The sequence below is a fragment of the Salmo trutta genome, chromosome 29 (assembly GCF_901001165.1).
Source record: "Salmo trutta chromosome 29, fSalTru1.1, whole genome shotgun sequence".
Taxonomy (NCBI): Eukaryota; Metazoa; Chordata; class Actinopteri; order Salmoniformes; family Salmonidae; genus Salmo; species Salmo trutta.
This window is the reverse complement of record NC_042985.1, coordinates 22,594,583-22,738,761: the sequence shown is the minus strand read 5'-3', so window position 1 is coordinate 22,738,761 and position 144,179 is coordinate 22,594,583. Positions and strand designations below refer to the sequence as shown.

The following is a 144,179-nucleotide window of genomic DNA, read 5'->3' as shown; positions in this document are numbered from 1 at the left end:
CGAGCTGCCCAGTGACATGAGCCTACCAGACGAGCTACATGCCTTTTATGCTCGCTTCGAGGCAAGCAACCCTGAAGCATGCACGAGATCACCAGCTGTCATGGATGACTATGGGATAATGCTCTCAGTAGCCGATGTGAACAAAACCTTTAAACAGGTCAACATTCACAAAAACCTCTGGGCCAGACGGATTACCAGGACGTGTATTTAAAGCATGCACGGACCAACTGTCAAGTTTCTTCACTGACATTTTCAACCTCTCCCTGACCAAGTCTGTAATACCTACATGTTTCAAGCAGACCACCATAGTCCCTGTGCCAAAGGAAGGGAAGGTAACCTGCCTAAATGATTACCGCCCCGTGGCACTCACATCAGTAACCATGAAGTGCTTTAAAAGGCTGGTCATGGCTCACATCAACAGTATCCTCCCGGACACCCTAGACCCACTCCAATTCGCATACCACCCCAACTGATCCATAGATGACGCAATCTCAATCGCACTCCACACTGCCCTTCTCACCTGGACAAAAGGAACACCTATGTGAGAATGCTGTTCATTGACTACAGTTCAGTGTTCAACACCATAGTGCCCACAAAACTCATCACTAAGCTAAGGACTCTGGGACTAAACACCTACCTCTGCAACTGGATTCTGGACTTCTTGACGGGCCGCCCCCAGGTGGTAAGAGTAGGCAATAACACGTCTGCCACGCTGATCCTTAACACTGGGGCCCCACAGGCTATGTACTTAGTCCCCTCCTGTATTCCCTGTTCACCCATGACTGCGTTACCACACACGACTCCAACACCATCATTAAGTTTGCTGATAAAACAACAGTGGTAGGCCTGTTGTCCCTGACAACGACGAGATGGCCTATAGGGAGCAGGTCAGGAAAGGTGGACCGAACAGGCCCTCATTAACATCTACGCGGCTGTAGTGGAGCGGGTTGAGAGTTTCATGTTCCTTGGTGTCCACATAACCAACGAACTATCATGGTCCAACATACCAAGACAGTTGTGAAGAGGGCACGACAAAATCTTTTCCACCTCAGGAGAGTTAAAAGTGTTGGCAGGGGTCCCCAGATCCTCAAAAGGTTCTACAGCTGCACCATCGAGAGCATCCTGACCGGTTGCATCACCGCCTGGTATGGCAAATGCTCGGCATCTGACCGTAAGGCGCTACAGAGGGTATTGCGAACGGCCCAGCATATCACTGGGACCAAGCTTTCTGCCATAATATAATAGGTGGTGTCAGAGGAAAGACCATAAAATTGTCAGAGACTCCAGTCACCCAATTTATAGACAGTTGTCTCTGCTACCGCAAGGCAAGCAGTACCGGAGCGCCAAGTCTAGGACCAAAAGGCTCCTCAACAGCTTCTACCCCCAAGCCATAAGACTGCTGAACAATTCATAAATTGCCACCGGACAATTTGCATTGACCCCCCCTCCCTTATGTACACTGCTGCTACTCGCTGTTTATTATCTCTGCATAGTCACTTCACCCCCACCTAAATGTACAGATTACCTCAACTAACCTTTACCCCCGCACACTGACTCAGTACCAGTGCCCCCTGTATAAACTAAATGCATGCTCTTCAACCGATCGCTGCCTGCACCTGCCCGCCTGTCCAGCATCACTACTCAGCATCACTATACGGTTCTGACTTAGAATATGTGGACAACTACAAATACCTAGGTGTCTGGTTAGACTGTAAACTCTCCTTCCAGACTCACATCAAACATCTCCAATCCAAAGTTAAATCTAGAATTGGCTTCCTATTTCGCAACAAAGCATCCTTCACTCATGCTGCTAAACATACCCTCGTAAAACTGACCATCCTACCGATCCTCGACTTCGGCGATGTCATTTACAAAATAGCCTCCAATACCCTACTCAATAAATTGGATGCAGTCTATCACAGTGCCATCCGTTTTGTCACCAAAGCCCCATATACTACCCACCACTGCGACCTGTACGCTCTCGTTGGCTGGCCTTCGCTTCATAATCGTCGCCAAAACCACTGGCTCCAGGTCATCTACAAGACCCTGCTAGGTAAAGTCCCCCCTTAACTCCGCTCACTGGTCACCATAGCAGCACCCACCTGTAGCACGCGCTCCAGCAGGTATATCTCTCTGGTCACCCCCAAAGCCAATTCCTCCTTTGGCCATCTCTCCTTCCAGTTCTCTGCTGCCAATGACTGGAACGAACTACAAAAATCTGTGAAACTGGAAACACTTATCTCCCTCACTAGCTTTAAGCACCAGCTGTCAGAGCAGCTCACAGATCACTGCACCTGTACATAGCCCATCTACAATTTAGCCCAAACATCTACCTCTTCCCCTACTCTATTTAATTATTTTATTTATTTTGCTCCTTTGCACCCCATTATTTCTATTTCTACTTTGCACTTTCTTCTACTACAAATCTACCATTCGAGTGTTTTACTTGCTATATTGTATTTACTTTGCCACCATGGCCTTTTTTGCCTTTACCTCCCTTATCTCACCTCATTTGCTCACATTGTATATAGACGTATTTTTCTACTGTATTATTGACTGTTTGTTTTACTCCATGTGTAACTCTGTGTTGTTGTATGTTGTCGAACTGCTTTGCTTTATCTTGGCCAGGTCGCAATTGTAAATGAGAACTTGCTCTCAACTTGCCTACCTGGTTAAATAAAGGTGAAATAAATAAATACATTTAAAAAAAATATAGCCTCGTTATTGTTATTCTTATTGTGTTACTTTGTATTATTACTTTTTATTTTAGTCTACTTGGTAAATATTTTCTTCTTGATCTGCACTGTTGGTTAAAGGCTTGTAAGTAAGCATTTCACGGTAAAGTCTACACTTGTTGTATTCGGCGCATGTGACAAATAAAGTTTGATTTGATTTTGATTTGATCAATACCTTTTTAGATAGCAAAGTTTTATAAATAAAGTGTCAGAAATGAAAAATGTTGGCATTCACAAAGAGAATATATGCATGCCCCACCTCCACCCGCCATGCCACTCGTGATGCCCTAACTCTGCCATCCTCCTCTCTGAATGCCAGCGCACCAGGGGTCTCGTTAGCCCTCTATTACAGATGTGACGAGCGTCCCATAATGGGCCAATTATCCCAAAACTCAAAATTTCACTCCAAAGGAAAACGACTGTGTAGTGATTAATGGGAAACACTTTAGGGGGAAGAGTAACACAACGCTGTTGGATGGGGAAGAAATATGTATCAGTCAGCCACCACTACAGATGCTTCCTCCCTTCTGACAACTGCAATTCATTTGAGATGCTATTAACATGCATAATTATGCTAATCAAGCGGTAATTAAGTGCCAATTCATCAGAGACTGTTTTTTGTCTGTAATTTTGTGGAACACAGTTATTTTTTTTTTCTTCCTCTATTTCCTTTCACAATATTGTCTAAGTGTTGTGTTCACGTTACATCCACTGTATCAGCCCTCTGCTCCATGTCTCCTTTCTTATCGGACTGTACACATCATCCCATCCAAGATTCACAATCAACCTTAACACTTTTCAAGAGAAGGCCTCCAATAGAAAGTAGCCTATGATGATCAATATAAAAGGAACAGTTCCTACATAACTTACGCAAACTAAACATAGATTTGTATTACCAAGCTGCCTACAGTGACTTTGAGTACATACTGTTAGTTACAAAGAAATTAAACTGACCATGTTTGATACAGCTGTGTTCTTAGTTTATCCTCTAACCCTAGCTCCCCCCCTAGTTAATGACTCGTTCAATTTTGAAAATCTGATATAGGCCTACTTCATCCATAATAGCATCCACCACATGGATATCACTGGGAGTAAAATAATCCCTCTCTCCAGCCCATTGACTGTCACTCTGGTAGTCTAATCGTGCTGGGTCTGTCTTAAAGTAGCTGTAGTACATAAGACCATAGGCTTGTATGAATCTGATCTCTCTCTGTCACTCTCTCCCTCTCCACAGCTCACTGACTCTACAAGTAGAACCCTTTTGGTTCAATGTAGAACCCTTTTGGTTTCCATGTAGAACCTTTTCCACAGACGGCATGGAACCCAAAAGGGTTCTACCTGGAATCAAAAGGGTTGTACCTAGAACCAAAAAGGGTTCTCCTATGGGGACAGCCAAAGAACCCTTTTGGGAAAATGGTTTTTAAGAGTGCAGGCTATGCCTACTATCGTTATATGCAGGACTACTCTAGTGACCCAATTTGGTATACAAACTTCATAAAAAAGAACAGTATAAAAAAATACTCCAAATATAGTTTGGCATATTGTCTACAATACAACTTGTTTCTATTTGTGTGTCCTAGTAATTTGTGTCGGTCAGTGCACTATGACATAGGAAAACACATATGAAACATAATTTGCTGTGGCATCCCTCTGTCCAGTTTCACCCTGAGAGTCGGACAGGTGTTCTCATTGGACATGAAGGTCTCTGATGATTGATGTCACTCTTGATCACCACTAACTCTGGCCTGGGGTTTACGAAACTGCTAGTTTCCCACCAACATGGGATCTCTTTGGAGTCAGCACTTTTAGGAGAATTTTGGCAGCTGCAACAACCTCCAACGGTACATCGAGATGGACAGAGTCTCACAACAAGGGGCATCATTTCTCTTTCCTTGTCTTTTGCTCTCTCTCTCTCTCTCTCTCTCTCTCTCTCTCTCGTCATTTCTAAAAATAAAAATAAAACACTGTTGTAGAGTTTCTAAAATGACCTTTTGGACTGACAGAAGTGTACTCGAGGGCAGACGTTTATAGTTTTTATAATTTAAAGGGCACTAATTGCGACATGGAAGTAGTGCAAAAGCATTGTGCAAAGTCCCAAAATTACCATAAAGCTCATTATAAACTGGCAGCTTAATTTAATTGGAATCGTTTCATCAACAATATGCGTTATGAAGAGGCGACTATTTATGTATTGTTCAATTTACTTCACTCAGTTAAAGAATCGTCTCTTCATATCGCAAATTGTTGAATAAAAGTTTGAAATTAATTCATACTGCGAGATTATTATAATTTTTACGGTATTGTTTGGTCTTTCTATAATGCTTTTGCATTACGAAAATGGAAATGTAGCCCTAAGTCTTTGTTTCCAAAATTCATGGACATTGATTTAATTCTGCATCCTTAAATACTATACATGTGTGAAGCTGGCCAGCTCTGTTGTTGTGGCACATGTTGTTGTTGTCTGTGCTCCCCTCTAACAGTTAGCAGGCCTTGACAGATCTATTTAACCCAGGCTGTGCCCTTCTCTACAGAGCACTCTGGCCCGGTTCACAGGAGCAAGGCTGAGAAAACAGCCAAGTGATAGGTCACCATAACACACTGTGCAAATGTTTGACCTCTAAATCTCTCCTCCATCTCTCCCTCTCTCTATTACTCAACGTTTTCATGTCTATTTTTCTTCTCCTACTCTCTCCTCCTATACTCCACCTCGTGTGTGTTCCTCTTTCTACACATGTCTGTCTCGCTATCCTGTACACAAACTCTCTTCTTCTTCTTCTTCTTCTTCTATGTCTCTCTAACACTGCTCTCCTCCTCTCCTTCCTCTCTATTCCTCCCCAGTTTGAAGACACAGAGGGCCCCAGGTTCCTCAGACTCCCCATGGTCTCCCCTGACCTTAGCCTATGTATGAATGATGACTGCATGGCCGGACACATAAAGACTCTTTATGGTGGTGGACCTGCAGCTGGTGCTTACAGGGTGTCATGTTTATGATGTGGAGGAGAGAGAGGAGAGGCGCTGAAAGGCAAGTCCAATGCGCTGAAAGGCACGGCTGCATGCTCCCGAGTTGGGGAATGTACTGCAAAATCAAGTCATGTTGCTTCATGTAATACATACTGGACTCAAAAGCCACATGGAGGGATAGTAATTTAGTATACATTTATCATAGATGATCACAGAGTTTAGGGAGAAAATGTTCTATCATACTTTTTAATTTACACCAATATTGGCTATAATCTCCCATTGTTGCATGAAGAAAAAGGCCTCTGAAATACCCTCCTGTTTGAAAAAATGAAAGCAACAGTAGAGGAAGTATTCCATTTCTGTATTCAACTCCTTCGTCTGAGTGGATCAATCAAATCTCAATTATGTTTTCTGTACAGTAGGCTGTGGTTATGTTGTTCCATTAGATTCCACGAGTGGGAGAGATACAGTACATATATCCTATTCCTAAAGATCTGCGTGCAGCGTTTGCTAAATGTCCTCGGAGAGCAATGACATGATGCTCAATCTCTTGTGTGTTGAAGGACTCCTTAAATGTCTCTATAATTCTCTTATCTCTCCGTGACTGATCTCTCCCCTGTCTCAACATGTTCCCTCCACATTTTTCAGGCAGCGAAAAGGCCAGTCCTTTTTCAGCTCCTAAGCACACATGACAGGGATTTGTCTCGGGCGCCTGTAAAAAGGCCCTCGGGTGCCTCGGGCGGCCAATCATAACAGATCTCAGCTAGTCCTCTGAATCATACCCCGTCAAGCTTGTTTTGGGCCGTTAGTTGGCCTGTCTGTTGGTCTGTCCAGCTCAGACCACTGGGAGAGGGAAGGACAGATGGGCAGGCAGAGGTTGGAGAATCACTGAAAAGGCACATTCTGAAAGATTTCCCATGCTTCCAATTGCTCATTCGAAACATCCTAAAATATAACTAAATTTTGAAGAATAAGACAACATAAAGGAATTCACTTGGTATATTTTAACTGGGAATTGATATTAAACATAAAAGATGCACTATGCAGAAATCGCTCAGCCATTTCCTGGTTTCTAAAATTCTAATTCATCTATAAGTCTTTGCTAGGTAAAGCTCCGCCTTATCTCAGCTCACTGGTCACCATAACAACACCCACCCGTAGCATGCGCTCCAGCAGGTATATCTCACTGGTCATCCCCAAAGCCAACACTTTTGGCTCCCTTTCCTTCCAGTTCTCTGCTGCCAATGACTGGAACGAATTGCAAAAATTGCTGAAGTTGGAGACTTTTATCTCCCTCACTAACTTTAAGCATCAACTATCTGAGCAGCTTACCGATCGCTGCAGCTGTACACAGCCCATCTGTAAATAGCCCATCCAATCTACCTACCTCATCCCCATATTGTTTTTGTTTACTTTTTCGCTCTTTTGGACACCAGTATTTCTACTTGCACATCATCATCTGCACATCTATCACTCCAGTGTTAATTTGCTAAATTGTAATTACTTCGCTACTATGGCCTATGTATTGCCTTACCTCACGCCATTTGCACACACTGTATATAGACTTTTTCTATTGTGTTATTGACTATACATTTGGTTATTCCATGTGTAACTCTGTGTTGTTGTTTGTGTCGCACTGCTTTGCTTCATCTTGGCCAGGTCGCAGTTGTAAATGAGAACTTGTTCTCAACTGGCCTACCTGGTTAAATAAAGGTGAAATAAAAAAATAAATAAAAATAATAGTTTGCCTAATTTCAGTTTATGTGACAAAATAAGTATGTATAGTGTAGAGAATCATTGTACCATCTAAACCGCTGTGAAGTATCTTTCCCATAACCAAAATATTGCATTTTCAGCTGTGTGAAGCTGGTGAACAAAACTGAAAGTAAAAGATGCAAAAACTAAACTTAAGCACGGGAAGCATAGAAATAGCGACATAGATCTGTTCTATAACTTCTTAGATTTGCTTTCAGTGATAATGACAGATCTTTAACACACATTTCCATGTGCATTTGGTCAGGTCGCCCAAAAAGTTACATATTGCAGCTTTAATGCTAGAGAAACAGAAAATATAAAACCGAGAGACACACAGATAGAACTGCTCCATTTGATACAGTGAAGGTTGCGACAGACAGACAAGCAGGTTGGATGGAAACACAGAGGTCTTGACACAGCAAAGCCGTATAAGACAAGATAGGCTGTGAGGTTTGACAAGGCAAAGGGAGGCTTACGCGGACGTCTGGCTGCTCCTTTTGACGGTATGTCAGGCTTGGCTCGCAGGCCGCTTGGCCGCGTCCACATTACGCACTCATCGTTGTGGCAGGCCTGTCAGAAAACACTGGTGTGCGGGAGACAGATCCGACCTTGGCTCGCCCAGCGACCAGTGTGTGATGAACGCGCCACCCTGCCAAGGAATATGTTCCCCAAACTGGCAAGCTGGTGGCAAGCCTGTTGACGAGAACGACCAGTGACATCATACAACAACATGATCACGCTCCGCTCCAGACATCTGAGGGAGCTCAAGGATCAAACAGACAGACACACCGACAGGGTGATGAAGGGAGGTGCTTTGGGATTTGGTTGTTACTGGGACTTCTAACACTAACTCTTGATAGAGAATGCAAGTTTGCTCTTTACAGAAAGAACACAGGTTTGATTAAAAAAAAAATCTGTAACAATTGTAAAACACCAACACACACAAAAGCAAGCAGGCAGGCACACTTACAAGCGCAATAGGACTATGTCAAGACGATCATTTTTTCAATGCATTACCGATCCAATGTTTTTATATGTGATATATTTCAAGTGAATGGACAGGCACAGTGGGAGAATAATGTGTAATCATTAGCAAAGGGTTTACAAATTATTTATGTAATATAAGCAATGATAATTTACTCAGACTTTTTTCCCGACTGCCATTAACAAGTAACTTGGAATCCAATAAATGTCACAATCACTTTCACTTAATTAAAACAATAGATATCATATAGCAAGGCGTGCTGTCATTCATACCCTAGTTTCCTGCACACTGCCATTTACAGCCAATGCTTTATGAGAGAGGGTGACACAAATAATAGTCATTAAACTGTCAGCCAATGGGAGCTGGATCACATTACCGAAATTAGCTAAGACGCACCATTATAAACAAGGCCTTCCCTCTACACGCACACACACACACACACACACACACACACACACATACACGCAAACATTACAGGAGGGAAACAGGGCAAAAAGGAGGAGAGGAAAGGTCTTTCTACTTACTGCTAACACTTACAGGGCTGTTCAAAGGCATACCCACCAAGCTTTAAGGTTGTTTCCACACAGAATGCTCTTTTGTCCCCACCATATTCGGGCGGTTGAGTTGAAAAACTGTGTCTGATCCCATTAGGGCATCTGTCTTCTGGCCAATGGCCATCCTGACTGTGACGTCCCGTTAAATAAGTGTCCATCGGACCACGCAAGATGAGCCTTCGTGCTTGACCGTTGCCGTGACATCCAATCATGTCCTCTGTGTTGGCGTCACACTCCCGTTCACCTCCTGCACGTCAGAGAGACATTTGGGGGGTGTTGTCATCACGTATCTCCTGACAAATGTGTTACATTGAGATGAGGGGTTATAACAGAGGTAGTATTACCATGACCCCGCTGACGCCCTGACTAACACCAGCAGGACTGGGAACTACCATTATAAAGTATGTGGGGAAAGGAACATTGAAAGACAAGAGTTCTCATTATCATTCTGTAAATCGACTATAAAGTCTTTACTTCCAGAAAGGTCCAACCTTTGTTAGATGACAATGGGTACTTTCAGTCAAAATTATTTGATGAATTCTCTTAGTTGTGAATGGCATTTGAGAGATTATAATGGCCTGACAGCACATTCCATAATTGTAGAAAAAGACGCAATCAACGACATAACTCAGTGTTATAAGTGGTGTTAGTAGGCTTTGTCACGGCAACCTCCTTTATTCTACAGACAACACTGACACCTGCTGGTGTGGAACATCAGTCCAATCTTCAAGGTCCAACATGATATTTACATTAACGCCCTGGCCAAACTTTTCTGAAACTACCACATGCATGAGGCCAATCACATACAGACAACCTCCTACAGTTTAATCCACAGACCAATATCTTTATATATACACCCCATCTCCCCTGCAGCCTCAGCCTCATCCCTGTCCCCTCAACCCATCCTCCACACCCACTTCGTCCCTCCTTTCTTCCTCTAATAAGCATTTAACATGGGCCATTGATTAGTGTGGCACACTATCGGTGGGACTAATTTATTTATGATCTTGTCATTTCCAATCATTGATCTGGATGTCCTTCGTTAGGGAACTAATGATATGCAGAGGTAAAAGATTCACTAATTATTGTTTGGTCTAGTTGAGGCTGTTCTGCTAAAGGAGAGGGCTCCAGAGGGGAGGTGGCTGCAGGAGGAGAAGGCTCCAGATGGGAGGTGACTGTTGGTGACGGCTCCAAAGGGAATGTGACTGTAGGAGGGGTGAGTTCCAGACGGGAGATGGTTTCAGAAGGAGAGGGCTCAAGGGGGGAGATGACTGCAGGGGGAGAGGTCTCCATAAGGGAGGTGGCTTCAGGAGGAGAGGGCTCCAGAGGTGTGGTGACTGCAGGAGGAGATGGCTCCAAAGGGGAGGTTTCTGTAGAATGCAGGAAGAGAATGCTCTAGAGGGGAGGTGGCTGTAGACTGCAGGAGCAGAGGGCTCTAGCTGGGAGGTGGCTTCAGGTGGAGATGGCTCCAGAGGGGAGGTTTCTGTAGAATGCAGGAAGGGAATGCTCCAGAGGGGAGGTGGCTGTAGACTGCAGGAGCAGAGGGCTCTAGATGGGAGGTGGCTTCAGGAGGAGATGGCTCCAGAGGGGACATGACCACTGTCCTCACCGGCAAACTGCAGGACATTAGGACAACCACTGAAACAGAATCCTTTGCACTAACATGTGGTTATGGTCATCCGCTCAAGATGAACCAATCACTATCTGATCAAGATTTGTCACTTCTACACTTGGCATTAAAATGTGTCTCTTATCCGTCTACTGTGTCCACATTGTGACCAGATTTTTAGAGGGTGGGCTAATGATTATTTTAATGGTTTGACTGTCCAGTTCCTTCTACACTTGTGAGATATACAGACACAATGCATGCCTGACAACCTCCATGTGGTCTACACCGGTCTACAAATGTGGGCACAATCAGGATGAGGAAACAATCAGGACAAATAATGCATGTTAGCACCAGGTATGAACGGGGCTAGAGACGTTGAAAAGGTTGCAGCCATAGAGAATGATAGATGCCTCTAGTGGTCAAAAGGCATGCATAGCGCCATTGAGGGCTTCCACCATTTTAATGTAGTCACAGATTATCTATTATACTGACCAGATTCTAAAGTGGCCGCACTAATGTCCCCCCCACATCCTGAAATTGCATTTTTGTCCCAACTTAGTTTTATCATTGGAATGTGATACAAAATGAGGCAACGGTGTGCTTCAGGACCATGCGGACGCCTCCGAGCGTCGGGTAGGCTGTTTGGAGTGTTTATCTGACTGGATAATTTAAAAAAATTATAAACGTCCCCCCCGCTTTTAAAACCAAAGTTGCACCCCTGCGCACATGTCAGAGGTGGAACTGCTTTAGAGCTATAAAATCCACAAGTGGCTCCCAGCATTATACCAAAAGCAGACATTGTCATTGGCTGCACGGAGTCACATTAACAGAATTCCTTTGTTCACAAATTTGAACTCTGGAAAGTGAGATGTGACCTACACCTCAGTTAGGATGATAAAAATCATTAAACTAAATAACGATTTCTAAGTTCAGGCATTAACGCCGAATGGTTAAGTTAAGGGTTAATGTTTGGGATAGGCTTAAAACAAAAATCTCAAAAACAACTTTCTATTGCTGGATTTGAACATGCATCTTTTGAAATCAGAGGCAGATGCTTACACCCATCCACCATCAGCATCAACAACACTGCAAAACTGAAACATACTTGAAGGTAACAGCGCTCACTGTTGCCCCTAATGGCCGGTTTCCACGTCATCTCCCGACATCCTCAGACATGGATGGACGACGAATACTGACTTGAATCTAGGCCAAAGGATTTTTTTCTTAAAGTTGCCAGGATGTACACTCGTACAACCTAAGCATTGTGAAGATTCTATTCTATCAGGAATGCTGTCACAGATGCTATTATGGCACAGATACAAAGATGAGTCCTCTATAACCCTAGTCTGGTTCTGTGCCTTCAACAATATTCTGGTTCATGTAAACTGGAAATGTGAGGCATTTTATTTTGAGATGCTTTAATACATCCTTGATGGTCAATAAAACTGATGTAAACTGCTGCAAGAGAGGAGAAAGAAAATGTACCATAGACACAGTAATTAATCCACAACATGCATTCTAGGTCTTTCTCTCCATATCCACTTACACAGAAGTGGTAATGAATTAGGTTGACGATTGGTGCCGCACTAGTAAACTAGACAGCAAATAGAACACATGGCACTATGCATCTACACAGAACTGCATAGGTCTTTGAGTTATGTAGGTACTAACCAGGAAACGAGGTCAAACACTTGATATAGACAATGTATATTATATGTCTTGTACATGTCCTTGTCTTTTTAAACCAGTAGAGGGCAGTGCTAGACCAGTCATATGGATCACAGGACTTACTTTTTTTCCTCCTCTTTTCTTGTTTCAGACAGTCATGAACTATTCTTTGACAGGGATATAATTGCTCACATTGAACAGACGTAGAATAACTTTTGCTGCCATGTCTACAAAATCAGTCGTGGACAAGTAGAGGAGTGAAGTGATTGTCTGAAGTTCAGTAAATCATGTGACATTCCAACTGCTAATTATGAAGTGCAAGAAAAGTCCTAGTGTAGATTGCGCTGTTGAATGTTTTTCTATTTATTTTTTGTACTTCTTTCCCAATAAAGATAACATACTGTCATCCTGTTTGTACTTTTCAAGATGTTGGTACTCTAGTGTGAAATGGTCATTCATGTTTTGTTCTTCCAATCCGACTGTTGGATACGTCGGCCGTTTTGTATTTATTTATGACATATGAAGGAAGTCACTCAATTTCATCATTAACGTAATAACATTTTTGATCAAAGTTGCTGCATTGATACACTGTATATATATTTTTACAGCCACTGATTTCCCTCTATCATAGCTGAATAAATGGTGTGGGGTTTTGACCTAAAAATATCATTCAGAGAGCCATCCTCTGATCTTCACGAGGGTGAGTACACAGAGGGCTTTCTGCTGGTTTGGTTTTTGCTTCTCACAAGTTCCAAAGTAGAATCTGTTCACAGCTTTGTCTCTTTACACTGGAATAACACATATGTAGACTATACAGGTGTTAAAGCATGACTTCAGTGTGTCCTCAGGTCCATCATTAAAGACCATAATGTTGCAACAATATGGAGAAAGGAGCATGGTACGTAACAGTAGTCCAACATACTGAATTATACTCCACCTACTGTAGCATTGTAACTTGAGCCACAGCATCACAAACACCATGAGGGAAAATTACATACTGTATGATAACTTATTTATCTTCAGTTCTCTGAAAAACAATGCTGAAACTCACCAGGTTGTCCTCAGAGTCTGAGCTGGAAACAGATCTGTCCTCAGTGGATGCCTGATGGAACATTAATCAGCAATCTGAAAACTTTAGCACTCATGGCTTACCAGTCACATGATAGTATAGATGTAGCAATGCTGTAAATTCAGGTGTGCATTGATGGAATAATTATTTGAAGCCGCTGTAGCATTGTCATTGTCTATAATCCATGATGTGTGTTAGTGGAGTCAGCAAGAGCACTTTGCTTCAAAGAGTCAACATTGCTTAGTTTGGCCAGTACCCCTAAAAATAATGCATTTAGGACTACAATGAAAATGAACTAAACTATCAAACACGCATACAAAAAGCAAGCACCTGCAAATTTATTTTATTTTCAAAACATAATTATAGGCTGAGTTGGGTATTGTGTGCAAACCTGAATTATCATAAGAGCACCTTGTATTTTTACCAGTTATTAAAATATAACACAAAATAAATCAAAACAAGCTTATATAATTGGTATTAATTTTGGTACATTGTACCATAACTCAAGGCCGTTGATAGCTAAGCTACAGTAAATCCAGCAAGGTAAGGAGGAAGGCTACAATGGTCAGTAACACATAGGGGTCATGTTCTGAAGCAATGGCAGAAGATAGGAAAGTTGAATCCATCTAATTTTTCCAGGAATGCAGAGAGCGGCTTTCAAAGGGAACCATTATACAACCGTAACATTATGAATCCTCATTTAGCCGGTCAGGTCAGTCATGATTTCAACATATCCAGGTCAATTACTTGATAAGCATATCCAGTAAATAAGTAAATCCAGCTAATTATCAAACAGGATGTCCAGCTAATACCCACATCATTATATGCACACACACTGTAGCTTGTCCAGCAAATAACCATTTGGTGATAAAATCAATGCGTTAGAATTTCCCCCGAATAACAAAATCAGCATCTTGATTCAGGGAGAGCGGGGGCGTGTTTACATAGGCATGTGGGGCAGGGTTAAAAGCCATAAGATTTGCAGTCATTGGCTGAGGGGAGAGTCAGTGTCAGCTTTTGGGTCCCACCTGCTCCCGCCTCTCTGGCTCTCTGTCCAGGATGGGGCTAAGGCCTCGGACACCTACGTACGGCTGGTGGGAAACCCCATTCATGGCTGAAAGGCTCACACTGTCTATTGGGCAGATGTAGTCCGCCAAGTCATCCGGCCTCCTCTTCCTCAGGTGACTGAAGTGGGTGAAACCAAGCTTCTTGGGCTGAAATAATACAGGAAGACAAGAGCTTAAGCTAGGGTTCTCTGTACGTTTAAAAATAATCCACAGTAGTTAAATTTCAAACTCAATACAAGAAAATTAGGCAGATGTCATTACATGTACACAGTATTCACAGCACATTATAGGGTAATCACAGGCCCACTTCCATGGATACACAGCAGTCGTACCCGGACTTTTGCGGCGGTAGTGAGGGGTGCATGGCCGGTGGCGTTGGCATACTCCCATTTCTCCCGAGTGGCCTGCGTCCCCACCAGGGCGGTGAAGGCGGTGGCCAGGTGGCGGCGGAGCAGGGTCTTCTGAGGGGGGATGTTCAGCAGCATGGCCAGGGTCTCAGAGCTGAACCGCAGCTCCAGAATCTAAAGTACAGGGGTAGAGGACAGGGCTGGAGCTCACTCAAGTAGGAACACAACCATTTAAGTGCTGCATCCCGATTCTCCTGTCTTCTTCCAAAGTGTGTTCCTGCAGATGACGGGGGGTGTGCAGCTGCACACTTCAGAAAGGTTTGGGACGCATGCATGGTTCTGAGGTGCAGTCCACTCACAATTAGACCTCCATGGACCCCACTGCCCCGTAGGTTGGGTGCATACTCAGCCAGGTCCACCGCCCGAAGCCACTCCATCACACGGTGGTTGGACCATTGGATCACCTCTGAGGGAGAGGGGTTCCTCTGACCAGGGAGAGAGCGAAATGAGAGTTCCTCCACTGAGCAGTAAAATATTATTGTTAAACAAATCTTACCTAATTTCTCATCCATCATTCTAACTTTCTCTCATCCATCTTTCCCCCTCAGTCACTCATTTCCCTCCTCCCCCCACCTCAGGGTCCCCACCCTCTCACCTCCTCCCCAGGCCTTCGTCGGAGGCAGTGGGGGTTGAACTTGTTGACGTGGAGGACGTGGATAGCACACTTTATACTGAGGTGATGAAGCTGACTGGTCACCTTCAGGAAAAGCAGGTCATTCTGGGAAACAGTTTAGATACTGTAGTTCAGTAGGAAAGCTAGGGCGTATTCACTGTATGGGAACCCTTTTATATTAAATGGTGATATCAAATGAGAGCATTTACACTCAACATTTTTTGTACGATTCACTTAAAAAGACATCTCAATTGTTTGGCCTTACCACGGTGAGATACTGGAGCATCCTGCCATCTACTCGCCCCTCGTGGAACTGGTCCTTGTACTGAGGAAGGCCTATGTCATCCAACCATCCTGCATGTGACCAATCAGAGTTAACCATTTTAACTTCCTTTTAAACAAGGAATTGTGCACCTCAAATACCACACTTCTGGCAATGTCTGAATATAGTAGATTTGAATAGTACAGTTTAAGTTGTAGACGTACGTGTAACCCAGATGTGGTCCAGTTCAGAGGACTTTTCCATGGCTTTAGTACTGAACCCCCTTAGAGCCAGCTGTAATTTCTTCCTGTGTAGCGGGTGTTTGAGACCCATTTCCTGTGGACACAGATTTACATTACAATAAAGTTCCCAAAAACATGCAAGGTTTCACTGTGGTTTCCCAAAACCAATCAATGACTCTGTTTATATGTTCAGAACAACATGATCCTGATTCCTGCAGTGTTACATGTTCTCCAGATAGTATTATGACAACGCAGTGTCCATATGGAATCCTGCTGAGATTGAAAAGTTCTGAGTGACTGACAACCTACTTGTGACCCTGAGGCTGTCCTAATATAGACACCATACAAGCAACCATTTTGTACGTTTTTAAGTTCAGAGTAGCAACTCGCTCTCCCTCAATGACCTTCTCAAAGTCCTGTGGCCTTGCGGACAGGAGCGTCTGTCCGTTGTCGACCCACTGCCGGGTCAGGTTGACGTACTGGCCCAGACCATAGTCCTCCAGCCAACCACACACCTGCTCTCTGGTCCACTGGCTGAATGGAGTGTTCATATCCCTGATAAAGAGAAAGGGAATACTGATACATGCAAAACAAGGTTCTGTCTACATATATTGTATATGGCCTATTCAACATCTATACAACGTGAACAGTATGCCCTATATTGAAACAGGTGCAGTAGCAAACATATGTGACTCATTTCAGGAAACTAGGTGTATCTCGCACATCACTACTTCACAGGAGAGGCATTTCAATGTAATTTATATATTTTCTTATCAAAAAGCATTTTTTAGCAGAAATGCCTTCTGGAACATGTGAACTTTCATGTGCCTTAAAAAAAAACTTGTATGCCGTCTGTAAGTAAAAAATGTTTTTGGTTAAATTACGAGCCTAGTTGGTTTAACTATGGAAAAAGACAGTAAAGGGAAAGGGGGATAACTAGTCAGTTGTACAACTGAATGCACTCAACTGAAATGTGTCTTCCACATATAACCAACTCTTTGAATCAGAGAGGTGCCGAGGGCTGCCTTAAATCGACATCCATGTCTTCGGCGCGTCGGAATTTTGACCTTGTCAGCTCGGGATTCAATCCAGCAACCTTTTGGTTACTGGCCCAACGCTCCTACCCGCCAAGCTACCTACCGTTAGCCATGATTGGCTGAGAGAATGGTTGGGCTGGACATGCTGAGAGATGATTTCAGATTGTTCTGCCATGTAGCACTCCTGTCTATAACATAAGCTGCTAAATATGTGTAGGTAATCCTTTCTAAAGTGGATTTTTTGAAAGATATCACAAAAAAAACTGCACAAGTGTTGCTAAGGCTCTCCACTTTCTGGAGGACCGAGTTTTGAAATCAGTAGAATGCCTGGTGGAAGCAGAGTATGATAGCGAAGGAGATGGCATTTGATTGCAAATACAGAGGGAGTCAAAAAAAATAACACGGAAGGCTGTTGAATAAAACACCTGTCTGGATTACATTTTCAAACTAAGGGCAACCATGGCATTTCTGAGAAAGAGGGAGAAGCATTCATCCATGTATACGGGTAAGAGAGTCTAGCAAGCTACATTTTCAGATATTATAACATTACATTTCTAATTTTGTTAGAACGTCATTTTCATTGCACGTTAAAGGGTACCGTTAGCTAGCTAACATTAGCTGGCTGGCTAGCTAACATGGTGTGTATGATCTGTGTAGTAATGTTTTCATATTTCAGAGCCATTTACATTGCTAGTTATAGACTAGCTAACATTGAACTTAGCTAATTTGTTAGCTTTAGCTACCTCCCCTTCATGCAGGATAGTAATGTTATGAGTTGGGATTATGGTTCATTGTTTAGCTAGCTACGTCTAAACAAAAGACGCCACTATGCAAGTAACCATTTCACTGTACCGTTTACACCTAACAAGCTAGAAACTAAGCAAAATCATTGTTTAGAAAGTTGCTTTTAATTCCCTGATTTTCTAGATTTCTATATAATAAATGCATGGGATTATTGGTGTTTAAAAGGCACCAGTTATGCAATTTTTATTTAATGTAAAAAACTATTTCCAATTTTTATACATAAGACCAAATCGAGGCAGTTGGTCACATATTGGGCACACTATTTGTATAGATGGTCATAGTATCAACAAGCCATCTGTTGATAAGCAACTGTTTGCTAAGGTTACGGTTAGGTTTAGAATAAGTGTTAGGGTAGGGGATAATGTTAGTAGAAATGTTACTACATTGTTAATTCATGCCAATAATCTATTGGGGAATTAGGTGGTGTCAAGGAGTTATCCCCCAAAATCCAGTCTTACCGAACAGTGCTGCCAGACTCAGGGGTCCGGGTCAGTCTTGGCCCCGCTGTGGCACGCAGCCCCCCTCTCCTAAAGTGGTTTGGTTCCAGGTCCTCCCCCTGCAGACCCCCTGACTGGGTCCGCCTGATCCTGGAGGAGAGGACCGTATTTGATTTCATAAACATACTGTCCATAATATTCAAGACTTGGGTGTCATTCACATCCCTAAGCTTGCCATTTTAGGTGAGGTATATGCTCAATTTACTGTGTATATATTTTTATTAAAAAAAGATATACACCACTCACTTTCCCCAAAGCTTTCTGATACTGTTATTGTTCTTCAAGTGTTCTGGTGAGCCAATAGTCCGTTGACCTGACTCCGCCCCTGAAGACTGGGGTGAAAGGTCAGAGGATGAGGTGTCGTCCATTTTCTTTGTCTTTCCTGTAAGGGGGGGAAGATCTTTATTTTCTAGTTGTGTATCTATCATTGAAACATTTAAAATTGGAAGTTTACATCTGGGCGAAGGTTCTGGTTAAGCTTTCATTTGAAAATGTGCAATGCAAGAATAAAAACAATCAACTGGTTCAAAAAATGTATTTCTTTCCAGGACAACAATACAAGTAGCTGATGTTATCTTGGTGAAAAAAAGTTTCATACAGGCGGTGAACCTTCAAGAAGACTTGAATCTTAATGACTGAATTATGTTTATTGCCAATAGCCTGTGAAGAGAACTAGCACAAACATGTAAATTAACTCATAGCTAGTGCCATGGACAACCTACGTGTTCATATCCCTGAAATAAGAAACATGTATGTATTGGAAATTCAAAAATTGTATGCTGTCATCTTACACAGAGCACTGACAAACACATTTACCCCAACTGACATTTTCCCAGTCCCCAGGTCCAGAATAAATTAAAGGAAAAGTACAGCAAACTTTGTTTAACATTTTTTTTTTTTTTATAAAGCAACATCTCACGGCACAACTTCTCTCCCCCATGTGACCTACTTGTGCATGTACAGACATGTGTAACTGATAGATGCACACGCACGCATTGAAAAGCATTAACATGAAGGAATATCCCTGAAAACCTTTGCTCCAGCTGGGGCCTCGCCGCTATTAGCTTTGATCACAGTGCCACTAGCCACTGATCAGAGACCTGTGTATTTGCCCTGTCTCAAAAGGGAGGACCAGGTCTTGGTCTGATCAGCTATCTGGGGCTTTGTGCTCTGTGGTGTAGAAGGGGCCAGAACTAAGCATATGGTTTCTCAGAACAGGTCTGTCCATCATGCAACATAAGATACAGTGAAACCTACAGTATATTCTGAGGTGAAGGTGTCTGAAGCACTAATATACAGTGTGTGTGTGTGGTGGGGGGGGTTAACCTGTTGTGGTATAGTATTTTCACGGCCGGATAAAAAACGTACCCGATTTAATCTGGTTACTACTCCTGCCCAGAAACTAGAATATGCATACAATTAGTAGATTTGGATAGAAAACACTAACGTTTCTAAAACTTTTTGAATGGTGTCTGTGAGTATAACATAACTCATATGGCAGGCCAAAATCTGAGAAGACTCCATGCAGGAAGTGCCCTGTCTGACAATTTGTTGTCCTTCTGTTGCATCTCTATCGACATTACAGCATCTGTGCTGTAACGTGACACTTCCTAAGGCTTCCATTTGCTCTCTAAAGCCACCAGAAAGTGGAATGGGGTGTCTGCTGTCTCTGGGCAAAGTACAGCAGCAGAGTTTGTAAGTGGTCAGCCTGGGGATGCGCGTTCGAGACTTCTCAATTTTTTTCTTTCAGTCTTTGAATGAATACAACGTTGCCCGGTTGGAATATTATCGCTATTTTACGAGAAAAGTAGCATAAAAATGGATTTTAAACAGCATTTGACATGCTTCTAAGTACAGTAATGGAATATTTTGTCACGAAATGCGCTCGCGCGTTACCCTTCGGATAGTGACCTGAACGCATGAACAAAATGGCAGTATTTGGATATAACTATGGATTATTTGGAACCAAAACAACATTTGTTGTTGAAGTAGAAGTCCTGGGAGTGCATTCTGACGAAGAACAGCAAAGGTAATCCAATTTTTCTAATAGTAATTCTGAGTTTAGGTTGTCCCAAACTTGGTGGGTGTCAAATTAGCTAGCCGTGATGGCCGAGCTATGTACTAAGAATATTGCAAAATGTGCTTTCGCCGAAAGCTATTTTAAAATCGGACATAGCGATTGCATAAAGGAGTTCTGTATCTATAATTCTTAAAATAATTGTTATGTATTTTGTCAACGTTTATCGTGAGTAATTTAGTAAATTCACCGGAAGTTTTCGGTGGGTATGTTAGTTCTGAACATCACATGCTAATGTAAAAAGCTGTTTTTTGATATAAATATGAACTTGATTGAACAAAACATGCATGTATTGTATAACATAATGTCCTAGGAGTGTCATCTGATGAAGATCAAAGGTTAGTGCTGCATTTAGCTGTGTTTTGGGTATTTGTGATGCATGCTAGTTGCTTGGAAATGGCTGTGTGGTTTTTTGTGTCTATGTACTCTCCTGACATAATTTAATGTTTTGCTTTCCCTGTGAAGGCTTTTGGAAATTGGACAATGTGGTTCGATTCAGGAGAAGTGTATCTATAAAATGGTGTAAAATATTCCTATGTTTGAGAACTTTGAATTATGACATTTTGTGGTTTTAAATTTGCCGCTCTGATTTGTCACTGGCTGTTGAATAGTGTGGGACGATTTCGTCCCCACCTCCCCTAGAGAGGTTAATGCTTCTTTAGGCTTACTTGAGTCTCCGTCTTCACTCGCCTCTGGAGACATCTGGCTCTGTGTCTCACTGCACTCTCCCTCTCCATTATGCTCTGGGAGGGAGCCCTTCACCGGCAGGGTCTGGCACCGGTTATCTACAGGCCCATTCTGGAGAACAAACAGACAAATGAAACAATTAGAACAATAGAACATGTTTTATTTTACTTTTAATTAATTAATTTATTTTCTATAAAATTCTGATTGACAAGACACAAAACAATCATGTGGTCAGAAGTGTGACCCAAACGCAAGAGAACAGTAATGGTTAGATATGAAAGTGAAGAGTTTTGTTCACAGTAAAAATACCTCAGACACTTCAGCCTCTACAGGAATCACCACTACATGCTAGAGGTAGGAAAGGTGAAGAACAGTCATTAGATGACAAGAAGTTAGTGCTGTGATACAGATTGGGGAGAAAAGTGTAATGCCCTTTCTAGTCAGATTCTCTCACTCTGGGCAGTAAATGGTGTCAAGTGAAAATGTCCCTACTACCGTCAATGAAGATCCATTCTGTAGGTTGTCCATACTGCTTGATAAAAGTCGGGGATGTGTCCTGATAAAAATACATTATCTGATCATTCAATTCACACATAAGTATATTGATTAGTGCAACCCCATAGATCTCTTAAAGAAGTCCCATAAAAGGTGTTCCACTCCCAGTCTCACCAGAGTTCTCTCTCCTTCTGGGCTGGCAGGTGGGACACGAGCTGGGGGGACGAACTGCTGAAGGACATCTGGACCAGAGGAGAGACAGATGAGGAATATGACGGTAGCGCCGTAAACTAGTTCAACAGTCAGAAGACTGGTGGAAATGAGGCTTCTGATCCATATTGGGCAGGATCAAACATGTTTTAATCCAAAAGGCACGTTCTACCTTCATATTATGCTGATACTGAAGACTGGAGCAATTGTCAGTGTATGCTTGGGGCTGAGAGAACAATTTTTTTCCCCCCTATCTGAACATTCCCCTTCCTCTGACCCACCTCAGTCTTTTTGTTCTCAGGGAGTGCACTGGGAGGAACTGTCCTCATCACCACTCCATGCTCCCGTTCCTCACTGCTGTTCGATGGAGTACTCTCATTGGATATTGAGAGGATAGTGGGTGGAGCTATCAAAGAAAGAGTGTCATTGCTTCATACCATCATGAGTAATGGAAGTGTTCTGCTTTCTCTAGTTCATTATACATTTGAATGTAAGGAATGTTTTACCCTTGGTGGCTTTTCATTAAAACAATCAATCAATAACTAGAGTAGTACAATGTATGGTTGGGGAGATTGTTACCTTGTCTTGGGGTCACAACGTCTCTGAACTGTCTGTACTGGACTAAGAGCAGTGTGAGCTCCTCAATACGCCGGTCCTGTAACAGGGAGATTAATCCATACAGTACCTTGCAAAAGTATTTCTTCACATTTTGTGATACATTTTAATCCCACATTGTAAATCTACACAAAACACTAAATGTAATAAGTAAAACTTTGTTGTATAAGTGGTCAGCTCCCCGAGTCGAAACATGTTAGCCTGTTAGGGATAGGGGGCAGTATTTACACGGCCGGATAAAAAAACGTACCCGATTTAATCTGGTCATTACTACTGCCCAGAAAGTAGAATATGCATATAATTATTGGCTTTGGATAGAAAACACCCTAAAGTTTCTAAAACTGTTTGAATGGTGTCTGAGTATAACAGAACTCATATGGCAGGCAAAAACCTGAGAAGATTCCTTACAGGAAGTGGCCTGTCTGACAATTTCTTGGGCTTCTTGACTCTTTATTGAAAATGGAGGATCTTTGCTGTAACGTGACACTTCCTACGGCTCCCATAGGCTCTCAGAACCCGGGAAAAAGCTGAATGATGTCTTTGCAGGCCCTGGCTGAAAAACATTAGCGCATTTGGATGGTGGTCGATCAGAGTACAATGAGACTGAGGCGTGTGCACGACCCCATGTTTTTATTTTCTCTGTCTTTGAACTAAAACAACGACTCCCGGTCGGAATATTGTCGCTTTTTTACGAGAACAATTTTTATGCAATTTATTTTAAACAGCGGTTGACATGCTTCGAAGTACGGTAATGGAATATTTAGATTTTTTTTGTCACGAAACGCGTCGGGCGCGTCACCCTTATTTACCTTTCGGATAGTGTCTTGAACGCACGAACAAAACAGAGGATATTTGAACATAACTATGGATTATTTTGAACCAAACCAACATTTGTTATTGAAGTAGAAGTCCTGGGAGTGCATTCTGACGAAGAACAGCAAAGGTAATAACATTTTTCTTATAGTAAATCTGACTTTGGTGAGGGCTAAACTTGGTGGGTGTCTAAATAGCTAGCCCATCTACTCAGAATATTGCAAAATGTGCTTTCACCGAAAAGCTATTTTAAAATCGGACATAGCGAGTGCATAAGGGGCTCTGTATCTATAATTCTTAAAATAATTGTTATGTTTTTTTGTGAACGTTTATCGTGAGTAACTTAGTAAATTCACCGGAAGTTTGCGGTGGGTATGCTAGTTCTGAACGTCACATGCTAATGTAAAAAGCTGGTTTTTGATATAAATATGAACTTGATTGAACAAAACATGCATGTATTGTATAACATAATGTCCTAGGATTGTCATCTGATGAAGATCAAAGGTTAGTGCTGCATTTAGCGGTCTTCTGGGTTTTTGTGACATTATATGCTAGCTTGAAAAATGGGTGTCTGATTATTTCTGGCTGGGTACTCTGCTGACAATCTAATGTTTTGCTTTCGTTGTTAAACCTTTTGAAATCGGACAGTGTGGTTAGATTAACGAGAGTCTTGTCTTTAAAATGGTGTAAAATAGTCATATGTTTGAGAAATTGAAGTAATAGCATTTCTAAGGCATTTGAATAACGCGCCACAGGATTCCACTGGCTGTTACGTAGGTGGGACGATTTCGTCCCGCATACCCTAGAGAGGTTAATTACAGTTAAACAATTAATCAGTTTAATCGCGTGATAATAATTACAGGGAGTTATTTTGATAAACATGTCTCCAGTTAATGGTGCCCAAAGACACGACAACAGGCTGGTCATGGCTCACATCAACAGCATCCTCCCGGACACCCTAGACCCACTCCAATTTGCATCATCTGTTGGGGCGGTATGCAATCTCATTCGCACTTCACACTGCCCTTTCTCCCGTGGACAAAAGGAACACCTTTGTGAGAATGCTGTTCATTGACTACAGCTCAGCATTCAACACCATAGTGTCCACGTAGGCCATCACTAAGCTAAGGACTCTGGGACTTAACATCTCCCTCTGCAACTCGATCCTGGACTCCCTGACGGGTTGCCCCCAGGTGGTAAGAGTAGGCAGGCAACAACACGTCTGCCACGCTGATCCTTAACACTTGGGCCCCACAGGGGTGTGTACTTAGTCCCCTCCTGTATTCCCTGTTCACCCACGACTGTGTGGCCAAACACAACTCTAACACCATCATTAAGTTTGCTGATGACACAACAGTGGTAGGCCTGATCACCGACAACGATGAGATGGCCTATAGGGAGCTGGTCAGAGAACTGGCAATGTGGTGCCAGGACATAAACCGCTCCCTCAATGTGAGCAAGACTAAGGAGCTGATCATGGACTACAGGAAACGGCGGGCTGAACAGGCCCCCATTAACATCAACGGGGCTGTAGTGGAGCGGGTCGAGAGTTAAGTTCCTTGGTGTCCACATTACCAACGAACTATCATGGTCCAAACATACCAAGACAGTCGTGAAGAGGGCACATCACACTTATTCCCCCTCAGGAGACTGAAAAGATTTGGCATGGGTCCACAGATCCTCAAAAAGATTCTACAGCTACACCATCGAGAGCATCCTGACCGGTTGCATCACCGCCTGGTATAGCAACTGCTCGGCAAGGCGCTATAGAGGGTAATGCGAACGGCCAGTACATCACTGGGGCCAAGCTTCCTGCCATCCAGGACCTATATAAATAGGCGGTCTCAGAGGAAAACCATAAAATTGTCAGAGACTCCAGTTACCCAAGTTAAAGACTGTTCTCTGCTACCGCACGGCAAGCGGTATCGGAGCGCCAAGTCTAGGACCAAAAGGCTCCTAAACAGCTTCTACCCCCCAAGCCATTAGAACGCTTTACAATTCATAAATATCGCCACCGGACAATTTACATTGAACCCCCCTCCCCCTTGTACACTGATGCTACTCGCTGTTTGTTTGTTACCTATGCATAGTCACTTCGCCCCCACCTACCTGTACAGATTACCTCAACTAGCCTGCTATATAGCCTCATTGTTATTCTGTTACTTTTTATTTTAGTCTACTTGGTAAATATTTTCTTCTGCTTGATCTGCACTGTTGGTTAAGGGCTTGTAAGTAAGCATTCCACGGTAAAGTCTTGTTTTCGGCACATGTGGCAAATAAGGTTTGGTTTGATCCATTTTAATCCCACTTTAACACAAAATGTGAAATAATCCAAGTGGTCTGAATACTTTAGCAAGGTACTGTAAATGGCTTTCTCCATACGCTTTTAACATAAGAGTTGAGAAGTGTGGAGTGTGACATGGGCACAGCTGGAAATCAGAATAGTGGTAACTGAGTGCGTGTGTGTGTTTTGAAGTTGTGCCAGTGCCCCTGGCCTGGTCTAGTTTCTCTTAACAGACCAAACTCCAGAATTAGGTCTGGCATATTCAGCACTCATTAATTGTGGCTTTGCCTAAAATGGATGGCTGCGGGGAGAGCGAGCGAGCATAAGGCCCATTTGTTCAAAGATTCCACCCGTGCGTGCAACTGTAAGAGTACAAAAGCCCTACTGTGCTATTAATGCCTGTGGGTGGTGCTACTGGTGTGTGGATACATACACCATCGGCTTTCCAGCAGCCCCTGCGATCCAAACAGTACTGATGGTTGTGCTGTGTATGCCAACACTGCTTAATGTATACAATGGTACTCAACTATATACAAAGCAATGGGATCACACTGTTCAATGTTTTATTTTGTGATGTATGCCAAATTACATCTCACTACTGGACCAAGAGAGAAAAACATACATTTACAGTAACCTTTGACAGCCGCCTACTCACCTTTTCATCATTGGCAACCAGCAGTGTCTCCATCCCCGTCTTTAACCTTTGGAGCTCCTGGTCTGTAGAAAGGAGTCATACTGTAGTTGCCATCATGTACCTTATGTATGCAGTACTATAATATGACAATGTATTTGCAATCTTTCATTTTCTACCACATTTAAGCATATATTAGGGATATGTAAAATAGATGGCGCAGAACTTCTCTCAGATGGAAAAGGTCTCATCTAGCCAGGGAAAGTCAACAGTATGAGCTAGGGGTCCATACAATAAAGCAGAAATGAAGTATAGAAAGTTGACAGGCAGCCATGGGCAATGGAAAAGACATCTTCTGAAAATGAAACTTAAATCACTCAACTACAGTATACCCCTAGTAGCAAGAGCACAATGCCATAAAGGTTATGGTACTGGACACCAGTTGGCTGACATTAACAGATCAAGAGTCCCTTCCCAGTGGAAATTCTGATCAATATACTCAGTTGAAGAAATGTGAGCTCATTAAAATGTTGGCAGACAGAGGAAGCCAAGGTCCATTCCTGGGTTTGATTTTCTTGGAGCCCCACAACAGGGTATGCATGACAGTTTGAAAGGAGTGCATTTAGGGAAGGGATAAGATGGTGAGGTTGAAAGCAATGTGTTAAAGTTGTTAAATAGTGTTAAGGCTTACGCTTGTTGTTGAGCCTTCTCCTGTACATATCCTCTAACAGTGGAAATTATGCAATGTGGAGAGAGAGAACCATTGTTAGACACCACTCACATGCAGGCACACCTTTTGCTACCACTGTTGCAGCATGTTATTGATCCATGACTGACAAAAACCTGTTGACTAGTCACCAAGAATGGACACACAGCTCCTTCATTACAGAACAACCCTGTATTAAAGTTATGCAGTTTGGAAGAAGCGTTTGTTTGGGTGCTTACCTCTCTCTGAGGTCTCAGTGGATAGTGGTCTGGCCAGGAGCTGTGTGTGCAGGCTGTCTATCTCAGCATTCTTACTGAGCAGGAGCTGCTGGAGGTCTGATAGCTCTGCCTGTGTGATGTGGGGGGGGGAAGAGATCAGGAGCATGCATAAGCTAAAACACACTTATGCTCTCAGAAAGACAACATACTGACACAGTTTAAGTCAACACATTCATAACATAATCCTCATACAACTGTTGGAGACTAAGTCAAATCAATGTTTATTGGTGGCGTAAACTGTTTAGCAGATGTTATAGCAGGTACAGCAAAATGCTTATAAATACACACTCAAGCTTGGAATCTAAAGCTGATATTTACATGATTTGGCTGGTTCATCTTTCCAGAGCAGGCTATATGTTTATATAGGGACTGAAGTTCATAGTAACGCAACCACAACCAACATGACCATATATAGCCTGATAATATAGTCAAAAATGTGTTAGACTAGCAGTGATTAAAGTTAAAATACATATGACCAAAAAGAAGATTCATGTCTTCATGTCTGTCCCGAGTGAAAGTAAAAAAAAATAGCTCAATGAAGAAGTTCAGGCAAAGGTGAAATTGAGGGGTGGAGAGTGCAGGGGAGTGAAAGAGTGAGCCAGAGAGGTATGGCAATGGGGTGTGTTAACCAAGGTATTGTTTAACCGCCAAGAGAAACCACCAAGGGACTGTGCCACCATTTAAATCTATTTCTACAAAGAAAATGGTCAGCAGATTTGTTAAGAAAATAAGCTTTTGTGAATGACTTTCGTGTCTGTATGACTCATCTAACTGGGCAGAAAAGTACATTGGACAGAGTTTAGGAAAACTGCAGTTAGCAGAGGAATCTGGGCACTACTAGTACAGTCTAGACATAACAGGAGAGGAGGTAGGCTAACATATGTTTGTTATACCTTTGTTGCTTTGAGTCTCCTCTCATACTGGGACTTCTGGTCTTCAAGATGGTCTACTTTCTCCTTGAGAAGTCTGAGCTCTTGAAGTATGACCTGGGGACATTGATAAGAGGATATCCAACTTGTAAATGTCATTGTCACAAATGTACATCAACAGATAATGGATTGTTTTAATAGTCTGGAGACTGTCGATTAGTCCATGAGTTCTATCTGTTAACTATTCTCACAACACCACAATGAAATGCCTCTTAAAAATGATGCAGTACTGTGCATTGATCAACCCCCTTATCTACACACTAAATGGGATTGCATTGGGTCTCATGAACTTTGCATGTGCAAGTTTGGTGGTGAGGGGTTCATTAGTGCAAGCACAGATCTAAGTGTCAGAGCCATGCCATACACAGTGATGGACGACTACATGCTTAGGATCAAAGGTCATGCAGACATTCTCTGCCTACACTCCCTCTTCCACAGCAGCACTGCTCCTCAGTACTGGAGCTATTATCCATGCCTGAGAATGTGATCACGTCAGGAGGCTCCTCCAGCCCACTGTCGTGTACCTCCTCTGGGCTACCATCACAGGTGAGCCCATGGTCTGGGTTTTGGGCATCCGTGGACCCAGTGTCGCAGGCCTTCTGTAGGCTGTTATCAGCCTGGCCTGTTTTCTCCCGGATCCTGCAATTGATTTCCTGCTGAAACCTACACATCTGCTCCTGCAGCTCACTAATCAAGTTCACGACACTCTGACACACAAAGGGAAGAGGGAAATAAGGAAAATTATTATTATTTTATTAAACACAGGATGAGAGGAAGAATGAAAAAAGGGAAGGATTGTGTCTGGTGTTCCTCAACGATATACTAACACTTTTTTTTTACACCCATTTAGTTTATAAATTAACAAATGAAATATTTAAAGCCATGCACTGTTTTGGGTTTATATGTCTGAGTGAACCACAATGAGAAACACAGCTCTGTGAGGTCTAAGCACACTCTGGGCCTGTGAAATAGTCTTGTCGGGGTAAATATGCTTTTGGCCTACTGTAGTGAGAACAAAAGGTGCCTAATATCTCTCTCTCACACACACACACGTGTATGCTACTGCCACATGAAAGAAACAGTCTAGTCCATTAGAGCAAGGCATGTTCTCATACTTAGAGTGTAAACAACCATAGAGCTATGCCTGGACCGTGGACGTATCACATGGTGTCCAGTATAGAGGATATGACAGATATGGAGAGCTGTCCACGGCTATGTATAACCATGAGCTTAGTGACTCCGCTCCAGAGCAGGGAGGCCTCCAAAGTGAGTGTCAATGTGTGTGCGTATTCACACGCATACTGTATGCTTGAATGGTCACATATGGCACATCAGTGGAATGTTCAAAGCAGAGGTCTCATTCTCTCCAGTCAGCTGTCATAGGGAAGGCAGTGTGTGTACATGACCAGAGCAGAAAGACTATTGCACCACATGTCCTTACATTACTAAACCTACTGAATATCCTCTACATTACAAACCACAGGTATGGATAATTTCCTGTCTAAAGTGTTATGCTACCCGGTCTTGAAAGGGGTAGGGTTGCCTCATTTGACACCTTCCTCTGCAGCTCATACAATAGGCCAGTCATGATTTCAACAACATCAGGACTTTAGACTGAAACGTAAAACCTGTTGCCGAGTTAAAGCCTACTCACCCTCAGGTTTACCCAGTCATCCATCATGGCTTCACATAGTATGGATGTGCTCTGAGGCACAAAGGCTCATTGACAAGCCATGTGTTGCAATAGTTCTGAGGAAAATGTTGGAACTTACCATCATGTGGTGATGGGTGTAGGTAACCCAACATACCATATGGGCTTAAGCAAACAAATTTCAGGTTGAACTAAAAACACAGAGCTAGGACTCCATGGAGAGAAGTTTCATGCCTAGGTAGTCCAGGAAGAGGGTAGAGTTCATTTTACTCTGTCTTTAAAAGTATGTTTGTCATAAAGTCAGCTGCTGAACACATGGTTGGGTCTCCCAAAACATGAACCGGACTTCTACATGCACACCTATCATTTCCTGATAAAGCTCACTTCACTAAACAGATGTTAAACCCCCTTAGAAAGAGTCCTTACGGAATTCAACTTCCCTATACTTGTTTAAGCGCAACATTAGACTAAAAACAAATAACCTGTCAGTTGTTCTAATCACAGACATGCTAGTCTGTCTCAGGTACTGCATCTGTCTCTCTGACCACCTCAGTCTTACCTAAGCTTAGTATTACACTCATCACCCCTCCGTGTGTGTGTGTGTCCTTACCTCTGCTTTGTGCTGCCTCTCTACTCCATGAATCTGTTTCTCTTCCATGTCCACTAGCTTCAGTTTCAGGTAAGACACCTCTCCCATCAGATCCAACTTCTGACTCTCCAGTGACGTCCTGCTAAGGCGCTCCTGCCACCAGGGGAGACACGTGTTAATACACCAATCATGCAAATGGTTAGAGACCACACACACTGACCGTTAGAGACAGAGGTACAAAGACACCAAGCCCAAACAGAACTTCAACTCTGGACACTAAAGAAGCTATCGTCTAGCTCTGCTCAATTCTCTCAAAGTCAGACAAACCCTCTGCTGTCAGACGCAGTCCACACAGCTAAATATACACAGCTTCTGGGCACTATTTTTACTGCCCCTCTCAAAGGCAAACACATAAGCACAAAGCATGCAGAGGAGAGCGTAAAAGCGCCCACAGAACCCTGCACAGTTCCCATACAACAACAAATATAAGTACTGTAGAGGGTCAGCACATGCCTTCCTATTTAAATGAGGATTGCTATCAATCAAACATGCTGATTAGGACCTTGCTTGAAACACTAATTATCCCTCTTCATCAGAAAAACTGTCCCCTTTGAAAGTCCCCATTTCTCTCAACAGCTAATTATGTTGATTTCAGGCAGGTGCAAATTCTCAGAGGCTGCCCAATTCTGATATTTTTTTCACTCTTTTGTATTTTGACCAGAGCAGCTCTGAAAAAGCTCTGATGTGAAAAGATCTGATCTAATTGACCAAAAGACCAATTAGTGAAAATATATCAGAATTGGCCTGCCTGTGTAAACACAGCCTTAGAAAGGTCCAAGGAAAATATCGGAAGCACTGAGGCAGTCCAACCATGGGCATTTAAAAATGTAGCTTTTTTTAAGCGAAAAGGGTTTGTTTTCTGAGAGGTTTCTGGGAGAGTGCACATGGAAAATATTAGAGCTGTGTCACTAGTAAGAGATTTGCGGCTCAGGTCCAAAGCCTCATAATGACCAAATCTCATGGAAACAAACCCAGCCCTTCAAAACAACCATGCTGTACAGAGTTAACCAGGGGTGTATTCATTACAAAAACTGTTTACTGTGTAAGAACCAAATGGAAACAAACAGAGCAAAACAAAAGTTTCAATTCGACAAATTCAGGTAGGTCCCTCACGTTTCATTCCTTTTGCTTCTATTTAATGAACTTTTTGCAACAGAATTGAAGTTTGCAATGGCTACCAAATGAAATGCATTGAAGGCATCTGAAGACAGTCTAACAAAGTCTGCATAGTATACAGAATTTATTTGGGGGAACTTTGGAGCAGTTGAAAGCCTCTCCTTGGAAGGATGATATACTGTAGCAAAAACAACTTACTAGTATGCTAAGTTTGTCCTACCTCAGTTATCAGTTTGTATAGACTGACAATAGTGCTTTTCATGCATGAAGGCTAAAGAGGTTGCTGTCATGAAGTTATCTTAGCTCAGTTGTAAAGAGGATCCTTGATTCTGACTGAGTTTCCATGTCTGCTCTGAGTTTGAACTCCACTGCACCTCACAGGAGTGGAAGACATGGACACCACCTCTACTGATGACAGAGCACTCCCTTCGACTCCCTCTATCCCTGCTCTCTCTCTCTCTCACTGCTTCTTAATCTCTGTCCATTCATTCTCTCGTTGTCCCTTTACACCTTCTCTTCCATTTCTCTCTCATTCTCTGTCCCTCCACTCCCTCTTTCCAACCCTCCCAGCCTGAGGCAATGTGTCCGACCTCATCTGGGTGGTTACGGGTGTGACCAACTATGCTCTCTGTCCTGTGCACACCTGCCCAGACAGACCAGCCCTTGAGCAGAGCACCATGACCAAACCTTCCAGAGCAGACGGCTGCTGCACTCCAAGAATCAGTCCTGGATGGGAACAGACCACACTAAATATTTGGGTTGTCACAGAGATCTAGAGCCTGGCTCACTGGAATCCCGGGGAGGAATTTCCTCCGGGGATATTGGGCTCTCTAGGAGGCAGTCTACCATGAGACTCAGCATGTCTAGACAGTCTGCTAGGAGACAGAGTGTCTAAATCTAAATGTCCCCTACTCACACATGCATTATTTTAAAGTATTCTAGTCATACATAAAGCAAATGTCATGTCAGTCTAAGGGAGAAGGCATAATATTTGTGCTGCTGTGATTCAGACTTTCAGAACCCAGTTTGAATAGAAACAGGAACTGTTTGGAAGTGAACAGGAACTGTATGGAAGTGAACCTGATAACCATACAAAACGAGGAAGTTGATATCATACTAAAGCCTGTCTATACTTAGACTGTGAATAAGGTTGCAGTTCAAAGGTTTGTATGAATGGAAGAGGACCAGTGTGAGGTCCTTACCTGCTGCAGCATCTCTTCTGTAGAGTTGAGCTTGTGTTGATGTTCCTCCAGAGAACTTTCCAGATCACTGATCTTTACTCCCTGAGCTTCCACCTGGTCTGTCAGAACGCTCACCTGTGTGTGTGGAATGGAGGAGAAACTCAGTCACACTAGTAGACAGCAATACTTCAAAATTTCTGACACCTCCTTTCAATGTTGTCAACCCCCTTGACCTCTGTTCATGCTTCATTCCCACACTCACTTTCTCCCTCCCTCCCTTTGCTCCTTCCTTCCCTCCCTCCTTCCCTCCCTCCCTTCATCCCCCTTTCCTGGCTCTACCCTCCACCTGCGAAGTTATCTAACCCCAACATCCACATGCACTTTCTCAAAGTCATTAAAATCACCTCTCTCTGCCTGCCATCCATTTCACAACCTATCAGCTCCTTAATTGATATACCCTTCACACTGCCAGATAACAAATATTTCCAAAGCTGAATGAAGGACTCTTTGTCGTTCATGAGTTTTTCTCAGTTCAACTCATCCGGCTGGCTCTGCACTACTCATGATATAGATACAGCTGCTGAGAAAACAAACTACCGATAAAGCCAATCAGTTACAAAAGGCAGGGCTCAACCAGCCAATCAGATGGATTTTAGCGGAGGAACATGTTAGTGTGTACATGAGACCTATACACAACAACAAGACATCACATCTGACAACAAACAGAGGTGTGTTGTAGCCAGCAAGTCTGGACCTGACTACAGAAAAACCCTTACTCAACATCCCTGAGAACTAGTGTACACACACACACACACACACACACACACACACACATAAACTTAAGAAGTTCTGCCCCCCCCCCCCCCCCCCCCCCCCCCCCCGGTTTGGGACCGCTTCCTTTTAGGTGGTTGTAAAATGTAATCTCTCTTTTCTGGATTTTGATAATTAGCAGGTATCGGCCTAATTCTGCTCTGCATGCATTATATTGATCTACGTTGAACAGTGAGGATATTTTTGCAGAATTCTGCATGCAGAATTCATCTCTCACTAAATCTCTCTCTACAACTCTCTACATCTCTCTCTTGACATCTCTACATCTCTCTCTCTCTCTACATCTCTCTCTATCGCTCTCTCTACATCTCTCTCTCTCTACATCTCTCTCTCCCTCTCTCTCAATTCAATTCAAGGAGCTTTATTGGCATTGAAAGTATATGTTAACATTGCCAAAGCAAGTGAACCATCTATCTATCTATCTCTCGCTCTCTGTCTCTCTCTACATCTCTCTCTCAATTCAATTCAATGTGCTTTATTGGCATGACGTAACAATGTACATATTGCCAAAGCTTACTTTGGATATTTACAACATTAAGATAATAATAATCAATATTGTCAACAATTGAACAATAACGATTTAGAGGACATGTGCAGGTTGGTCTGTGCTCACTGAGCCTGTACTTTGTCAAGGTTTTGATCAGTAAGGGCCAGATAGCACTGCATTTTGCATTGTGCTTGTGTTTCCCAATAAGCAATGCAGTTTTGATTTGACTGTGTTGTAATTTGGTTTATTCTGATTGATTGGATGTTCTGGTCCTGAGGCTTCAGTGTGTTAGTAGAGCGGTTTTGTGAACTCAGCAACAGGACCAGCTGGATGAGGGGACTCTTTTCTTTCCTCAGGTCTCTCTCTCTCTCTCTCTCTCTCTCTCTCTCTCTCTCTCTGTCTCTCTGTCTCTCTGTCTCTGTCTCTGTCTCTGTCTCTCTCTCTCTCTCTCTGTCTCTCTCTCTCTCTCTCTCTGTCTCTCTGTCTCTCTCTCTCTCTATGTCTCTCTCTCTACATCTCTCTACGTCTCTCTCTCCATCTTTCTACATCTCTCTCTCTCCATCTTTCTACATCTCTCTCTCTCCATCTTTCTACATCTCTCTCTCCATCTTTCTACATCTCTCTCTCTCCATCTTTCTACATCTCTCTCTACGTCTATCTCTCTACATCTCTCTCCTCTACATCTCTCTCTCTACATCTATCTCGCTACATCTCTCTCTCTCTACTTCTAACTCTCTACATCTCTCTCTCTACATCTGTCTCTGTCTCTTTGTCTCGCTCTCGCTATTTTCTATCTCCCTCTCTCTCTCTCTCTCTCTCTCTCTCTCTCTCTCTCCCGCCCTCTGTTATGACTGATACATGATAGAGCTACTACTGTTTATATTTTATTGAGGGCACCAGGGGGCCAATGCAGTGTAATGTATCCTCTTGTATATCAGTAGGCTCATATTCAACTCGGGGGAATCAACTTCAGCTGAATTGAAATAATAATTGCTGTTGGTGAGGGGTATATAAACATTACTACAACTCCTTTATATGCCAATGTTCCACGAAACACACATGCCTACAGACACGGATAGCTAAAAATACACAATTCTCTCCCATACAAACACACAAATGCATTATGGCAAATACAAAACATACACATGCATACATTGTTTATGACATAAGGTAATCTTACCTGGAGGACAAGGGACTCTTTGTCTCCCTCTAAGCGTGTCAATCGTTCTTGGTTAGTCTCGCCATTCACAGGGGACTGCTGGTTTACCTACAGAGGAGCGGTCAGTTACTGGTCAATTTGTGGTCAGTACAAGTACAACTGTGAAGTGAGAGGAGTTACCCACAGTGTCAGCTCTACCTTGAACCAGGGCTCTCTGAAATGAAAGCTCAGACTCTGGAGAGAACAACAAGAACACACACACACAGCATTGGTATCACATTTCATATAACCTATTGTGGCCGTGGGGTGAGAAGGTCATGAGTGTGGAATTCTGTAAGAGGTTTATGCTTCTTAAGCTTTCATCAAATGATGATGTATATTTTACTATTCTAAGAATTTAATATTTTCTTCTCGACCAAGGTTGCAAGACCTCAGGCCTTCCTAAATAATGGCTTAGCCGTTCATGTATGAAACCAAATTAGAAGAAATTGCTGAGAAATCCAGACTTTTTTTAAACCACAACCATGGAAAGTTTGTGGCACAGCGACTTTGAGAGTGAGCCAGCCAGCTCAAGTGGTTTACAGTAATTGTGAAATACCATTAAACCCTTAATAGACTATGTAAGAACACTCTGCAGATCTAACTGTTGAAGATTCAGAATCCACAGCATGTGGCTGGAGTTTAACTTCCTTCAAGAGTCATAGGAAAAAGAAGACAAATGATGCATATAGCCATATCTTTTGAACAATAGAATATGCAAATGCATTATCTCTTCAGTTATTTCAAGTGCTGCAAATAACAAATATTTGCGCAACATAAACATCCTGTTAACAAGTCCAAATAAGCAAGTCAGTTTGGTAAAAGAGAGAGAAAAAGCCTTTGTATATTATCATCTATCAGGCCATTTTGTGTCCAAGTTAATCCATGACAACGAGGTCCAGATGGGACCAGCCAGCAAAGAGCTAAAAACGTCTCCCTAATGACAGCAAGATGGTGAAGGAGAATTCAGGAATGGGCTGATCATAACTACATCCAGTCTAGTTCTATCAGGTCTATTTCAGGTGCTTCCTGTCCTGTGCCTCCCAGAGGAAGGACAAAGTCTGAAGTGAAAACACATGTTGCCCATCCATTCATCTATTCTCCTCAGGTACTATGACCTCTTGACCTGACTGGTGTTTACCTTTCACGCATCCCAGTATCTCCTGACACATGTTGCCTGCCCCTAATTGGTGATTGGTCACTGGGACCTTGATTGCTGATTGGCTGCAGGGACAGTGAAACAGGTTAAGCCTGGTGCACAAGCTCACCATACCAGATCTGGTTCCCATTTAGTGACACGTTTAAATGTTTTCCTCCTATCCTAGATAACATCCATTTTGCCACAGACTCAGAAGGGGCCTACAAATTCTTAATTGCAATTCAGTAAAAGTTCCTCAACAGGTGGATTGACAGATTAGCCATATAGCTAATTGAACTATACGGAAATAAAGTTTTCCTGTTATCGTACCATGTATGAAGGCTATGTAGAAGCTCATCCAATCATAATCACCTGCAGAGTTTTGGGTATAGTTCCCTTAAGGAAAGGCACCTCAATCAGTCAATCTGATTTCTCTGTGAGAGCTTTCCATGTCTGGAACACACTGCCATCAGACACACACAACTGCACCAGCTATCCCACCTTCACAAAAAACAAAGACATGGCTAAAGGCCAATCAGACTTGTGAACATAATCCCCAGCTGTGTATTGCCGCTTTCCATGTTGTCTAGCGTGTGAGGTGTGTAAACACTGTTGCTTTTATATCTTTTGTTTTGTTGCTTTTTTTCCTATTGTTCTGCATGCTACGTGTTGCTTGTTCTATGTTGCTCTGCATGTGCTCACTGCTCATTGTTTGTCTGTATTGTAATTGTTTTAAGAACAAAATAAAAATAAAATTAACTTAAATAAGTAAAATATTATATTATTCCTGTTCAGTAAATAAATGCAGGGAGAGTTGGGTCCTGCCTCTATTGTATTGTATTGTGTTTTGGAGAACATAGAGGTCATGGTAGCAGTTACTGCCTTTTTGTTTTTTAGGGCAGTATGATGCACAACGTTCCAGCTTACGGTCAAAACAGGTGAGTCTGTACTATCAAAGTTTCTAACTGTGTTACAATGAGCAACTCCACAACACAAGTCTTTCTCCATGTGCATCTCCAGTATGCAAGGAATTTCACTGTCTGTGTACAATAACAATAACCAGATTCCTCTATACAGATGCAGTACAGATGTGTAAGCAGGGAAAATGCATGAAAGTGAAACCTCAATGTCTCTTACCTTTTTCAGCCAGGCAAAATGCTTATAAAAATCTATGTTATACTCCATTCTTTTGGCCCATTGTAGCTTTGATTAGTTCCTCCCTCAAACTCTACACTGTAACTTAGAGAGAGATTAATAGTGTAGAGCTCAGAAAGAAAGATACTTTATTACTGTTAATCTCCCTGAATCTTTCTATCTTCTTCCTCTTCCCCTCCTTCCCTCCCTCTTGCTGCAGAGAGACTGTAGTGGGGACCCTATGGTGTGCTGTGTCTGGGTCGGACCCTGGCTGTGCGGTTTGGAGCCCAGACAGAGGCAAGCTGAGAAGTGGCTAGTCTCCCTCTCTTTCTTCTCCTCCCCTCTCTCTCTCTCTCTCTCTCTCTCTCTCTCTCTCTCTCTCTCTCTCTCTCTCTCTCTCTTATGCACACACACACAAACACTCTCTCTCTCTCTTGCTTTCCGACTCTCTCTCTTTTCATCCCTCTCCGTCTCATACACAAACATTATCACTTTGTTATTTTTGTCTGTATTTCTCCCCCCCTTTCTTTCTCTCTCTCTCTGAAGTACCCCTCGTTGAAGCTACTTTTGTGATCTCTCTAAAGGGGCACCGTAGAGAGGGAGCATTTTGCTATACATGCTTGTCACAGATGTGGTACAAACCAGGAAAGGTAGGTAGACAGAGAGGAGGGGGAGGAGGAAGAGAAAGAGGAGATTAAATAGGCGGGAGGGGAGGGATGGAGGGTAGGTGAGGAGGATGAAAGGGGGAATAGGAAGGGGAGGGAGGGGGATAGAGGAGTGGAGTGGAGTTAGTGAAGTGGAGTTAGGTGGGGAGAGTATCAGATGTTCCTTTCCTTACCCTGAATGTGCATAGTAAGTATGTGATAAAGTTTATGTGCAAATAAAACCAACATCAAAATGCAAGCAGGAAGGAGTGGATAAAGAGAAGAAAGAGGAGGAAGGGATGGAGGAGGGGAACTAACTGCTCCCAGTCTGAGCAGCAGCAGCTACCTCTGGATCTCATTACCTTTGGCAGATGAGAGACCCCTGCTCTGGCTCCTACTCCTGGGTGGAGAGGGGATGGGAGGGGGCATCCACCCCTGAATAAAGACCACCACAAAACAGACCTTATGCCTTCATGTACCCTATAAATACTGTACATGACCTATAGTTGTTCACCCAGCAATTCTGTCTGGCCTCCTACAGTGCATTGCATTATTTGCAGGTAGAGTTCTCAGAAATCATAGGCTCTGTGTGGGAAAGGGGGATACCTAGTCAGTTGTACAACTGAATGCATTTAACTGAAATGTGTCTTCTGCATTTAACCTAACCCCTCTGAATCAGAGAGGCATGGGGGGCTGCTTTAATTGACATCCATGACACCAGCACCCGGGAACAGTTGCTGGGGGTTATCTACCTTGCTCAAGCCTCCTTTCAGTTACTGGCCCAACGCTCTTAAATGCTAGGCTACCTGCCGCCCTTCTGGCTGGTGGAAGTAAGCTTGATTCAATAGCTGCCGTTACTGCAGAACAGATTTGATCATTGTAGCCATGTATTGTACAATGGAACCCAGAAACAAGGTTTCCTGAAAAAAATACACCACACTAGCCAGTTTAGTGTGTGAAGTGAGTTTAGGCTGTGTTGAAGGTACTCACCCCTCCCTTTTCCAGCCACTCTAACAGGGTTTGTGCTGTGTCTATGGGGACCTGTCTCCTCATGGACTCCTGGTCCACCTGGCCCTCCAGGGCTACCCTGAGATCCTCTACCAGCTGCACCACCCTGATGTCGGGGGTAATGGCTGAGGTCAGGGCGGGAATGAGGGCAGAGTCCGAACCCTGGGAGGGGTAACTCTGGGCCCCAAACTTCAAGAAGGCCTCGCAGAACCCTCCTGCCAATAAAATGAAATAATTTAGGTTAGAGTTATGCTTAGGGTTAGGGCAAAGATCACAGTGGTGATACAGCCATCAGAGCCTTAATGCTAGCTTTCCCAGAGTCTAGCAATCCATTTTGACTTGTTTTGATTTTCTGAAATCGGATTACTATAAACTGTTCGGTGTTGAATATATTGTATGTGACTGCTCCACAAACAGGCTGTCAGGATTGCTGAGTGAAAGTACTATGTGCTGATGAATGTCTCATGTTAGTTTGAATTTCCAAAGCGAGTCACTGAATACATCAACATACTGTGTGAAATAATTGAAAACATCCAACTGCTACCTAGCCAGACCACTGGAGGGCACACTCCCACTACAAGGCTAGCTTCTACAGTGCCTGAATGCTGTCAGCTTTGAAAGTGTTCTCTATAGGGATATTGTAAGAACATTGTATGTTGTATTGACCGTCTCTATGAGTAAAGGCAGTGGGTCAAAGTGCTGTGCTCTGATGGTCTTTTAAATATTGCACTAGTCTGCACAGATGTATATATTCATGATCTCATGTCACCTTAGATGCTTGCCTGTTATGGGAATTGCTAGAATGATCATTATTAGCATTATGCTAGCCTGTATGACTATCTCTATGGGTGATGTCATTGTTTTCTCAGTCTTAGAGCAGTGTGCTGGGGGTCATTAGCACTATGCTATCTCTATTATTAGGAACCACAACAGAGTCATCAGATATACTGCTGTGGTTGTGACAAACAGTGGTGACTGAAATGTATCACCCCTGTAAGAAAACAGGGAGAGCTGAACAACATGGAGAGTGAGCTAAGTTATAGAGCAAGGTGGACAACTACAGACAAGGATGAAGAGAAAATAAATAAAACCTTACTGTTGTATTTGTCTTTCTTGCTAGCACCGATCTTGCTGACAGCTGCTTTATTGAGGAACGTTTTTACATTCTATGATTGTGACGTGGTTTTATGGACCTTAGTTGAATGCACTGACTGTAAGTTGCTCTGGATAAGAGTGTCTGGTAAATGACAAATGTAAATGTAATAAAAATGATAGAGTATGAATGGAATAGATCAGGTGTGGGAAGAAGAGAGGTAGCTTAAAAGACTAGCAGAAAGGTTGATATACAGTAGCCTACTGACAAGGACCATCTAATCAAAACCTGCAAGTTTCCCCCAGTAAATCTGCTCTAGTTGGAAACAAACTCAATCCCAGTATCTCAAACTTCAAGATCACAAGAGGAACTTTCCTTTCCTCATTTCATGTAAAATCTAAAGTAAACAATTTTTTAGATTATGCTTAGAAAGAACTGAACACAATGTAACATTCCTGCTCTAAGTTCATCTATTTAAATCTCAATGAAACCTTCAAGACAATATCAAATACCAGTCTAAAGAGAGCAGTAATTGCAAGCCGGGTTGCCTTTGAGGAGGTCTTAATAAAATGGAAACGTACCAGCGATAATGTCATCCATTTGCTCCAAGGCTGCCTCCAGCATGTGGCTGGCATCTGACGCCATGGCAACGGGCTACTTCATACACTGTTACTCACTGGATCACCTTGAACTAGTAGAAATTGAAATAGAGAAATAGAGAGAGGGGGAGGGGGATGCGGGGAGTGAGAGTAGAGCCGGTGAGAGGAGGGTTTGAGAGAGATGGAGACGGGCAGAAGGAGCAGAATGGAGGGGAGTAAGAGATGGGACAGTTTTTAATCATGAACTAAAATGTAAAACCAGTCAAAGAGATTCTAATCAGCACTCAGATGACTGGAGCTTTAGGGAGTACTCTTACCTCTTAGATCCATTTACAGCAAAACAACAACAGCTGCCCCAGCCCTTTTTCCCATGTAAATATCCTCCATGGATGTGGCTTTTGGCTTTAAATATTCCTCTCATTTTGCGGGCGGAGTTCTTGCCATTGTCAGCAGTCCTATCCACTTGGGATGGAATACCAACCTTGGCATTGTTTGTGTTTTTGTGGGCCTCCCCAAGCTGTGTCACTAGAGATTCTGGGTTAGAGTCCAGGCTCTGCCGCAGCCGGCCATGACCGGGAGACACATGGGGCGGCACACAATTGGCCCAGCGTTGTCCAGGCTAGGGGAGGGTTTTTCTGGCAGGGATGTCCTTGTCCCATTGCGCACTAGTGACTCCTGTGGCGGCCCGGGTGCACATTCGCGCTGCACACAGTCCTATCACTGCCTGGTATAGCAACTGCACCGTCCACAACCGCAGGGCTCTCAAGAGGCTGGTGCGGTCAGCTCAACACATCGCTGGGAGTACAATGCCTGCCCTTCAGGACATCTACAGCACCCAGTGTCACAGAAAGGCCTAGAAGATCAAGGACCTCAGCCACCCAAGCCACAGCCTGTTCACCCTGCTACCATCTAGAAGGTGGAGACAGGTACATCAAAGCTGGAACCAACAGACTGAAAAACAGCTTCTATTTCCAGGCCATCAGACTGTTGAATAGTCACCATTAGTTAGCTTCTGCCCAGTACCCTGCCCTGAACCTTAGTCACTGTTACTAGCCGGCTACCACCCAGTACTCTACCCTACACCTTAGAGACTTATATTCTGGACTGACATTGCTCGTTCTAATATTTATATATTTCTTAACTGTCTTGTGTTTCTTTTTTCATGGCTTGTATGATTTTTATGGCTTTTATGTTGCCCTCAGCCTGAGAATACAGAAGTTATAAAATACTACCTTACTGGAAACAAGGTTGAATCAGTATAAAGATGGTACCGACCAGCAGGACCCAGTCACAATCATTTCTGTATAGCATCCAGTTTACCATATGTCACTGTCAATCAGACAGTTAGACACAACACAGCATACCCTGCTTTTTAGAGCTGTCAGTCTTGGCTGCACTAGGGTAGCACAACCAAGGCATTATTTGGAGGACACATAAGACCCTTGTACTGACAGATGGACATACAGTAGGAGGACAGGATGACAGACAGTTGGATACTGATAACCAATGCAAACATGGACCAGTGGCTGTCATAACAAAGTCCAAGTGAAAACCGTATGGATGCTGTAGACAGCCATCATCTCTGTCACTACACCCTGTTTTGGACTATTTGCTGTATAATTACACGTGTGCACACACAAAGCTACTCACAGGAAAATGTATATACATCTTTAAATCTAATGCACATTGCCACATTGTATTACATCCTCTGTTCACAGATGTAATCGTGTAATCCTCTTATTTGGTCTATATACAAATCAAATTGTATGTGTCACATGCTCCGAATACAACAGGTTTAGACCTTACCGTGGAATGCTGACTTACAAGCCCTTAACCAACAATGAGGTTCAAGAAATAGAATTAAGAAAATATTTACAAAATAAACTAAAGTCAAAAAAAAAAAAAGTAACACAATAAAATAACAATAATGAGGCTATATACAGGGGGTATCGATACTGAGTCAATGTGCTGGGGTACAGGTTAGTCAAGGTAATTTGTACATGTAGGTAAGGGTAACATGACTATGCATAGATATTAAACAGAGAGTAGCAGCAGTGGTGGGTGGGGTGTCAATGCAAATAACTGGATGGCCATTTGATTTGTTGTTCAGCGTTCTTGCGGTTTGGGGGTAGAAACTGTTTTTGTCACGCATCTCAAGGAGCAGGAAACGGGTGAGTCAGGCACAGGAGACGGAAGGTCCGTAGAATATATATTTAATAATGTCCAGAGTGAATACAGCGACTAGGCAGGGTGCAAACCACAATCAAAAGGGAGAACAGCTCCAAACTAAAAAAAATACACAGGGCGCAGCCCGGCAACCCTATGGCCTATCAAAAATGTTGTGTAAATAAAACACATAGGAAGAATCATCCAGCCCTTAATTAACCTCAACGTAACACAAAACAATCCCGCGCAAATCTCAAACAAGAAACAGACAAACTAAATGCCCTCCCACTAATTACAAACACGGAACAGGTGCGTACTAAACAGACATAACCAACAGACACATGAAACATGGATCGGTGGCAGCCAGTAGGCCGGCGACGACGACCGCCGAGCGCCGCCCAACCAGGGAGTGGCACCACCTTCTGTGACAGTACCCCCCCCCCCCCGACGCGCAGCTCCCGCAGTGCGCCGACGCCGGCGACGACCCGGAGGACGAGGAGCAGGGCGATCCGGGTGGGGGCTGTGGAATCTCTGCAACAGGGCTGGATCCAGAATGTCCCCCACTGGGACCCAGCACCTCTCCTCTGGACCGTACCCCTCCCAGTCCACGAGGTACTGCAGGCCCCCTACCCAACGTCGGGAGTCCAAGATGGACCGGACTGTGTACGCCGGGGCCCACCCGATGTCCAGGGGAGGCGGAGGGACCTCCCGCACCTCAGCGTCCTGTAGCGGACCAGCTACCACCGGCCTGAGGAGAGAAACATGAAACGAGGGGTTAACCTGTCTGGGATAGGGGGCAGTATTTTCACGGCCGGATAAAAAACGTACCCGATTTAAACTGGTTACTACTCTTGCCCAGAAACGAGAATATGCATATTATTAGTAGATTTGGATAGAAAACACTCTAAAGTTTCTAAAACTGTTTGAATGGTGTCTGTGAGTATAACAGAACTCAAATGGCAGGCAAAAACCTGAGAAGATTCCAAGCAGGAAGTGGCCTGTGACAATTTGTAGTCCTTCTGTTGCATCTCTATCAAAATTACAGTATCTGTGCTGTTACGTGACACTTTAAGGCTTCCATTGGCTCTCTAAAGCCTTCAGAAACCGGATTGACGCGTCTCCTGTCTCTGGGCAGATAACAGCAGCTCAGTTTGTCAGTGGTCTGCCTGGTGACAGAGAGACTGGAGATGTGCGTTCACGAGACCTCGCCATTTTTTTCTTTCCCTCTTTGAATGAATACAACGTTGTCCAGTTGGAATATTATCGCTATTTTACAGCGTTTGACATGCTTCTAAGTACGGTAAAGGAACATTTTGAATTTTTTTGTCACGAAATGCACTCGCGCGTTACCCTTTGGATAGTGACCTGAACGCACGAACAAAACGGAGGTATTTGGATATAACTATGGATTATTTGGGACCAAAACAACATTTGTTGTTGAAGTAGAAGTCCTGGGAGTGCATTCTGACAAAGAACAGCAAAGGTAATCCAATTTTTCTAATACTAATTCTGAGTTTAGTGAGCACCGAAGTTGGCGGGTGTCTGAATAGCTAGCCTGTGATGCCTGAGCTATGTACTCAGAATATTGCAAAATGTGCTTTCGCCGAAAAGTTTTTTTTTAAAATCTGACATAGCGATTGCATAAAGGAGTTCTGTATCTATAATTCTTAAAATAATTGTTATGTATTTTGTCAACGTTTATGATGAGTAATTTAGTAAATTCACCTGAATTTTTTGGTGGGTATGCTAGTTCTGAACATCACATGCTAATGTAAAAGCTGTTTTTTTATATAAACATGAACTTGATTGAACAAAACATGCATGTATTGTATAACATAATGTCCTAGGAGTGTCATCTGATGAAGATCATCAAAGGTTAGTGCTGCATTTAGCTGTGTTGTGGGTTTTTGTGACATATATGCTTGCTTTGAAAATGGCTGTGTGATTATTTTTGGCTGGGTACTCTCCTGAAATAATCTAATGTTTTGCTTTCGCTGTAAAGCCTTTTTGAAATCGGACAATGTGGTTGGATTAAGAGAGTCTTATCTTTCAAATGGTGTAAAATAGTCATATGTTTGAGAAATTGAAGTTATAGCATTTTTAAGGTTTTTGTATTTCGCGCCACGCTCTACCATTGGATATTGGTGAGGCGTTCCGCTAGCGGAACGTCTAGATGCAAGAGGTTTTAATACAGTAATGTGAAGGAAGTTGTAACCTATAACACACCTCGTTTATTCTCCTCAGGACTTTGAACGGCCCCACAAATCGCAGACCCAGCTTCCGGCACGGCAGGCGGAGGGACAGGTTCCGGGTCGAGAGCCAGACTCTGTCCCCCGGTTTGTACACGGGGGCCTCACTGCGGCAGCGGTCAGCGCTCTCCTTGTGCCGTCCTACAGCTCGTTTAAGGCACTCCTGGACGGCACTCCAGGTCTCCTTCGAGCGCTGAACCCATTCCTCCACTGCAGGAGCTTCTATCTGGCTCTGATGCCAAGGCACCAGGACCGGCTGGTATCCTAATACCACCTGGAAGGGCGACAGGTTAGTAGAGGAATGACGCAGAGAGTTCTGCGCCATCTCAGCCCATGGCAAAAACTTTGCCCACTCCCCTGGCCGGTCCTGGCAATAGGACCGCAGAAACCTGCCCACATCCTGGTTAATACGTTCCACCTGCCCATTACTCTCGGGGTGAAAACCCGAAGTCAAACTGACCGAGACCCCCAGCCTCTCCATAAACGCCCTCCACACCCTGGATGTGAACTGGGGACATGATCCGGGTCCCACTCGTGTTGGGTTCGGTGGGTGCTGGTAGGGGTGCAGGGTGGTGAGTAGGCACTGGGGTGGGTGAGGGAGCAGCTCTCTCCCAGCTCTCCAAACGGGCCAGCACCTGATCCATGGCCGTGCCCAGTCGTTGAAGGAGGCTGGCATGTTGTGACACTTGATCTGCCATGGATGGTGCTTCGGCTCCTGCTGACTCCATCTTGTGGTGCGGGATTCTGTCACGTATCTCAAGGAGCAGGAAACGGGTGAGTCAGGCGCAGGAGACGAAAGGTCCGTAGAATATATATTTAATAATGTCCAGCGTGAATACAGCGACTAGGCAGGGTGCAAACCACAAACAAGAAACAGACAAACTAAATACCCTCCCACTAATTACAAACAAGGAACAGGTGCGTACTAAATAGACATAACCAACAGACACATGAAACATGGATCGGTGGCAGCTAGTAGGCCGGCGACGACGACCGCTGAGCGCCGCCCGACCAGGGAGTGGCACCACCTTCTGTGGACGTTGTGACAGTTTTCCTCTACACCAGTGGTTCCCAAACGTTTTATAGTCCCGTACCCCTTCAAACAACAACCTCCACCTGCGCACTCTAGCACCAGGATCATCGCACTCTCAAATGTTGTTTTTGCCATCATTGTAAGCCTGCCACACACACACACTATACGATACATTTATTAAACATAAGAATGAGTGTTTTTGTCACAACCCGGCTCGTGGGAAGTGACAAAGAGCTCTTATAGGACCAGGACACAAATAATAATATAATAATAATCAACAATTTTGGTCTTTATTTAGCCATTTTACAAATACAACTTTATTTGTTAATTGAAAATTGTGAATAACTCACCACAGATTAATGAGAAGGGTGTGCTTGAAAGGATTCACAAAACAACTGCAATGTTGGGTTGTATTGGAGTCTTAGTCTTAAATCATTTTCCACACACAGTCTGTGCCTATATTTAGTTTTCATGCTAGTGAGGGCCGAGAATCCACTCTCACATAGGTACATGGTTGCAAAGGGCATCAGTGTCTTAAGGCAGGATACTCTGAGGACAGCCCAATCCAGAAATCTGGCAGTGGCTTCTGATTAAATTCAATTTTCACAGAACCACTTGTTGCAATTTTGATGAGGCTCTCTTGTTCAGACATTGGTAAGTAGACTGGAGGCAGGGCATGAAAGGGATAACGAATCCAGTTGTTTGTGTCATCCATTTCAGGAAAGTACCTGCATAATTGCGCACCCAACTCACTCAGGTGCTTCGCTATTTAAAAAAATATATATATATATATTTCACCTTTATTTAACCAGGTAGGCTAGTTGAGAACAATTTCTCATTTACAACTATATATACAGCTATATCACATTTGACATTGTCTGTAAGCTTGAGTTAATTTGCTCACAAAAAAAGCTACAATGATGGAAAGACCTGTGTGTTGTCCTTTTAATGCAGACAGAGAAGAGCTCCAACTTCTTAATCATAGCCTCAATGTTGTCCCGCGCATTTAATGTAGTTGCAGAGAGCCCCTGTAATCCAAGATTCAGATCATTCAGGCAAGAAAAACATCACCCACATAGGCCAGTCGCATGAGAAACTCGTCATCATACAAGTGAAAATGATGATCAGTAAAGAAAACTTTAAACTTGTCTCTCAATTTTAAAAAAATGAGTCAAAACTTGATGGCCCCTTGGCCCCTTGATAACCAGCGCACTTCTGCATGTTGTAAAAGCGTTACATGGTCACTGCCCATATCATTGCATAGTGCAGAAAATACACGAGAGTTCAGAGGCCTTGCTTTAACAAAGTTAACCATTTTAACTGTAGTGTCCAAATCGTCTTTCAAGCTGTCAGGCATTTCCATGGCAGCAAGAGCCTCTCGGTGTGTGCTGCAGTATACCCAAGTGGCATAAGGAGCAACTGCTTGCAGGCGCGTTACCACTCTACTATGTCTCCCTGTCATGGCTTTTGCACCATCAGTACAGATACCAACATGAGCAGCAGCTATGTTTGGCTATATACGGACCGTTAGTGGAATTCCCGCGAGAGAGTAACGGTTAATGTGATTGGATGTTAATTATTTGACTAGGCCACCTATATTTGACATTGTGCTGTTCTTTCGCTGAACACAAGATGGTTTAATTTTATTTTTGGCTGTGAAACGAGGCTACTCAGGTGAGAAAAAAAAACTCACCCAAATGTACAGCCCTGTTGGAAAATATAAATGGACTGTTTGAAAATGTGAAAAAAAGGTGAACACCCCCCCCCCGTGGGATGGTAGAACTAACATAGGCTAATGTGATTAGCATGAGGTTGTAAGTAACAAGAACATTTCCCAGGACATAGACATATCTGATATGGGCAGGAAACTTAAATTCTTGTTAATCTAACTGCACTGTCCAATTTACATTAGCGATTACAGTGAAAGAATACAATGCTATTGCTTGAGGAGAGTGCACATTTATGAACTTAAAAATGTATTAATAAACCAATTAAGCACATTTGGGCAGTCTTGATGCAACATTATGAACAGAAATACAATGCAATGGATCAGTCTAAAACTTTGTACATAAACTGCTGCCATCTAGTGGCCAAAATCTAAATTGCGTCTAGATTCCTGAGTCATATATTGGCCTTTCTCTTTTCAATTCAAAGATGATGGAACAAAAAACAAACCAAAAAACATGTTTTTTTCTTTGTATTATCTTGTTTAAAAAATATATTTATTTTACCTTTATTTAACCAGGAAAAGCCCATTGGGACCCAGAGTCTCCTTTTCAAGGGTCTAGTGTGTTAAATTATCCTACAACAATTTCACATTTCCACAAACTTCAAGGTGTTTCCTTTCAAATGGTATCAAGAATATGCATATCCTTCCTTCAGGTCCTGAGCTACAGGCAGTTAGATTTGGGTATGTCATTTTAGGAGAAAATTGAAAGTAAGGGTTCGATCCTTAAGGAGTCTTTTGGACCTAGACAAGCATATCGCTTGCCTTGTGGTAGCAGAGAGAAGAGTCCATGACTTGGGTGACTAGAGTCTTTGACAATTTTTTGGGCCTTCCTCTGACCTGTTATAGAGGTCCTGGATGGCATGAAGCTTGGCCGCAGTGATATACAGGGCCTTACACACTATCCTCTGTAGTGCCTTACGGTCGGATGCCGAGCAGTTGCCATACCAGAGACAGTCATGCAACCGGTCAGGAGGCTCTCGATGGTGCAGATGTATAACTTTTTGAGGATCTGGGGACCGATGCCAAATCTTTTCAGTCTTCTGAGGGGGAAAAGGTGTTGTCCTGCCCCTTTCACGACTGTCTTGGTGTGTTTGGGTCATGATAGTTTGTTGGTGATGTGGACACCAAGGAACTTGAAACTCTCGACCCGCTCCACTATAGCCTCGTCAATGTGAATAGGGAGCTGTTTTGCCCTCCTTTTCCAGTAGTCCACGATCAGCTCCATTTTCTTAAGACATGAAGGTCAGTCAATACGGAATATTTTAAGAACTTTGAAAGTTTCTTCAAGTGCAGCTGCAAAAACCATCAAGCGCTATGATGAAACTGGCACTCATGAGGACCGACACAAGAAAGGAAGACCAAGAGTTACCTTTGCTGCAGAGGATAATTCCATTAGAGTTACCTGCCTCAGAAATTGCAGCTCAAATAAATGCTTTACAGAGTTCAAATAACAGACTCATCTCAACATTAACTGTTCAAAGGAGACTCCATGAATTAGGTCTTCATGGTCGAATTTCTACAAAGAAAGCACTACTACAGGACACCAATAAGAAGAGGAAACACGAGCAATGGACATTAGAACAGGATAAATCTGTCCTTTGATCTAATGAGTCCAAATTTGAGATTTTTGGTGAACAGATGATCTTCGCATGTGTGGTTCCCAACGTGAAGCATGGAGGAGGAGGTGTGATGGTGTGGTACTTTGCTGGTGACAATGTCTGTGATTTATTTAGAATTCAAGGCACACTTAACCAGCATGGCTACCACAGCATTCTGCAGCGATACACCATCCCATCTGGTTTGCACTTAGTGGGACATTTGTTTTTCAACAGGACAATGACCCAACAAACCTCCAGACTTTGTAAAGACTATTTGAAGGTGAGTAATGGAGTGCTGCATCAGATGACCTGGCCTCCACAATCACCCGACCTCAACCCAATTGAGATGGTTTGGGATGAGTTGGACTGCAGACTGAAGGAAAAGCTGCCAACAAGTGCTCAGCATATGTGGGAACTCCTTCAAGACCGTTGGGAAAGCATTCCAGGTGAAGCTGGTTGAGAAAAGGCAAAGGGTGGCTACTTTGAAGAATCTCAATATTAAATATATTTTGATTTGTTTAACACCTTTTTGGTTGCTACATGATTCCATATGTGTTATTTCATAGTTTTACATTTACATTTACATCATTTAGCAGACGCTCTTATCATTTTGATGTCTTCCCTATTATTCTACAATTTAGAAAATAGTAAAAATAAAGAAAAGCCCTTGAATGAATAGGTGTGTCCACACTTTTGACTGGTATTGTTGTTTGCCAATGTGTTGTAATCACACACATCCAAGGGTCGATACGTAGACTGCTTACTGAATCACAGATAAGGTTGTTACTTCATAGCACTCTGGCTCCATAGTGGCAGAGATGCAATCACTGGAGCAGTGATAACCTACCGACTGAACTGCACCACAACAAAACTTATCTATCAGATTAGTCAGATTTTATCAAGTCCTTGACCAGAACCAGAGTACTGCATCATCCTACCACCCCTATCTTATAGTTAATTCAAGGTCTTTGGTACACTATTAGAAAAACAATTGCTCTCTAGAACCTAAAAGGCTTATTTGGCTGTCCCCATAGGAGAACCCTTCGAATAACCCTTTATGTTCCAATTAGAACCCTTTCCACAGAGGGTTCTACATATAATCCAAAAGGGTTCTACTGGGGGCAGCCGAAGAACCCTTTTTTGAACTTTATTTTCTAAGAGTGTATAATGACATCCATTCTGAACATTTCAACTTGTAGGCCTGTTTTAGTCACAGCCATTGGGTTGTTGGCTAAATAAATGCTTTTATTTCTGTCCAGGGAATTACGAAAGCAAGTTAATGACATGGTTCATACACTGTGTTTGCTCCCACAAACCTCTGCACCGCTCAACACAATCCAAGAGTAAAGAAACAACCTTCTGGATGTCCAGTGACAAACACAGCTCACATAGCTGTTATAGTGGGGAAGAAGGCATAATAACATTGTTCTACAGTTGGAGTATTTGAGATATTATCTACACACCCTCCCCTACCACCTGCTCTATCCCTTCCCTTCCCTCTCCTCTCCCCTCTCCGCCCCCTAGGCTTGACAAACATACCTTCTGCTGTTACATCTCCAGTTGAGTTTCCTTTCGTTCAAGTAAGTACAGGTTTTAAATTGAATCCCATTCCATACACTGTAACCATGAATCTGTCTTTGGTATTGACTGAAATGCATCATTTCAATTTGATTTGACCTACATTGACATATGCCGTTGGGAGAATGTTCACTCACCGTGTTATTGCCCCATGGGTAGCATCTGTTGGGGGCAGGATGGCTTATTAACAGTATTATAATGTACATTTAGCCAGCGGGTTGCTACAATTGATGCAAAATTACACACTATCGCAACATACTGTATGTGTGGATCTGCTTATCTTCTGTAGTGTAATGTGTTCACATAACCCAATTTAAATTGTATTGTGTTGCAGATTCATTTGTAATAGAGCGTTTATGTTCCACTATTGCCCCTCTGTTCCATTTGCATTCATCTGTGTGTTCTTTTGATAGTGTACGTGTCCTATCAGCAGAGACGGTAGAGAAAGCGAAACATCTCACAGGCAATTTTTTTCTGATTGGGCAGGGTGGGGTGAGCGGGTGTGAAGGGGGACTAGGTAGACCAGAGCCAGCTGTGGCAGATTCCTGTTGAAATCAATTGTGAAGGTTCCTGTCTGTGTAAGTGGGCTGTCCCTCTCGTTTGTGACTATCTTTGAGAATGAATGCCGGAAAGCATTCTCACGTAAGAAAGGGAACACCCACTTACACAGACAGGAACCTTGACCTTTTTGTTTTTATGGTAAACAGCTTTTATGTAGCATCTTCATTGTCCACCATTTTTGCTATCTGTATAGGAGAGCATGGGGAGACAGTGATGTGTTGCTATGCCTTACAAGGCCACCAGAGAGCATCAAATGACTAGATACACTATGTCAGCGACCAAATGTTGTACGCATGGCAATCATGAATGGTGTTCTGTTTAATATACTGTTTAGCAAAAAACACATATAGTCTACACATCATAACATAGTCTACACATCATAACATAGTCTACACACCATAACATAGTCTACACATCATTACATAGACAACACATCATAACATAGTCTACACATCACAACATAGTCTACACATCACAACATAGTCTACACATCACAACATAGTCTACACATCACAACATAGGCTACACATCACAACATAGGCTACACATCGTAACATAGTCTACACATCATAACATAGGCTACACATCATAACATAGGCTACACATCATAACAGGCTACACACAAGTGCAAGATGGAGTGGGGTAACTGAATTGAATCCTCCTGTTTTCTCTCTTTCTCTCTCTCTCTCTCTTTCTCTCTCTCGCTCTCTCGCTCTCACTCTTGCTCTCTTTTAAATGGTTGCAGAGTCTTTTATCTTCCCAAGACTGTTACACGGCTAATATGTTTTATATCCAATGACAGTAAAGATCATTAATGTTGCCATTCATTTGAAAATGATCAAAACTGCCAGTTCAGTGTTCGACTGCAGTTTAGCCATGCAGCTCTCTGTAAAGGCAAAAAGGCTCATACAGTCCAGTGAAGATTAGATTGCTTCTCAGGGCAGTGAGCCTGGTTGAATCCTCAGAGAGCTGCACACAAAGACTGGTGTGGAGAGATCAGAGTGGTGCCTCCTGGGTAGTGATGATGTACAAACCTTGGCCTCTCCTGAAGACCATAACAAAGGCCTCCATCCTCCAGCCAAGACCATTAGCGGCCAGATAAATGCAGGGTGTGTGTGTGTGTGTTTGATAGGGTTTATGTACATGTGGGTGTGTTGGTAGGAAGTGTTTTGTAGAGGGACGATGTGTGTTTTCTTCTATGTGTGTCTGTCAGTGTGTTTATGCACTCTACCCAGTCTTCCTTTCAGACCCCTAGACACTTGTATGGCCACAGGGGTATCCTAATGGCTTATTGGATTCCTTTTAGTGATGGCCATTGGCTAAACAAATAAAGGCCATGTCTCTGTGTTACGACTTCCACCACTGTGGTCACAGGATCAACATTTTAACTTCAAACATGAAACCAAGCAGAACTAGTTAGGGTGGGGAATCATATACTGTACCTTGGGACTTTGGTCTAGAGGTGTTATCTCAGTGAATGTTGCAAGGTGTTGTAATAACAGAATCAATGCACAAATATATGTGTATGTGCATGCAGTCATTCCTGTCTATTAGCCTGTGTTTGTGTGTGTGTGTACGTGCATGCGTATGCCTGTGTGATTGACTGCTGGGTTTAGTGAACTTGACGTTCCGTCATCATGATGACACTGACCTTCTCTCCACCAATGTGTTCTGGCTAATGCAGTTTCCAGAGAGTGGAGAAATCAATTGCTCAGTCAGGACAGGAGGTGGACTGGTTCACCATGGTCAGTTTACTGACTGCTGCACTGAGCACAGCGTTCACCTCTTGATTTGATTTGATTTATTAGGCTCCCCATTAGCCGACACCAAGGGTGGACAGCTAGTCTTACTGGCTTCAGACATATAACAAACAAGATATTACAGACAAAATACATTTAGAAATATAAACATGTCGTATGTGTGTGCATCTATTATTTACACATACTTGTTTTTTGAAACCAGGTTTGCTGTTCACTATAGCTGCGCTATCTGAGATGGAAGGGAGTTCCATGCACTCATGGCTCTGTATGATACTGTACATTTTCTTGAATTTGTTCTGGACCCGGGGAATGTATAAAAAATAACCTGTTGGCATGTCTGGAAGGGTAAGTGTGTCAGTGCTGTATGTAAGTTGACTATACAAATAATTTGGAATTTCCAACACATGAATTTTTCTTTTAAAAACAAGAAGTGATGCAGTCAGTATTCCCTCAGCCAAGAGAGACTGGCATCCATAGTATTAATATTAGCCCTCTAATTACAATGAAGAGCAAGACGTGCCGCTCTGTTCTGGACTAGCTGCAGCTTAACCAGGCCTTTCTTTGCAGCACTTGACCATATGACTGGACAATAATCAAGATAAGATAAAACTATAGCCTGCAGGAATTGCTTTGTGGAGTGTGGTGTCAAAATAGTAGACCTCTACACAACTTTACAACCATTGAATCTATATGTTTTGACCATGATAGTTTACAATCTAAGGTAACACCAAGTAATTTAGTCTCCTCAACTTGTTCAACCGCCACATCATTCATTAATAGATTCAGCTGAGGTCTAGAACTTAGGGAATGATTTGTACCAAATACAATGCTCTTGGTTTTAGAGATGTCCAGGACCAGTTTATTACTGAACACCCATTCCAAAACTGACTGCAACTCTTTGCTAAGGGTTTTAGTGACTTCATTAGCTGTGGGCGCTGATGCTTACATCGTTGAATCATCAGCATACATGGACACACATGCTTTATTTAACACCAGTGGCAAGTCTTTGGTATGAATAGAAAAGGTGAGAGGGCCTAGAGAGCTGCCCTGCGGTACACCGCAATTTACATGTTTGACATTAGAGAAGCTTCCATTAACCTCTCTAGGGGGTGTGGGACGCTACTGTCCCACCTGGCCAACGTCCAGTGAAATTGCAGAGCACCAAATTCAAAAACAGAAATACTCATTATAAAAATTAATAAAACATACAAGTGTTATACATCAGTTTAAAGATGAACTTCTTCTTAATCCAACCACGGTGTCAGATTTCAAAAAGGCTTTATGGCAAAAGCATACCATGCGATTATCTGAGAACAGCGCCCAGCAGACAAATCATTACAAACCGTTACCAGCCAAGAGGAGGAGTTACACAAGTCAGAAATAGTGATAAAATGAATCACTTACCTTTGATGATCTTCATATAGTTGCACTCACAAGACTCCCATTTACTCAATAAATGTTCGTTTTGTTCGATAAAGTCCCTCTTTATATCCAAAAACCTCAGTTCTGTTTGCGCGTTTTGTTCAGTAATCCACAGGCTCAAAGGCAGTCACAACAGACAGACGACAAATCCGCAAAGTATCAGTAAAGTTCATAGAAACATGTCAGACAATGTTTATAATCAATCCTTAGGTTGTTTTTAGTCATAATAATCAATAACATTTCAACCGGACAAAAGCTTCGTCAATATAAAAGGAAAATAAGAAAGGCGTGCTCTCGGTCGTGCGCATGAAAAACCTCTGGGACACTGAATGATCCACTCATTCAAAGTGGTCTTACTCCCTAATTTTTCAGAATACAAGCCTGAAACCATTTCTAAAGACTGTTGACATCTAGTGGAAGCCATAGGAAGTGCAATTTGAGTCCTAAGTGAATGGATAATGTAATGGCATTCAATAGAAAAAAAATAGAAAAAGATCCCACTTCCTGGATGGATTTATCTCAGGTTTTTGCCTCCCATATCAGTTCTGTTATACTCACAGACATTATTTGAACAGTTTTGGAAACTTTAGTGTTCTCTATCCAAATATACCATTATATCCATATCCTAGCTTCTGAGCCTGAGTAGCAGGCAGTTTACTTTGGGCACACTTTTCATACGGAGGTGAAAATAGTGCCCCCTACTCTAGTGAAGTTAAAGAAAACCCTCTGAGTTCAACTAGATAGATAGTTCTGAATCCACAATATGGCAGAGGATGAAAAGCCATAACACATGTGCTTTCTCAACAACAGGTTATGTTCAATAATATCAAAGGCTGCACTGAAATCTAACAGTACAGCTCCCATAATCTTCTTATTATCAATTTCTTTAAACCAATCATCAGTAATTTGTGTCAGAGCAGTACAAGTTACGTGTCACATAATTTCTCAATTTGCAGTAAATCAGCCAATCAGATGTGCAGCCGACTTATTAGCCACTTCTTTTCCCCCATCTCTTTCAACCATACAGTTTTGTAATTCTTCATCAATCCATAGAGTTCTAACAGTCAGTTTCTTAACATTTGCATGTTTATCAATAATTGGAAGAAGCAATTTCATAAATTCATCAAGTGCAGCATCTGGATGCTCCTTATTAATCACATCAGACCAACAAACATTTTTAACATCATCCACATAATAGTCACCGCAGAATCTTTTGTATGATCACCTTTACATTATTTTAGGACCAGCTTTTGGAACTTTGGCTTTCCTGAATATAGCCACTGCATCCAAAGGGTACGGATACAGCTTTAGAACAAAGTTCTACAGTATTAGTAAAAATGCAATAATATATTTTTTTTAAATACATGTGGATGATCTTGTTCCGGTGGTGTTTGTAAACACCCTAGTAGGTTGATTATTAACCTGAACCAGATTGCAGGCACTGGTTACAGTGAGAAGGTTCTTTTTGTGTGGACAACTTGATGAAAACCAGTCAATTTTCAGGTCCCCAAGAAAGTAGACCTCTCTGTTTACATCACATACACTATCAAGCATTTCACAAAAATGATTTAGATACTGACTGTTAGCACTTGGTGGCCTATAGCAGCAGCTCAAAAGGAAAGGCTTTAGATGTGCCAAGTGATCCTGCAACCATAACACTTCAATAACACTTGACAAACGACCAGGGAAATGGCTCTGAAAATATATAGCAACACCTCCTCCATAAGCATTCCTGTCTCGTCTATAGATGTTATATCCTTGTATTGCTACTGCTGTATCATCAAATGAATTATCTAAGTGTGTCTCAGAATGGCTGTTTGCTGTTGATGAGGAGGATTTAAAGAGATGGGGGGTTAATACTGCCAACCTGTTCAATGTCCCTCACTGTGTCTTCCTGTAACAGGAGTGGAAGGTGTGGAAAAACATTAGCTCTACCAATGGATTACTTTAATATCTCTATCATTGTCCTATAGTAATCCTATCATAGTGATGAACTGACATTCCATTGGCTGCTCTCTCTCTCCCTCTCTCTCTCTCTTTCCATACCTCCCCCTCTCCCTCTACCTTCCATCAGGGTGCTCCACCAATAAACTAGTCGGTGGAGAACATCAAAGTAGGTCCACAGGGCTCCCCACTCCCCAGTGTAGGGATGGAAAGATGCTATGTCTGTTCCATGCACTCTCACTGACAGAGCAATGTCTGTGTAATTAACAATACAACTCTACGGTTCAGAGGAAGGGAGAAAGATAGAGCTGAGAAAGAGTATCAGTATCAAACAGTATCATATTATCACAAGAAGTCAGCTTCACAATCACTTATTTGTTCAATAGTTTTGTAGGAAAGCAGTTGTTCCCAACTCCAGTCCTCCAGTACCACTAACAGTACACACAAAAACGCCAACTTGTCAAGGGATTGATGATTAGTTGACAACTAGAATCAGGTGGGCTTGCCGGCGCCACAACAAAAATGTGTATTGTTGAGGGCAGTGGAGGCTGTTGATGGGAGGACGGCTCATAATAATGGCTGGAATGGAGCAGAATAGCTGGAATGGAGTGAATGGAATGGTATCAAACAGATGAAGATGCATTTGATACCATTCCATTTACTCCACTCTGGCCATTATTATGCTTCCGAGTGGTGCAGCGGTCTAAGGCACTGCAACTCAGTGCTAGAGGTGTCACTACAGACACCTTGGTTCAAATCCAGGCTGTATCACAACCGGCCGGTATTGTGAGTCGCATAGAGTGGCCCACAATTGGCCCAGTATCGTCTGGGTTTGGCTGGTGTAGGCCGTCAGTGTAAATATTAATTTGTTCTTAACTGACAGAAGATTGCCAGGGATGGACCAGGCATGCGGAAATATTCTTTACTAGGTGTATTGCCCAAGATGACATAAGATGTGCCGTGTATGAGAACCTGTGGCCAAATGCATAAGACAGGGTTGACTAGTATTGCTACTGTATCTGTATCGGTAGATGGTGTATGTACAAATGATTGTATTTTGGAATCACTCAATGCCATAAAATGACATAAAACATATTGAAGCATATTGCATCATGTCTGATACATTCCTGTAACATATACTGCAGTGAATTCTAAACAGTAGAGAGATGTCATTCTTGTTTTGTAAAGAAAACATTGTGTATTGCTACCCGTTGTTAGTGTTGTTTAGGTCATTGTTTTATGAGTGACAACGTGTGCTTGTTGGGTGACAACCTTTGATAGTGTTATGGAAGAACGAGTTGATTTGAGACATGTATGAAGTGTTTTGGTACTTTTAGGGCATTTTGAACGTGAAATGAACTGCTGTGCCAAGCTGAAAGTTAGTTAGGAGAACTGTGTGAAGAGTTTTGAAAAAGTGACCTAAGTATTGAGAAATGGGTCCTAGCGATTGTAAAAAACTGTAAAATGATGATGTAATCTTTTGTTTCACAGACTTGTTGGAGTTGTGTTTGAGTGTCCAGTGAACCTCATCAATGTTAGTCTCTAGAGGAAAGAAATGGCTTCTCTCAATATCCTTGTAACTAGATCACCGTGATGCCCTGACCACTTCATTTGGATAGGGGACTGGGTGTTTTTGTGTGTGTGTGTTTTTGTGTGTGTAGGTGTGTGTACATGCATGTCTTTGTGTACGTGCATGTCTGTGTGTAAACCTGGGTGAGAGACACTTTGATCCCCTTATTGGGTAGATTCATATTTGAATTCATAGATGGACACATCTCACCATCCCTCCTACTGTCTCTCCTCTATATCCACCCATTCATCCCCCTCTCTCTTCTCTCCCTCCCCTTTCAGAGTTAATATGTTCTGCATCTTTTCTAGATTAACAGTCATCAAAAACGTCATGTTTAATTACATACATGTACAGTATCTATGTCATGTTAATTTAATTCCATGTCAACTTTGTCAACAGTATGTTGATGTCAGGCTGATCTTTATTGTGGAGAGTGCACTCATGTACAACTAGGGGGATTCTCAGGTGAAGGACAGCTTGGCTGTAGCCCTAAACGATGTGCTGCTACTACTACTTCTCAGCTCATTATCCATGCATGTAGGCCACTGGAATATGCAGCTCTGGGGAGGCTGTACAGCTGGCGACCACAGGCATGACAGAGACAGAAAAGTGCAGTTTGACAGAAATCTTACCTGCGAGAATACATCAAATACCTACATTCTCAAAGTGATTTTCTAACGGAGTATTTTTCACCTGGTATTTTAACACTTAATTTAATAGTTTCAAAGCTCTCTATTCTGTCATCATTCAAGGTGATAAAAAGACAAGGCCCCGCTCCACAGTTATCGTACAGGGACTACGTCATGATGTGTGAAAACATGAGGCACACACAGTATGTGTGCTAATCAGTTACTCTGATGACACCAATATGTCCTCCCCTCCTGTAATATATGCAAAGAAAATGATGTGCTGTAGTATGAGGATGTTCCCACCATCCTTATTTAGGTTGACTTACTTCACCAATCTCCCTGTAATCTGTTGGAAACCCACCAGTAACACAGCACCTTCAGGTGGCCCAGATATGTGGTGATAGGAGGACTCTATTTGATGCATGTGAAACAAAGGTAATTAGGCCCTGAGTTTGCGAGGTGTTATTAAAATGCTAAACAGTTTAAGGGCTGGATAACATGACAATCTAAACCTCATCAGGATGTGGGAGGGAAGGACAGAGGGAGAAAATAGAACACGTCTGAACACGTCATTTCGCTATGGGTGAATGTTATTTCATACATTACAGAATGTAATATGCCTATGGATCATTATTGCCCAAATGAGCTCTATGCTGATGTATTCACTCTCCCCTACCTGTAGTGGTTTGATTGTTCCCATGGCAGTAATATTTATTATTTTTGGTGAATTCAAACAAATAGGCTTAATCTAAACAAGCTGCTACACATATCAACAGTAGTGAAAATTTGCTGCAGAAAAAATGTTTTTATTAATTGATCATAGTATTGCTTTTGCTATATTATAATGTTCATTAGGCCAACTGGCTCTTCAGAGATGCAGAGGCAGCTCGGTCTCCACTGTCAACATGGAGTCATAAAGTGCTGCAAGCTCCAGTGGCTTTGCATCCTCATTGGCATTATCAGTAGCAGGGGTAGCGGAGGCAGCCATATCCTTCAGCTCATTGTCATCTTCCTCATCCTCAGCGATGAGGTCTTTCAGGCTGGTCTCACTGATGGATTTCTCTATAGAGGTGTCTTTTAGGGTGGAGATCAAATCTTTAGCAGAGTCATCCTTCACATCCTCATCAGTAGTGATCATGTCCTTAGTGCTCTCAGGGGTCAGTGCCATGTCAGGAGTGGAGGTCTGGGTAATGGAGTCTGATGTGTGAACCTCTGTCATGGTCTCCGATGACTGGGTGGTCACCATGGAGATCTGGCTCTGAGAGGTGGCAGTAGTCTGTGTGTCTGTGTTCATATCTGTTGTCTGTGTTTCCGTCTGTGCCTGTGTCGAAGTGTTGGTAGAGGATGGCTTTCTCTCTGTTCTAGTTGCCATAGACGAGGTGGTCAGAGGGACTCCAGGTAGCTGCCACTCCAGGGGGAGGATGGCCAGGTTCCTAGCCAGGGATAACTGGGAGAGGGAGCTCTACACGGAGGAAAAGCTGAGTTAGGTTGAGGTCAGAGCGGAAACTTTCTGGATGTTTGAATCTCTGTCTGTCCGTATTGTAATTAAGGTTTCAGTAACTTACGTGGGCACGTGGTAGAGTCGGAGAGTCAGGTATTATGTAAATTTCCTCCACAGGGGTCTTCACTTGTCGTGGTGTCCTTCGATTTATCTGCATAAGACAATTGTAACACCCAACAATAATGCAGCATTATGGGAAAGATCTTTTGCTCACAGTAAAATATGATACAGCATGTTTGGTTGTCTCACAGAGTTAGGTCTTTGTCCCGAATTAGTTCCCTTGTCTGTTTCTGGTGTTGTACTTCTGGGTTTGTGGTCTTGAGATGATTTCAACAGCTGAACTTCAGTCCGGTCTTTCTCCCTCCCCACCTTTCCATTACTCTTGTCCTTGACCCTTTTGGTTGTAACATCACCTCCAGACAAGTCCGAGCCTGTGTAGATTAGACATTTTGATTTTGAAGACACGTTCTTCCAAGTGGAGCCAGTCTCATTCTATATCTAATCAACAGACACATATAACACTCACCAGTATCAGATGCATTATCTTTGTCCTGGTCCTTTCTACTCTGTCTGTTCTGAGAGGGACGAGTCTTCCTCAGCTTGACTTTCCCACCACAGCAGAAGAGAGTGAACAGCTGCAGGGCTGCCACAGCTGGATGGATGCTCTTCTTCTTCTCTTTCTGCTGGGTCTCCTTTGCTTTCTCCTCAGGGGAGACCTCAGGGTCACAATCAGTACATCAGTTAGGAATCTACTGATATTTCAAACTACAATATCAATGTTGAAAATATGTAGCCAATGAGCTCTAGCTTGATTAGCAGCAAATTGTATTTCATAAGTGTGTTTCCATGTCAAAATGTTACACCATAATAACTAGCGTTAGTGCTGTCCGTGATCCTTGGGAGGTCCCTACCCTAAACCCTAACCTTAACCCCTACCCTAACCTTAACCCTTACCTTAACCATTTCAATTTCAACATCAATGGGGTAAGGGTTGGGACGTCAGAGTTGGGACGTTCCATGGATTCCGTTTAGACTTTTCCTAATAACTATTACGGCCTACCCCACCCGAAGGGGCATTGTAACATCATCACATTTGTCAAGCCGTGTCAAAGTATCAAATTCAACACAATATGCTGTGTTTTTCTGATTGTGGTCATTATCAATTGTCAAATGCATTGGTAAATCCTCATTGATTAGCAAGTTTGGATGTCTTACCGAGTTAGGTCTTTGTTTAATGTCTTTTTCTGTTTCCGGTGTCGTTCTGCATTTGTGGTCCTGAGATTTAATACAGTATTTCTCTCCCCTAACCTTTCCTTTACTCTTGTCCTTGATCCTTTTTACGTCACCTGCAGAGTTGTCCAAGCCTGTAAGTGAAACATTTCTAAGACACATGATGTGTTTTTTTTCTCCAAGTGAAGCCTAAATAATTGTACTATGTAGCAGCACTAATCAATATACACCTCCTAACACTCACCAGTATCAGAGTCATTATTGTTGTTCGTATCGTTTATCGTTGTTCCTTTTCTCCCCTCACCACTCTGGGAGGGATCAAAGGGTGTTTTCTTCACCTTGACGCAGTTCAGCAGTGTAAACAGCTGAAGAAAGTTCAGAGCTGGAGGGATCCTCTTCTCCTTGGGTTTATCTTTATGTTCCTGGGTCTCCTTTGGTTTCTCCCTAGGGGATACCTCGGGGACAGGGTCACTTAGTCTCTGACCCATGTCACGCCAGGGTAGTGTACTGTTGTAATCAATCAAATCAGTTATTGGTTGAGAGATCGCTCAAATGTAGCTAATGCGCTCTACCTGAGCTTGTCTGACAGTTTAATGTGGTTCGAGATTATGACATAAGTGTGTTTCCGTGGCAACATGTTACCTCATAATGTTCCCTTATAATAACTAGTGCTCCATCCCTGGTAAAGGGGCATTGTGACATCATCAGGTTAGTTACCTATCCGCATATCCACCAAAAACACTGGAACAGCTTATTTCTATAGACCTAGTCTGCCTGTATGTCTGTCTGTCTACAGATGAAGGATCTTAATTTGATCACTCTTTTGTTTCTAAGATTTGTACTGCAAAACAAGAAATTCAAAGTTGTATTATATTACAAAAGGCTTTGTAAGTTTGTAATTTCCATTTTAAAATGTCACACTTGATTATCCCAAATAAACAATGTATCAACCCCTACAAAGAATCTTACTTAATTATAATCCACATAATAATTCACATTTCCTGTTGCTGCAGAATTATTTTCCTGCTGTAGCAAACTGTCTCAAGTTAAGATCCTACAACTGTATGTCTCTCTCTCTCTTTCCTTCTCTATACCTCTCTCTCTGCCTGTACTCATTTTCAACCTCTGCCTTCACCCTATTGCAGCAGTTTATTTTCTCATCATTTGCCTGCATCATGTTGCAAGGAGAGGGTGGCTGAGCACAGGTCAATCACTCCACAATGAGTATGATTATACAGTTGATTATCAAGTGCCACATTCAACAGACTACTACTGTTGGCAATCAGAATAAATGCTTGTTGTAGTCCAAGAGTCGACTCAGTGAATACATGCTTGTTGTAGTCCAAGAGTTGACTCAGTGAATACATGCTTGTTGTAGTCCAAGAGTCGACTCAGTGAAAACATGCTTGTTGTAGTCCGTGTCGACTCAGTGAATACATGTGGCCCAGTGGGCAAGAGTCATGGCAACACGTCTATTCATACCTCCTCTATGTCTGCACTATTAAAAGCAGATCGCCACCACATGTAGCGTAAGAGATAGCAAGCCTCCCTGGCTCAGCGTCTGTTAGTGTCAGCTTTTAAGTGCTACATGTCAGCCAGATAATTACTCTGTGTGTCATCCTCTGAGGCAATTAGTGATAAAAGCTCACACAACATGATAGGCTAACACCTCTGAAGGCACCTGGATGGATCACAGTAGTTTATGCACTTCACTCAGACCACTAACGATAGGTTTGCAGGTATGCACGCACAAATGCACACACACACACACACACACACACACACACACACACACACACACACACACACACACACACACACACACACACACACACACACACACACACACACACACACACACAGAGAGAGAGAGACAGACAGACACGTCACACTCACACACCCTATTGTCATACAGTAATGGTTGGTGTAGGTGGACTGCGGGACCATGGGTCATGGTTGTTAACCAGACGAGAGGCGACAGCAGGCTGGCTGTCATAAAGGCGCTCAGAGAGACCTGTGACACTGCGCATACTAATGGTAACTAAATTATTCATCTGTAGCACGGCAACATCCAACAGCAGCGCAGCTAGCTAACGGCCTGGTTTATATCAGTCAGGGATGAGAGGCCTTATCTACATCACAGCAACTCTAACCAACGGCCTGAGTGATGCTATATGCTAAACAGAGGAGAAGAGAGGGATCATGGACAATAGAAAAGAAACAGACTGCAGCTAGCTGAATGTAATGGAGAGCAGATATGGAAGAGGATGTTCTACAGTGCAGTAGCACCAGTCTCTGTCTGTTAACAGCACTAGTGGTAGAGATGATACACACTCTCTCTTTATGGTGGTCTATGACAATGCCCTGCTTAGCAGTGTTATGTTCTATACAGCATAGTGTATGGCTGAGTAAAAGCCGTATGTTAATGACCTGTGAAGGAGCAGTATTGACGAGCTGTGTTAAAGCAGTAAGACCATGAGATGGTGTGTTTTATACCCCATGGGATGTTAGACCTGAAGAAAAAGGCAATGTCTTGCCTTGATATAATGATACAGTAAAAATCATGGAAGAAAAAATACATTTCCATTGGCCTCCCTAGCTGGGATGAGATAACAGAGATATCATCACTGTGGCAGGTGGAGCGTGAAGAAGCCCCAAATGGCCATGTAAAAATCTTAATCTGTGGTGAACAGGACAGTGGTAGAGTTCATGGAGGTGCTCAGACAGCAGAGCTGGTGTAAAGAATGTGGCATCATACAACGAGATGCAACACTACAACGATGGTACTCTACTTTATTAATGTTTTGTGTGGAGGAAAGTGGTGCTCTCTTCATACAACATGCAACACACACGCATACACACACACGCACACACACACACACACACAAAGAGAGAGAGAGAGAGAAAGACAGTTTGTCTGCCCCTGTCATCTGGCGGTCAACTCCATAGAGATCCTATTAAATTACTAAAGTGGCTATAACATAATCCCTCAAAGTTATAGAATGGGGGGATAATGGCAGCCATTTTCATCAGGGAGAAATCCAAACCAGTCTAATTAGAATGAATGGCAGTAGAGGCATCGGTGATGCATTTCCTCTTTTTACTTCTGCAAGAAAATAAAAGGCATAATAAATATCAGAAATTTTGTTATATAAATTAAATCAAATTGAATAAAATTGTATTGGTCACATACACTTGGTTACAGGATGTTAATGTGAGTGTAGCGAAATGCTTGTGCCTCTAGTTCCGTCAGTGCAGTAATATCTAACAAGTAATCTAACAATTCCCCAACAACTACCCGAAACACACAAATCTAAAGGGATGGAATAAGAATATGAACATATACAGTACCATTCAAAAGTTTGGGGTCACTAAGAAATGTCCTTCTTTTTGAAAGAAAAGCTAATATTTTTGTCCATTAAAATAACATCAAATTGATCAGAAATTCAGTGTCACCATTGTTAATGCTGTAGATGACTATTGTAGCTGGAAACGGCTGATTATTTATGGACTATCTACATAGGCGTACAGAGGAACATTATCAGCAACCATCACCCCTGTGATCCAATGGCACGTTGTGTTAGCTAATCCAAGTTTATCATTTTAAAAGGCTAATTTATCATTAGAAAACCCTTTTGCAATTATGTTAGCACAGCTGAAAACTGTTGTCCTGATTAAAGAAGCAATAAAACTGGCCATCTTTAGACTAGTTGACTATCTGGAGCATCAGCATTTGTGGGTTCGATTACAGGCTCAAAAGGGCCAGAAACAAAGCACTTTCTTCTGAAACGTGTCAGTCTATTCTTGTTCTGAGAAATTAAAGCTATTCCATGCGAGAAATTGCCAAGAAACTGAAGATCTCGTACAACGCTGTGTACTACTCCCTTTACAGAACAGTGTAAACTGGCTCTAACCACAATAGAAAGAGGAGTGGGAGACCCCGGTGCACAACTGAGCAAGAGGACAAGTATATTAGAGTGTCTAGTTTGAGAAACAGATCCTCAACTGGCAGCTTCGTTAAATAGTACCTACAAAACACCCGTTTCAACTTCAACAGTAAGGAGGCGACTACGGGATGCTGGCTTTCTAGGCAGAATTGCAAAGAAAATGCCATATCTCAGACTGGCCAAATGGGATAGGGCAGTTGTAACTCCAGAATATTGTTGTATAATTATAAATACTGTTTATACCAATTTTCAGTATAAATAGACTCAACAATATATGTAAACAGACCAGAAATGTAAAAAATATATATATATTGGAAAACTGTGTTTGTTATTATATTATACGATATCAGTACTTGTTGCATTTACAACTTGTCTAAATCCTATCATCAACTGATTTCAGCCAGTGCATAGCTGTGGATTGACTGCATTGTTTAAATGGAATGTTGGCATATTGGCATAATTTGAAAAATGTGTGAAATCATTGCTATAAAACTGTCTGGCTATAGCTAACAAACATACAATGCAGATAATCTTCAAATTCATTGTTTTACACTATCTTATCACAGCACTGGCAAATCATGTTTGACCACCTCCCTGACCAAAATGGCTGACCCTTTAGACCGTCATAAGAAGGTTCATAACCATTCTAGAGTTCTAATTCCTAATTCTATTTCCAAAGCATCCTGTAGGTTACACAGAAAGGGGAAATTGCCCTGTTTATAGCGAACATTGCATCATCATCATCATCTAAATGGTGTCACGCGTCATCTTCTAAAGTGTCCCATATGCAGGGGAGAATGTATCGGCTGATGACCAGTGGTGGAAAAAGTACCCAGTTGTCATACTAAAAGTAAAGATACCTTAATAGAAAATGACTTAAGTAAAAGTGAAAGTCACACAGAAAATACTACTTCAGTAAAATTCTAAAAGTATTTGGTTTTAAATATACTTAAGTACCAAAAGTAAATGTAATTGCTAAAATATACCTAAGTATCAAAAGTAAAAGTATAAATCATTTAAAATTCCTTATATTAAGCAAACCAGACGGCACCATTTTCTAGTTTTTTATTTTATTTACGGATAGCCAGGGCACACTCCAACACTCATACATAATTAACAAACAAAGCATGTACTGTATGTTTAGTGAGTCTACCTGATCAGAGGCAGTAGGGATGACCAGTGATGTTCTCTAGATAAGTGAGTGAATTGGATCATTTTCCTGTCCTGCTGAGCACCGTATTTTGGGTGTAATGAGTATTTTGGGTGTCAGGGAAAATGTATGGAGTAAAAATAACTTTATTTTCTTTAGGAATGTAGCCAAGGAAAAGTTGTCAAAAATATTTAAGTAGTAATTTAAATTATTTTTACTCAAACACTTTCCACCACTGCTGATGACATGCTCAGCTAAAAAAGAAATAGATGGCTCCAGTTCCTAGTGTTCTATCTTGTCATATTCAAAACGTACACAATGTTGGCTTGTTATAGATGTGTATGGAGCTATGAAGTCCTGCTGGTAAATGTGGTTAACCTTCACAGTAGCCATAAGAGTGATTTCCAGAAATGGTAAAAGTCCATAGTACAACAGACGTTACGTAATTCCCATGACTAAAGTCAATACAATGGCAGCCATCATTCAGGTATACTTCAATATATAAAGTCATTAATCACTAAAAGCATCAGATAATGAAACATGGATATTCAAAAGACAGTCACGGTAGAACTCTTCTGATCTACAGTATATCTGATAAACTGGCTCAATACACGAGGTACAATTGATTAGATTAGAACACCACACCTCTAGTGCTGCGGGTAGCAGGCACAGATCTAGGATCAGTTTACCCTCCTAATCCCTAACTTTACCATTTGGAGGAACATGCTAAATTGACCTGAGAACAGCATATGGAGTAGGTACAACTCCATCAGACTCTGATTTCTGGCACTTTGTGAGGGGCAGGCATGTCTAATTGAAAACACCCTCTCTGACAGTGACAAATCACAGCTCATCATCACTGGAGGCAGCTAATCCATGGAGAGCGACGGTGGACCAATTTAGCCCCAGAACATGCAGCCTACGCAATAAGGAGCTAATGGTTCGATAGCCAATCAGCTTGCTCTAAAACTGACGAGCCTGTATGACACTGAAGGAAACAGTGGAGTCAATATTCTGTCAGAGCCTCAAATGTACAAGTACATGTATCCCCAAGAGGTATGCATAGCCACACAGTATTACTGGCTGAACCCAGCTGACAAAGTGAAACAGTAGTTAGCAACTAGGCATGTATCCAGATTATTCTAAACCATATTGATAAATCATCTGTGAATGTTCCGAGCAGATGTTCATTTGGGATTGGTTTCTATGTGGATTCATTAGTAACCTTCTCACAAATACAGCCGTTTCTTCCTGTCATGGTTATCCACTCGGCTGCAATCTCATTTATTGGATTTGTAATATGCAAAAATAAACAACGGATCATCAACAAGGTACAAAACAAATGACTAGACCCCATCTCCATCTCTCAGAAAACACTTAGACACACACACACACACACACACACATTTCGCTGTTTATTTTTTTTAAATGTCATATGACTATCTCTTGATACCCCTTCTCTCTGGTCTTGGTCGTCTCTCACCCTCTCTCTACAGTATTTGACAGTCACTCAGTTTGTGCCTTTTCCTATTTTATTTTGACATTTAGCTTACTGTAATAACTTAATAGAATCACCGTCCCCCAATTACACACAATAATTGTATTCATTTACATGATCAGATTAGGCATGTTGGTTTTCATTACCATCTAGTTTTACACTTGCCTTTTATCGCCTCACGATAATCTGCGGTTGTCATAGCAACAGGTGGGGAATATTAACATTGACCATCCAGCTGTGTTTTTATTAATAAATATTTATTGATAACATTTGAAAGGACATTTTTACGTACAGGTACTAAGTCTAAGAAATGAATAGCCACTGCACATGTCATGTGATCATCCGACAAAACATTCTATTCCAAGAACAGAAACCGAAAGAAACTGAGGAGAAGATATTCCACCAAAAACCATGACCTCATGCACCGTTTCCAAATGAAATATGTATGTCAATTCGACTGGTTGTTTTTAAGTACACTGTGCAATACAGACACACCCCATTAAAAACAGGTAGAGCAAGACTAATGTAAAAAACGGTTACTTCAAACTCAGGCTTAGAGCAAACTGTTAAAACCTCCTGGTTGTTTTTGTCATCGATTTTCTTTTTGGAACTGAATAAAAAGAAAACAACCATATTATGTGGTCACTCAACATGCAACTGAATCAATCCAACTCCCCATGCAAACGTCCTGTCCCAGAGACACAGAGCAGACAATAATTGGTCTCTGACAACCATAAGATCGACCGCACACGGTCGTGACGTATAACAGTATGTCGACCACTCAGCAGGATGGTGCTCCTACGGTTGGGCTGGGCCGCCTGGCTCTTCTCCTTGCGGTCATATTCTGGGAGGGACCAGACGGTTAAGCTTACGGAGACGGAGGAGTCTTCAGGGAGTTACAGGACCCTGCCTGGCTCCCGCCTGTGGTGCCTTGGTACTGTGGGAGAGAGAGAGAGAAGAGAGATGAGAGAGATAAACCGCCAATAAAGATAGCTGTGTACATGTAGATTAGTAGTCCTAGAGACATTCTGTAAAGGGGATGAAGATAACAGATCATTTCGGGTCAGTGTATTGACCAAATCTGCTACTTTGATAAACCGATTAAGTTGTGAGTTCTGTTAGTAGGTGAAGTTCACTGCACTGTAGTTAAAGCTTAATAGTAGCAGTTGCGACATAAAGACATTAATAAGAGCTCACAAATTCAAGACTCTCTCACTAATTGTAGGTGATAAGCAACAAGCTGTGCCAAACTAAAATCTGTTTTTGAAATAATCTTCATTGCCTCTGAATCCTCCTTAGAGGACTGCCAAACAGAACTACTCTCTAAAACACCCGTAGTGAAAGCAGAGATTCTCTCAAACTCCCAGCACTTCAACATGAAAGCACTTGATTGATTATTTCGCTTGCAGAAATCTAGCCGCTCAGAATCGGTTAGTTAAGCAAGCAGAAAAACGTCTTCCTCTCTTGTCATCTCATCGAGGTCAGATGTATTTTCCAGTGAAAGGGTCAGTTCTTCTTGACAGTAATTGTTTTGTTTGCTGGCTAAAAAGCAAAAAGACAGAAGCCATTACAGAAAGAGAGTGAGGGAGAGAGTGATGGGTTACTGAGCAAACAAACACAAACAAACATAGTTACGTTTGAAGTCCTTTTGCGTCCCGGGCGTGTTTTGAATATGTGATTTTTGGGGGGAGGGCCTTGTGAAGGCCGAACAACATTGATTCAAATGGCTGGTGAGGCAGACTGCTAAATAATAGATGTGCTTTCCTGGGGGCTCAAATTAGGATTTCAAAGCATAGTCACATAATGTAACTAACTAAGTAAGTAACCCTGAAGCAAACAGAATAGTCCGCTTAATTGTTCCTTTTCTCAAATCCTGCTCTGTCTGTCTCTCTATCTCTTTTCTTGCTCTCGTACTGTCTCTTTCACTTTATCTGCAGTATGTCTCTCCCTATCTGTCTGTCTCATTCTCTCTTTCTCTCCCTCATTCCCTCTCTAAACCTTGGTGGTTCACTCAGCTGTGTTCTAAAGGAAGACAGTCTCCTTTGATGCCAACACAATAAAGCCATTACGCAAGGCTGAGTGCACAGGTCACAAACTCTCTCCTTCAACTCCTCAACACTCCTCTTCACTCAATCTATCCGCCATAATAATAATAAAAATAGATGTATTATTATATCTTTCCAATTAATGTCAGCTACTGTATGTATACCGTTGTTCAGCTAACTTGTACATAGCAACATCTTATACAATGCAATGTAGACATGAAATGTAAAAAGGCCTAGGTTTTTCTTCAGAAGAAACAGTATTCTTGCTGCCATGCTTGGGAAGTAACTACCATTGACCACCTGTACACATGAAAGTCTGATTTTAATTGTATTTTTCCTTAGTAGATTTGGCTCAACAACAACAACAAAAAAACAAGGTAGTTCTACTCGCTGAAAGCCTTGGAAATTCTCAGCTGTGGTTGTTTTTAACAATGGAGGATTTTTTGCGATGGGAGGTAGAGAGGTTGAGAGCCTCTTAGGGTATTGATTACTGAGAAGAATGAGGCCTTAGAAAAGAGGAGGATAAGTTTGATGAATGAGTTTCTGTGGCAGGTAACGACACTCTACCGTCTGAAATCTGAAACCACCAGACATAGGTCAAACTAGTCAACTTCAAGATGTCGGGTATTTGAGTCATTTTGACAATATGCAATACAAACCTATTTCAGCTGAGACAAACCTTGAAAATGTTGCACTTGGAAACAAAGACACATATGTGGGCACACACACACAGACAAACGAACACTGACTTTACCTCTATGAGCGGGTGCCAGTGGGCGATGGGTTTTCGTGGGTACGACAGCATTTCGCTCCAGTGGTCTCGGCCCAGGTGCTCTGCATCGTTGCCCACTTTACACACCCCGATGACCTCATTATGGCCTACACTGGATAGGGAAACATACAGAGGCCTTCATTACTCCTGCCTTTGGACGGGAGATGAAGGAGTACTGTCTCTAACTAAACTTAACATTTATTTGGGTAGTAAGATAAACCTACAAGTTTATTCCTAACTTTAGATAGAACATTAAAGTAACATTACAGTAACCCTGTGTGGATCTAAAAGTGAATCACATGACTCATTGAAAATGTGTGAATTCAGTGAAAAATAGGGCATCAACCAAAATGTATGATGGGATGTGAAATCTCAGGAAAGAACATTCATATTGCGTCTGTATGAAAGGTGTGACAGAACTAAATGATGTGACAGAATGAGAGTATCTTTTCAATAACGGTGTGACAGAACACTCATTATTTTTTAACAGTTTTTTTATTTCACCTTTATTTAACCAGGTAGGCCAGTTGAGAACAAGTTCTCATTTACAACTGCGACCTGGCCAAGATAAAGCAGAATTACACATAAACAAATGTACAGTCAATAACACAATAGAAAAATCTATGTATAGCGTGTGCAAATGTAGAAGATTAGGGAGGTAAGGCAATAAATAGAGGTGAAATAACTACAATGTAGCATTAACACTGGAGTGATAGATGTGCAGATGATGATGTGCAAGTAGAGATACTGGGGTGCAAAATAACAAAAAGATAAATAACAATATGGGGATGAGGTAGTTGGGTGTGCTTTTTACAGATTGGCTGTGTGCAGGTACAGTGATTGGTAAGCTGCTCTGACAGCTGATGGTTATAGTTAGAGAGGGAGAAATAAGTCTCCAGCTTCAGTGATTTTTGCAATTCGTTCCAGTCATTGGCAGCAGAGAACTGGAAGGAAAGGCGGCCAAAGCAGGTGTTGGATTTGGGGATGACCAGTGAAATATACCTGCTGTAGCGTGTGCTACGGGTGGGTGTTGCAAAGCTAGGTGATCGTGTGAATATGTCTGCCTTCACAGTAATGATGATACATTTGTCATGGTGGAGAAACATAGTGGTACTAAAATGAGAATTGATAAGAGAAAGAATAGAAGGAAGATAAATACGAGAAGATGTTGGACTGCTACCCACAAGACAGGAGGCCCTGGAGTAACGTAACCTTCTCTATTTCACTCCCATCGGCATTGAAAGCTTTTTAACCCTCTATAGGCCTTGCATCAATTCTGAATAAGTATTGTCTTGACTGGAGGTATCTACTCTCTCAAAGGGCTATAAGAAGCCTGATAGACTGACAAGTAGCACAAAGGTATATACTGCATAAGAACCACAATTTAAAAACTACTGAGTCACTGAGTTAAAAGCTACTGAGTTAAAAGCTACTGAGTTAAAAGCTACTGAGTCACTGAGTTAAAAGCTACTGAGTTAAAAGCTACTGAATCACTGAGTTAAAAGCTATGGAGTCACTGAGTTAAAAGCTACTGAGTTAAAAGCTACTGAGTTAAAAGCTACTGAGTCACTGAGTTAAAAGCTATGGAGTCACTGAGTTAAAAGCTATGGAGTCACTGAGTTAAAAGCTACTGAGTTAAAAGCTACTGAGTTAAAAGCTACTGAGTCACTGAGTTAACAACAACTGGATCTCTGAGTTAACGCCCATTTACTCACCGGTCATAGTCCATGACGGCGATCATAAGGCCGATCTGGTCAATGTTCTCTGGGGGGACATCAAAGACTATGGCTTCATTGTAGACAGGGTTCAGAGTGTTCCTCTTAGTGGAGGTCTTCCTCTTCTTTAATCTCCGACCGTCACACATTAGAGAGACCTTCACGTACGGGTCTAGAGAGAGAGAGAGAGAGAGAGAGAGAGAGAGAGAGAGAGAGAGAGAGAGAGAGAGAGAGAGAGAGAGGAAGAGAGAGAGGAAGAGACTGAGACAGACTGAGACCGAGACCGAGACATAGAGACTGAGAAAGAGTCCGCTGTGCTATTTTTGTTGTATACAGCATATGTTGATGTTAGGTAGTATTGAATAGAAACACAGTGTTAAAGTGCTGAATAGAAATACACAGTGAGATATTATGTGCTTTTGTGGTAGTGTTGTTATGGTGTGAGGTAGTGTTGACTTCTACCTGATGCCCCAGTGATGTCCATGGCCTTAAGGTTCCTGGCCTTGATCATGGTGATGGTCAGTCTGCCAGCAGTGGGCAGGTAGCACAGAGAGAACATCAGATCTCCCAGGTCCACATTATCCTGCAGGGTGGAAACACAATACAACACCACAATATCAACCACATTATCCTGCAGGGTGGAAACACAATACAACACCACAATATCAACCACATTATCCTGCAGGGTGGAAACACAATACAACACCACAATATCAACCACATTATCCTGCAGGGTGGAAACACAATACAACACCACAATATCAAACACATTATCCTGCAGGGTGGAAACACAATACAACACCACAATATCAACCACATTATCCTGCTGGGTGGAATACTCAATACAACATCACAATATCAACCACATTATCCTGCAGGGTGGAAACACAATACAACACCACAATATCAACCACATTATCCTGCAGGGTGGAAACACAATACAACACCACAATATCAACCACATTATCCTGCAGGGTGGAAACACAATACAACACTACAATATCAACCACATTATCCTGCAGGGTGGAAACACAATACAACACCACAATATCACCCACATTATCCTGCAAATAATCTAAAAATAATCAACATACGGTCAGGATTGCCTTGGGATTTTACAAGGACTTGAGCCAACATGTTGACCAAAAACCCCATCATGGCAACTCTCTAGTTAGTTTCAGTGACGGGTAGGAAGAGCTTTTTCTTATGAGATTAACAATGGCAAATTCCCTCACTCTCTTTATAACTAATATGCTGTTAATTTATAGGAGAACTCATCACTGACATGTCCTCATAAGTATCATCACTAACTCATAAAGGTGAAATAAAAAAGAAAAACATTCACTCACAGGTAACGGTGTAGTAGCAAAGATGTCAGGATAGATTTATCTGAAACCCTTCCCAGTCATTGGTCTGGAAAACACACTCTCATATTTCCAATAATAAACATTGATGCTACCCGAGAGAGAAGACTTGTGTTCGGCTGTAAAAAGCAACAGCTCAATTATCACCCTGTTCTGAAAATAACTCCGTAGAGTTGGTGAGATCTCCTCCTGGTGATCTTCTCTTACACACTGAGAATTCCACTGGAACATTTTAATGGGAGAGCAATAACTTTCTATGCAAGATTTTAATTGATTAACCCAATAAAAGGTTTCATAAAAACTTTACCAAACTTACACAAAATATAGCCCTGCTAATAGCCATAATGGTGCTGTACAACGTGTTTGAAAGAATATTCAGTAAGCAACAATTTGTTTACCTTCATTAAACAACTTTGTTCCAATATTTCTGTCATTCAGTGATATTTATTCCCATAGTAATTCGTTATGGATCCATAACTAAATAAACATCAGCATTTTGAAAGAGTATTTTTATCATTCTTTTATTAACTAAAGCATAAAGATGTTGATGAAGAATTACTGTACTGCTGTTTTGAGTTAGAAATGTAACACTTCAGAGTGCTTAAGCATCGAATACATTGCAGGTAGGGGGATGTTCACACCTACAGTAGCCGGGCTATTAAGATTCTATTGTCCTGCTAATCGGGCTACAAGTGTTTGAAAACCTGTTTTCAAAATGCCACCAGCTGTCCATCACGACTGTAAATAAAAACACAGCATATTGTTTACATCTTGTTTACATTCTTTATTGTTACCACAATGTCACAAATAATTTGTATCTACCTTTCCAATTACTTTTAGAGTTTGGGGTTAATTTTATTAATATTATGGTGTTTCTATTCCAAAGAAAATGAAAAACCCTCTGGGTTTCCATTAGCTGTACAACGGACGATCGGGAGTACTGTTCTGGGATATTTAACTAAAAAATGCAGTGTCCTGCGGGCACGCGGGAGACTGGGGTTCAATTCCCCGACAGGGAGGAAGAAGTAGGCTGTCCTTGTAAGTACCAATATTTTCTTAACTGACTTGCCTAGTTAAATAAAGGATACAGTAAGAGTATAACATTTCTACACCCTCATTTTCTAATTCTAGTCAAATACCTAAACGGAGATTCAGTGAAAATAAAAATCTCATTGATTTATCAAGACCAGTCCCCATGCTTGTCTCAGAGCAGCGCAAAACGGTGCTAAAATAGTTGTAGGCTATTGCATCTAACTTCAATATAATCTTTATATAAATAAGATCTACACCACTTTTAACAGCACATTACTCAACACTAGTGAGACTCATGTCGCATATGGTAGGCCTACAGTAAATTTAAAAATATGACGTGACTCTCCGCCAATAATTACATTTGGAGGATTGGAGGATTGGAGGATGTTTCTGTAATTCAGTGATATTTATTCCCATAGTAATTTGTTATGGATCCAACTGTCCAACTAACTAAACAGCGGCCTTTTGAAAGAGTATTTTTATCATTATTTTATTAATGAAAGCATAAAGATGCCATTATTAGTTACATCATTTTAGTGTGAACCTGCAGACTGGTACTAAGAACAGAACTGCGAAAATGTTTCTCTAGTCAGCGCCATTATAAGTGCAATGCCCCTTAAAGTGTTGCCAGTGTGGTGGGGTGGGGGTACACCCCCTCCCCCTTCCTCCTCCTCCCTTACCCATGGGCTAGGTCGGTCTTCTGTGTGCGGCTCTGCGGCCCATCCCGTGCCCCCTGCCCTCGTGCCTTGAACCTTGCACTCTTTCAGTAGATACAGCTGGAGAACTGCAAGGCAGTCCCATTGTGCGCCTCTTGGGAGCCATGATATTGTACTGCTAATAACAGGGTTAATAATATATATATATGTGAGAATATCCAACAGGATTTTATATAATTCTAAATTAATAATAATAATAATAATCGCTTTGTTTAAAAAATAACAATATTTCATTTTCAAATAACGTAAAAAGAGCAAGAAAAAGGCCATTCTTGAACATGGGGCTAGACATTATTACTAATTTGTAAATAAAGCCAGTTTGTTATTTAGAATGATTTATTTCTGTTTTTCGAGGGAGACTTAACAAAAACCTACAGTCATCTCATGGGTTTCCCAGTCAAGGCCACCTCAGGTATTGAACCAGCATCTGTAGCAACACAGCTTGCACTGCTATGACGTGTCTTAGACCGTTGCACCACTCAGGTGCTGTACAACATGACCAGTCGGGAGTGGCACACAGTACTACAGTAAGAGCAAAATAATCCTAACAAAATAAAATAAAAAAAACCTTAGTGTAACAATATGCACAATTATCACTTTCTATTTAGGTTTATGTCGCCAATTCATTGTCAGTTAGAGACACAGTTGGACCCAAAAGCATAATCAGTGCTTTAACTCCCCCTTGCGCTGGTCTGAAGCAATGAAGTGGTGACGCAGGGTACCGTACTAAACCACAAATTACCTCTAAATCCCGCGGTGTAAGCTCGCAACATTTAAAGGAGGAACCACTGTATATAGTACTGTAGTCCCACTAATGAATACCACTAGGCATTCCTTAGGCATCTTGATGCGTATGCAGCCTTGCACTCCATCAAAAAACTCGGCAACATTTTTTTTTACGGTTACTTTCTCCTTCCCAAACTAGATTAGTGAACACAAACAGAATGCCCCTCAGACTGTTAATAGCAGTGCGTTCTGCAGGTCTCTCTCTGCCGTCTACCTTGCCCGAGGGGGGGGGCGTTTGTTTTCTCCCATAACCCCCTGCGGTGTTCCGTGATGAGGTCCCTGCGTCCTGTGACATTTACACGCCTCTCCCTAATTGTCTTCCTATCGGGTTGCTCAGGGGTGCAAGCAGGATGAGAAGGGTTAGATCCGTGTCCCAGGCACCCGGGGACCCCCCGTAGGGCCTTCGCCAGCAGGAAATTGCATTTTAAGAGGGCAGGGGTGGGAAGGGGGTGACAGTAGGTGTAGGAGGCAACAGCGGATGTAGGAGAAGGTGACGACTGTGCTCCACTGAGAGTCTCTGGTCATCACGTCGCCTCACAGCCCCAAATCTCACTGGCTTTACACATCCCAGCTAAAGTACAGCCTAGTACAGACAATACACTGCTAACGCCAATGATCAAAGAAATAGCCATGGTTTCAGGTAACATAATCTACTTACAGTAGCTACTACTCTGCCTAGGAGAAGCTAAGTGAGTCCTACAGCTGTGCAGTCTTACCTCTTTGTTTCAGTACATCAAAATTACATATAAAAGGATTTCTTCTATGGTCATGGCCTCAGCACAGATGTGGAATATAGCTGCACTTCCATTGAACTGTATAGGCCCTTCACACTAGAGACAAACAACAAGTGTACTGGATCCTGTGTTTGTCAGAGACGTCTTCTTACTGTGTGCTCATAGCTCTAAATCATTACAATGTGACAATGCTGCTGCCTCCTTGGTGCTGCATCTTCCCTGAGCAGAGGAACACAAACCTAAAATAGCACCCAGTCAGTTATACAGGCAAGCTGTCTCTGTTTCATTTATAACAATGACTCTGCATTCACCATCAATAGAAGCCTATGCTGTGCCGTGATTTTGACAAATGGCCAATATTGCAGCAGATAAGCAAACACCCCTCTATGACTAGCAGGGCTGCTCTCCCACGGGCCTAACAATCAGTTATACTTCAACTAAGCGGATATTGGTTTTGTGTGTGTGTTCGTGTGTGTGTATAAGTGTGTGTGTGTGTATGTGTGTGTGTGAGTGTGCGTGTTTGTGTGTGTCTGTGTGCATGTGTGTGCGCATTCCTGTCCGCGTGCATGTATGTGCGTGCGGGGCGGCAGGTAGCCTAGCGCTTAAGAGCATTGGGCCAGGAACTGAAAGGTTGCTGGTTCAAATCCCTGAGCTGACCAGGTGAAAAATCTGTCCCTTAACACAAATTGCTCTGGATAAGTGTCTGCTCAATGACTAAAATGTAAAAGTATCCATTGGCAAACAACAGAAGGCCAGACTTAGTTGAGACAACCCCCAAAGGATTATAGAGAACCTGAAGGAGGGAATAAGGAAGAGTGAATGTGCCAAAGAATAAAATACAGCGTTTCACATTTAGAAGAGGCTGGTGGGAGGAGCTATAAGAGGACAGACTTATTATATTGGCTGGAATGGAATGCTATCAAACATAACGAAACCAGGTTGGACTCCGTTCAATATTTCATTCCAACCATTACAATGAGCCTGTCCTCCTACAGCTCCTCCCACCAGCCTCCCATGTTCACATTGCTTGATGAGGAAAACCAGTGAGAGGAAGACACAGGAAAACATCCAGATGACTTCACAGTCTCTGTTACGGTTTTCCTCTACAGTCTTCAATCATCCCTGTCAAACTGGGCTGGTCCCAAGACAGTGAATAGAAATGGGCAGAAATGCCACTAAGGCCACACAACAAGCAATGCATTTCGAATTACTTTGCTTTAAAATCCCAGGTAAACTTAATATCTGGGGTAACAGATCAATATGAACATAATAAATGTATCACAGGAGGCTGTTCGAGTAACAATTTGTGTACTCAAACTATAAGCAGAGGTCAGATGTAACCCCTGAATCTCCCTCCTACCCCATCTCTGCTCCAGCTTTCTGTCAGTCACTCTTATCGACCTCCATCAGGAATCCTTCCCCCTGATTGGTTGTCAGGCAGACAGACACATCACGCTACCCACTATGGGAGTTAATGGGGGCCACTCATCTACAACAACACAAATAACAGGTCACGTTCCCCACAACCACCTTGGACGGTCTTTAAATGGCAACCGCAATCTAGCCTTAACAAGGCTATTCCTCCAAGAAAGATGGATTTGTGAAAATTACTTTTTTCACTGTTAGAAAATCACAATAGCAATGCTCATCACATAAGTGCAAACACACAGGGTGCAACTTGCGACCACAAGGAACCATTTAAATATAAACAGGTTCTCCGGCACAAAATGCGTATCAGCCAATTAAAATTGTCGATTTACTTGCACATTGCAGAACGGTAAGTTGCAGCTGGTCCCATCAGATAATATGGCACACATTAGCCCTATGCTAACCTCAATAGGTGGCACTGATTATATCCTGGCACAAATTCTTCATCAGCCTATCAAAGATCTTAGACTTTATATCCACCAACCAACGATGTGTTGTTTGACGTACTCGAAATAGGCCAACCTACAAATAAAACTGTACTTTCACTGTTTCTCTGACGTTTTCTGGGATGTCATTTGAACAACATCACTGCTCTCCTATTTCGGGAGCCATGACTGTCATCGACTTCGTCTATGTTTGGTGTGCAGTGGTATCAGAGTGCAGTAGTAACACACACTATGTCTACACATATTCATAGTTAACGCGCAGCTGGCAAACATAACAGCAACTTACAACAGATCCGAAAGGCTGTGAAAATAACATTGAACAATACAACTGTACAATACAACTGTGTCTAGCTAATGATGAAAGGGATGAGGAGTTATTTTGTCATTCAAGGCAAGTTGCTATCTTACAATAACTGTTCCATTTCAGAGAAACTGCTACATTTCCAAAGTAATTGAGGCGTGTTGTTATCTTACAATAATTGTGATATTTCAGTGCAGCTGGCATGTTGTAAAGAATAACATTCCGTCCCCATGTACAGTGCCTTGCGAAAGTATTCGGCCCCCTTGAACTTTTCGACCTTTTGCCACATTTCAGGCTTCAAACATAAAGATATAAAACTGTAATTTTTTGTGAAGAATCAACAACAAGTGGGACACAATTATGAAGTGGAACAAAATTTATTGGATATTTCAAACTTTTTTAACAAATAAAAAACTGACAAATTGGCCGTGCAAAATTATTCAGCCCCTTTACTTTCAGTGCAGCAAACTCTCTCCAGAAGTTCAGTGAGGATCTCTGAATCATCCAATGTTGACCTAAATGACTAATGATGATAAATAGAATCCACCTGTGTGTAATCAAGTCTCCGTATAAATGCACCTGCTCTGTGATAGTCTCAGAGGTCCGTTTAAAGCACAGAGAGCATCATGAAGAACAAGGAACACACCAGGCAGGTCCGAGATACTGTTGTGGAGAAGTTTAAAGCCGGATTTGGATACAAAAAGATTTCCCAAGCTTTAAACATCCCAAGGAGCACTGTGCAAGCGATAATATTGAAATGGAAGGAGTATCAGACCACTGCAAATCTATGAAGACCCGGCCGTCCCTCTAAACTTTCAGCTCATACAAGGAGAAGACCGATCAAAGATGCAGCCAAGAGGCCCATGATCACTCTGGATGAACTGCAGAGATCTACAGCTGAGGTGGGAGACTCTGTCCATAGGACAACAATCAGTCGCATACTGCACAAATCTGGCCTTTATGGAAGAGTGGCAAGAAGAAAGCCATTTCTTAAAGATATCCATAAAAAGTGTCGTTTAAAGTTTGCCACTAGCCACCTGGGAGACACACCAAACATGTGGAAGAAGGTGCTCTGGTCAGATGAAACCAAAATCGAACTTTTTGGCAACAATGCAAAACGTTATGTTTGGCGTAAAAGCAACACAGCTCATCATCCTGAACACACCATCCCCACTGTCAAACATGATGGTGGCAGCATCATGGTTTGGGCCTGCTTTTCTTCAGCAGGGGCAGGGAAGATGGTTAAAATTGATGGGAAGATGGATGGAGCCAAATACAGGACCATTCTGGAAGAAATCCTGATGGAGTCTGCAAAAGACCTGAGACTGGGACAGAGATTTGTCTTCCAACAAGACAATGATCCAAAACATAAAGCAAAATCTACAATGGAATGGTTCACAAATAAACATATCCAGGTGTTAGAATGGCCAAGTCAAAGTCCAGACCTGAATCCAATCGAGAATCTGTGGAAAGAACTGAAAACTGCTGTTCACAAACGCTCTCCATCCAACCTCACTGAGCTCGAGCTGTTTTGCAAGGAGGAATGGGCAAAAATTTCAGTCTCTCGATGTGCAAAACTGATAGAGACATACCCCAAGCGACTTACAGCTGTAATCGCAGCAAAAGGTGGCACTACAAAGTATTAACTTAAGGGGGCTGAATAATTATACACGACCAATTTTTCAGTTTTTTATTTGTTAAAAAAGTTTGAAATATCCAATAAATTTCGTTCCACTTCATGATTGTGTCCCACTTGTTGTTGATTCTTCACAAAAAATTACAGTTGTATATCTTTATGTTTGAACCCTGAAATGTGGCAAAAGGTCGAAAAGTTCAAGGGGGCCGAATACAGTGCCTTGCGAAAGTATATCTTCCCCATCATACCAAGCACTGATACAGCTGGTCAGTGAGTATTCGCCTATGTGATTCTGTCAGCTATGTGAGGAGATTTGGATCTGATTGCCTCAGGTTGTGAAAGAAGGGAGAGATGAATGATCTTGTCAGCTCTATGAGACACACTCCTTCCTCTTTCTCAGTAACACTTCAGCGGGGTTGTTTCATACTGTCTCACCCTTCATCTCACTCTGTTTTTTGTTCTTTCTCTTTTCCCCTTGAGTAGTGGTTCAGAGAGAGGGAAGATATTGGGTGGACACAGAGTGTTATAGACACTAGAGAGTAGTCCTGTCAGGTTTCTTTGTTTCTTCTGATGTGTGCTAATATAAGTGTGTTCTCACCTTTTTCACTGGGTCCAGACTCTGACTGGCTACATGATAGCTTTGGAGGTAATGCGTTACTTATAACTGGAGGGTCTCTGGTTCAAGCCCCCTCATCATCCACAACAGTTTTACCTTCAAGACCCTAACAACCTCCTCCGATATGTGTATTCATGTCACAGTACACGGTGAGCGGTTAACCCAAGTGTACATAATATACTGTAGCTAGACTCTGTGTGAGCGGGTTGTCATTTGCAGTAAATTGTTGTGTTTGGGGCCATGTGCTTGCTTATGAAAGTCAAGAGAAAGCCATTTCACTGGGCTGGGTCTGTGAACTGTTCTCAAATAAAATAAAATGAAATGTTGTCACATGCGCGAAATACAACACGTGTAGACCTTACAGTGAAATTCTTAGTTACAAGCCCTTAACCAACAATGCTTTAAGAAGTTAATTAAGATCGAAAATAATAAAAATAAGTGTAATAATAGATAATAAAAGTAACAAATAATTAAACAGCAGCAGTAAAATAACAAGCGAGGCTATATACAGGGGGTGTGCCGGTACAGAGTCAATGTGCGGGGGCACTGGTTAGTTGAGGTAATTGAGGTAGTATATACATGTAGGTAGAGTTAAAGTGACTATGCATAGATTATAAACAGAGTGTAGCAGCTGCGTAAAAGAGGGATCTGGGTAGCCCTTTGATTAGCTGTTCAGGAGTCTTATGGCTTGGGGGTAGAAGCAGCCTTTTGGACCAATACTTGGCACTCTGGTACCGCTTGCCATGCGGTAGCAGAGAAAACAGTCTATGACTAGGGTGGCTGGAGTCTTTGACAATTTTTAGGGCCTTCCTCTGAAACTGCCTGATATAGAGGTCCTGGATGGCAGAAAGCTTGGCCCCAGTGATGTACTGGGCTGTACACATTACCCTCTGTAGTGTTTTGCGGTCGGAGGCCATACCAGGCAGTGATGCAAACAGTCAGGAAGCTCTCGATGGTGCAGCTGTAGAACCTTTTGAGGATCTGAGGACCCATGCCAAACCTTTTCAGTCTCCTGAGGGGGAATAGGCTTTGTCGTGCCCTCTTCACAACTGTCTTAGTGTGTTTGGACCATGATAGTTTGTTGGTGATGTGGACACCAAGGAACTTGAAGCTCTCAACCTGTTCCACTACAGCCCCGTTGATGAGAATGGGGGTGTGCTCGGTCCTCCTTTTCTTGTAGTCCACAATCATCTCCTTTGTCTTGATCATGTTGAGGGAGAGGTTGTTGTCCTGGCACCACACGACCATGTCTCTGACCTCCTCCCTATAGGCTGTCTCATCATTGTCGGTGATCAGGCCTACCACTGTTGTGTCATCGGCAAACTTAATGATGGTCTTGGAGTCGTGCCTGACCATGCAGTCATGAGTTAACAGGGAGTACAGGAGGGGACTGAGCACGCACCCCAGAGGGGCCCCCATGTTGAGGATCAGAGTGGCGGAAGTGTTGTTACCTACACTTACCACCTGGGGGCGCCAGTCAGGAAGTCCAGGATCCAGTTGCAGATGGAGGTGTTTAGTCCCAGGGTCCTTAGCTTGACAGAGCATCTTAGACAGATATCATGTGGTTTGGTTTAGGTTTTGAACTGTTCCAGAGAGCTTCATGTGCCCTCAGGCTAAGGATCGCTAACCACAGGCAGCTCAACACAAACAAGACTATTGCAATCCAATTGTAATATCATTGTGAAAATAAAATATAAAGAGAAAAACTATAAATGTATAACTTACAGGATTTAACTAGGCCTAGAGTTTTTCCTGGTCAGGTTACATGGTCAGGAAACCTCCTGGTCTTAGTCATGAGGGATGTATGATTTATTGGTCTTGGTCTTGGTCTTGGTCTTGGGTAGGGCTGTTCCCTGTTGTAGCTGGGGCTCCAGACTTAGTGGGAGGCCCGGTCCAGCCCTAGACAGGCTCTAGTGATTAATGGGTGCCATCACCATCTCTATGTCAACCTGTCAAAGCTGCCTCTCTCTCACTGACAGCCGAGATTTAGGTCACTCCCCTCTGAAATGAAGCCCTCCATCCTGCTATGTGTATGCAAACATAAACATGCACCGAAGCACATGTGGCACATACATGCACACTCACACTCCCGCACACAAACGCACACACACACATGCACACACACACATACATCCAAATACCACTGCTCTCAATCATGTGCCTGCTGTCAAATTAAATGCCTTAGGCCTGAGACTGATATTTTTGTCCTTCCCAAATATAGATACACTCAGAGCTAATGACCCATGTTACCAGACAACCCCTCACTGGCACATTATTTAGGTAATCTTCCTAAATAATGGCTGGATCAAAGTGGCAAAGATATTTTAAAGTTTAATTTAACTTATCAAAGACTCAATATGAGTGACCATTTATTAATTACTACCTACACTGAGTCTGCCCTCCACTATATACTTGTATTTCTCTGCCCAGCCTACTACCACCCTCATTGTGTCCCACTGTACACTCTTAGAAAAACAATATTTTGGGATTCCAGTTAGAACCCTTTTTTGGTTCCATGTAGAACTGTTTTTTATAAGAATGTATTCATATTATTATTTAGTCGAACATTAGTATTCATGGTTACAGTAGAGCTCATCAGAGATGGTGGGTACAGCGGAATTTCACTGTCATCACCCAGAGAGAGAGAGAACCAATTGCCTGATTAACAGACAGGTGAGGTGGAGGTGGAGGAGGCAGAGCTGAGGAGAGGAGGGAGGTGAGAGAGAGGAGGAAGAGGAGGAAGAGGAGGTGAGGGGATGGAGGAAGGGTTCAGTTGTGTCACAGAGCATCCAATTAAACCACAGTGAGACAGTCAGACACACGCACACACGTGGTCAATATGTTAGACAACCAATTATGTGAGACAAGAAGATAGCAGTGGAGGGAAGAGGTGAGTAGAGCAGTGACGAGAGAGAGAGCAGATGAGGAGAGAGGAGAGGAGAGTAGAGCAGTGAAGAGAGAGAGCAGAGTAGGAGAGGGGACAGGAGAGGACGGCTGATGTTAACAAGGCAGCAGAGGGCCTGCATTCAGATAATTACCACTGAGTACACTCTGAAGCCCAACCTTTACATCCAAAACCCCTCAATAAAACATCTCTATTTGAATGTAGCCCAGCACTAACACAGGGTTCTACCAATCAGCAGGGCATTGGTTGAATCAGTGCTGGGAAAAAAGTCTGCACACCCTCTATGTAGGTTCGGAGGAGTAGGGCTGGCCAGCCCTGACTTACACTATCCAACCAGCCACATTGGCTGGAACAAAAGTCGACAGCTAGGGCCAGAGTAGGATTGACCACCCCTGGTCTAAGTGCCTTTGAGTTCCATTGATATGGGTTGAAGGGAAGGACAGTTCATTAGCTATCCCTATTATTCTCCAGGCAACAGCGCACAGGGCTCTAACACAGTCATCCTGAAGGAATAATGAGTCACCTAGAGTCAGGTCACCTGGGTTCCAAACTCATGAAAGTTAAAATGGTCGCTGTTCAGACAAACTACAAAGACTTGTATCACTATTAAAGGTACAGAATCACCTGAACCCCAACACAGAGGACAGAATAACCAGCTCATGAATTATTATTATGCATGCTGTCAACATTTGCATGCTGTCCTTGCTCTGTGACTTTATCGCAAACCTGTGTGTACAGGAATGCTCTGAGTGGGTGTTAAATCATCTGTGACAAATGTCATATGTCAGTGTGTGTGAGGGTGTTCTCTTCATCAGCTACGCGCCATTGATTCAGCATTGACCTCCCTGGAGTAATATGAATGGTATTTTATAATCAATGGGAGGGCAGAGCTCTGATAAATGCCAGTTCCATATGACATGAGAAACAGACAGGATCATCACAGCTACTGTAGCTCACACACTTACACACTGAGAAAGCTGCTGGTCAATCAATGCAATCACTGAAGACAGGGCCTACCTGCGATGGTCCACAACAAGACAGGTCTGTCTGATCTTACACAGCTTTGAAAAGGATTGCTGTGAGGAGATGATTAAACATCTCTATTCTTAGAAGACTTAATGGGGAGAAGAGGTTGGAGGCTGTCATATAAAAAAAATGCAGGAGACAGTAGTCTACAGAAAAAAGTAGAGAGAGAAATAACGTTTTTTTTTAAATGTACATTTTCTCCTCTCCTCGACTGCATGTGCTGCTGCAGGAAGGGGGGCATTGCCTAAGAAACCAAATACTTGTTTGCTACAACACCTTGCTTGTTTCAGCAAGGAGCAACAATATTTCTTCACATTGTAGAGTCCAAACCCACTGGCTCCAGGTCATCTATAAGTCTTTGCTAGGTAAAGCCCCGCCTTATCTCAGCTCACTGGTCACCATAGCAACACCCACCCGTAGCACGCGCTCCAGCAGGTATATTTCTCTCGCCATCCCCAAAGCCAACACCTCCTTTTGCACCCCAGTATCTCTACTTGCACATCATCATCTGCACATCTATCACTCCAGTGTTAATGCTAAATTGTCATTATTTCGCCACTATGGCCTATTTATTGCCTTTCTACATTTGCACACACTGTGTATAGATTTTTCTATTGTGTTATTGACTGTACGTTTGTTTATCCCATGTGTAACTCTGTGTTGTTGTTTTTATCGCACTGCTTTGCTTTATCTTGGCCAGGTCGCAGTTGTAAATGAGAGCTTGTTCTCAACTGGCCTACCTGGTTAAATAAAGGTGAAATAAAAAATAAATTAAACTGTTACAGCAGAAATTGACTCGACCGCACAAATGCCCGACTGTCCCATCCCATTTTATTTTTTCTTAAGACAGTTATTTTATTTTCATGGTCTTCATCCATAACAGTCGGTTACAAGGTTATACAGTACTTGCAGTTGTGCCAGTCCTAAGAGTGACAAACATACAGTACCATTCAGAAGTTTGGACACAACTACTCATTCTCGGGTTTTTCTTTATTTTTACTATTTTCTACATTGTAGAATAATAGTGAAGACATACAAACTATGAAATAACACATATGGAATCATGTAGTAACCAAAAAAGTGTTAAACAAATCAAAATATGTTTTATATTTGAAATTCTTCAAAGTAGCCACCCTTTGCCTTGATGACAGCTTTGCACACTCTTGGCCTTCTCTCAACCAGCTTCACCTGGAATGCTTTTCCAACAGTCTTGAAGGAGTTCCCACATATGCTTAGCACTTGTTGGCTGCTTTTGAATGGTAGTGTATTTTTACACACACACACTGAACTTTCCATCACACAAACACACACAGAGCTGTCAGTTGTCCAATTTGCGTGGCACTGTGATGAGCACTCATTCCTGACGACCTCAGGCATCATCACCATGGGCCCATTTAGCTCTGCTGAATGAGGTTAGGACCTGTTGGAAAGGAGCTGAGATGGGGTGAATTGGGAAGATTAGGGCTTAATGCTAATACTAATGGAAATGTCTCTGTGTCCTTCACCAGGGTCCACTGGATGGAACAATGCAGAGAAAGAGATTATGAGTTATCTTCCTGACGGAGACAATGCTTCACTACTGAGAGATGAGATACTAGCAAGCACGTGTACAGGTAGAACTCTGGTGGTGCTGGAGCACCTGCCCATTTTGGTGTTTTTTTTTTTTTTACAAATTACTTCTTGTTTTATTTTTTGTCTCTTTTCCTATTTATTTTTTGTCTCTTCTCCTGAGTGGAGCAGCGGTCTAAGGCACTGCATCTCAGTGCTAAAGGTGTCACTACAGACTCTGGTTGGATTCCTGGCTGTATCAAAACTGGCCGTGATTGGGAGTCCCATAGGGCAGCGCACAATTGTCCCAGCGTCATCCTGGTTAGGGTTTGGCCGGGGTAGGCCGTCATTGTAAAGAAGAATTTGTTCTTAACTGACTTTCCTAGTTAAATAAAGGTTAAATAAAAAAATTGTAACTGTAAATATAATGAATTGCCCACCAAACTAGATAATTTCTCATAAACTTAAGAATCTTGAAAAAAGTCACCTCCCCTGCCTTTCTGCCACTGTGAGTGTGGAAGTTTGTTGCTGTACATTTTTAGTTTTATGTTGGGGGGGAGGGGTGCCTTTTTTCAGTTTGAGCACCTGCCCCCGCATGCCTCTGTGCACTGCCCTGGAAACCAGGAACATATACTCCATCATTACCTTGCACATTAAAATAGATAGTCTACTATATGTGACTGGCAACACGATCCTAGGCTTATTGTAATTCTTGACAAAAACTGTTATTTTATACAGTTTATAACAGTACAGACTTCACTGAAGCTGGAAATGTATATCTCCCTCTCTAACTTTAAGCATCAGCTGTCAGAGCAGCTTACCTACCAATCACTGTACCTGTACACAGACAATCTGTAAATAGCACACCTGTCACGTCCTGACCAGTAATAGGGGTTATTTGTTATTGTAGTTTGGTCAGGACAAGGCAGGGGGTATTTCTTTATGTGTTTCGGGGGTTATGTGTATGTAGAGGGGTGTTTTATTTATGTGTTCCGGGGTTTTGGTGTATGTTCTTGTTTTGATATTCTAGGTTTTTCTAGTTTGTATATTTCTTTGTTGGTCTGTGTGGCTCTCGATCAGGAACAGCTGTGCATCGTTGTTCCTGATTGAGAGTCATATATAGGGAGCTTGTTTTCACCTTGTTGATTGTGGGTAGTTGTATTTTGCACTGCTGTTATTGTTAGCCTGTGAAACTGTCGGTCTGTCGTCCTTTGTTTATTGTTTTAGTGTTCACTTTAATTAAATAAATTAAAGTATGAGTATTCACGTACCCGCTGCGCCTTGGTCCCCTTCTCTCTTCAACGATGACGGTTACAGAACTACCCACCAACAACGGACCAAGCAGCAGGGTAAGGAGCAAAAAGGGAATTATATGGACTATCAGAGGAATTGGACATGGGCGGAAATTCTGGACGGGGCTGGACCTTGGCATCAGGCTGGGGACTACCGTCGCCCTCCGGAGGAAATAGAGGCAGCCAAGGTGGAGAGGCGTCGGTATGAGGCTTTGTACGCGCCGGTGGAGAAGCACGAGAGGCACCCCCAATATTTTTTTTGGGGGGGGGCACAAGGGTAGTTTGGCTGGGCCAAGGGTGAGCCCTAAGCCAGCTCCCCGTGGTTATGATGGAGAACGTATGGAGTGGAGAGCGCCGAGGTATGCGGAAGTGCGCACGATCTCGCCCATACTCACGCACAGTCCGGTGCGAGTGATCCCAGCCCCTCGCAAGTGCCGTGCTAGAGTGGGCATCCAGCCTGGTAGGAGGATGGCTGCGCAGCGCATCTGGTCACCGGTGCGCCTCCTAGGTCCAGGCTACCCTACGCCCGCTCTACGCACGGCAACCATCAGGCCCCTGCACAGCCCAGTTCGCCCTGTGCCAGCACTTCGCTTGTGCAGGGCTACTAGTTCCATCCAGCCAGGACGGGTTGTGCAGGAGGTGCGATCGAGACCGCCAGTGCGTCTCCACGGCCCGGTATATCCAGTACCGGCACCACGCACCAGGCCTCCAGTTCGTCAGCCCAATCCTATTCAGCCTGTTCCCGCTCCTCGCACTAGCCTTGAAGTGCGTGTCTCCAGTCTGATACCTCCAGTACCAGCGCCACGCACTAGGCTTCCAGTGCATCAGCCCAGTCCAGTATGTCCTGTGGCTGCTCCTCGCACTAGCCTTAAAGTGCGTGTCTCCAGTCTGGTACCTCCACTACCAACCCCACGCACTAGGCTTGCAGTGCGTCAGCTCAGTCTCGAGCTTCCGACGACAGTGCCCCGTCCAGAGTGTCCGACGACAGTGCCCCGTCCAGAGTGTCCGACGACAGTGCCCCGTCCAGAGTGTCCGACGACAGTGCCCCGTCCAGAGTGTCCGACGACAGTGCCCCGTCCAGAGTGTCCGACGACAGTGCCCCGTCCAGAGTGTCCGACGACAGTGCCCCGTCCAGAGTGTCCGGCGACAGTACCCCGTCCAGAGTATCCGGCAACAGTGTATAGTCCGGAACCGAGTGAGAAGGCCTACGGTCCGGAACCGAGTGAGACGGCCTACGGTCCGGAACCGAGCGAGTCTGCCTACGGTCCGAAACCGAATAAGTTGCCCTACAGTCCAGGGTCTACAGTGACACGAGTCAGGCCTAGGTATTTGGGAGGAGTGAACTGGTCAGGGGGTGGTCTTAGGCCCGAGCCTAAGCCACCTCCACTGTAGGAGGTTTGGGGAGGGGGGGTGTAGCACAGGAGCCGTCATTGACGGCAGCCACCCTCCCTTCCCTCCCTTTAGTTAGGGGTTTATTTTTTGAGTTTTTCTTGAGGTGCATACGGGGTCTGCACCTTTGGGGGGGGGGTACTGTCACGTCCTGACCAGTAATAGGGGTTAATTTTTATTGTAGTTTGGTCAGGACGTGGCAGGGGGTATTTGTTTTATGTGGTTCGGGGGTTATGTGTATGTAGAGGGGTGTTTTATTTATGTGTTCCGGGGTTTTGGTGTATGTTCTTGTTTTGGTATTCTAGGTTTTTCTAGTTTGTATATTTCTTTGTTGGTCTGTGTGGCTCTCGATCAGGAACAGCTGTACATCGTTGTTCCTGATTGAGAGTCATATATATATATAGCGAACTTGTTTTCACCTGGTTGATTGTGGGTAGAAACTGTCGTTCTTTGTTTATTGTTTTCGTGTTCACTTTAATTAAATAAATTAAAGTATGAGTATTCACGTACCCGCTGCGACTTGGTCCCCTTCTCTGTTCAACGACGGCCATTACAACACCCAACTACCTCATCCCCATATTATTACTTACCATCTTTCTCTTTTGCACTCCAGTATCTCTACTTGCACATCATCATCTGCACATCTATCATTCCAGTGTTAATGCTAAATTGTAGTTATTTTGCCTCTATGGCCTATTTATTGCCTCGCCTCCCTAATCTTCTACATTTGCACACACTGTACATAGCTTTTTGTATTGTGTTATTGACTGTGCGTTTGTTTATGTGTAACTCTGTTGTTTTTGTCGCACTGCTTTGCTTTATCTTGGCCAGGTTGCAGTTGTAAATGAGAACTTGTTCTCAACTGGCCTACCTGGTTAAATAAAGGTGAAATAAAATAAATAAAAGACTTAGATCTTCAAAATGGTGTATCATACACTGAAACTGGAGAAAGGAATTGGAAAGGAATGCTGCTATGAAAGTTTATGTACTTGTTTACCCACTTTTGAGAAAAAGCACTTCAAAGTTGTTGATGTGATTTTAACATTTGCTTGTGAGCTCTTCTTTGTTTATGGGTATTCAGCATCGTTCACACCCTCTTAAGCCTTAGACCCACCCATCTCTTTAAGAATTCAAATGTAAACACCTGGGAGTCCGCATGGCATTGTCCTCTAGAAAGTAGTCTCTCACAACTTTCTGCCACTGAGCTTTCTTGATAGCACCAGTTAAATTCAGAGCAGCAATATTATTGAGAGCTTTAGCAACACCGTTGCAGTTGTCCAAAGCTGTAGCAGGTAGCCTGGTGGTTAGAGTGTTGGGCCAGTAACTGAAAGGTTGCTAGATTGAATCTCCAAGCTGACAAGGCAAAAATCTGTTGTTCTGCCCCTGAACAAGGCAGTTAACCCACTGTTCCTAGGCTGTCATTGTAAGTAAGAATTTGTTCTTAACTGACTTGCCTAGTTAAATAAAGGTTAAATAAAAAAAGCAATAGTCCCAAAAATCTGTAGCAGAAAAGATTATCTATGTACTGACCAAGGGAGCCCCCAATCATTTTTACACAGAAGCCTGTGACATGACACACCAATAAGGACTCATCTCTCGGCATTTCCAGCCCCTCCACTATCTCAGCCAATCATGGCTAGCCTGGAAGAATCCTGTATTTCTCCCTATATGCAATTATTTTCAAACGGCTCTCTTTTGAAGTAGGAACTAGCATCAAATGCATAGGATCCTGTAACCAGTCACATATGTGCAGGAAAAATCTGAGGAGAAACATAATGATGTGTAGGCTAACTGAAATTAGACTCAATTTAATAACATGCTTTGCACTGTATGGATTAATGACTCCAATTTTCCTTTGTGGGATTCCAAGACTACGTATTTAAATATCTGCCCAAATATAGTATATGAACTTCATATTACCAGAATAATACATCAGAGTCTCTCATTAGGCTCAGTGTAGTAACAATGATCTGATACTATACTCCAGGTTGAAGAAACATTATTTTCACCAGCACCAGAACAATAGCAAGACAGAACAAAGTCATCATAAGAGAAATCCTCTTTGAAAAAGTGGAAATCCATTTGCTCCACACACCAGCTAACTCCTCTACTTTCTCCCCAACTGTCAGCTCAGTGAGCTGGCTAGCAGTCATTTCTGTTTTTTCCACTTTAAGACGCTCTTTCTTGGGTACAGTTGAAGTCAGAAGTTTACATACACTTAGGTTGGAGTCATTAAAACTTGTTTTTCAACCACTCCACAAATTTCTTATTAACAAACTATCGTTTTGGAAAGTCGGTTAGGTCATCTACTTTGTGCATGACACAAGTAATTAGTCAAACAATTGTTAACAGACAGATTATTTCACTTATAATTCACTGTATCACAATTGTAGTGGGTCAGAAGTTTACATACACTAAGTTGACTGTGCCTTTAAACAGCTTGGGAAATTCCAATTATATAATTGCTTTAGAAGCTTCTGATAGCTTAATTGACATCATTTGAGTCAATTGGAGGTGTACCTGTGGATGTTTTTCAAGGCCTACCTTCAAACATAGTGCCTCTTTGCTTGACATCATGGGAAAATCAAAAGAAATCAGCCAAGACCTCAGAAAAAAATTGTAGACCTCCACAAGTCTGGTTCAACCTTGGGAGCAATTTCTAAATGCCTGAAGGTACAACATTCATCAATACAAACAATAGTACGCAAGCATAAACACCATGGGACCACACAGCCGTCATACCGCTCAGAAAGGAGACGCGTTCTGTCTCCTAGAGATGAACGTACTTTGGTGCGAAAAGTGCAAACCAACAACAAAGGACCTTGTGAAGCTGCTGGAGGAAACAGGTACAAAAGTATCTATATCACAGTAAAAAGAGTCCTATATCGACATAACGTGAAAGGCCACTCAGCAAGGAAGAAGCTACTGCTCCAAAACCGCAATAAAAAAGCCAGACTACGGTTTGCAACTGCACATGGGGACAAAGATCGTATTTTTTAGAGAAATGTCCACTGGTCTGATGAAACAGAAATAGAACTGTTTGACCATAATGACCATCGTTATGTTTGGAGGAAAAAGGGGCATACATGCAAGCTGAAGAACACCATCCCAACCATGAAGCACAGCGGTGACAGCATCATGTTGTGGGGGTGCACTTCACAAAATAGATGGCATCAGGAGGATGGAAAATTGTGTGGATATATTGAAGCAACATCTCAAGACATCAGTCAGGAAGTTAAAGCTTGGTCGCAAATGGGTCTTCCAAATGGATAATGACCCCAAGCATACTTCCAAAGTTTTTGCAAAATTGCTTACGGACAACAAAGTCAAGGTATTGGAGTGGCCATCACAAAGCTCTGAACTCAATCCTAGAGAAAATTTGTGGGCAGAACTGAAAAAGTGTGTGCAAGCAAGTAGGCCTACAAACCTGACTCAGTTACACCAGCTCAGTCAGGATGAATGAGACAAAATTCACCTAACCTATTGTGGGAAGCTTGTGGAAGGCTACCCGAAATGTTTGACCCAAGTTGAACAATTTAAAGGCAATGCTACCAAATACTATTTGAGTATATGTAAACTTCTGACCCACTGGGAATATGATGAAAGACATAAAAGCTGAAATAAATCATTCTCTCTACTATTATTCTGACATTTCACATTCTTAAAATAAAGTGGTGATCCTAATTGACCTAAGACAGGGAATTTTTACTAGGATTAAATGTCAGTAATTGTGAAAAACTGAGTTTAAATGTACTTGGCTCAGGTGTATATAAACTTCCGATTTCAACTGTACATTTTACGGACACAGTATTTTTACATTAGTTATGTTGCTTTATTTTTTATTTTTAGTCCCTCCCTACAGCCTCCCTCAAGTCTCTGAACACCATCCAGTTTTGATTTCTATTTGCCATATATTTTTCAACTGTGATATTTTACAATAGTTCTGAACATTTCTATTCTCATAGTTTCATACAGATTGTAAATGAAACATTTTTGCTAAGTGTATTATTAAATTATTGATCGATTGACTATGACTATGACTTTTCAAATCACCCAGCAGTGCTATTTGCAGAGTTAGCTCCAGGTAAACGTTGCAATTCTTCAGCCATTCCTGAACCTGCAACCAAAAACAAGCTACATATGTAGCTACATATGGACAGTAACAAAACAAATGATCTAATGATTCTGTCTCTTCGCAGCAACATCTGCAGAGCTGGGATGGTTGTATCCCCCATATATATAACCTTCTAATCATTTTAATTGAAAAACTCTACGTTTTGAATCTGGTGTCATTTTGTGTATAAGTTCATAAACCATGTGCCATGGAATCGCTACAGTGCTGAAACTTTTTAGAGGTATTGTTATTAAAGACTTTTTGAGAACATGTATGTCGACGCCTGGTGCCTTTTACATCCACAAAGACATATGACATGTTAGCTGTGATTGGTTGTCTTTGAGGCTAGGGAGATGAGGGTGGACATGCATTGAGACAAGCAGAAAGTGGCCTCTACTGTCTAATATAGTGTACACACCTTACACTTAAGCAGAGACATTTCCATTACTCCATTATTTTTGAGCACAATGCTAAAGTCTAATGTTAGTTATTACACAGACAAGAAAATAATATTATTTTCACCCAAATTTGAGGCTATGAGATCTGGAACCACGGTGCTTTCTGGAGTCATGATTGAAATCGACTCAGTAGTTTGAATCGGAGTGTAAAAGGTTAGCTACTATTCACAAGTCAGTGTGTAAATCTGCCCGCTAATCAGAGCACAAAATCAGAGCTCCAGAAATGGAGGAACATTACCTTCTGAGTATTCTGGAAACTCTCAGTGTTATGACTGGATGGGAATTATAGATGGTTATGATTTTATGGAAGTTTGTTGGTTATTCAAGGTAAAAGTGTCTAAAGTCCAAACTACAAAATCAATATCCTGAAGAAACAATGGATGTACACTAGCAGTGCCTCCTGTTAATGTTACAGTGTGAAAAAATGGATACAACCTCATAATTACTCAGTGAGATGCACAGTCCCGTTTCGAAAAAGAGCCTTGTAAAATGAACATACAGTATGTGCTAATTGGCCCATTTACTGTAAACAGCAATGCTGTAATTTCTCTACCGCAGGATATCATTAGCTAAATGGACCACAATAAGTCTTCACCTCCATGCCTCACTGTTGGAGAATAGAAAGATTTAAACTGGATCGATCAGTAAAGAAGGCAGAATTAAGTTGCGAGCACAAGCTGACGAGTTGTGAGATGCGAGAATCAAGCTGAGGAGTCACTGACTGGAAGGCAGCCAATGAATTAGAATATAACAAATATGATTATTCTGGCTGGCTGGACACTGTTACTGCAGCTTAAGAGGCAAATTTCCTAACATAGGCCTATACCATTCCTCCATATACAAACTTATACATATGAACAGCAACTTACAGACACACACACACAATGACTACATCTAATCTGCCCGGACCCACATGCTCACGCCTCCATCCCTAGTGCCTGCATTATTGTTTGCCACTTGGCTTTAAATTGTTCCAATTTATTTTTCTCGGTTGTGCATGCTATTTTTGAAGGCATTCAGTTGTACAAATTTCTAGGTATCCCTTTCCCTTTCAAAATGTAAATAATAAATCATTAGATTTTTCCTTTGTGTCAATGGTGTCGGGTTGATTGACTTCCAAGTTTTTAGTATACGTTTTTTCAAGATGAGTGATGAGAAGAGAATTGAAGCACGGGGGTGGCAGCATCGTGCTGTGTGGGTGCTTTGCTGCAGGAGGGACTGGTGCACTGGCATCAGGAGGAAGGAAAATTATGTGGATATATTGAAGCAACATCTCAAGACATCAGTCAGGAAGTTAAAGCTTGGTCGCAAATGGGTCTTCCAAATGGACAATGACCCCAAGCATACTTCCAATGTTGTGGCAAAATGGCTTAAGGACAACAAGGTCAAGGTATTGGAGTGGCCATCACAAAGCCCTGACCTCAATCCCATAGAAAATTTGTGGGCAGAACTGAAAAAGTGTGTGCGAGCAAGGAGGCCTACAAACCTGACTCAGTTACACCAGCTCTGTCAGGAGGAATGGGCCAAAATTCACCCAAATTAAAGTGGGAAGCTTATCGAAGACTACCCAAAACATTTGACCCAAGTTAAACAATTTAAAGGCAATCCTACCAAATACTAATTGAGTGTATGTAAACTTCTAACCCACTGGGAATGTGATGAAATGTGATGGAATGTGATGAAATAAAAGCTGAAATAAATAATTCTCTCTACTATTATTCTGACATTTCACATTCTTAAGATAAAGTGGTGATCCTAACTGACCTAAAACAGGGAATTGTTACTAGGATTAAATGTCAGGAATTGTGAAAAATAATGAGTTTAAATGTATTGGGCTAAGGTGTATGTAAACTTCCAACTTCAACTGTGCGTCTTCACTGTCAGATGTTTCCTGCCGACTTATTTCTCTCACAAATGAAACACATTGGGCTCTATTTTAACAAACGTAATGCAATGGTAAATTTAAGTGCATGCGGTAGCACTATAGGTTCAGTGGTGTGTCCAAAATATTTTTGCTGTTATCACTATTACAATTATCGGCACACTTGCTGGCGTTGGTGCGAAAGGGCTGTGTTTTGATGAATAAACAAGTTATGGGTATGTCGAGTCTTGGCGTGCTCCCTGAACGTGCTCCCTGGTGAAATATGTGGTTGCTTCAAGTTGTGTATTTACTGTATTTTATGTATTGCCTTGGAGTCAACTCCAATTCCAATGTTAGTCCATTAAAGCTTAAATAGCTTACAGAAACGAAATAACTAAATGTAGACCTATCTTTGCTAAACACGTTAACTTGAACCCATTTGCAGTCTACATTGTTCCAAGTTATTGCTTGGCTTCAAAAGCATTCACAATGATATAGGGGCTAGGCCTACTGTAAATTGCATTATGGCTGAGCAGGGACATGCCAAATATTGTCAATAAGCAAGATTAAATTCATTATTGATAATGCCTAAAAATAGAACACATAATTATAATCAAATTTTAAACAAAATGAAATAACAACTTGTTTTAAATAGGCTATGTCACACTTACAAGCACCATCATTTCTCCCCGTGGCCATATAATATTAAAACAAAGCAGACTAACGGAACATCGTAACTTTTCACAGCAGCTGGACAAAGATCCAATATAAAGTGAAAGGGAGAATGTCCATTCACCATCATACTGCTCCCAAATCTGCCTATTTTTTATGAACATAATCGGATCCATCTTACAGATCAGGTCCCATTCACACATCTGCAGAAGTTGCATTGCAGGTGTGCCAGACATTATAACCATTAAACCAGACAGGTGAATCATTCCAATAAGATTGGTTGTAATAAAATGAAACGAAAAAAAAACAGCAATCAGTTTTTTTAAACAACAACAATAAAGAAATATAAAATGTAATTATATCATAAAATCTCCAGGATAAAAAAGACACACATTGCAGTTGAACCAGCCTTCATTATAGTAGGCCTAAGGGAGCGCTTGGGTTTTGAACATATAAAACGGAAAACAAGCAATTTTCAGGTACAGATAACTTCTAAATACAAGGTTCACCGGTATTCACCAAGGTTCTCCTCTCTCGATTCATGATGGGCATTGACACATAGCCTACATCATACATTTCTTTTCTAAACACGTCCAAACGGTGAACCAGTGCACATCACCGCATAATACGGTGCTTGCTCGGTCACTCGCTCCCCACGGTAAGCACGGGGAGTTGGCTCAGATCTTAAAACCGCCTTAGCCAATCTACCCGTGTGCCCCCCCCCCCAATTTGTTTTGCCGCTGCCTCTCGGGCTTCCAATATTGCCTTGCCTGTTGATCTCGTCGCTGTACCTCCCTCGCTGCTTCCACCTGTTCCCATGGGAGGCGATCCATTCCGGCCTGGATCTCCTCCCACGTCCAGGATCCTTTGCCATTCAGGATGTCCTCCCATGTCCAGTCCATCGGCCCATGCTGCTTGGTCCTTTGGTGGTGGAATCTTCTGTAACGTCCGTCATAAAGGTAGACCAAGGTGCAGCGTGGGTTGGGTTCATCATATTTTATTTAACGGTGAACCAGCAAAAACAAAACAATGAACAACACAACGAACGAAAAGTTTTGCAGGCTACTAACAGCAATACAAAAACAAGATCCCACAAACACAGGTGGAAAAAGGTTGCCTAAGTATGGCTTCCAATCAGAGACAACGATAGACACCTGACTCTGATTGGAAACCATACCCGGCCAAAACATAGAAAATAAAACATAGAATGCCCACCCCACACCCTGACCTAACCACATAGAGAAACAAACCCTCTCTCTCAGGTCAGGGTGTGAGACAGTGCTGCCTTTGGATCACTTTGGATCAGGTTTGGATCAGGTTGATCACTTTGGATCAGGTTTTTAAGGACACCTCAAATATTTTCACCCCTCCCATCGGAGCACAAGCAAGCTGATATAAGGCAGGTAAATTGCCGAACCCGGCATTAGGGCTGGAAAATGCCAGTGCGGCAGTTTTTACATGACGAAATTGCAAACTAACACACGTTTGACACAAGCGCCGCCTTAATAACGACGCCGAAAATAGAGCCCATTTTCAGATGAAGCGACTCACTGAGAGCTTACTGTGGCTCACCTTGAGAAATGTATATGAGGCATTCAACCAGAGGAAAGTGCAGTAAAAATGGCTAATCTGAAATTAATATCCTGCTATAGTTATAATTTACCATTTATTTTAGTAAATATACAGCGTTTAAGCAGAACAATCATTCTCCTACAAGCCGGAAACAGGAAGTGATCAAACAGGACGTGTTGACTCACCGTGGAGACGTACTGGATGTCCCGGCAAAGCTTTGTCTCTGCAGGGAAGTCCACCAGATCCAGGAAGTTGTCCACCACCACCTGGCCGATGATATCGTGGCGAGAGAAGCGATCAAAGTCGTAGACACTGAAGTGCAGCTTGCGCGTCGGCAGCTCAGCGTACTCCACTGGGAACAGGAATACCTCATCGAACACGGGGTTGAGCGTCTTGCGGTGAACCTTGGTCTGGTGCTTGGTCTGCCGGTCCGGTAGTAGGTAGATCTTGACGTATGGGTCCGAGGTGCCCAATAAGTCCTTGGCGGGGAGATCCTGCGCCTTGTGGATCTTGACGATTAGTTGCTCCAGGTCACAGTCGAACTTGAGAATGAAGTGTAGGCGTCCACAGCCTCCGCCCCGCCGGCCCCCCTCATCCCCTTCCAGGGAGCGCTGCTTGTAAAGCTCTGGTTTGAGACGGCCCAGACCCAGGCCCATCCCAGTCAGGGAGTCCTGTCTCTGGAACTGGGCCACGTTAAAGTCCGGGTTGGACCTGTTTACGGATAATCTACGAATAGAGTCAGACCTGTGTAGAGGACAGACAGAAAGAGACACATTACCATTGTCAGCATAGGTGAGAGGAGACACACAGAGATACAGCAAATGTGTATTTGATACAACAACAGAGTACCTGAATAAAATAGACAAAGGCTTTCTGCAATTATGACCATTACGGCTCAAGCAACAATCGGCAAAAATAACAATTCACTGTACTTGGTTTTTGGCTGAGCAGTGGATAGACTTTCCTTCAAACACAAACAAATTACTTAAAACTAAAGTGAAACTCATTGATATAAAGAGTGTGTCTGTGGTTAGAATTACTCATAGAACATTGTTTGCTGTAGAGGACTTGACTCCACAAGACTCAATGGGATAGCTGCCCTACAGCTGCTGGGTTGCTATGTCTGAGCTTCTGTTCAGTACTCTAAACCTGATTAATGCTAGAACTTCCCAACTGCCTATTTTGTGTCACACAGGGCTTTAACAATTGAGTGAGTCATGGTTTCTACCTAAGTGTGGAAGAGTTTACAATGTTCTGAAGGTGAAATTAAAAATCGGGAGAAAATGATTTCAAATGAATGAATGGGCTGTCGGGGTATATTTCACTCGTGCAAAATATTGTGCAAACCAAAGTCGCAAACCAATTATGATGCCTGTACTTCAGAAGGGCAGTATAAATATTTGTACAGTAGGGTTGGGGTAAATTCCAATTTAATTAGAAATTCCAATTAAATTCATAAGTTCACTCATGATGGATAATTGACATTGAATTACATTGAAATTGAAAAAATGTTAAGTTACGGAATTGGAATTAGACTGTTTGGACTTTCTTTAATTTGAATGGAATTGGAATTGTAGGAACATATAACCTCTGGAATTTAATTGGAATTCAGAATTATTACATTATGCAATTAAAGGAATGATCACAAATAGTATAACAAATTTACAGTAGGATTTATTTCTAATAATTTCAACCTGCATTCCTATATTTCCAGTATAGCTAGGCTGTCTGACATGATCAGCCTGAAAGCCTGAGGGAATTTAATTTGAATTTGTGGAATTCTTGGAATTTAAACCTAACATTGGAATTTAGAGGAATGTAATTATCTCTGAATTCAAAGACTGACCTGGAATTCGAACAAATTATATGGAATTTAAAGGGAGAGAGAATTGAATTAGAATTACATTTGTGGAATTAACTCCAATCCTGGTGGACTGTGGTACTCATGTAATGGCAATGTACAGTATTGAAATCTTTATTCCTACTTTGATAACCATTGTGGTGAACTAATTAAATATTATGTATTATGAAAAGAAAGTAGCAGTCTTAGTAGCAGTCTTATATTGTAAGGGACCCTGGTATAGTTGCTACTACGATCACTTGGCTACATAGCTACGATCACCCAATGATCACTTGGCTACATAGCTACGATCACCCTATGATCACTTGGCTACATAGCTGATGCCTGCTGAACTGTCCATTAATCACAGTACTATATTCTGTTTATTATTTGTTTATCTGTCGGCCCCAGCCACGAACTCAGGCTGTGTGTGTAGTTAATCGACCCTCTCTGTCCAGTCATCGCCATTTTACCTGTTGTTGTTGTTGTTTTAGCTGATCAGCTGTTGTCTCACCCGTTGTGTCTAGCTAGCTCTCCCAATCAACACCTGTGATTACTTTATGCCTCGCTGTATGTCTCTCTCATATGTCAATATGACTTGTATAATGTTGCTTAGGTTAGTTATTGTTTTAGTTTACAATGGAGCCCCTAGTTCCACTCATCATACCTCTGTTACCTCCTTTGTCCCACCTCCCACACATGCAATGACCTCACCCATTATAACCAGCATGTCCAGAGATACAACCTCTCTTATCATCACTCAGTGCCTGGGCTTACCTCTGCTGTACCCGCACCCCGCCATACCCTGTCTGCACATTATGCCCTGAACCTATTCTACCACGCCCAGAAATCCGCTCCTTTTATTCTTTGTCCCCAACGCTCTAGGCGACCAGTTTTGATATACTTTAACCATACCCTCATCCTACTCCTCCTCTGTTCCTCGGGTGATGTGGAGGTAAACCCAGGCCCTGCGTGTCCCCAGGCACCCTCATTTGTTGACTTCTGTGATTGAAAAAGCCTTAGCTTCATGCATGTCAACATCAGAAGCCTCCTCCCTAAATTTGTTTTACTCACTGCTTTAGCACACTCGGCCAACCCTGATGTCCTTGCCGTGTCTGAATCCTGGCTTAGGAAGGTCACCAAAAATTCTGAGATTTCCATACCCAACTACAACATTTTTCATCAAGACAGAACTGCCAAAGGGGGAGGAGTTGCAATCTACTGCAGAGATAGCCTGCAAAGTTCTGTCATACTTTCCAGGTCTATACCCAAACAGTTCAAACTTCTAATTTTAAAAATGAATCTCTCCAGAAATAAGTCTCTCACTGTTGCCGCCAGCTGTGCCCTGGACACCATTTGTGAATTGATCGCCCCCCATTTAGCCTCAGAGTTCGTTCTGTTAGGTGACCTAAACTGGGATATGCTTAACACCCCGGTAGTCCTACAATTTAAGCTAGATGCCCTCAATCTCACACAAATCATCAAGGAACCCACCAGGTACAACCCCAAATCCGTAAACATGGGCACCCTCATAGACATTATCCTGACCAACTTGCCCTCCAAATACACCTCCGCTGTTTTCAATCAGGATCAATCAGGATCTCAGCGATCACTGCCTCATTGCCTGTATCCGCTATGGGTCCCCTCATCACTGTCAAACACTCCCTAAAACACTTCTGCGAGCAGGCCTTTCCAATCGACCTGGCCCGGGTATCCTGGAAGGATATTGACCTCATCCCATCAGTCGAGGATGCCTGGTCATTCTTTAAAAGTCATTTCCTCACCATCTTAGATAAGCATGCCCCGTTCAAAAAATGCAGAACTAACAACAGATGTAGCCCTTGGTTCACTCCAGACCTGACTGCCCTTGACCAGGACAAAAACATCCTGTTGCGGACTGCAATAGCATCGAATAGTCCCTGTGATATGCAACTGTTCAGGGAAGTCAGGAACCAATACACGCAGTCAGTCAGGAAAGCAAAGGCTAGCTTTGTAATGCAGAAATTTGCATCCTGTAGCTCTAACTCCAAAAGGTTTTGGGACACTGTAAAGTCCATGGAGAACAAGAGCACCTCCTCCCAGCTGCCCACTGCACTGAGGCTAGGTAACATGGTCACCACCGATAAATCCATGATAATTGAACATTTCAATAAGCATTTCTCAACGGCTGGCCATGCCTTCCTCCTGGCTACTCCAACCCCGGCCAACAGCTCCCCCCCCCCCCCCCCCACTCGCCCTAGCCTCCCCAGCTTCTCCTTCACCCAAATCCAGATAGCAGATGTTCTGAAAGAGCTGCAAAACCTGGACCCGGACAATTCAGCTGGGTTAAACAATCTGGACCCTCTCTTTCTAAAACTATCCGCTGCCATTGTTGCAAACCCTATTACCAGTCTGTTCAACCTCTCTTTCGTATTATCCCAGATCCCTAAAGATTGGAAAGCTGCCGCGGTCATCCCCCTCTTCAAAGGGGGTGACACCCTAGACCCAAACTGTTACAGACCTATTTTCATCCTGCCCTGCCTATCCAAGTTAATAAACAGATCACTGACCATTTTGAATCCCAACTTTACCTTCTCCGCTGTGCAATCCGGTTTCCGAGCCAGTCACGGGTCCACCTCAGCCACGCTCAAGGTACTAAATGATATCATAACCGCCATCGATAAAAGACAGTACTGTGCAGCCGTCTTCATCGACCTGGCCAAGGCTTTCAACTCTGTCAATCACCGTATTCTTATCGGCAGACTCAATAGCCTTGGTTTTTCTAACGACTGCCTCGCCTTGTTCACCAACTACTTTGCAGACAGAGTTCAGTGTGTCAAAACGGAGGGCATGTTGTCCGGACCTCTGGCAGTCTCTATGGGGTACCACAGGGTTCAATTCTCGGGCCGACTCTTTTCTCTGTATATATCAATGATGTCGCTCTTGCTGCGGGCGATTCCCTGATCCACCTCTACGCAGACGACACCATTCTGTATACTCTGGCCCTTCCTTGGACACTGTGCTAACTAATCTCCAAATGAGCTTCAATGCCATACAACACTCCTTCCGTGGCCTCCAACTGCTCTTAAACACTAGTAAAACCAAATGCATGCTTTTCAACCATTCACTGCCCGCAACCGCCCGCCCGACTAGCATCACCACCCTGGACGGTTCCGACCTAGAATATGTGGACCACTATAAATACCTAGGTGTCTGGCTAGACTGTAAACTCTCCTTCCAGACTCATATTAAACATCTCCAATCCAAAATCGAATCTAGAATCGGCTTTCTATTTCGCAACAAACCCTAGCCAAACTTACCCTAGTAAAACTGACTATCCTTCCGATCCTCGACTTCGGCGATGTCATTTACAAAATAGCTTCCAATACTCTACTCAGCAAACTGGATGCAGTCTATCACAGTGCCACCCGTTTTGTTACCAAATCACCTTATACCACTCACCACTGCGACCTGTATGCTCTAGTCGGCTTGCCCTCGCTACATATTCGTCGCCAGACCCACTGGCTCCAGGTCATCTATAAGACTATGCTTGGTTAAGCTCCACCTTATCTCAGTTCACAGGTCACGATAACAACACTCACCCGTAGCACACGTTCCAGCAGGTATATCTCACTGATCATCCCCAAAGCCAACACCTCATTTGGCCTCCTTTCATTCCAGTTCTCTGCTGCCAGTGACTGGAACGAATTGCAAAAATCGCTGAAGTTGGAGACTTTTATTTCCCTCACCAACTTTAAACATCAGCTATCTGAGCAACTAACCGATCGCTGCAGCTGTACATAGCACAGCTGTACATTGCCCACCCAATCTACCTACCTCATCCCATTACTGTTTTTATTTTATTTACTTTTCTGCTCTTTTTGCACACCAGTATCTCTACATGCACATCTTCATATGGTCATTTATCACTCCAGTGTTAATCTGCTAAATTGTAATTATTTGCTCCTATGGCCTATTTATTGCCTACCTCCTCATGCCTTTTGCACACACTGTATATAGACTTTATTTTTTTCTACTGTATCATTGACTTGTTTATTGTCTTATTGGCTTGTTTGTTTACTCCATGTGTAACTCTGTGTTGTTGTCTGTGTCACACTGCTTTGCTTTATCTTGGCCAGGTCGCAGTTGTAAATTAGAACTTGTTCTCAACTTGCCTACCTGGTTAAATAAAGGTGAAATAAAAAATAATAAAAAACTACAGTATACAAGCACAGTACATAGCACAATAGCGACTTCATCATAGTAGAGGATTGTGATATAGTACTCGCCCAATCTCTGTGTGTATAGACATTGACCGGACAGAGGGTGAGGGCTCAGTGGTCTGCCTCTGCGTACGAGGGTTGGTGTGGACCCCGTTCTCCCGGCCTTTACTCTGGGTTTCCAGGGGGATGTCTGGAGACGTGTGGCTAATCTTCATGGCTGCCTCTGGGATGGGGATGATTGCCGCTATGGGGGGCGGCGATACGGGGGTCGCCGGCCCCGTCACGGTCCCAGATGCCACAGGGACAATGGAGCAGCGATGGGACTCACGGCGGTCGAGGGCAGGGATGGGGGGGTCGACGGCCGTGTAGACTGGCTCCCTGACTGGGACGTAGGGTTGCAAAGGTGCCATGGGGGAATCGTGATGCCCGTGGGTGGGCTCCTTGATGCTGGGGGAGAGGCCACGCTCCCTCCATGGGATCCAGCAGAGCTTCCAGGAGACGAAGATTGAGACCCCGAACAGGGCCAGGCCACAGGCTGTCACCACCAGGGACAGCAGGCTCACTGACACATCTACAGAATGCAGGGAGGGGGGGAAAGAGGGAGAGAGGGAGGAAAGAAAGGGAGAGAGTTAGTAGGGTCATTTTACTTATACAAGGATGTGAGAGGCACAGTGAGACAAACAAAGATCAATGACACATGTACAAGACAGAGGCTTGGGAGAGAATGAATCATCACATCGTCATTTAACAACATTTTTAACTCGCCGCCATTGGAAACACGTTCTCTGGAGTGATGAATCACGCTTCCCCATCTGACAGTTCGAAGGACAAATCTGGGTTTGGCGGATGCCAGGACAATGCTACCTGTCCCAATTCATAGTTCGTTGGAGAAGGAATAATGGTCTGTTTTTTTTCATGGTTCGGGCTAGGTCCCTTAGTTCCAATGAAGGGAAATCTTAAAGCTACAGCACATAATTACATTCTAGACGATTCTGTGTTTCCGACTTTATGACAACAGTTTGGGGAAGGCCCTTTCCTGTTTCAGCATGACAATGCCCCCGTGCACAAAGCGAGATCCATACAGAAATGGTTTGTCGAGATCGGTGTGGAAGAACTTGACTGGCCTGCACAGAGCCCTGACCTCAACCCCATCGAACACCTTTGGGATGAATTGGAATGCCGACTGCGAGCCAGGCCTAATTGCCCAACATCAGTGCCTGACCTCACTAATGCTCTTGTGGCAGAATGAAAGCAAGTCCCCACAACAATGTTCAAACATCTAGCGGAAAGCCTTCCCAGAAGAGTGGAGGCTATTATAGCAGCGTAGTGGAGACCAATTCCATATTAATACCCATGATTTTGAAATGAGATGTCTTCATACTTTTGGTCATGTAGTGTATGTTATAATTTGCCTTTGGGCTTCTTTAGCTGTGTGTATTAAAGACACACCACAAGGAACGGCCTAAGACTGATTAAATCACTGTGCGCTAATTAAAAAAAAACATTGCTTGGTTAATTACAAGTGTGCTTTGCGGGAACTTTTCTCATTCTCCCTTAATATTCTCTTAAAGAGAGAGCGTGACAAACTTAATTAGGAATTATCCAAAGTTGTTTAATTATCTCATCTGGAGTCCCATATGCGGCCAGGGTCCCGATTTTAGTGCTGCTGTAATCCACTGACCTTGACTGATAGGAATAGAGCAAGAAAATGTGTTGTGGAGAAACATTCTATGGGAATCAATTTACCCAACTTGAACAAGTTCCAAGAAACTTCCCACTTAAATCTTCAATATTTAGATTTTCCTGGGGAGCAGGTGATATTTAACAGCCATTTTGAGCGATTAAAATATGTGATGGATCCTCTGTAAGAGTTTAAATTGGTGTGACGACGTCGCACCTCTCTGTTCATTTCTCCTCACAGAACTCATTGTTTGCTAAATTGTTTGCCACAAACATACTAGCTACAGTTCAAGTCGGAAGTTTACATACACCTTAGCCAAATACATTTAAACTCAGTTTTCCACAATTCCTGACACTTATTCCTAGTAAAAATTCCCTGTCTTAGGCCAGTTAGGATCACCAGTTTATTTTAAGAATGTAGAGAGATAATAGTAGAGAGAATTATTTATTTCAGCTTGTATTTCTTTCATCACATTCCCAGTGGGTCAGAAGTTTACATACTGTACATTCAATTAGTATTTGGTAGGATTGCCTTTAAATTATTTAACTTGGGTTAAAAGTTTCAGGTAGCCTTCCACAAGCTTCCCACAATAAGTTGGGTGAATTTTGGCCCATTCCTCCTGACAGAGCTGGTGTAACTGAGTCAGGTTTGTAGGCCTCTTTGCTCGCACACGCTTTTTCAGTTCTGCCCACACATTTTCTATAGGATTGAGGTCAGGGCTTTGTGATGGCCTCTCCAATACCTTGACCTTGTTGTCCTTAAGCCATTTTGCCACAACTTTGGAAGTATGCTTGGGGTCAGTGTCTATTTGGAAGACCCACTTGCGACCAAGCTTTAACTTCCTGACTGATGTCTTGAGATGTTGCTTCAATATATCCACATAATTTTCCTTCTTCATGATGCCATCTATTTTCTGAAGTGCACCAGTCCCTCCTGCAGCAAAGCACCCCCACAACATGATGATGTCACCCCCGTGCTTCATGGTTGGGATGGTGTTCTTCGGCTTGCAAGCCCCCCTTTTTCCTTCAAATGTAACAATGGTCATTATGGCCAAACAGTTCTATTTTTGTTTCATCAGACCAGAGGACATTTCTCCAAAAAGTACGATCTTTGTCTCCATGTGCAGTTGCAAACCGTAGTCTGGCTTTTTTATGGTGGTTTTGGAGCAGTGGCTTCTTCCTTGCTGAGCGGCCCTTCAGGTTATGTCGATATAGGACTCGTTTTACTGTGGATATAGATAATGTTGTACCTGCTTCCTCCAGCATCTTCACAGGGTCCTTTGTTGTTGTTCTGGGATTGATTTGCACTTTTCACACCAAAGTACGTTCATCTCTAGGAGACAGAACGCGTCTCCTTCCTGAGCGTTATGACAGCTGCATAGTCCCATGGTGTTTATACTTGCGTACTATTGTTTGTACAGATGAACGTGGTACCTTCAGGCGTTTGGAAATTGCTCTCAAGGATGAACCAGTCTTGGCTGATTTCTTTTGATTTTCCCATGATGTCAAGCAAAGAGGCACTGAGTTTGAAGGTAGGCCTTGAAAAACATCCACAGGTACACCTCCAATTGACTCAAATTATGTAAATGAGCCTATCAGAAGCTTCTAAAGCCATGGCATAATTTCCTGGAATTTTCCAAGCTATTTAAAGGCACAGTCAACTTAGCGTATGTAAATTTCTGACTCTGGAATTGGAACTTGAATTGTGATACAGTGAATTATAAGTGAAATTGTCTCTCTGTAAATAATTGTTGGAAAAATGGTTTGTGTCATGCACAAAGTAGATGTCCTAACCAACTTGCCAAAACTATAGTTTGTTAACAAGAAATTTGTGGAGTAGTTGAAAAACAAGTTTTAATGACTCCAACCTAAGTGTATGTAAACTTCCAACTTCAACTTTATATCTAATTCAACATAAAACATTGTGCTTTGTAGGGTAATATAAAATAACAAACGGAGTGTGTCTTCTTATAATGTAATTTCATTTGAAATGTTTAGCCTTAGTATTGGAAACTGTAATGTTTATGCCATAGACATGGACCGTATATACAGTATAAAGGTTTACACTAACTAAGGCTATGTTCATAGTGAACAGAATACCTGTTTAGAGGTTTGAATGGTTTATGCCAGGTCCTTTTACGATGCCCAACGTCTCCTCCTCATCTAAGGAGAGCTGTTGGTGCAGGTAAAAGGCACGCTCCTCTGCCCAGGCGTTGCTGACGCATGTCAGATCTTACGCCTGGATAGGTGTTTTACGTACCAACTAATCACATCATACAGGTAACTGCCAAAGTAAATGGAAACACTTGAGTAAATGAGGGATACAAAGTATATTGAAAGCATGAGCTTCCACACTGGTGTGGAAACTGAGTTAATTAAGGTTCGATGAGCATAAAAATGATGTAAACCATATGCCATGGCTGTCTCTGTCACCAGATTTCAACCCAACTGGTTGAATGGCTGGTTTAATGGCTATTTTTGCCCCGTTGGCCCTGCAAATTATCGCAGGTGAGATAAATTACACCTGCTGTGTCAGGGCTTTCGGAAGGACCAATACACAGCGTGATCGTAGTTCCACATCTTTTATTCAGTCATGAAACGAATGCAATATACAATAAACTTGAAATACAAAAACAAGAAAGCCGTGACGCAGAGCAGGCATACACTACTCACAAAATAATCACCCACAAAACACCAGTGGGACAAACATCAACTTAAATATTGCCTCCAATTAGAGACAATGACAACCGGCTGCCTCTAACTGGAGGTCATGCCAAACAGAAACTAACCTAGAAATACAAAACTAGAAACTAAACATATAAATACAAAAACGGACAAACACCCCCTGTCACGCCCTCACCTACTCTACCATAGAAAATAACAACTTACTATGGTCAGGACGTAACATGCTGAGAATCACTTGCCTCCAACCAAATTAATTAGAATTGTAAATAATTTATCCATGCCATTTTTGGACTTTGAAGTGAAAAATCTAAATTTCAGTACTTATTTTAATGAAAGTGTTTGGTCCTGTGTAGTTGTAAATCAGACAAATTTTTATCTTATTTTTGAAGAAATTGTGAATCATGGAAGAATGCATCCTCTCTCCGTCCTCTCCTGCCTCCTTTTGAAAAATGTCAATGTAATCGAGGAGAGGAAATGTGGAAACAAATGTGCTTGATGAAATGAGACTTCCCTCCACAAGCTCGTCATCAGGCAAACTGTGTATAAAGTGGTTCAAACACATTTTGCTAGTTGTACCAGACATTTTATAGACTAAAAGTGGGGGTTTTAAAACGTGTGCGTGCTTTTCTCCTCTGAGAAAAAAACAGTTGATTCAAAGGGGGTGTGGCGGATTACAAAAGTCTTCCTGGTAGGACTCCGGCAGGATATACGTAAGAATTCTCAGCCGGGAGAGGCTATCGAGGAGAGGTGCAAACTCCTCTGTTCACCAATGAACAAAATGATATTCTCCTACATATAGTAACGACTTATCGGTTTCCTTCCGGGTCAGGAGGGAGGAGGACAGAGGAGTCGAGGAGAGGATGGATTTATGCCCAATGGAGAATCTCCCTATATCTAGGCTGGTCCTCATCCTCTACACAGTTTGAACTGAGATACTACAGGTATGTATACAGTGTGAGAAGCCTTGTGAAAATGCTGCGAGTAATCCTGTAATTATATTTTCATGTGACAGCTTTTACAGCATGACTTGCAACATGTTGTGTAGTTGTATTGCTATTGATGTGTTGCACTTTGTTGTCCCCATAACGGTCTTGTAGGAAGCAGTGACAGTCCTATGAATGTGAAATTTGTCTTTACAATGCTGTCAACGTCATCATAATTACAGAGCATCGTGGTACTACTCACATTCAGAATGAGAGCTAGAGAGACTGTTTAGGGTTTACTGTGTTCCCATGTTTCCATGCAACATCGGTTGCAGGCACTTTTTGGCCATATCAAGGCAGCCTCAAATATCACAAATAAAAGATTAAGATTTCAAAGTGTTGTGATGAATAATAAAGTGTGCTCATTCACACTGGCACAGGGTCCACCAGTCACCGCGGAAGGGGGAGAACAGAAAGACAATCATGAAGAGCCTTCTGATTCATCTTGGCGTTTGCCTCCTAAGCAATCCCAGGAAGTGAAGTGATGATGAGATATCCCTCTCTGGGAATTCTTCTGAAGAGGATGAAGTTCCGCCAAAGAGAGATCTTCAAAGAGATGAATCAGTGTCATTGGGAATTCATCATTTTGGCACAGCTGTCACCCCTTGAACTTGGAGGACTTAGTGTCACACAATGTAACACAATGCATGACACCTAACTAATGTACACCTTCCGAACTGCAGAGCAAATCAGCACTCCCCCACCCATCACTACTACACATAATGGCACACCGGCAGAGGCCGGGCATTTTTCCTAACTATCTTTATAGGAGTTAAATGGTCAGATTGTCTAGAGGCATTTATAAAACAGACCCACTCAACTGTAAATTGTTTTGCACCATACAGTATTGTACCGTCTAGTTCACCATATTTTGCCATATGCTGTCCCATTCTCCAGCCCTGTTTGTCCGTTGTTAATGAAACCCTGTGGGTTTACATCAACTGAGGCGTATGAAATTATGAAATTATGATTTGTGTAATTAATCCACTGGGAGAAAGCTTTTTTAGTTATTTGTTTAATTATATATGTATGCTAAATGACTAAGCACAGATAGGGCTATGCAAGAGAACACTCAGGATGTTATCTTGTCTAAAACAAGGTCCGGGTTTATGAGATACCATGTTTCTCTGGATCTCACTGACCACATCTTAATGAAATCTTATCGTAGACCTTTTACATACTGTACCTCCACAGGGGTGAAAGTGAAAATAGTGAAATCTTATCGTAGACCTTTTACATACTGTACCTCCACAGGGGTGAAAGTGAAAATAGTGTTTGGCAATCATCAGTAACAGTAAAAATGATGCACAGCCGTGGAAAGACAAAATTACAAACACGGCAAATCTCTTGAAATGTAATTACCATTCAGGTTGAGAGTTGCAGCTCCTGATGCCTCGTCTGTTTCATGGATTTTAGCATTGAGCGATTAATCAAAATGTTGGTTATTTTTCATTTTTTAAACAACATCCATTCAATTATTTTAATTCCATTTAGTTTGTTTTTTTGTCTGTGAGCTCAATGCGCAAATTGCACAATTTCTCTAAATATAAATCAGATCCAGCCTGAACTGTGCGATGTAGTATGGAGTTGTAGTTTCCAACAGGCCAATATTCTATACTGTACAAAAATATAAAAACAACATCCAATAATTTCAAACATTTTACTGAGTTACAGTTCTTAGACAGAAATCGGTCAATAGAAATAAATTCATTATCACCCAATCTATAGATTTCACATGACAGGGGTGCAGCCATGGAGCTAGGCCAACCACTGGGGAGCTCGGCCCAGCCAATCAGAATGATTTTTTTTTTAAATGGTGAGGCCGGTTCGACGTACAGAGAAATTCTCTAAAACAACGTTGGAGGCGTCATATGGTAGAGAAATTAACATTAAATGATCTGTTCTCTGTTGGACATTCCTGCAGTCAGCATGCCAATTTCACGCTCCCTCTAAACTTGAGACATCTGTGGCATTTTGTTGTGTGACAAAACTGCACATTTTAGTGGCCTTTTATTGTCCCCAGCACAAGGTGCACCGGTTTAATGATCATGCTGTTTAATAAGCTTCTTGATATGCCACACCTGTCAGGTGGATGGATTAACTTGGCAAAGGAGAAATTCTCACTTACAGTGATGTAAACAAATTTGTGCACACAATTTGAGAGAAATTAGCTTTTTGTGCAGCTCGTGAAAAATGAGACCAAGACTTAACATGTTGCATTTACATTTTTGCTCAGTATAAACAGTAGTAATTAACTACAATGACCATAATCCATTGTGAATCTACTTAGCCAATCTGTGTTTCTTTTACTTCTGCTACGGAAGAGAGAAGAATGTGCGATCTTGAGGTGATATAGAGCGCAGCTGTTGCTTAGCCAGGTATCTCTACCTGAAAATACATGATCAAAGTGATTGATAGTTGGTATTCAGCAGTCATAAAAGTATGCCTTATTTATTTTGAAGAACGACTAAAATAGTGATTTTGTCAGACAGCATAGGCAGCAGCTCTACAGAGATGAGATGATGACTTGGAATTAAATAATAAAGTCATCAAATAAAACAAATGTAATATACACAACTGAATTATTTTATTAAATGATGGTTAATAAGTGATAAACAGTAATGTTCAGTCACTACCATCATGGGACTTTTATTCATTGTTTTATTCTGTGTTGTTACAGCATCCCACCCAAATAATAGAACAGAAACCAAACCGACCTCAAAAAGCAGTAATCGCTCAGCATTAATGGATGTGGAATCTGCTGGGCGGACCAAGGGAAATCACATGCAGGGTAAAAGGCCAGGCTGACCACCTTTGATTGCAGTAAAAAGCAAAGGGGTTGTTTTTGACATGGCCCCTTCCATTACATATTCCCTCAGAATGTTGAGGCAAAGCAAGCTGGGAGTCTGGGGCTTCCTTAATGAGCCTAGTATTGCACACCACCTACCCCTCTTCTTCCTCCTCTTATTGCTGTCTCCTCCTTCACATGCTCCTTCGCTAACTTTCTATTACCCTCCCCCTCTTCCTCCTTAACCTCACCCGTGCATACCCCTCTGATATGTCAGGTATAGAACACCTTTTACACATCAAATTCAATAATTATACTGTTCCCATAGCTCTCACGTCAATCAGTAATCAAACAGTTGAGTAAAATAATAGATTATAGCCCACAGCAGTCTAAAATAAATGCACCCTTAATTGTGTCACTTCAAATATTGCAGTGAGTTGGCCTACGTTGTGATAGTGTGAAGAAGGTGAATGATGAAGTCTGTCCCAAAATATTATCTTCAGAGCCTTGACCGCTCTTGCATTTCTCAGAGCACTTGCAAACACTTCATCAAAACGTGTGTACAGTCGACACTGTACATGGCTGTAAATGGGACAAGGCCACTCTGCTTTGATGATGTCATACCAACATACCACACACATAATATCTCAATTTGTGTTTCTAGGCAATTATGAAGATCAAAAAACCTTCATAAACAATCGTGAATGTTCTTGGGCTGATCCCTCCTTTCAAGCTCCTCCAAGCTGTTATTAACATGATCCAGGATCACAAAACACTGCAATACGGAGAACCAACTGTGTGAAAATCTACCTCCGCGTTCATATACTGTATGTTACCTGCATTCTTTTTATCAGCTGATTGAGTGCTTCATGACAGTAATGCCATTGAAATGCCACTAAGCAGGGTGGCCATTTTGCTGTTGTAAAATTAATGTCATGCCACTCCTGTCACCTGTGCTGAAACTCCTCTTTAGCGGTGTAGGACACGTTTCAATTTTCAAGTTTTAAAGTCACGTGAAATGCCTTTCTTGCAAGCTCTAAACCTAACAATGCAGTAATCAATATCAATGTAGTATTGAAAATAACATAAGGTAGAACACCCAAGAAGTAAGCTACATACAGTTCCAATACAATATGTATAATGTGCAGAGATACTGGAGTGATAGAGAGCATTGTCCATATGTCCAGCTGATGTCCTCTGTACACACAGCACATGTGACCGTCACAGACCTGCAGTGGAGTATTGAACATGAATGGAGGAGGCTTTGAACACACAAATCCCATTCTCTGAATCACAAAGCTACTGATAGAATCAGTCACTATTCCTGATGAAATAAGTCAATCAGTGAAACCACAGGCCATGTCACAACCAGCCAAAGACATGGTACACCAGGGGTGAGCTGTGTTTAGACCACACTGTGGCATCTGATCGAACTGTGGCTATTGAGCTCAGAGATGAGGGCGATAGACTGACTTGGGCAGCCCTGTAGCCTGAGAGCACATTGATCCAGAGGCCTAGTGGTGGTTTACTTGGCAGGTTGCCCTGGTACTGCCTGAGGAGGTAGAGAATCATAGTATATCTGAAAAGTCTAAAATAACCCCGATAGCTAACAAAAACATCCAACAGAAAGAGAGAGGGGGATATTGCCGATTTAAGCATTTCCTTGGACCTACAGAAGTATTCCCTTGTGTTGCTCTAAGGTGCCTTACAGATTGTTCGGTGCTCTTTCCATGACATAGTTTGACTGACCGGGTGAATCCAGGTGAAAGCTAGGATTCTTATTGATGACACTTGTTAAATCCACTTCAATACGTGTAGATAAAGGGGAGGAGACCGGTTAAAAAACTATATTTAAGTTTTGAGACAATTGAGACATGGATTGTGTATGTCTGCCATGCGGAGAGAGAATGGGCAAGACAACATGTTTTTTTACTCAATATTATGAAGGTGTTCTTAATGTTTTGTGCACTCAGTGTAAATTAGCTACTGTATGTGAATCTGAGTGAGCTGCTACCAACCAAAAATCTCACAGGCATTATCTACCACAGGCATTATCTACAGTTGAAGTCGGAAGTTTACATACACCTTAGCCAAATACATTTAAACTCATTGTCTTTCACAATTCCTGACATTTAATCCTAGTAAAAATTAACTGTCTTAGGTCAGTTAGGATCACCACTTTATTTTAAGAATGTGAAATGTCAGAATAATAGTAGAGAGAATTATTTATTTCAGCTTTTATTTATTTCATCACATTCCCAGTGGGTCAGAAGTTTACATACTGTACACTCAATTAGTATTTGGTAGCATTGCCTTTAAATTGTTTAACTTGGGTCAAACGTTTTGGTTAGTCTTTCACAAGCTTTTCACAATAAGTTGGGTAAATTTTGGCCCATTCCTCCTGACAGAGCTGGTGTAACTGAGTCAGGTTTGTAGGCCTCCTTGCTCGCACACACTTTTCAGTTCTGCCCACAAATTTTCTATGGGATTGAGGTCAGGGCTTTGTGATGGCCACTGCAATACCTTGACTTTATTGTCCTGAAGCCATTTTGACACAACTTTGGAAGTATGCTTGGGGTCATTGTCCATTTCGAAGACCCATTTGCGACCAAGCTTTAACTTCCTGACTGATGTTTTGAGATGTTGCTTCAATATATCCGCATAATGTTCCTGCCTCCTGATGCCATCTATTTTGTGAAGTGCACCAGTCCCTCCTGCAGCAAAGCACCCCCACAGCATGATGCTGCCACCCCCAGGCTTCATGATGCAAGCATCCCCCTTTTTCCTCCAAACATAACGATGGTCATTATGGCCAAACAGTCCTATTTCTGTTTCATCAGACCAGAGCAACCCCAGGGGGAACCACAGTTCTCCAAAAAGTACGATCTTTGTCTCAATGTGCAGTTGCAAACAGTAGTCTGGCTTTTTTATGGCAGTTTTGGAGCAGTGGCTTCTTCCTTGCTGAGCGGCCTTTCAGGTTATGTTGATATAGGACTCGTTTTACTGTGGATATAGATACTTTTGTACCTGTTTCCTCCAGCAGCTTCACAAGGTCCTTTGTTGTTGTTCTTGGATTGATTTGCACTTTTTGCACCAAAGTACGTTCATATCTAGGAGACAGAACGCGTCTCCTTCCTGAGTGGTATGACGGCTGCGTGGTCCCATGGTGTTTATACTTGCGTACTATTGTTTGTACAGATGAACGTGGTACCTTCAGGCTTTTGGAAATTGCTCCCAAGGATGAACCAGACTTTTGCAGGTGTACAAATTTTTTCTGAGGTCTTGGCTGATTTCTTTTGATTTTCCCATGATGTCAAGCAAAGAGGCATTGAGTTTGAAGGTAGGCCTTGAAAAACATCCACGGGTACACCTCCAATTGACTCAAATTATGTCAATTAGCCTATCAGAAGCTTCTAAAGCCATTACATAATTTTCTGGAATTTTTCAAGTTGTTTAAAGGCACAGTCAACTTAGTGTATGTAAACTTCTGACTCACTGTAATTGTGATACAGTGAATTATAAGTGAAATCATTTGTCTGTAAACAATTGTTGGAAAAATGACTTGTGTCATGCACAAAGTAGATGTCTTAACCGACTGGCCAAAACTATAGTATGTTAACAAGAAATTTGTGGAGTGGTTGAAAAACGATTTTTAAGACTCCAACCTAAGTGTATGTAAACTTCCGATTTCAACTGTATAAGTAGAGTTTGATAATACTGGGGCAATGACACCTAAACAGTGTTGAGTAGCTGGGAGTCCGGCTCTCAGTCTATCTATCAAGTCTACAAGGTGAGCACAGCAGGGGGACATGTTGCTGGAAAACTCTCTTTCCCCAGCCACTCGCTGTATGGCCATGATCTGGCTTAAGATAGAATAGCTTAATTTCCCGCGGGGTTGCTATTACTGAGGACTCAACATGACATATGTTATACATATAGTGTCACGACTTCCACCGAAGGTGGTTCCTCTCCCTGTTCGGGCGGCGCTCGGCGCTCGGCGTAGCCGGCCTACCAGCCATCACCGATCCTTTTTTCCTTTTCCGTTTGTTTTGTCTGTGGTTCTTTCACACCTGGTTTCATTTTCCATAATTCCTGTGTGTATAATTACCCCTGTTGCCTGCCTAGGTTTGTGTGGGATTATTCATGTGATGTTGCTCGTTAGGTTGTGCCTTATTTGTTTTCACGTATTATACCAAGTGTGTATAAGTTTAGGAGCGTTGTTTTTGTCCCCTCCTTCCTTGAGTACTGGTTTCTCTGTTGTCAAGGGCGTTTATTTTGGTATTGTACCTGACCTGTTTGTTTGTGGACTTGCCTATTAAATAACACATCTCGGACATCTCTGCTCTCCTGCGCTTGACTCCTTCACCTACCTCTAAACACAAGCTCGTCACATATAGCCCAGAATCACATCCATGTGCATAATGGGTCTGAGTGATTAGCAACATGCTCAGCACTACATTAATGTATAGACAGCAGGCAGATGTCTGTGAAGTTATTTTGGTAAAGGTGAGAGATCAATTGTAAGATTTTTTTCATTCTCCAGATGATTTAAAATAGTAAGCTTCACAGTGGCATTAACATTGAGTATGGTGCAGACATTCATTTTGACCTGATCTGGTGTGAGGGAGTCGCTTGGCCTGTACAAACACTGCAAATGTGTTAGCCATGGTTGGTTTTTAACCCTCCACACAGAAACAGACACACACACACACACACACACACACACACTCTTCTCCGTTTGGGTCACATATTATCTTTGAATGCCAGAGACTAACGCAAAAAGACTTGTCAATCTTCCTATATCTTTTTCTCTTCTCTCTTTCATCCGTATTTCTCTCTGGTTTTATTGAGGTGCCAGTCATCCAGGACAGGATGACATGGCTCAGCTGGATATGTTAATAAAACCAGGGACTGTGGACTCAAGGGAACCTGCCTCTGATCGCAGTTCAATAACCCCACCCTACACTCCACCTGGCTGTCAATGCAGAGGGGAGAATGGAGGTAAAGGAGAATGAAGAGAGAAGGGAGAGTTCACAGAGAATAGTGCTGAAGGGAGAAGAAATGGTGCATAGGGGAGAGGAGCAGGGACAGATAGTACGCAGAAATTAGAAGGGGGTGAGGAGAGGGGGTATAGGAGGAAGGGGAGGGGAGGGGAGAGGAGAAAGAAGAGGGGAGCAAGGAGATGGGAGAGTGAAGAGAGGTTTTGACTGAAAGGATGGGGGTGGGGTTACGGGCCACATCTTGAACAATTCAGCAATCAGGGGCATGTGAGAAATGCAGAAGTTTGGGTTATTAGATCAAGCTCAGGCCATTGGGTTCACAATATGTAACATTTTATGCCTTCCAGAAACCTCCTGTGAACCTTCTAGTAATCACAAGGGTCTGCAACAGGCAGCCATGGATCAGTGGGTAGAGTGAAAAACACGTCCACGCACGCACGAACACACACACAAACAGCTCACGTGGGTTAGTGTGATACGGTATTACTAAGAATGCACTCCTCCCTCGTATCCTGGCGCGCTCGCACGGTGTGCTAGGTTCCCCAAAATTCCCGCTCCACCCTAAGCACTGTCTCCCTCTCTTGCTGAGGCTAGCACGTATATGCATGCACTCACCACTAACCCTTGATAAATGGGTGAGGGATTACAAAACGAATCCGCTGAGAACTTTAGTGTGGCCGAGTGTTGCATCGCATGTGCCAATGCAAAAAAATGAGATAGCATTGGGTATCACGCGAGCTCAAGCTTCAATGAATGCGACCAAGGATTACGCAAACTCGCACTAGTCCCCATCCCCCACTTAACACCCCATCCACCTCAGGTGCACCAGAAATAAATGCACATATAACAAATCCATAGTGCGCACTGCATATCCCACACTACATTTATTGGCAAGGCTGAATATAACCTACTGACTTTTGTTTTTATCAAACATTTGTTCCTGCAAACCCCTATATAAAATCATTTTCCTCACTCCTAATCTCCATGCAACAAGTTCTGTGCAGAAATGGAACCCTATCTCTCCAAACTTAATGTGTGAAAAAAATATATTCAGATCAAAGTGTTTCAGAGCAAGTTACATCTGTATAATTCAAACCGAAAAGCGCACACGCATTGCATACACATACACTGCTCTCAGGGCCGATTAATTGGATAGGATTGACTGGTGCATTAATACCTGAGTCCGTGTAGCGTGGTCTGGCGAGGTCCCGGAAATGGTAAATGAAATCCAGACAGTTCTCGTTCTGTACTTCCCCTTTAGAGCACAGATCAGACAGTAGTTCTAGTGCTTTTTGACAAATCTCGTCCTCTCTGTCGCCAGGCATTTCCCACCAGCATCCTTCTGAATGGAGGGGCTCCTATGGCACCACCACACCACCCCGCCCACCAGAGAGTCGACTAGCCCCCGCAGAATCACACTAATCCTCCCGGCACAGAGTCAACTAAAGCCCCAGTAGCAGCGCACCACTCCACCCGAAGCGGAGTAACCAACACCCAGCAGCTCAGCACCACTCTCGCTGTCTGAAAAACCAACCAGGGTAGCGGAGGAGGAACAGGTAAGTATACTAGGTAAAAAAAAACATCATATTCCTTTATTTCTTTCCAAACGTCGGGCATCCCTGTTCGAGTGTGTAGTATTCAATTGTGGGGTTTTCCCCATCAAAAGTAGCCTATCGTACAATTTAGCCACAGGTTGAATGTCCGACCACTCACAGGAGGCTATGAGGCACCGTGCGCTGTCCACACTCAATTGGTGCTGAAAAAGTGCATGCGCTCTTTCGATGCGTGAATGACCGGCGCCGCGCAGCCAGTCGCTCAATTCACCATCAAGCAATGAGCGAGCGCGATCCCGACTCTCCACAGTTCAAAGCGCTCCGCTTATTAACCGCGCCGCCAACACTAAACCCCCAATGCTCTCTTTGCGCCGAGACCCCAGGGCTGTCATCCAAATGCACGTCAAGAGTGACGCCCAACTGGCTTTCAATACAACTGGCCCTGAGAACGAACTAATTAGTGGTGTTGATTGTGCACGTTGTTTAGTATTAAGTGCATGTTTTCTGCTACTGCATTAATTCCTATTGTTTGGCTCAGTTGTATTCTATACTGTTCTGTTTATCCTTTGGCCAGGTAGGATTGTTGTTCAACCTGTTTATCTTGGGATATACAGTATGTCAATGCCATTAAGGGCTGTATGGTGAGGCTGGTTGATAACTAATTCTATTATAGATTTGCACAATTGATCAGTAAGCACCTCTTTTATTGTGCAGTCAATTTAATAATTTCTCAATCCATTTCAGTGATTGACAGGCTCTGTATTAACCATGTGGAAATGTGTGTTTGTATGAGTGCGTACGTGTGTGTGCCTGTGTGTGTGTGTGTGTGTGTGTGTGTGTGTGTGTGTGTGTGTGTGTGTGTGTGTGTGCGTGCGTGCGTGCGTGCATGCATGCATGCATGTACAGTATATGTATTTGATCTATATATCTAAAGATGGAACTATAGGGGAATTGAAGTGTATGTAATACATTCCTGTCTAACCCTTGTCCAGACAGTTTTGTAAAGATGAATGAAAACAGCCTGTGCACCAAATAGTTATTTAAGCAGCACAATGGAGCTAAAGCTACCAGCCCCATAGAGTCTTATACAGGAGTAGAATCAGACTCCATAATGAATGAGAGCAAACCCTTTCCATGCTGAAGGGCATGGTTACCTCATAAAGAGCAACAATTGGACCTGTACAGCTTAGCACCATTGGATACATGTTAACATTGTTTTTGGTGGTTTGGTACTATTTTCACTTAAGAGCTTTTCACTTAACACTTAACAATCCAAACTAATGTTTAATGTGAAATATAATGAGTACATTGGTTTAATCACCAAAACACAACATAATGATATCTTCTCAATGTCGTTATTTTAACAACCAGTTCATCCAACAGCAAAACTTTTAAGATAAATTGCCCTTTGGATGTAATATGCTACAGGCAAGTCGTCCAGGTCCTGAGGCAGCAAAGCATCTCCAAACCATCACACTACCACCACCATGCTTGACCATTGGTATGAGGTTCTTACTGTGGAATGCAGTGTTTGGTTTTCACCAGACATAATGGGACCCATCTAGTCCAAAATGTTGACTCAAGTTTGCCAAAAAATCACCTTGATGATCATCAAGACACTTGGAAGAATGTTCTATGGACAGATGAGTCAAAAGTATAACTTTTTGGACGACATGGGTAATGCAATTTTAAACCAAACGTTTAAGTGATCATCAATTAAGAGCAGTCGGATTAAGTAATAGTAAAATTTATTTTAACAAAAGAGAATAGAATCATATCAAAATTAATGTGATCACTGCATTGTGAAAAGCAATTACTTTCTATTAACATGTATTGGAACATCAAACATGTATTTCTAGGTAAAAAAGTAACTGTATGATTTTGTGTATTGTACTTTGTCAATTGAAATTGTGCTTAGAGTTTTGAAACAACTGCCTTTTTGATGATCTGTTTTGAGTTTTGTAGTAAGAGTGAAAATTGCACCAAAGGGCAAAAAAATGTATGTAATAGGCATTCAGTGAACTCATAGACGTCTTTGTTTCATATGATTCATTTGAAGAGGAACCAGTGTTTGGTTATTCCCATGATCCAAGTGTATTTCAATGGAACATTGTCATATACAGTGCATTCGGAAAGTACTCAGACCCTTTGACTTTTTCTACATTTTGTTACGTTACAGCCTTATTTTAAAATGTATTACGTTGTTTTTTTCCCTCATCAATCTACATACAATACCCCATACAATAAGTCAGGAACCAATACACAGAGTCAGTTAGGAAAGCAAAGGATAGCTTTTTCAAACAGAAATTTGCATCCCGCAGCACCAATTCCAAAACGTTTTGGGACACTGAAAAGTCCATGGAGAATAAGAGTACCTCCTCCCAGCTGCCCACTGCATCGAGACTAGGAAACAGTGTCACCACTGATAAATCCACGATAATCGAGAATATCAATAAGCATTTCTCTACGGTTGGCCTAGCTTTCCACCTGTCTACCACAACCCCAGCCAACAGCTCTGCACCCCGCGCAGAAACTGGCCCAACCCCCCCCCACCCGCTTCTCCTTCACTCAAATCCAGACAGCTGATGTTCTGAAAGAGCTGCAAAATCTGGATCCCTACAAATCAGCTGGGCTAGACAATCTAGACCCTCTCTTTCTAAAATTATCCGCCGCCATTGTTGCAACCCCTATTACTAGTCTGTTCAACCTCTCTTTTGTATCGTCTAAGATTCCTAAAGATTGGAAAGCGGCCGCGGTCATCCCCCTCTTCAAAGGGGGAGACACTCTAGACCAAAACTGTTACAGACCTATATCCACCCTGCCCTGCCTTTCTAAAGTCTTCGAAAGCCAAGTGAACAAAGAGATCACCTATCATTTCGTATCCCATCATACCTTCTCCGTTATGCAATCTGGTTTTCCGAGCTGGTCACGGGTGCACCTCAGCCACGCTCAAGGTCCTAAACGATATCATAACCACCATCAATAAAAGACAGTACTGTGCAGCCGTCTTCATCAACCTGACCAAGGCTTTCGACTCTGTCAATCACCGTATTCTTATCAGCAGACTGAACAGCCTTGGTTTCTCTAATGACTGCCTCGCCTGGTTCACTAACTACTTCTCAGATGGAGTTCAGTGTGTCAAATCGGAGGGCCTGTTGTCCAGACCTCTGGCAGTCTCTATGGGGGTACCACAGGGTTAAATTCTCGGGCCGACTCTTTTCTCTGTATATATCAATGATGTCGCTCTTGCTGCGGGTGATTCTTTGATTCACCTCTATGCAGACAACACCATTCTGTATACATCTGGCCCTTCTTTGGACACTGTGTTAACAAACCTCCAAACGAGCTTCAACGCCATACAATACTCCTTCCGTGGCCTCCAACTGCTCTTAAATGCTAGTAAAACAAAATGCATGCTCTTCAACCAACTAGCATCACTACTCTGGACGGTTATGACTTAGAATATGTGGACAACTATAAATACCTAGGTGTCTGGTTAGACTGTAAACTCTCCTTCCAGACTCACATTAAGCATCTCCATTCCTAAGTTAAATCAAGAATCAACTTCCAATTTCGCAACAAAGCCTCCTTCACTCATGCTGCCAAACTCATCCTCGTAAAACTGACTATCCTACCGATTCTTGACTTCGGCGATGTCATTTACAAATTAGCCTCCAACACTCTACTCAGCAAATTGGATGGGGTCTGTCACAGTGCCATCCGTTTTGTCACCAAAGCCCCATATTCTACTCACCACTGTGACCTGTATGCTCTCGTTGGCTGGTCCTTGCTACATATTCGTCACCAAATCCACTGGCTCCAGGTCATCTATAAGTCTTTGCTAGGTATAGCTCCGCCTTATCTCAGCTCACTGGTCACCATAGCAATACCCACCTGTAGCACGCACTCCAGCAGGTATATCTCACTGGTCATCCCCAAAGCCAACACCTACTTTGGCCGCTTTCCTTCCAGTTCTCTGCTGCCAATGACTGGAACGAATTGCAAAAATCACGGAAGTTGGAGACTTATATCTCCCTCTCTAACTTTAAGCGTCAGCTGTCAGAGCAGCTTACCTATCGCTGCAGCTGTACAGTCATGGCCAAAAGTTTTGAGAATGACACAAATATTAATTTCCACAGTTTGCTGCTTCAGTTTCTTTAGATATTTTTGTCAGATGTTACTATGGAATACTGAAGTATAGTTACAAGCATTTCATAAGTGTCAAAGGCTTTTATTGACAACTACATGAAGTTGATGCAAAGAGTCAATATTTGCAGTGTTCACCCTTCTTTTTCAAGACCTCTGCAATCCCCCCTAGCATGCTGTTGATTAACTTCTGGGCTACATCCTGACTGATGGCAGCCCATTCTTGCATAATCAATGCTTGGAGTTTGTCAGAATTCGTGGGTTTTTGTTTGTCCACCCGCCTTTTGTGGATTGACCACACGTTCTCAATGGGATTAAGGTCTGGGGAGGTTCCTGGCCATGGACATGAAAATATTGATGTTTTGTTCCCCGAGCCACTTAGTTATCACTTTTGCCTTATGGCAAGGTGCTCCATCATGCTGGAAAAGGCATTGTTCGTCACCAAACTGTTCCTGGATGGTTGGGAAAAGCAACCCTACACATGAATGGTCTCAGGATGCTTTACTGTTGGCATGACACAGGACTGATGGTAGTGCTCAACTTGTCTTCTCCGGACAAGCTTTTTTCCGGATGCCCCAAACAATCAGAAAGGGGATTCATCAGAGAAAATGACTTTACCCCAGTCCTCAGCAGTCCAATCCCTGTACCTTTTGCAGAATATCAGTCTGTCCCTGATGTTTTTTCTGGACAAAAGTGGCTTTTTTGCTGCCCTTCTTGACATCAGGCCATCCTCCAAAAGTCCTCACCTCACTGTGCGTGCAGATGCACTCACACCTGCCTGCTGCCATTCCTGAGCAAGCTCTGTACTGGTGGTGCCCCGATCCCGCAGCTGAATCAACTTTACGAGACGGTTCAGGCGCTTGCTGGACTTTCTTGGGCACCCTGAAGCCTTCTTCACAACAATTGAACCGCTCTTCTTGAAGTTCTTGATGATCTGATAAATGGTTGATTCAGATGCAATCTTACTGGCAGCAATATCCTTGCCTGTGAAGCCCTTTTTGTCCAAAGCAATGATGACGGCATGTGTTTCCTTGCAGGTAACCTTGGTTGACAGAGGACGAACAATGATTCCAAGCACCACCCTGCCTTTGAAGCTTCCAGTCTGTTATTCTAACTCAATCAGCATGACAGAGTGATCTCCAGCCTTGTCCTCGTCAACACTCACACCTGTGTTAACGAGAGAATCACTGACATGTCAGCTGGTCCTTTTGTGGCAGGGCTGAAATGCAGTGGAAATGTCTTTTGGGGATTCAGTTAATTTGCATGGCAAAGAGGGACTTTGCAATTAATTGCAAGTCATCTGATCACTCTTCATAACATTCTGGAGTATATGCGAATTGCCATCATACAAACTGAGGCAGCAGACTTTGTGAAAATATATACTAAGCCACTGTAATAATTTGGTTCGAACCTAGGTCACCACAAGGGATAATAAATAGAAAAATTATGATCTACAGTATGTGCAATAATGTATTATGCAACAGCACATCAAACAATTCTTCTACATCACAGGAAGGGAGAGAAACCACATCTTTAGTGAGGTTGGGAGATGGAGGAAGACATGAAACAGTACTCAGTATAGGAAGCAGACACAGCACTAATTTGGCTTCCACTTCTGACATAGTGTCTTTGTAGGTTGGCTTTGTTATACATAATGTGCTGCGAAGAAACAACTATGCTGACCATTTGTCTGAACACCAGTATGAAAACATGGTTGACAGGATAAAAATAACTACCTGGTATGTCAGTTACTTTGAACCGAATGATTAAGGAGTCCAATCATAGCCTACATGTACATCAGAACAGACTGAGAGATCAGGGGGTCCAATCGTAGTCTACATCAGAACAGACTGAATGATCAGAGGGTCTAATCATAGTCTACATCAGAACAGACAATGATCAGGGGGTCAATTCATAGCCTGTATGAAGTTCAATCAGTGAGACACATGATCAGAGCCTTCCATCTCAGTGTATCCACACTAAATGCAGTATCACTATTGAGAAAACAATATCATCTTTCAATTATGATTTTTCTGGCCCCCGTTTGTCGAGTAGGATATACAGTGAAGGTATAAGCTTTGCAAATATGGTGACATTTGAATTGTTTTTTACACACGCACGCACGCACCCACACACACACACACACACACACACACACACACACACACACACACACACACACACACACACACACACACACACACACACACACACACACACACACCCCACACAGACACACACACAAACATACACCCAACCCACACACACATACCACACCCACCACGCAAACACGTACACGTGCGCACACACACACACTCACACCCCACTCCCCCACACACACAGAATATATAAGAATTTGAGGGAGTATAGGAGAGATGAGTGAGCCTTCATGTGCTTTCTGCCTGCTCTCGAATAAGAACACAGATTCCAGCAGTGTTCATGCCATCAAAGACATGCACGACTCACAGTGAACTGTAACCAGTTTGTGTTCGCACTCCCGCTTTTGCCCTCCTCCGCTTCTCCAATGGCGTGCTGTGCTTTCCTGCATTCAATAAAGATGTTTTTTTTATCCTACACTGCATACTTATCACACAAGAACAGCAGAGAACTGTGCGCCGGTTACCGCAGTCGTTCTGTTAAAAGCACATCATTTGTATACCATTTTTTCTTTCTCATACAGGCATTTTTCTGTGTCAAAACTCCACCATCCCCCATTGAAGGAGGGGAGAAAGCTGAAGAGAGAAGTGGGTGGTGGCAATGGTGCTGTGTGTATGTGTGTGTGTTGGTGTGTGTTAATTGTGAGACATTCTTTCTGCACAGCCTCAAGTCAGCTTTCTTGGTGTCCATGGCAACTAAGAGACACTAGGGCCTCTCTGTGAATCTCTGTCTGTCTCTTCTATAGTGTCTCTCTCTCTCTTCCTCTCTCTTTCATAGAAAATATGTGTATGTTCATCTGTCTATTACAGTAAGCTACTTATCCTCCTTTATTGTTCAGCCAATATGATGGTTGGGTTTAGGGAAATGAGGTAGCTCAAGTGGGGAATTACCCTCCCACTCCCACTCCTCTTCCCACTCTACTTTCTGTTTTCCCTCCTCTCATCGACCTCTTCTCCCTTCCATCTTACATTACCCTCTCTTCCTCATCCTCCTCTTCTTTTCCTCTACAGCATATTCTATACCTGATCCCGTACTCCCATATCTCCCTCCTCTCTATATCTACCCTGCCTCCTCTCTCTTCCTCTTTACTCTATCTATCCCTCTGCACCTTCTCCCATCATCCCTCCAGCTTTTCTAAGGCTCAATCATCCACATTGTCTCCTTTTTCTTCTCATCAACTCTTTCCTATCCATAATCCCATCTGTATCCATATCTCTATTCCTCTATCTCAATCTCCACCCCTCTCTCTCCTGCTCCAGTAATGGCAGTGTGTTACAGGCTTTAGCAGAGAAGCAGCTCAATGGGGCAGAGCATCACAGTGATAAAAGGCTGGTGGAATGCACCCACAGAGCCTTACCGCTCGCACATGCACACACACACACACACACACACACACACACACACACACACACACACACACACACACACACACACACACACACACACACACACACACACACACACAAACCATACCCATTACAGAGCCCCCGGGCACACACAGCCTGCATCCTCATCGCCGCTTCACCCCAACCCTTAACCTCCTCCAGCCCACCCAGCAATGGGGAAGATATGAGAAATGGAGTAATAGAGGAGAAAGCCCTCAAACCCACATTCATACTGTAGTCTCTCAGAGGCTATGAGATAGCCCTGCTCGGCTGATAGCGGAAGTTTCTATTTTAAGAGAACATTTAACTCTGGGCACTGGAAGCATATGGCTCCAGCCAATATAGAAAGTGATGATCTAAGCTGTAATCATATGAGGGGAAACCAAGAAGACATTATTAAAAGCTCAGCCTACTGTATACATTATATAAATGTACAGATTGTGCAGTTCAATTGGTGTTTGTTTATTAAAACAAAGCATATGGCATGATCAATTCAAAACTAATCAGTGCCACAATACAACCAGGATATATGGCTCTTTCTGTTGTGTTTTGACCATGTGTTTTGATTATTGTAACATTAATCCAATAGACTGGCTCCCCAGGCCCCTCTCTAAACACTTTCTGATTGATTCTGCTGTGATGGCGACGTTCTGTAATGAGTGCTTAATATTGTTTTATGGATCTCTCTCTTTTTCTCTTGTTTTATGGATCTCACTCCTTTTCTATTTCCTTCTCTCCTGTGGGCCTGTGGTGTATAGGGTTTAAGCACTATTGAGCACTATAACCGTTTCAAGGTGTGTTATGCTAGGAAGCTAGGCTGAATTGTGCTTCTGGCTCTTTTCTACTGCAGTTGGTGTGTATGGTTTTAAGTGTTCAATCTTAACTACTCTGATGCATCATCGCATCAAATAAACATAAGAGTAATAAAGTTGATCACAAATATCCCTTTGATGTAACCCATATGCAAATTGCAGAAAGAGGATAATTATACATAAAAGAAATTCCCTCCAAATACAAACTTTAACCAAAATGGCTGTGCTGTTCTGTGCAGTACACAATTAAGCCATCACTGTCAGAAGGTAGGACGGAGTGAGGGGATTCTGAAATGTCAAATGGAGAAATTGAAATGTTTTGGATGGCAGTGACTAAGAGAAGCATCTCTGGATGCCATGAAAAGGTGTCGATGTCAGAGCCTGACTAGGCTTTCCTCTTCTCTTTCATTCTAAAAAAGAGAGGATGGATTAGAAGCCTCCCATTGGCAGAGGGTCTATCTGCAGCAGGCAGGGAGGAGAGAGGGAGAGGGGGATGAGTGAGGAGAGAGAGAGAGAGAAGGTTCTGCATCTCATCACTCAAATGATTCATTGCTGTTTATTGGGAGCAGAAGCGCACAAGCGGTGCCCAAGCCTCTTAACTCCATGTCTTAAACAAAGGCTGGTGTTACACAACCAGCAGGTTCTCTATCACAATAATTATATGTGAAGAAGAATTCCACAGGTAACCTGTTCTGCTTAGCCAAGGACCACTGATCTGGCAGCAGGCAGTCATTAACCATTGACCACAGCTGGTCATGACAATGTCCATGCTTAGAGCCCACTGGCTAGAGGCATTATGGTCATTTCGCCACAACCCCCTTGCCTGATTAACTAGGGAGATGAGACCTTCACCTGACATTGCCAGTGCCGTAATTGCAGTTAATTTGAGTGATTTGCTCCCAATCACCATTCAGAGTATCTGGCCGACATCGCACCTGGCTATCTCCCTAGCTCGGAATGCAAAATTATACAAATATAGTCTACCATTGATTCCTGCTGGTCTCAGAGCCTTCACTCTATGCTAGCCACATGCATAGGGCCAGCATGCAAACATCTGTTATCAGTTACATTGATAAAGGACAAAGACACAGTAGGCTTCAGGACATGCCAGCTTCCGAGATGCTAATGCCCTTTTTATATGGCAATACATTTCAAAAGGCATGTTTGTTTGTCTTTACGTGTATGTATGTATGTGTGCTTGTGGATTTATGAAACATGCGTTGTGGTTTAGGACTAAGAGGTCGCCCTGAGGGTGGCGCCACCCGCCTCGTCTGTTCTCTCCCTCCAGAAGACCAGCACGCTAAAGCGGGAACCCCAGGGAATACACGCACGCAACCAAAGAGCTTTAGCCGTAAACATATTTATATTTTTCATCAACGTATTCCCTGGAGAGACCGAGAGAAGGAGTAGCGAAGCTGCGATGAGGAGCACAATCTTCTCCAGAGGAGAGAGCATTGCACAGCAGGCTCTACTTCCTCCTCTCTCTCTGTGGTTAGCTGAATCCCCTTGTGTAAAACACTACATCGACTTCTCTGAGGCAATCCGAACACGTGTGTCAGACAATCGTGCATTTCATTTACATCTGAAGCAAATGAGTAGGCAGATACCTCTCTCTGTGTCTCAGCCCTAAAGAAAGACACTGTTGTCTCATTGAGACTTCATCAAGAGCTGTTTCTGTTTGTTACTGATTTGGCTTGTGATAACTGTGCTGTATTGTCTGTAGTTAGTATGCATGACAGAGACCTGCATCCCTGAAAGCTTTAGCTAACCTTTTCACTTTAGAGTTCATATCTGGAATGAAACCTCTATTACTTCCAGCAAACCAAATGTCACCATCACATTCCTCCATGTATGAGTCGTTCCTCCATTGGTGGAAACTGATGACTATTTCTCTATAAAACATGATCTAGCATCTCACCTCACGTCTTAACAAACCTGTTTGCATTTCACTCACATCTTCAGCGCTAGGCTTTTTAGCGAGCAGGAGACTGAGAGATGTAAAATGGCTCCCTTGTGTTCTACAGTAAAGCACTCTGAGCCTCCTGTGATGTATCGGTAATCATCTGGCTGGCCTGAGCTTTCCTGTAGCCCACTCATTATCCCATCTTCCTGAGGTGTGGCCGATTGGTACACTCTCTCATCTCACAACCTTCACTATTCACAGTAGCTTATGTGTTTACTCCATTGTATATAATACTTACGCTTCTACACCAGGTATACATACCTCTCAATACAGTATGGATGTATAACACATTTATTAATAATGTATAGTAAAACAAGGAAGATATCTATTGTGAAATGTGTATATTAAATGCATCGTAACATGCTTATACACACACAACCATCTTGAAATATCCAACAGGCATTTCACTACCCTGTACAAGAGCTGAGAAATCAGAGAAGAGACTCAAACTAAACCAGGCTTTAGATAACTGTGAACAGAGCGCGTCCCTTGAGTGAAAACTGCCTCATTTATATTCTGAGATGACCACCACTGTATTGTAAGGTTTAATCTATGAGTCCCCCAGGCCAGCTCCTCTCCTGGCCATTTACCAGACACAATACCCTCATAACAGACTGGGATTTGTTGGACCCACACTACCCACACTAAATACTAAGAAAGTATGTGGATATACCCCAGTGTTACAGACACAGTTACACACACAGAATCCCTCCCCCACCATTCTCATACTGTAGTTTTGTGTTAGAGCGAGCAACACAATGCATCCCCATTTCCTCGGCTCTCTGCTAAAAACTAGGCCACTTAAAAAATTAAAATGAAAACCTCATTATCAGATTTTCAGGAGAATGGGGTTGGTAGAGGGAGGGGATCTTTGGGAACACGGGAACGTGGAAGCACCAAAGACGCAAATTAAAAATAAGCAATTTTAACTTGCCGTGAACAGCCGTCAACCCTGAAAAACCCAATGCTAATTGAATGGATGCATTCTCACACATGGTAGTAGTGTCTTCAGGGCGCAGCGTGGAGGAAAGGGACTGAATGACGCTAAAAATAGACCCAGCGTCTTTTATTCTCTGTGTAACAAGCAGAGATAATTAGATAGAATTTGATATTACACACTATCTCCTTTAGATCTCTCCTTTCAATGCCATTACCTGATAGCGATAGACACCATTTAGATGCCTCTCCATTTCCACTGTACTTGGGTGGAAGATACCTCCACACAGTATCAATGGTCCTGTGATGAATGGAGCTAAATAGCGTTCCATGGTGGAATTGAAAGACTAAGTTTTATGGCATATTTCATCCCCCTCGTGATAAGACAATTATAAACATCCATCAGTCTAACAAATGTTACCCCTGTATAATGGTTTCTGTGTGTGTGTGTGTGTGTGTGTGTGTGTGTGTGTGTGTGTGTGTGTGTGTGTGTGTGTGTGTGTGTGTGTGTTTGTGTGTCTGTGTGTCTGTGTGAGTGTGTGCATCCTGTCAGTCTGATTGCCTATCTGCATATGGGCATGTGTGTGTCCACTCTGCCGTCTGTCTGACTAATGTGAAGTAGGAGACTGGCACTATTAACAGGCTGTAGTCAGGCTGCTGTGTGTCCTCTGACCCTTTGACAAAACACAGATAGAGAGCTCTCTTAAATAATTGAGTGAACAAGCCAGGGGACATAGCAGGAAGTCCAGGCCACTATTATTACATCCGCTACTGAACTGTACTGTACTGGACTCAACTCTATATCATAACTGTACTGTACTGGACTCAACTCTATATCATATCTGTACTGTACTGGACTCAACTCTATATCATAACTGTACTGTACTGGACTCAACTCTATATCATAACTGTACTGTACTGGACTCAACTCTATATCATAACTGTAATGTACTGGACTCAACTATATATCATAACTGTAATGTACTGGACTCAACTCTATATCATGACTGTACTGTACAGGACTCAACTCTATATCATAACTGTACTGTACAGGACTCAACTCTATATCATAACTGTAATGTACTGGACTCAACTCTATATCATGACTGTACTGTACAGGACTCAACTCTATATCATAACTGTACTGTACAGGACTCAACTCTATATCATAACTGTACTGTACAGGACTCAACTCTATATCATAACTGTACTGTACTGGACTCAACTCTATTACATAACTGTACTGTACTGGACTCAACTCTATATCATAACTGTACTGTACTAGACTCAACTCTATATCATAACTGTAATGTACTAGACTCAACTCTATATCATAACTGTACTGTACTGGACTCAACTCTATATCATAACTGTACTGTACTGGACTCAACTCTGTATCATAACTGTACTGTACTGGACTCAACTCTATATCATAACTGTACTGTACTGGACTCAACTCTATATCATAACTGTACTGTACAGGACTCAACTCTATATCATAACTGTACTGTACTGGACTCAACTCTATATCATAACTGTAATGTACTGGACTCAACTCTATATCATGACTGTACTGTACAGGACTCAACTCTATATCATAACTGTACTGTACAGGACTCAACTCTATATCATAACTGTAATGTACTAGACTCAACTCTATATCATAACTGTAATGTACTGGACTCAACTCTATATCATAACTGTAGTGTACTGGACTCAACTCTATATCATGACTGTAATGTACTGGACTCAACTCTATATCATAACTGTAATGTACTGGACTCAACTCTATATCATAACTGTAATGTACTGGACTCAACTCTATATCATGACTGTACTGTACAGGACTCAACTCTATATCATAACTGTACTGTACAGGACTCAACTCTATATCATAACTGTAATGTACTAGACTCAACTCTATATCATAACTGTAATGTACTAGACTCAACTCTATATCATAACTGTAGTGTACTGGACTCAACTCTATATCATAACTGTACTGTATCTTACTCAACTATATTCATAACTGTACTGTACCTTACCCACCTATATTCATAACTGTACTGTACTGGACTCAACTCTATATCATAACTGTACTGTACTGCATTCAACTCTATATCATAACTGTAATGTACTGGACTCAACTCTATATCATACCATCCTGCAGCATACCACCCAGCATACCACCCTGCATACCACTGCTGGCTTGCTTCTGAAGCTAAGCAGGGTTGGTCCTGGTCAGTCCCTCGATGGGAGACCAGATGCTGCTAGAGGTGGCCACTGGTCTAAAAAAATAGGGGCAGTGACACTGCCCTGTGTAGGGTGCTGTCTTTCGGATAGGATGTTAAACGGGTTTCCTGACTCTCTGAAGTCATTAAAGATCCCATGGCACTTATCGTAAGAGCAGAGGTGTTAACCCTGCTGTCCTGGCTAAATTCCCAATCTGGCCCTCAAACCATCACAGTCACCTAATACTCCCTAGTTTACAATTGGCTCATTCATCCCCTTCCTCAGTCAACTTAACTGGTAAAATAACAGATAAATAATGTACTGGACTCAAATCTATATCATAACTGGACTCAACTCTATATCATAACTGTAGTGTACCGGACTCAACTCTATAACTGTACCTTACTCAACTTTATTCATTACTGTACTGGACTCAACTCTATATCATAACTGGACTCAACTTTATTCATAACTGTACTGGACTCAACTCTATGTCATAACTCTACTGTACTGGACTCAACTCTATATCATAACAGCAGACAGGACAATGGAAACCTATCCCTGGGGATGATTTTACTTTCCTTTCTTCGGCTCTGGCCCAAACCTTTTGAAAGTGTCCATCCATATAACAGCGACGAATGCAGACGTGTAATGTGCACATGAAAAGGAGACACATGAGGCTGAATGGAGGGAAATCATGTTCATGTTAGCTAAAGTCACTTTGCTCGTGTTCACATTCACATTGTTAATGTGTCTGTATTCATGAGTTTGGTCACGTCCGCAGTGCGTAATACAAAAACGAATGCATCTGCATAGAGATCAAAATAACCAACCTTGATGCTGTCCTGTCTCTATGGACAACAAGTACACATGTTCCAGCAGATTGAGGGTCATGTGAGTTATACAGACATGAGTTGTTCAGCACTCATATGGAGTTGTCCCAAAACATTTAGCATCTTCGTACCCATAATGACTATGTACTCTCTTGATACTTGCTAGCCCACATGGTGTGTGTGTGGTTGTCAGTATTGGCTTAGGAGTATGCTAATGAGAAGGCCTGAATAGGAGCTGAAACTTATGCTCTTCCACTGGCTTACCTCCCATCCACTCCGGGAGTCCCACAGCTTTCATACTGAGAGAGGAAGACCCCCCCATCTCCTATCCCTCTGCCTGTCTCCTGGCTCCATCTGGGTGATTGACAGAACGAGAGCTGCTGAGGGGATGAGACCTGGTACTCCGCTAGGCTAGGTGTTACCCCAGGGGGAAGCAGCCTTGACGGGGGTTAGGGAACCCTGCTGATACTGGTGCACACCTGTTAGACCTGCAGCAACCTGGGCCCTCATGGGAGGATACAGGATAAAGCTGTGTTGGGGGAGTGTGTGTGTGGGGGGAGAGGTAGTTGTGCGTGTGTATACGTGAGTAGGTTTTTGCTATACCCTACCTCAAAGCATTAAGCAACAATTCTCTGTCTCAGGGAACTCACCTCCCCCGATTGATGGCATCTCTACAAAGAGCAGATTACAAACAGCACAAAATCTTCTCTTACAGAGTGAGGAAATATTGCAGTTAAGGTTATTCTGCTCACACCTCATCTTCCACTTCACTCGTTTTGCCAATTGTTTACTGTATCTCTTCACATTGACTCAGGTCTTAGTCTCGCTGTGGGGGTACCTAAGGCTGCAGTGGAGTGGTTTAGCCTGTAAAGCCAGGAGTTGCTGGCTGGAGGCTTCAGTGTCTTAACTGTGGATCTCTGAACCTCGACATGTCAATACAAAAGTAATCCTTGACACTGGATACAGACTGGGATACCAGATGACAACATAAATCAGTGTCTCACCCTAGCTAGAAGACATGTTTCTAGTCTATGCTATCGGTTTAATATGCATATCTCTGATGCAATATGGCCCACGTAGGAATTTTAGATCAACTGCAGTGAATCATTTGGAACATTATTGTTTGCTTCTACTTGGAATTCTGAAATGCCTTGTGGGAAAATTGTCGGTTGTTATTTCTCATGCGTCTCGTTGTTTTCCTCAAGCTGTGAAAATGAAGTCACTTATTTGTGGACAATAACTGAAAATTGAATGTGAATGGAAGTGGGAGGGGTTTCTGCAGTGCCTGATGTTCTCAGTTTTCCCTCCCTCAGCCCTTGGGAACAAGCCAGCATTACTGATCATTATTGCACTGCACTTTACTATGAAAACCACATAGTTCAATATATTACATTGTATCTCTATGATGAAACATGCAAATTACAGACAGTTTCATGTCTACAGCAGACACCCAGATCTGTCTCATTCTCTCATTGTGTACAACTGCAATTAGCAAATAAACATGTTCAAATGACACATCATAAGTGTATACACTACACAACGCTCAGATTTATGAACATCATGCTTGGTGTTTGGGATTCTGGGTTTTTCTATATATTGATGACTATTTTTCAATGTTACTTTGATTTGGGTGATAATGTTGCCAGAGTTTTATGTATAGATTACATAGTTAGCTGATTCCCGCCAACAACCAACGGCTATGATTAGGGTTGCAAAAATTCAATACATTTCCCAAAATCTTCAGGTTTTACAAAAATGTTGGATTCCCTTCTTGTTCCCTCCTGATTCTGGAAATCTTCTAACTAGGATTTCTGGAAAACCTTGTAATTTTGGGAAAGTAACCGGATTTTTGCAACCCTAGCTATGATCATTGTCCATGATAGAAACATTTAGTCAAAAACAGACCATTATGTTGGACACATTTGTAGCTAATTAGCAGCTAGGTTTGATAGAAAGCACTAGAAGCTCATGGTCTCTAGTTCTATAGATGTATTATTTACTGTTCTCTAAAAGCAGAACCATTTAGAGAGCATGAGACTGGAACAAATTCAAGATGTCAACCTAGTCATTTTCTTCAGGGCTAAAATGCAACAGTAAACAAAACTGTTCTGCCTATGTATATTTTATTGAACAAATGAATGCATCATTCATAAAGGCCTCATCACTTATTGAAGTATCACATTGGCCCTTTGTAGATGAGGTGGTGGGAAGGTTTGGGGGATGCATCGATTTGAAGGATGCATCGATTTGGAGGAGTTACCTGTTGCTCAGATGTTTTTAATCATGTCAGACTACAAGGCTCATAAAATAATTTCAGGCCCAAGCCACCCCCTGTACCCGGACTTTGAACTACTCCCTTCTGGGTGCAGATACAGGGTACCCCTCGGCAAAAAACAGAACTAGACAAAAATTTGTGCCAGGTATGATATCCCTCCTAAATAGCTTGGGCTAATGTTCCTATCAACCCAGTAAGGCCAGCAGGCTAGTCTATTTTTATTGGTATGTATCTGTTATGAAAGTTGTATTGTCAATTTTTTTTGTATTTAAAATGCCACTTTAAACTTGTACATGACACTGCAACAAAATTTCCCCATGGGGACAATAAAGTCAGTGAAGGTAACCTTTACAAGTGTGTGGTGTGAAATGAACATCGCATATCCCTGAGAATGGGGACACAGCTAGCGATCAGCCATTATTGATGGCGACCCTGAAACAATTAGGCTACCCTGGAGCAATTAGGATTGAACGCCTTGCTCAAGGGGGAGATGGACAGATTTTTCACTTAGTCGGCTCGGGAATTTAATCTACTAACCTTTCGGTTACTGGCCCATTGCTCTAACCGCTAAGCTACCTGCCACCCACTGTGTGTGTGTTTGTGTGTGTACGTGTGCATGCATGCGTGCGTGCAAACTTAACCCGGAAGTAGGAAGAGTATGTATTTGTGTGTGTGGTTAATTACAGAAAGTAAGATCCTAATCCTAAGGATGGTTAGTAGTCTGAGTGGTGCAGTTACACTCCTCTCAGTTAGTCTGACACATTCCCAGCTCCACATCACTGGGCTCATGGCTTCTGACTCAGAGAGCATTCTAAATGGCCTCATGGGGATGGGCTGTGGAGCTAGATGTGCAATTGTGTGTGTGTGTGTGTGTGTGTGTGTGTGTGTGTGTGTGTGTGTGTGTGTGTGTGTGTGTGTGTGTGTGTGTGTGTGTGTGTGTGTGTTGATATATCAGTAATAATTCATTGAGTGGAAGCTATGTGTCCCTATGGGCCAGTACACTATAGAGGAGGATACACAGACAGCTACATCAACAAGACAGTTCAGCTACTGGGACATGACATAATGGTGTAATTAAGGAGTACACAGCTATATATTGTCTGTCCCTTAAACTGGCCCTGCTGATCTACTATGAACTAGATGTTTCTCATAATATTTGTTTTACTTTTTTTTAATTTCACCTTTATTTAACCAGGTAGGCCAGTTGAGTTCTCATTTACAACTGCGACCTGGCCAAGATAAAGCAAGGCAGTGCGACAAAAACAACAACACAGAGTTACACATAAACAAACATACAGTCAATAACACAATAGAAAATTATATGTACAGTGTGTGCAAATGTAGAAGATTAGGGAGGTAAGGCAATGAATAGGCCATAGAGGTGAAATAATTACAATTTAGCATTAACACTGGAATGATAGATGTGCAGATGATGATGTGCAAGTAGAGATACTGGGGTGCAAAACAGCAAAAATATAAATAACAATATGGGGATGAGGTAGTTGGGTGTGCTACTTACAGATTGCCTGTGCAGTGATTGGTAAGCTTCTAAGACAGCTGATGCTTAAAGTTAAAGAGGGAGATATAAGTCTCCAGCTTCAGTGATTTTTGCAATTCGTTCCAGTCATTGGCAGCAGAGAACTGGAAGGAAAGGCGGCCAAATGAGGTGTTGGCTTTAGGGATGACCAGTGAAATATACCTGCTGGAGCGTGTGCTACGGGTGGGTGTTGCTATGGTGACCAGTGAGCTGAGATAAGGTGGGGCTTTACCTAGCAAAGACTTATAGATGACCTGGAGCCAGTGGGTTTGGCGACAAATATGTAGCGAGGGCCAGCCAACGAGAGCATACTGGTCGCAGTGGTGGGTAGTATATGGGGCTTTGGTGACAAAACAAATGGCACTGTGATAGACTACATCCAGTTTGCTGAGTAGGGTGTTGGAGGCTATTTTGTAAATTACATCACCGAATTCAAGGATCGGTAGGATAGTCAGTTTTACGAGGGTATGTTTGGCAGCACAAGTATATTACTATATTACTAATATTTACTAATTATGATTTCATATAGATTCACATCATTTTCATTTTGTGGTTTTGATTTGTTCGGGATGGATGAGCCCATTAACGCCCATTAATCAAGCTGGTGTCAGTTGGTCTAATGGCTATTTAAAATATGTGCCGTACCGAATGGACGGTTTTAGTGTGCATGTCCTTGCATGACACAGGCTACCATGAGCCTCAGAAACAATTATATCTTCTCACCAGTGTCAACACAGGATTTAAGGTATGCTGGAACTGTCTGTAAAAAGTATCAATTACTATTCAGTATCCCCATGGCCAGCATCAATTATTATTCAGTTTGGGAGATTAGTTTTACAGTGTGACAGTGTCCCTCTCCAACCCTGGACCTCAGCTCCTATGGAACTGTGAAGGGGTAATTGAAAACCATATTGGCCAAATTCTACATATTTGGGGGTTTGTTACCACCAATAAGGTATACTCTTAGAAAAAAAGGTGCTATCTCAAATCAAAATTCTATTTGTCACATGCGCCGAATACAACAAGTGTAGACCTTACTGTGAAATTCTTACTATCTAGAACCTAAAAGGCTTCTTCAGCTGTCCCCATAGGAGAACCCTTTAAAGAACCCTTTTTGGTTCCAGGTAGAACCAGGCTTCCAGGTAGAACCCTTTTGAGTTCCATGTTGAACCCTTTCCAAAGAGGGTTCTACATAGAACCCCAAAAGGTCCTACATGGAACAACAAAAGGTTCTACCAGGAACCAAATAAGGTTCTCCTTGAACCAAAAAGGGTTCTCCTGTGGGGACAGCCGAAGAACCCTTTCGGAAACCTTTCTTCGAAGAGTGTAGGGGAGTCACACATCTCCTCAAACACCCCATGTAAAACTCCATATACCGCTGTATGTCGTTTCCCACACTCTTGTTGCCATAGTAACCCAGCAACCACCACCACCATCGGCACGTCACTCACTCTCCCAGATTCCCCCCTCAGTAAAGTCTGTCTCCCAGATCCCCCCCTCAGTAAAGCCTGTCTCATTCCATTCCGAGTTGAAGTGATTGTTGGCCCGCTCTCTAAGTGGTAGACACAGGTTAACACTGATGCAGAATGCTCAGGAATGGGCACCATATGAGATTGAAGTAGAGAGGTGTTGACTGATAAAATCATACTGTCTGAGATTGCCTCTATAATATGTTTCCAACCATGGTGTTATGGAATAGTGTGGGCTTGGTACAAGCCGTGCCTGGCTGTGTAAGAAGTGCAAGAGGTGAGCAGTGTAATTGTTTTAAAATATGGCTACTTGGGCTCCCTTGCTATTGAGACTGCTTGGCGAAATGTAAAATGTCAGGTGATTAGGGAGTTGTGTGTTTGTGTGTGTTTTCCATTGTTAGGCCCAATGGATTAGTTATAGTCACATACAGTAGGACATAGTCTACATGCTGTGATGGAAAAAGCATGAAACACACACATCGATTAGGGACATTGAATTTTGACATTCAGAGCATTGTTGAGACATTTGGCGGAAACCAATTATGTTCATAAAGGAACTAAAGGAACCATACCTCTAAACAACAAGCCTTCTGTTTCTAACATCACATAGCATGTAAAAATACACACTTTCCTCTCAAAACATTGCAAAAGATGAGAAAACCATATGGATGAAGGGAAGACAGTGTGTCCTTGTTTTTACCCACCTTCACAGATCTGTTCTAGCTAACAAAAGGCCACTGCAGTTTGCTTTGACGAACAAAGACAACCTGTATGTTCAAGTGGCGTTCACATGATGTGCTATGTCTGATTAATTCAACACAACAATAGTGTAACACTGAAGCAACAATGAAACAACGGTCAGGCAACATTTGAGTTTGACACTAAATTAATGTGTAGCCTTTCCCCGTGTCCTTATATTTACATAATTTACCAGATAATCTTATCCAGAGCCACTTACATTACAGGAACAAGTAGGGTTAAGTGCCTTGCTCAAGGGTACCTCAAAAGATTTTTCACCTAGTCAGCTCTGGGATTCAAATTAGCAACCTTTCAGTTACTGGCACAACGCTCTTAACCGCTAGGCTACATGATGCCCTTTGCCAGGGTTCACGCACTTCCCTTATCATGTGATGATACTGCATATCTCATGTCACTATATATCTCTGTAGACAAACATAGGCCTATGAATAATTTGGCCACGTTCCTGAACACAGCACACATTAGGCAGCATGCCTCACATACAGGAACAGGGCATTAATATTGTATCACAACTGATCTGAGGACAGTCAGTGGATGGAGCGAGGACTGTATGACATTTTGCTGATGCCCAACACCCTGGCTTAACACCTCTCCAGTTCACATTGACCTGTGTGTGACAGACTCCCCAGGGGGTATAGTAGGAAATAGTTTGCCCTTGGGCTAGGATGGCAAACACTGAATTCTCTCCACTGGAATGCACACACACACACACACACACACACACACACACCTTAATTCCTGTTAATAACCCTCAAAGTGACAAATCGTAGCTCCAGATAAATAAACAAATCAGTGGGTGCTGGGGGCCATTATGTAGAGGCATTAACTTCAACGTTATTCTAGGATATAAACACCTCCATCAATAAAAAATAAGATTAAGAATGTGGCTATAAGCCCACGTAAACCCCCTCCATTTCTTTTGACTTCCCCTTTGCATTTCATTACACAACCAAATAAGGACATAAAAAAGGGAAATATCAATAATAATAGTAATATGTTTATATATAATACAGTATGCGCGTTAGGGAAGTGCGGAAGAGAAGAGGAGAGACAGAGAGAGAGAAAGAGAGAGGGGGAGAGAGAGAACGAAAGAGGGGGAGAGAGAGAGGAAGAGCGAGAGAAATAGAGAGAGGGAGAGAAAGAGACAGAGATAACAAGTAACGTGTTGTCCCTCACGAAGGATTTATGAGACTCTCAATCAAAGGCAGATAGACAACACCTGCCTTCAACTGAGAGTCCCAACACCAATTCACCAGACATAGAAACAGACATACTAGACTCCACATAGAAATACCTAAACATAAACCAACACCCGGAATTACTAAAACAAACACCCTTAAACCAAACACACCACCCTGAACCACATAAAACAAATACCCTCTGTCACGCCCTGACCAAACTACAAACAATTAACCTTATATACTGGCCAGGACGTGACAGTACCCCCCCCTTAAAGGTGCTACCCCAGAAGCACCTTAAAAACAAAAACAAAACAAAAAATACCCCCAAACAATACCTAAAAGAAAAATTCCCCCTTTCTAAAGGGAGGGAAGGGAGGGTGGCTGCCGTCAACGACGGCACTGTGCTACACCCCCCCTCCCCAACCCACCTATATTGGAGGCGGCTCAGGTTCTGGCCGTTCCAGGCAGTCTGGGCAGTCTGGCAGTTCGGGACAGTTTGGGCAGTCTGGCAATTCGGGACGTTCAGGGCAGTCTGGCCACTCGGGACAGTCAGGGCAGTCTGGCCACTCGGGACAGTCAGGGCAGTCTGGCCACTCGGGACAGTCAGGGCAGTCTGGCCACTCGGGACAGTCAGGGCAGTCTGGCCACTCGGGACAGTCAGGGCAGTCTGGCCACTCGGGACAGTCAGGGCAGTCTGGCCACACCGGCAGGTCAGGGCAGTCTGGCCACACCGGCAGGTCAGGGCAGTCTGGCCACTCCGGCAGTTCAGCGCAGTCTGGCCACTCCGGCAGTTCAGGGCAGTCTGGCCACTCCGGCAGTTCAGGGCAGTCTGGCCACTCCGGCAGTTCAGCGCAGTCTGGCCACTCCGGCAGTTCAGCGCAGTCTGGCCACTCCGGCAGTTCAGCGCAGTCTGGCCACTCCGGCAGTTCAGCGCAGTCTGGCCACTCCGGCAGTTCAGCGCAGTCTGGCCACTCCGGCAGTTCAGCGCAGTCTGGCCACTCCGGCAGTTCAGCGCAGTCTGACCACTCCGGCAGTCCAGCGCAGTCTGGCCACTCCGGCGACTGTTGACTGACGGGCAGCTCCGACGACTGTTGACTGACGGGCAGCTCCGACGACTGTTGACTGACGGGCAGCTCCGACGACTGTTGACTGACGGGCAGCTCCGACGACTGTTGACTGACGGGCAGCTCCGACGACTGTTGACTGACGGGCAGCTCCGACGACTGTTGACTGACGGGCAGCTCCGACGACTGTTGACTGACGGGCAGCTCCGACGACTGTTGACTGACGGGCAGCTCCGACGACTGTTGACTGGCGGGCAGCTCCGACGACTGTTGACTGGCGGGCAGCTCCGACGACTGTTGACTGGCGGGCAGCTCCGACGACTGTTGACTGGCGGGCAGCTCCGTCGACTGTTGACTGGCGGGCAGCTCCGACGACTGTTGACTGGCGGGCAGCTCCGACGACTGGGCACCCCCAAAAAAATTTCTTGGGGGTGCCTCTCGTGCTTCTCCCTCAGCGCGTCTCTGGCCTCGTACCACCGCCTCTCTGCCTTGGCTGTTTCTATTTCCCACTGCGGGCGGCGATACTCCCCAGCCTGATGCCAAGGTCCGGCCCCGTCCAGAACTTCCTCCCAAGTCCACTTCTCCCGCCAGTCCAGCTCGAACGCCGTCTGCTCCTTCCTCTGCTGCTTGGTCCTTTGGAGGTGGGTGATTCTGTCACGGTTGTCTTCGTCCTCTGACGATAGTGCGAAATCGTCATCGGAAAATGTGGACCAATACGCAGCAGGTTCGTGAATGCTCATCTTGATTTTTATTCACTACAAAAATGAACATACAAAAATAACAAAATACGAAAACGAACAACTAACAGTCTGGCAAAGCCTAGGGCTGAACACAGAACAATCACCCACAAAACACAAACACACCCTCATTTATGAGACTCTCAATCAAAGGCAGATAGACAACACCTGCCTTCAACTGAGAGTCCCAACACCAATTCACCAGACATAGAAACAGACATACTAGACTCCACATAGAAATACCTAAACATAAACCAACACCCGGAATTACTAAAACAAACACCCTTAAACCAAACACACCACCCTGAACCACATAAAACAAATACCCTCTGTCACGCCCTGACCAAACTACAAACAATTAACCTTATATACTGGCCAGGACGTGACAGTAAAATACATAGGCCTGCATGTAAAATGCACACGAATGGGTACTTTGGGTAAAGGAAATTGTGGTTTGATTTGCAAACATTGTTGTGGAAATCTCTCTTCACTCACCATCAACACTAACAATCTGCAATCCTCCTCCATGCCATTGACCTTCTGATTTTGTTTCTGTATTCTAAAATCATTCTCAGCAAATAAACGAGGTAGAATTACAACGCTACCCACGCCCCATTATTTTCCTTGTTGACATTTTATCCTACAAATTTTCAGCTCCTTATTTACATGTACAGTACTGTACCTAGAATACAAGGGTTGGATTTGCACTAAACAATTTAATATGTCAGAAAAATCATGTAGAATATCTAGCTTATGGTTAGCTTCATGTACATGATCTACTGGTATCATTTTAAATTGAGGACATATGGCAGCTAGCTCAACAATATGCAAATGATGTGAGAGTTTAGCTAGTCTCTGCTTCAGATGTACAATGACAAGGGGCACATGACCATTATGTCAGTAATGCCAGCATACTGTAGGCCTATGGCTGCATTGGTGATGCATGCCATTATGATGCTGCAAAATGGGTTCACATGGCTGATATCCTGAGACAGAGTGACAAAATTAAACAGATTGGAGAGCTCACAACTGGACAAAAAGGTCATGTTCATTTGAGAAAGGAACACAGAAAAACGGACAAATTAGAGACATATCCCCTTCACCCTTTTTATTGCAGAAATGTGATCTGTGATTAATGAACATTGACACTAGTTTATCTTGAATACTATTTTTAAGTTAACAATTAAAACAAGTTTAAACACTTGTCTTCAATGAATCAACATTGAATGAATCAACATATATTTTCAAAA

The 144,179-nt window shown here is 42.7% G+C and overlaps 3 protein-coding genes across 8 annotated transcripts; all 3 read right to left on the bottom strand.

Moving 5' to 3' along the window:
- Positions 1-13,652: 13,652 nt before the first annotated feature.
- ppfibp2a (PPFIA binding protein 2a) lies at positions 13,653-41,250 on the bottom strand. Of its 6 annotated transcripts, XM_029721273.1 has the most exons (25): positions 41,037-41,250; positions 40,702-40,811; positions 39,010-39,242; positions 35,086-35,172; positions 32,609-32,722; positions 30,252-30,383; positions 27,955-28,047; positions 27,023-27,131; positions 26,769-26,801; positions 26,102-26,163; positions 22,314-22,389; positions 22,016-22,140; positions 21,699-21,766; positions 21,525-21,585; positions 21,339-21,377; positions 21,011-21,140; positions 18,512-18,647; positions 18,227-18,355; positions 16,332-16,482; positions 15,910-16,021; positions 15,689-15,777; positions 15,406-15,528; positions 15,110-15,235; positions 14,736-14,924; positions 13,653-14,550 (listed from the first exon to the last, which is right to left on the bottom strand). In XM_029721273.1, exons 2-25 carry the CDS (start codon positions 40,763-40,765, stop codon positions 14,347-14,349), a joined length of 2,685 nt encoding a protein of 894 aa, XP_029577133.1. In that variant the 5' UTR covers positions 40,766-40,811; positions 41,037-41,250; the 3' UTR covers positions 13,653-14,346. The 6 variants fall into 6 exon arrangements, with proteins under 6 accessions (XP_029577133.1, XP_029577135.1, XP_029577134.1 ...); XM_029721275.1 differs by lacking the exon at positions 21,339-21,377; XM_029721274.1 differs by lacking the exon at positions 26,769-26,801.
- An 18,379-nt stretch (positions 41,251-59,629) lies between these two features.
- On the bottom strand, positions 59,630-62,177 carry LOC115167601 (uncharacterized). Its single transcript, XM_029722189.1, has 6 exons — positions 61,934-62,177; positions 61,675-61,823; positions 60,986-61,175; positions 60,709-60,890; positions 60,524-60,610; positions 59,630-60,420 (listed from the first exon to the last, which is right to left on the bottom strand). The coding sequence occupies exons 1-6, from the start codon at positions 62,175-62,177 to the stop codon at positions 59,827-59,829; spliced, it is 1,446 nt and encodes a 481-aa protein (XP_029578049.1). The 3' UTR covers positions 59,630-59,826.
- A 6,343-nt stretch (positions 62,178-68,520) lies between these two features.
- On the bottom strand, positions 68,521-119,685 carry syt9a (synaptotagmin IXa). Its single transcript, XM_029721272.1, has 7 exons — positions 119,068-119,685; positions 104,821-105,325; positions 98,898-99,456; positions 73,279-73,399; positions 72,817-72,988; positions 71,084-71,213; positions 68,521-69,221 (listed from the first exon to the last, which is right to left on the bottom strand). The coding sequence occupies exons 1-7, from the start codon at positions 119,213-119,215 to the stop codon at positions 69,153-69,155; spliced, it is 1,704 nt and encodes a 567-aa protein (XP_029577132.1). The 5' UTR covers positions 119,216-119,685; the 3' UTR covers positions 68,521-69,152.
- Positions 119,686-144,179: the final 24,494 nt, after the last annotated feature.

What these genes read in the sequence shown, in the direction of transcription:
- ppfibp2a (XM_029721273.1), bottom strand. Translation starts at nt 40,765, where the DNA reads ATGGCGTCAGATGCCAGCCACATGCTGGAGGCAGCCTTGGAGCAAATG. An exon ending in CACTGAGACCTCAGAGAGAG is followed by an intron (nt 26,802 to 27,022) that starts GTAAGCACCCAA and finishes TTCCACTGTTAG; the next exon opens with AGGATATGTACAGGAGAAGG. An exon ending in TGCTCCAGTATCTCACCGTG is followed by an intron (nt 15,529 to 15,688) that starts GTAAGGCCAAAC and finishes ACTGTTTCCCAG; the next exon opens with AATGACCTGCTTTTCCTGAA.
- LOC115167601 (XM_029722189.1), bottom strand. Translation starts at nt 62,177, where the DNA reads ATGGGTCAGAGACTAAGTGACCCTGTCCCCGAGGTATCCCCTAGGGAG. An exon ending in TTAAACAAAGACCTAACTCG is followed by an intron (nt 61,176 to 61,674) that starts GTAAGACATCCA and finishes TGTGACCCTGAG; the next exon opens with GTCTCCCCTGAGGAGAAAGC. An exon ending in CGGGACAAAGACCTAACTCT is followed by an intron (nt 60,611 to 60,708) that starts GTGAGACAACCA and finishes TGTCTTATGCAG; the next exon opens with ATAAATCGAAGGACACCACG.
- syt9a (XM_029721272.1), bottom strand. Translation starts at nt 119,215, where the DNA reads ATGCCTGGCGACAGAGAGGACGAGATTTGTCAAAAAGCACTAGAACTA. An exon ending in ACCACGCTACACGGACTCAG is followed by an intron (nt 105,326 to 119,067) that starts GTATTAATGCAC and finishes TGCATTCTGTAG; the next exon opens with ATGTGTCAGTGAGCCTGCTG. An exon ending in ACATCCAGTACGTCTCCACG is followed by an intron (nt 73,400 to 98,897) that starts GTGAGTCAACAC and finishes TCCACCCTGCAG; the next exon opens with GATAATGTGGACCTGGGAGA.